General features: G+C 49.1%; 30 protein-coding genes across 30 annotated transcripts; 11 read left to right on the top strand and 19 right to left on the bottom strand.

Annotated features, from left to right (window-relative positions):
* Positions 1-14,857: 14,857 nt before the first annotated feature.
* On the bottom strand, positions 14,858-16,523 carry P884DRAFT_211101 (major facilitator superfamily domain-containing protein; the record flags this gene model as incomplete). Its single annotated transcript, XM_069439054.1, has 3 exons — positions 14,858-15,703; positions 15,825-16,281; positions 16,384-16,523. 3 exons carry the CDS (start codon positions 16,521-16,523, stop codon positions 14,858-14,860), a joined length of 1,443 nt encoding a protein of 480 aa, XP_069293962.1.
* Positions 16,524-17,586: 1,063 nt separating this feature from the next.
* P884DRAFT_317501 (cytochrome P450) lies at positions 17,587-19,786 on the top strand. The gene is made up of 4 exons (XM_069445314.1): positions 17,587-17,824; positions 17,889-18,128; positions 18,223-18,469; positions 18,588-19,786. The coding sequence occupies exons 1-4, from the start codon at positions 17,780-17,782 to the stop codon at positions 19,694-19,696; spliced, it is 1,641 nt and encodes a 546-aa protein (XP_069293961.1). The 5' UTR covers positions 17,587-17,779; the 3' UTR covers positions 19,697-19,786.
* Positions 19,787-28,955: 9,169 nt separating this feature from the next.
* On the top strand, positions 28,956-30,208 carry P884DRAFT_303206 (uncharacterized protein; the record flags this gene model as incomplete). The annotated part of the gene is made up of 3 exons (XM_069445007.1): positions 28,956-29,449; positions 29,549-29,825; positions 29,936-30,208. The coding sequence occupies 3 exons, from the start codon at positions 28,956-28,958 to the stop codon at positions 30,206-30,208; spliced, it is 1,044 nt and encodes a 347-aa protein (XP_069293960.1).
* Positions 30,209-30,722: 514 nt separating this feature from the next.
* On the top strand, positions 30,723-33,005 carry P884DRAFT_88266 (uncharacterized protein). Its single transcript, XM_069446142.1, has 2 exons — positions 30,723-32,280; positions 32,364-33,005. The coding sequence occupies exons 1-2, from the start codon at positions 31,196-31,198 to the stop codon at positions 32,956-32,958; spliced, it is 1,680 nt and encodes a 559-aa protein (XP_069293959.1). The 5' UTR covers positions 30,723-31,195; the 3' UTR covers positions 32,959-33,005.
* Positions 33,006-55,993: 22,988 nt separating this feature from the next.
* On the bottom strand, positions 55,994-56,720 carry P884DRAFT_280771 (uncharacterized protein; the record flags this gene model as incomplete). The annotated part of the gene is made up of 4 exons (XM_069443474.1): positions 55,994-56,109; positions 56,266-56,347; positions 56,396-56,477; positions 56,674-56,720. The coding sequence occupies 4 exons, from the start codon at positions 56,718-56,720 to the stop codon at positions 55,994-55,996; spliced, it is 327 nt and encodes a 108-aa protein (XP_069293958.1).
* A 5,294-nt stretch (positions 56,721-62,014) lies between these two features.
* On the bottom strand, positions 62,015-63,200 carry P884DRAFT_210915 (histidine triad-like protein; the record flags this gene model as incomplete). Its single annotated transcript, XM_069439035.1, has 2 exons — positions 62,015-62,968; positions 63,072-63,200. 2 exons carry the CDS (start codon positions 63,198-63,200, stop codon positions 62,015-62,017), a joined length of 1,083 nt encoding a protein of 360 aa, XP_069293957.1.
* Positions 63,201-63,511: 311 nt separating this feature from the next.
* P884DRAFT_303201 (inositol phospholipid synthesis and fat-storage-inducing TM-domain-containing protein) lies at positions 63,512-64,681 on the bottom strand (the record flags this gene model as incomplete). The annotated part of the gene is made up of 2 exons (XM_069445006.1): positions 63,512-63,613; positions 63,695-64,681. 2 exons carry the CDS (start codon positions 64,679-64,681, stop codon positions 63,512-63,514), a joined length of 1,089 nt encoding a protein of 362 aa, XP_069293956.1.
* Positions 64,682-65,241: 560 nt separating this feature from the next.
* P884DRAFT_264618 (glycoside hydrolase family 55 protein) lies at positions 65,242-68,423 on the bottom strand. The gene has a single exon (XM_069441862.1). It carries the CDS (start codon positions 68,066-68,068, stop codon positions 65,726-65,728), a length of 2,343 nt encoding a protein of 780 aa, XP_069293955.1. The 5' UTR covers positions 68,069-68,423; the 3' UTR covers positions 65,242-65,725.
* Positions 68,424-71,798: 3,375 nt separating this feature from the next.
* P884DRAFT_210997 (WD40-repeat-containing domain protein) lies at positions 71,799-74,153 on the bottom strand (the record flags this gene model as incomplete). Its single annotated transcript, XM_069439046.1, has 2 exons — positions 71,799-72,858; positions 72,952-74,153. 2 exons carry the CDS (start codon positions 74,151-74,153, stop codon positions 71,799-71,801), a joined length of 2,262 nt encoding a protein of 753 aa, XP_069293954.1.
* A 2,588-nt stretch (positions 74,154-76,741) lies between these two features.
* On the top strand, positions 76,742-77,104 carry P884DRAFT_210985 (uncharacterized protein; the record flags this gene model as incomplete). The annotated part of the gene is made up of 1 exon (XM_069439044.1): positions 76,742-77,104. A coding segment is annotated over one exon (363 nt), but the record flags the coding sequence as incomplete, so codon positions are not given.
* Positions 77,105-79,785: 2,681 nt separating this feature from the next.
* Positions 79,786-80,440, top strand: P884DRAFT_210901 (uncharacterized protein; the record flags this gene model as incomplete). Its single annotated transcript, XM_069439034.1, has 2 exons — positions 79,786-80,103; positions 80,231-80,440. The coding sequence occupies 2 exons, from the start codon at positions 79,786-79,788 to the stop codon at positions 80,438-80,440; spliced, it is 528 nt and encodes a 175-aa protein (XP_069293952.1).
* An 807-nt stretch (positions 80,441-81,247) lies between these two features.
* Positions 81,248-82,225, bottom strand: P884DRAFT_210930 (uncharacterized protein; the record flags this gene model as incomplete). The annotated part of the gene is made up of 1 exon (XM_069439037.1): positions 81,248-82,225. The coding sequence occupies one exon, from the start codon at positions 82,223-82,225 to the stop codon at positions 81,248-81,250; it is 978 nt and encodes a 325-aa protein (XP_069293951.1).
* A 216-nt stretch (positions 82,226-82,441) lies between these two features.
* On the bottom strand, positions 82,442-85,276 carry P884DRAFT_251304 (P-loop containing nucleoside triphosphate hydrolase protein; the record flags this gene model as incomplete). Its single annotated transcript, XM_069440686.1, has 3 exons — positions 82,442-82,936; positions 83,020-83,263; positions 83,420-85,276. 3 exons carry the CDS (start codon positions 85,274-85,276, stop codon positions 82,788-82,790), a joined length of 2,250 nt encoding a protein of 749 aa, XP_069293950.1. The 3' UTR covers positions 82,442-82,787.
* A 1,060-nt stretch (positions 85,277-86,336) lies between these two features.
* P884DRAFT_303194 (uncharacterized protein) lies at positions 86,337-87,403 on the top strand (the record flags this gene model as incomplete). Its single annotated transcript, XM_069445005.1, has 3 exons — positions 86,337-86,366; positions 86,626-87,032; positions 87,100-87,403. 3 exons carry the CDS (start codon positions 86,337-86,339, stop codon positions 87,401-87,403), a joined length of 741 nt encoding a protein of 246 aa, XP_069293949.1.
* Positions 87,404-88,469: 1,066 nt separating this feature from the next.
* On the bottom strand, positions 88,470-90,010 carry P884DRAFT_280763 (uncharacterized protein; the record flags this gene model as incomplete). The annotated part of the gene is made up of 4 exons (XM_069443473.1): positions 88,470-88,944; positions 89,094-89,479; positions 89,627-89,731; positions 89,855-90,010. The coding sequence occupies 4 exons, from the start codon at positions 90,008-90,010 to the stop codon at positions 88,470-88,472; spliced, it is 1,122 nt and encodes a 373-aa protein (XP_069293948.1).
* A 1,192-nt stretch (positions 90,011-91,202) lies between these two features.
* Positions 91,203-93,054, top strand: P884DRAFT_303192 (uncharacterized protein; the record flags this gene model as incomplete). Its single annotated transcript, XM_069445004.1, has 2 exons — positions 91,203-91,252; positions 92,883-93,054. 2 exons carry the CDS (start codon positions 91,203-91,205, stop codon positions 93,052-93,054), a joined length of 222 nt encoding a protein of 73 aa, XP_069293947.1.
* A 1,285-nt stretch (positions 93,055-94,339) lies between these two features.
* On the top strand, positions 94,340-94,777 carry P884DRAFT_272981 (uncharacterized protein; the record flags this gene model as incomplete). The annotated part of the gene is made up of 1 exon (XM_069442559.1): positions 94,340-94,777. One exon carries the CDS (start codon positions 94,340-94,342, stop codon positions 94,775-94,777), a length of 438 nt encoding a protein of 145 aa, XP_069293946.1.
* Positions 94,778-95,257: 480 nt separating this feature from the next.
* On the bottom strand, positions 95,258-96,311 carry P884DRAFT_210937 (carbohydrate esterase family 1 protein; the record flags this gene model as incomplete). The annotated part of the gene is made up of 2 exons (XM_069439038.1): positions 95,258-95,710; positions 95,823-96,311. The coding sequence occupies 2 exons, from the start codon at positions 96,309-96,311 to the stop codon at positions 95,258-95,260; spliced, it is 942 nt and encodes a 313-aa protein (XP_069293945.1).
* Positions 96,312-99,186: 2,875 nt separating this feature from the next.
* Positions 99,187-100,276, bottom strand: P884DRAFT_272978 (uncharacterized protein; the record flags this gene model as incomplete). The annotated part of the gene is made up of 2 exons (XM_069442558.1): positions 99,187-99,568; positions 99,666-100,276. The coding sequence occupies 2 exons, from the start codon at positions 100,274-100,276 to the stop codon at positions 99,187-99,189; spliced, it is 993 nt and encodes a 330-aa protein (XP_069293944.1).
* A 2,676-nt stretch (positions 100,277-102,952) lies between these two features.
* On the bottom strand, positions 102,953-105,860 carry P884DRAFT_317452 (uncharacterized protein). The gene is made up of 2 exons (XM_069445313.1): positions 104,524-105,860; positions 102,953-104,409 (listed from the first exon to the last, which is right to left on the bottom strand). Exons 1-2 carry the CDS (start codon positions 105,678-105,680, stop codon positions 103,305-103,307), a joined length of 2,262 nt encoding a protein of 753 aa, XP_069293943.1. The 5' UTR covers positions 105,681-105,860; the 3' UTR covers positions 102,953-103,304.
* Positions 105,861-107,464: 1,604 nt separating this feature from the next.
* On the bottom strand, positions 107,465-107,990 carry P884DRAFT_88119 (uncharacterized protein). Its single transcript, XM_069446141.1, has one exon. It carries the CDS (start codon positions 107,866-107,868, stop codon positions 107,542-107,544), a length of 327 nt encoding a protein of 108 aa, XP_069293942.1. The 5' UTR covers positions 107,869-107,990; the 3' UTR covers positions 107,465-107,541.
* P884DRAFT_264608 (uncharacterized protein) lies at positions 107,794-108,706 on the bottom strand. Its single transcript, XM_069441861.1, has one exon. The coding sequence runs from the start codon at positions 108,498-108,500 to the stop codon at positions 108,114-108,116; it is 387 nt and encodes a 128-aa protein (XP_069293941.1). The 5' UTR covers positions 108,501-108,706; the 3' UTR covers positions 107,794-108,113.
* A 1,579-nt stretch (positions 108,707-110,285) lies between these two features.
* On the top strand, positions 110,286-112,365 carry P884DRAFT_294912 (uncharacterized protein). Its single transcript, XM_069444306.1, has one exon. It carries the CDS (start codon positions 110,344-110,346, stop codon positions 112,078-112,080), a length of 1,737 nt encoding a protein of 578 aa, XP_069293940.1. The 5' UTR covers positions 110,286-110,343; the 3' UTR covers positions 112,081-112,365.
* Positions 112,366-112,869: 504 nt separating this feature from the next.
* On the top strand, positions 112,870-113,720 carry P884DRAFT_287831 (uncharacterized protein; the record flags this gene model as incomplete). The annotated part of the gene is made up of 2 exons (XM_069443902.1): positions 112,870-113,417; positions 113,529-113,720. The coding sequence occupies exons 1-2, from the start codon at positions 113,016-113,018 to the stop codon at positions 113,718-113,720; spliced, it is 594 nt and encodes a 197-aa protein (XP_069293939.1). The 5' UTR covers positions 112,870-113,015.
* Positions 113,721-113,908: 188 nt separating this feature from the next.
* Positions 113,909-115,632, bottom strand: P884DRAFT_294910 (Mss4-like protein). Its single transcript, XM_069444305.1, has 2 exons — positions 114,337-115,632; positions 113,909-114,162 (listed from the first exon to the last, which is right to left on the bottom strand). Exons 1-2 carry the CDS (start codon positions 115,497-115,499, stop codon positions 114,024-114,026), a joined length of 1,302 nt encoding a protein of 433 aa, XP_069293938.1. The 5' UTR covers positions 115,500-115,632; the 3' UTR covers positions 113,909-114,023.
* A 459-nt stretch (positions 115,633-116,091) lies between these two features.
* On the bottom strand, positions 116,092-116,589 carry P884DRAFT_211007 (uncharacterized protein; the record flags this gene model as incomplete). The annotated part of the gene is made up of 1 exon (XM_069439047.1): positions 116,092-116,589. The coding sequence occupies one exon, from the start codon at positions 116,587-116,589 to the stop codon at positions 116,092-116,094; it is 498 nt and encodes a 165-aa protein (XP_069293937.1).
* A 1,013-nt stretch (positions 116,590-117,602) lies between these two features.
* On the top strand, positions 117,603-118,907 carry P884DRAFT_287828 (Alpha/Beta hydrolase protein; the record flags this gene model as incomplete). Its single annotated transcript, XM_069443901.1, has 2 exons — positions 117,603-117,850; positions 117,950-118,907. 2 exons carry the CDS (start codon positions 117,603-117,605, stop codon positions 118,905-118,907), a joined length of 1,206 nt encoding a protein of 401 aa, XP_069293936.1.
* A 246-nt stretch (positions 118,908-119,153) lies between these two features.
* On the bottom strand, positions 119,154-119,986 carry P884DRAFT_251281 (kinase-like domain-containing protein; the record flags this gene model as incomplete). Its single annotated transcript, XM_069440685.1, has 1 exon — positions 119,154-119,986. The coding sequence occupies one exon, from the start codon at positions 119,984-119,986 to the stop codon at positions 119,225-119,227; it is 762 nt and encodes a 253-aa protein (XP_069293935.1). The 3' UTR covers positions 119,154-119,224.
* A 361-nt stretch (positions 119,987-120,347) lies between these two features.
* P884DRAFT_251279 (glycoside hydrolase family 31 protein) lies at positions 120,348-123,378 on the bottom strand. The gene has a single exon (XM_069440684.1). It carries the CDS (start codon positions 123,269-123,271, stop codon positions 120,686-120,688), a length of 2,586 nt encoding a protein of 861 aa, XP_069293934.1. The 5' UTR covers positions 123,272-123,378; the 3' UTR covers positions 120,348-120,685.
* A 723-nt stretch (positions 123,379-124,101) lies between these two features.
* Positions 124,102-125,839, bottom strand: P884DRAFT_210977 (Clr5 domain-containing protein; the record flags this gene model as incomplete). The annotated part of the gene is made up of 3 exons (XM_069439042.1): positions 124,102-125,368; positions 125,436-125,585; positions 125,667-125,839. The coding sequence occupies 3 exons, from the start codon at positions 125,837-125,839 to the stop codon at positions 124,102-124,104; spliced, it is 1,590 nt and encodes a 529-aa protein (XP_069293933.1).
* Positions 125,840-136,521: the final 10,682 nt, after the last annotated feature.

Here is a 136,521-nt window from a genome sequence, read left to right as displayed (position 1 = left end):
TCCTTTAGTAGGTATACTATTAAGGGCGACTCCTCTAATAAGGAGTTTAAACTATAGCCTAAGAAGTAATAATACTACCTACTATATGTTAACCGACTTCTAAAAGGTAATAAGGTTAAGTATGTCTAGGGTTAGGGCGCTTCCTATATAATATACTATAAGAGCTATAGGAGCTATATTTAGGATCTATGGCTCTAGGCTAATAACCTCTACCTATATATAAGTATTAAGAAAATTATAGGTTATTATAATACTAGCACTACCTTTGCCTCCCCTGCCTACTATAAAATCGCTAACTAGGACGCCTATTATACCGTCCTAATACCTAAGTTCTCTATACTAGTACGTTTATTCTCTATACTCTTTAAGGCTACCTAGTCTAACCGTTTACCTAGATAGGCTACTTTTACCCCTACCTAGGCTATAAGTTCTTATTACTCTAGTAATAACTTTGCCCTAGTCATTACTACCCTTACCCTTAATACCCCTACCTACCGTAATAATATTATCTAGCCTACCGCTAACTTTAACCCTATTCTATAGGCTACTAAGCAGCTTATACGCTATACTATAATATAGAATGATAATATACTATACTAGATATAGTATATAAACGAGAATATATCGACTTTAGTCAATACTAATACTACCCTCGTTACCTACGTCCTAGGTACTCTGTCGCCCGCTTCCCGTACCTACTCCTATACCTCTATACGCCCTATACCTGTGCTAATCGACTTCGGCCGTTCCTATACCTACCGCTCTTCCTTGCCTACCGAGTATATAGCGTACCTAGTCTACGACCGTAACGACCCTACCCTTAATGCCATGACCATTGTTTTAGAGGGGGAGGATAAGGAGGAGGAGGTCGTAGAGTAAGCGCATTATATACTAGTTAGTATATTTGTTTTATTTTTATAATTAGACTATCTCTATTAGTATGTCTATAATACGGTTGTAACGTATCCGTAACGTGACTACGATATGCCTACCGCTTATTTGCCCTAGGTTTGCCTGCCTACGCGAAAAAATTTATATTATTTACTTTTATACTCTCCCCTACCTCCTATTCGTAACTAGTCCGTTATAGTAATATATATCTCCCTACTCTTACTCGAACGTATCGAGTGCCTTAGTATTTTCTAGATTTTCTAACGGTTCCTAAGTTAGGGTATTATATCCCTTTTATTTTACTAGTATATTGCGTCAATTTCCTCTTCCCCTCGCGTTCCTGGCTATAAGGATCGCTTCTACTTTATATTCCTCCTATAGTAGTCCCTCCTAGGAGAGTTCTAATACCAGGTCTGGTTAGAAATCTAATATACGTTATAAAGGTAGTAGGTTAGATATAACACGCTTAACAAGGTTAATATAGAAGGTAGAGTAGAGGCTATAGGGAATATTTAGAGTTACCATTAGTAGCATTAGTACTATAATTACTTTATACTTAGTATTAACCTAATTAAGTTTATAGCTAGGGTAGTTAGTTTTAATATTATATAAGGATAGCTATACTTTATCCCCTACTTTAAATCTCTTAGCTAGGCGTCGAGAACGATTAGCGTTTTCTTACTAGCGCTACTATATATATACGATAGCAGCCTAGGTCTATTCTATACCTTCTTTTAGGTAATGTAAGAAATTAGTAGCTCTTCCTTATAGGGTTAAGGCAAGAGCATCTAGTAGGTTAGCGAACTATATTAGGCTTATATTATAACTATAGAGGAGGTAGCTTACGCTTATCCTAGTCATTATCGAATCATAGTTATTAATTACAAGCTAGTATATAGGTAGATGTTTAGGCTAGTCGTATTAGGCAAAGGAAACTATAGTCTATAGGATAGTCTATACCTCCTAATTTATATGTTCTATACCTCTATCTATCTACGGATAATAGGCTATTAATAGTAGCTACTCGATCCTAATAGTCTTATAGAGAGTAGTCTAAAACTAGCTAAGCTAGTCTAAACCGCGATTAGTAATAATTTATATTAGAAATCTGTAAAACCGCTACTATATATCCTAGAACCAGAGCATATATACCTCGGCTCCTATTAAGGATATAGCTTCGAGCTAGATATACTTTGACAGCCGGTCGGTGATTACTATAAGGTACCGGGGTAAATTCTCGTCTTATATAGGGAGATCGACTATAAAATCGATAGAAATCTATTTCTAGAAGCGGTTAGCGATAGGTAGGGGCTAGAGGAGTCCTTGTCGTAGTTAATATAAAACCTTAGCCCTTTAATACGTATAATAGTTCCTTGTAAATCTCTTTATATCTAGGGATATAAAGTCCTAATAATAGTCCCGTTAGAGCATTTTAAATAACCTGTTCCTCCCTAGGTAGCCTAATATAAGAGAGTTATAGATACGTTAAAGAATGACAGTTATAAGTGGCTCCTATATAGGAAGCCAAAGTCTACCCTAGAACTAAAGGGCACCCTATATATTAAGGGAGTAATCTATGATCTAGGTCTATACTATATTCGCCTCCTTTAGAAATTTTCGGGCCCTATCTTAGATAGCCTAGAGCTAGTATATATAATATTTATCCTTAATAACTCCCTCGTCCTATAAGGCTATAAGCTATACGTCCGCGAAAATAGTACTTCCCTTTAGCAGGTAGTATATTTTAGGTAATGACAAGGTACTAGTTATATCTATCTAAATGGTAGGGAGGAGTTATACTATATATTATATATCCTTAGGGTAATCTTGTTTATAGTAGGATAGGGTATTAGGATAGGAAGCTTATAATCCCGGTTACTAACGAAAATCAAAATTAAAGAGAGAGAGTATTTTAGCCTATCAAGCTTGCCGTTCGCTAATTAAACGAGGCTAAGAGAAGTATTTAAGGTTTTTATAGTCGGTTAGGATCTAAAAGGGGGTAGTAATATTACAAAGCTTAGCCAACTAGGCCTTTAGACACGAGATAATCGCGAGCAGTTCCTTATTATAGATCGTATAGTTCTATTCGGCCGGGGATAGTTTTGTAGAATAGTAGGCCACAGGATATAGGACTCTATCTTCTCCCTGTTAGGATAAGCACCCTCCTAACGCCGTCCTAGAGCAGTCTACCTTGAGTACTATCTCCTATTTAGGATCCTATTATACTAGGATAGGTTCCGATATAAAAGCTGTCTTAAGAGCTTTAAAGGCCTCTTGTTCCTTAGTCCCCTATTAAAATAGGGTGTTCTTACGAGTTAACCGTATTAAGGGTACGGTCAACTCGGAGAAGTTAGAGATAAAGTCTTAGTAGAAGTTTACAAACCCTAGGAAACTCTATACTCCCCGAACCTTATATAGTACCTCCTACTTATAGATAGCGGCTAGCTTTTTAGGATCTAGGCAAACCTAAGCCCCTACCTCTATAATATAGCCAAGATATTTAACTTCTTTTATAGCGAACGTATACTTCTTAAGATCTAGTATAAGTCTTACTTTTTATAGCCTTTAAAGTATATCCCTTACGTATCTTATATAATCTTTCTTACTACCTAACATATAGACTAAGATATTATTAAGGTATACCATTATAAAGTCTCTAAATATTAGGCTAAGAGTATTATTAATATATTATTAGAAAGTTATAGGTACACCTATAAGTCTAAAGGGTATAATATACTAGCCTTATAACAACTATAGATAAGCGTACAATATTTTATTTAACTACCTTAAGGGAAGAAAGAGGAGAAAGTAAGTATAGGTACCGAAAGGGGTTCCGTTTCCTAATATAGGGGGTATATATATACTCCGGTTAGGGTTCGGTTAGGCGTCGGGTTAGAGCCTAACTAGGTCCTAAGTGCATGCCCTACAAACGCCCTACGAACGTATATAGGTCCGGTCCGAAACCGGGTATAGCCTGTTATCGATTAGCCCGGGTAGAGCCTAGGCCCGTAATATACCCCCCCTCTTTTTCTAGTCGGATGCTTAGGTAGGTCTACCTAGTATTACCGTAGTAATAGGTCCTACACGTGCCGGTAGTCTATATATATAGTCTGGCTTTATTTAGATCCTATATAGGTCCTAGCCTTTATTTTGATGTTATATAGGTCCCGGCCTTTATTCGAGTTCGAAGTAGGGCCCGGTCTTTGTTTAGGCCCTATACACGCTCCCCTAGCCCTACTCTCTAAACGCGTATAAATTCCTCCTCTCCCTCCCTCTAACTCCCTCTTCCTCCCTTTTATAACCTATACGCTCCCCCCCCGCCTCCGCCTACCTATACTCTGTTTCGCTGCCCGCTCCTATATCACGCCCCTAAAATTTTTTTTTTTTTTTATTTAGAATGTCTACCGCCGTCGGCTTGCTTGGTGGTAGTGGTGGTGGCTGCCGTCCTAGTGGCGATAAGAATAAAGATCGTAGTATAAGTTTTCCCTTTTGTTTTCCTAACCGCGGTCTCGATATACGCGTCCCGAGTCCCTACTGACCGCCCAAATTTTAGTACAAGAACTAGAACATTTCCCTTGGCAGGTTTACCGTCAAGGGCGACTCCTCTAATAAGGAGTTTAAACTCCTGCCTAAGAAGATATAGTATTGTCTTAATTATATTCGCCGTATTCTAAGTGGTAATAATATTATATACGTCCCTAGTTATAGTATATCCTATATAATGTACCGTTCTACCTATGATCCTTATATCTAGGACCTATAATTGTAGGCAAATAATCTATATTTATATATAGGTATCTATAAGATTATATACTATTATAATAAGGGTATAGCCCTAGAGACCCCCTCTCTAGCCGAAGATTATAACCTATAGTACGTATAAGGTAGTCCTTATACCTATATTCTCTGCCTTAGTGCGTTCTTTCACTATAATTATAGAGGCTATATAGGCTAACTACTCCCCTGCCTAGCTAGCCTTTTCCCTTGCCTAGGCTACTACCTCCTGTCGCTATAGCGATGATTGTACTATAATTGCCCTCCCCTATACTCCTACCTACTATAGTAATAATATCCTAGCTACCTCTAACCCTACCCCTACCTTATAAGCTACTAAGCAGCTTATATAATATGCTATTATATAAAATAATACTATACTATACTAGATATAGTATATAAATAAAAATATATCGACTCTAGTCGATACTAATACCGCCCTTATTACCTATATCTTAGGCACGCCTTTACCTACGTCCTAGGCCTGTTAAACTACTACTATATGTCCTACCCCTGTCCCTATTGACTTTAACCGCACCTATATATACCGCTCCAGTTCCCCGACCGAGCACGTGTTATACCCGGTCCGTAACCGCGAGGAGCCTGCCTACCTTGCTCCTAAGGACCCTATAGAGGAGGAGGAGGAGGATAAGTACTTAGAGGAGGAGGAGGAGTAAGTACATAGTATATTGTCATTATATATATTTATTTTATAATTAGTTAGGTCGGCGTATCTATAATATAGCTACTACCTATCTGCCCTAGGTTTGCCTATATATATGGAAATTTCAGACCGTTTGCTTGTATATTTCTCTACATTTCCTCTCTATAACCGGCCTATCATTTAGGTATATATCCCCCTATTCCTATTTAAAGGCGTCAAGCGCTTTGGTATTCTCTAAGTTTTCTAGTGGTTCCTAGGTTAAGGTATTATATCCCTTCCATTTTACTAGTATATTATAGTAGTTCCCCCTCCCCCTCGCGTTCCTAGCTATAAAGATCGCTTCTACCTTATATTCTTCTTATAGTAGTCTATCCTACGAGAGTTCTAATACTAGGCTAGGGTAAGTCTCTAATACGCATTATAAGGGGAGTAGGTTAGATATAGCACGCTTAACTAGATTAATATAGAAGGTAGGATATAGGCCCTAGGGAACATCTAAAGTAATAATTAGTAGTATTAGTACCGCTACTACCCTATATTTAGCGTTAACCTAGTCAAGTTTCTAGCTTAGGCGGTTAATTTTAATATTATATAAGGATAGCTATACTTTATCCCCTACCTTAAACCTTTTAGCTAGATATCGAGATCGATTAACGTTCTCTTACTAGCGCTACTATATATATATAATAATAGCCTAGGTCTACTCTATACCTTCTTTTAGGTAGCGTAGGAAGTTAATAGCCCTCCCCTATAGGGTCAAAGCGGGAGTGTCTAGGAGGTTAGCGAACTAGATAGGACTTATATTATAGCTATAGAGGAGGTAACTTATACTCGTTCCGGTTATTATTAAGTCATGGTTATTAATTATAAGCTAGTATACTAGAAGATATTCGGGCTAGTCGTACTAGGCAAAGGAAACGACAGTCTATAGGATAGTCTGTACCTCCTGGTTTATACGTTCCGTACCTCCGTCTATTTAGGGGTAATAGGCTATTGATAGTAACTATTCGATCCCGATAATCTTATAGAGAGAAGTCTAAAATTGGCTAAGCCAGTCTAAGCCGCGATTAGTAATAATCTGTATCGGAAACCTATAAAACCGCTATTATATATCTTAGAACCGGAGCGTATACACTTCGGCCCCTATCAAAGATATAGCCTCGAGTTAGACGTATTTCGATAGCCAATTGGTAATCACTATAAGGTAACGGGGTAAGTTCTTCTCTCGCGCTAGGAGGTTGACTATGAAGTCGATAGAAATCTATTTCCAGAAGCGGTTAGCAATAGGTAGGGGTTAGAGGAGTCCTTATTATAGTTACTATAATACCTTGGCCCTTTAGCAAATATAATAGTTCCTCGCGAACCGCTTTATATTAGAGGATATAAGATCCTAATGATAGTCCCGTTAGAGTATCTTAAACAACCTATTCCTCCCTAGGTGACCTAATATAGGGGAGTTATAAACTTGTTAGAGGATAGTAGTAGTAAGGGGTTCCTATATAGGGAGCCAAAGTCTCCCCTGAAACTAAAGAGCACCTTATATACTTAGAGAGTAGTCTATAATCTAGGTTTATACTATATTTACCTCTTTAGGGAACTTCTAGGCCCTATCTCGGATAGCCTAGAGTTGGTATATATAGTATTTGTCCTTAAGAACTCCCTTGTCCTAGAGAGACGTAAGCAAGCTATCTGTAAAAATATTACTCCCCTTAGGTAGGTAAGACGTTTCTAATGATTCTAAGGTAGTAGAGGTATCTAATTAGATAGTAGGAAGAAGTTATATAGTATATTATATATCTTTAGGGAAGTCTTGTTTACGATGGGATAGGGCATTAGGATAAGACGCCTATAATCTAGGATAGTATCAGAGCTTGAAGTTAAAGTAAGAGAGTATCTTAGCCTATCGAGCTTATCGTTCGCTAATCGGACAGGGCTAGGTAAAATATTTAAGGTTCTTATAGTCGGTTAGGATTTAGAAAGGGGCCGTAATACTATAAAGCTCTACTAACTAAGCCTTTAAGTAGAAGATAATTATAAGTAATTCCTTATTATAGATCGTATAATTCCTTTTAGCTAGGGTTAACTTTATAGAATAATAGGCTATAAGATATAGAACCCTATCTTCTCCCTATTAAGAAAGGCATCTACTAAGGGCCGTCCTAGAATAGTCTACCTTAAGAACTATCTCCCTCTCGGGGTCCTATTATACTAGGATTAGCTCCGAGATAAAGGCCGTCTTAAGGGCTTCGAAGGCCTCTTGCTCCTCCTTTCCCTACCGAAACGGGATATTCTTATAGGTTAACCGTATTAGGGGCGTAGTCATCTCGGAGAAATTAGGGATAAAGTTACAATAGAAGTTAGCGAACCCTAAGAAACTCTATACTCCTCGAACTTTCTATAGTGCCTTCTAATTACAGATAGTAACGAGCTTCTTAGGGTCGGGATAGACTTAGGTACCGGCCTTAATAATATAGCCAAGGTATTTAACTTCTTTTATAGTAAATATATACTTCTTAAGGTTAAGAGCTAACCTTACTATTTATAGTCTCTAGAGAACTTCCCTAACTCGTTTTATATAGTCCTTTCTACTACCTGCTATATATATTAAGATATTATTAAGGTATACCGTTATAAAGTCTCCGAGTATTAGGCTAAGGGCGTTGTTAATATATTACTAGAAAGTTATAGGTATACCTACTAATCTAAAGGGGCAGACTAGCCACTCGAAGAATCTAAACCAGGTTCGAAATGCTATTAAATGCTCGTCTCCCTCTATAATCTAGATATAGTAGAAGGCCGCCCTAATATCGAGCTTCGTAAACCACCGAGCCCTAGCTAAGGAGCGGAGAGTCTCCTTAATTAGTAGAAGTAGGTATCGATCCTGCTTTATAATCTTATTTAGGGCCTGGTAGTCTATATAGAATCTCTATCTCTTGTCTGCCTTCTTTACTAAAAGGATAGGAGCAGTAGCTAAAGAGGAACTTACCTAAATCTATCCCTTATCTAATAGATTAACGACCTATTTCCGGACCTCTAATAGGTGATCTCGTGGCATATTATAGAGGGGTCCCTAAGGGAGTTCGGGAATCTTCCTATTAGGACCCTCTTTTAACTTGATATAGTGGTTAGTAACGCTATGGTAAGGAGGTAAACCGCTAGCCTTCTCCTTGTCAAAGAGGTTAGCAAAGTTATAAAGCTCCTCTAGTAGAGTTACCTCTAGTTCTAAGCGGCTACTCCCCTTTTCTCTTATATCTCTATCAAGTTCATACCTTGATTCTAAGATAGTTATCATTTCCTAGATGCTTATAACTAGGAAGGTATTAGAAGTCTTCCTTTTCTATGCTCTCTGAACTAAGCCTACGAAAACTATACCTATAATTTAGGAGATTCCTGTCTTTTTAGTCTATAAGGAGACTTCCCGGACAAATAGTCCTAGCTACACCTTAATCTCTAGGATATTGGTACTTATATCTAGTTTAACCTTCCGATATTCTATCTATAGAAGGCCTAATATAATATCCTATACTAGTCTAGGGATTATATAGAATATAGCCTAACTCTCCTATCTATCGATATCTATTATAATATAGACTATTCAAGTAATCTTCTAGTTAGGATATACCCCTATTATAGTACTAAGGGTATAAGGGGTTAGTAAACTAATTTACTCGAGTCTAAGCTTTTAGTATATCCTTTTACTAATAATATTATAGCTAGAATATCTATTATCTACTTAAGCATTTATAAAGCTAGTAGAGTTAAGGAAGACTAGAATAAGAAAAGGGGGTCTATCTATTCTCCTATAAATCTCTATAAACTTACTTTCCTAGTAGTTATAGTCTTCTAGCCCCCTCGTAAGACTTTACTCGGGGGCTATTCTTTTCCCTATTCCCTATCTTCCTTATTAGACTAGTCGCTATCCTCTTTCTCTTCCTTAGCCTCTAGGGTATAAATATCGGCCTTTAGCTAGTTCTATAATACTAGTCTTCTAATAGGAGTATAGTTATACTTAGTAATAAAGTAACCCTTCTGTCTGTACTAGATATATGATCTAGCTACCTATTATACTATATATACCTCCTAACTAACCTATTTCGCCCTTAGGGCGTCTCCTCTATATCCCTTTAGCTAGTCCTTACTAGGACCCTTCTTTTATAGGTTGGTTTGTGCCAAGTTAATACCTATTATCGGCGTATCCCCGTTAATATCCTTCTCTCTCTATAGTTTGGAGGTTACCTATCGTCTTTATATCCACTAGTATCTATCGCCTAGGTAGAGAGCCTTAAGGTCTGTCGTAATTTTATAATATCTCTCTATTACCATTATATAGTTATCCTAGGGAATTCCCTATCTAATAGCTATATACTTAAGTCTTAGAGAGAGGTATTATTATAGTTTGATTAGGTATATCTTGTCGTTCCAAAGGAGACCGCCTGCCTTTGAGAGTTTCGCCTTAAACTAGACAATAAAGGTAAAGAATGGCTTATTATCTCTCTATCGTAAGAACTCGAGCTCCGATAGGGCTACTATCTTCTTATAAGGGTTAGAAAAGACGCTCTTAAGGTATTAGAGAAATTAAGCCAGGTCGTATCTAATCTTTAGGCCTATAGATTTATAGTATACTACGACCTAGGTCTAAACCTATCACATTAGGTTTCCCTAGATAAAAACCTATTAGTTATAGTTAAAGCTAATAAAGTCTCTATCTACTATAAGGATATATTTTATTATACTTTTCTATACTATAAAAAGTTCCTTCTTACCGTCGAAAGGTTCCCTGGTTAGGAGGTATTTCCTTTAAGGCCGCTATCTCTCCGGGGATATCCCGACTAAGTCAGGGGTTAGTACAGGTTAAGTCTAGGACGCCTAGAGGGAGTCGATTACAGCGTTCTACTATGCTACCACCGCTTAGAGGGAGCGGACAAGTTCTTGTAACTCCGCTAGGCTCGAGGGCGTATATATCCTAGATTCCGCTATAACTAAGTCGCTAGTCGTTCGCTTGGGAGGGTTGCTATCAAAAAGAAGGTAGTTAAAATATAATGTACTAGCCTTATAGCAACTATAGATAAGCGTATAATGTTTTATTTAACTACCTTAAGGGAAGAAAGAGGAGAAAGTAAGTATAGGTGCCGAAAGGGGTTCCGTTTCCTAATATAGGGGGTACGTATATGCTCTGGTTAGGGTTCGGTTAGGCGTTAGGTTGGAGCCTAACCGGGTCCTAAGTGTGTGCCCTACGAACGCCCTACGAACGTATGTAGGTCCGGTCCGAAACCGGGTATAGCCTGTTATCGATTAGCCTAGGTAGAGCCTAGGCCCGTGATAAAGAGGTAGATAAGCTACTTAAGGAGGCTAAACTAGGTCTAGAATACTATTAAATACTTATAGCCCTTTATAATCTAGATATAGTAGAAGGCTACTTAGATGTTAAGCTTTATAAATTACTTAGCTCTAGCTAGGGAGTAAAGTATCTCCTTAATAAGCAGAAGGGGGTACTAATCTTGCTTTATAATCTTATTTAGCGCCCGATAGTCGATATAGAACCTCTATCCTCTGTCTACTTTCTTTACTAAGAGGATAGGGGTAGTAGCTAAAGAGGAGCTAGCTTAGATCTATCCCTTATCTAGCAAGTTAACGACTTACTTTCGGACTTCTAATAAATGATCTTGTAATATATTATAGAGAGGCCCCTAAAGGAGTTTAGGAATCTTTCTATCTAGGCCTTCCTTTAATTTGATGTAATAGTCGGCTATACTATGATATAGGGGGAGTCTACTAGCTTTCTCCTTATTAAAGAGGTTAGCAAAGTCGCGAAGTTTGTCTAGTAAGGTGACCTCTGACTCTATACTAGGCTTAGGTTAGGTACCCCCTTTTCCTAGGCTATCTCCGTCAAATTGGCGTCTTAATTCTAGGATAGTTATTATCTCCCGGATACTAATAACTAGGAAGGTATCGAAAGTCTTCTTTTTCTATACCCTCTATACTATGCCTATAAAGACTATACCTATTATTTAGAAGATTCCTATTTATCTAGGCCGTGAAGAGATCTTATAGATAAGTAGTCCTAGTTACGTTCTAATCTTAAGAATGCCTATATATACGTCTAGTGTAACTTCCTAGTGTTCTATCTATAGGAGGCCTAATATAACGTTATATACAAGTCTTAGGACTATATAGAACGTAGCCTAGCTCTCCTAGCTATCGATATCTATTGTAATATAGGCTATCCAAGTGATCTTCTGGTCTGGTTATAGCCTAGTTATAATCCTAAGGGTATATACGGTAGGCAAACTAATCTACTTGATTCTAAGCTTCTAGTATATTCTCTTGCTAATAGCGCTATAGCTAGAACATCTACTATCTATTTAAGCGTTTATAAAGCCGATAGAGTTAAAGAAGATTAGAATAAGAAAAGGAGGTCTATCTATTCTTTTGCTAATCTCTGTAAACTTGTCTTCTAGGTAGTTATAGTCTTCTAGCCCCCTTATAAGACTTTGCTCGGGGGCTACTCTTTTCCCTGCTCCCTGTCTTCTTCGTTAGATAGGTCGTTATCTTCCTTCTAATCCTTAGCCTCTAAGGTATTAATGTCGGTTCTTGACTAGTTCTACTATACCGGCCTTAAAGTAGGGGCAAAGTTACATTTAGTAATAAAGTAACCCTTCTACCTATACTAGATATATACTCTAGCTACCTATTAGGCTATATATACTTCCGGACTAACCTATTTCGCCTATAAGGCGTTACCCCTACATTTTCCTACCCTATCCTTATTAGGTCCCTTCCTCTATAGGTTAGTATATAATAAGTTAATTCTGGTCATTAATATATCTCCTTTTATATCCTTCTCTCTCTATAGTTTAGGTACTGCCTAGTACCCTTATATCTACTAATACCTATTACTAAGCCAAAGAGCCTCGAGATCTATAACAATCTCATGGTATTTCTCGACCGCCATTATATAATTATCCTAGGGAATTCCTTATCTAACCGCTATATATTTAAGTTTCGGAGAGAGGTATTATTATAATTTGATTAGGTATAACTTGTCACTCTAAATAAGGCTGTCTACCTTTGATAGCTTGGCCTTAAACCGAATAATAAAGGTAGTAAACGGTTTATTGTCTCTCTATTATAAGAATTCCAGTTCTAATAAGGCTACTATCTTTCTATAGGGGTTAGAGAAGATGCTCTCGAGATATTAGAGGAACTAAGTTAGGTCGTACCTAACTTTCGGGCCTATAGATTTATAGTAAGCTGTAACTCGGGTCTATATCTAGTATATAAGGTTTCCCTAGATAAAGACCTATTAGTTATAATTAGAGCCGATAAAATCTGTATTAGCTATAAGGACATGTTCTATTATACTCTTCTATACTACGAAAAGTTCCTTTTTACCGTCAAAAGGTTATCTAGTTAGGAGACGCTTCCATTACGGCCGTTAAGCTTTAAAGGGTACCCTAGCCAACTTAGAGATCGGGATAAGTTAGGTTTAGGATGCCTAGAGGGTATCGATCGTAGCATTCTACTATTCTACTACTACTTAAAGGGAGCAGATAAGCTCCTATAATTTTGCTAAGCCCAAGGGCCTATATACTCCTAGATCTACTATAACTATATTATTAATAACTCCCTTAAGGAGTTACTACTAGTAAGAAGGTAATCGAAATATAATATACTAGCCTTATAGTATCTATAGATAAGCGTATAATATTTTATTTAACTACCTTAAGGAGGAAAAAGAGGAAGAATACAAGAGTTATATAGAGGAGTACCTTTTAACTAATATATATATATATGACCTAGGTAGGGCCTGGTTAGGCTCCGGGTCGGGCGCTAACCGGGCCTTGGCCGCGTGTCTACCAGACGAGTTATAAACAAGTAACGAACGCTCTACAGACCCGTAGGGCGGGGTGGGTAGGGCAGGGTAGGTCCGTTCTGTACCTAGGTAAAGCCTAGGCATTGTCTAGCCTAGGTGTAGCCTAGGCCTATAATAATAAAAGCTCTTTTAGGTTAGAGTAAATTAGCCTAACTAGAGCTATAATATACTATACGAGCTAGAGAGTAAGATAGGCTACCTTAACCTATATTACCTTCCTATCTAGTCTCTTCTAATCCTATCCTCTACTAGCTAGTACTAGCTTACTAGTCCTAATGTAGTACGTTATCTGTAGACGCGTCTATTATGTAAGGTTAGATAAGATAAGCCCTGTAGATCTGGTAAACGGGCTGGCAAACGGAGTGTTCTTTGTTCCTATCCTTTACTTATATAGAGCTATAGGGCTAGTAAACGTAGGAAGGAGACATCGCTCTTTTGAACTATTTATAATACTATAACCTTCTTCTATCTATTGGAACTACCATCTTCTATCAAGTCCCTTAGAAAGAGACTTATAAGGCCTATAGATAGTAATCTAATCTTCTCTACTTTATAATATCCCTATAGGTTACTTCTAGCCTAGGTAAAGCCTAAAGTAGGTCTATTGTAGAAGGCTAGCTATACTAGGCCCTCTAGGGGGCTCTTATAACCTAGCTCTATAGTATAAATAGGTCAAGGTCCTATAGATCTATAAGGCTAAGCAGGTCTCTAGCTCCCTAGTCTAGTCTACCGAACAGGTTCTAAGTTAGGTAGTAAAGGTTAAAGTCTCCTATAAGAACTAAGGGTTAGGTTAGCTAGGAGAGGGCTAGTAGGCCCTATAGGAAGGCCTATTCCCCCCTATTATTATAGACTAACTAGAGCTTAAATGCCTTCTCCCTTAGGGCTAGGAAGCCCCCCTAGCCCTAGTTCTCTTCTGCTATATAGTCCTACTAGCTGACTAGAAATCGTTTAGTTACTAGAATAGCTGCCTGGCCCCTAGGCCTATAAACTAGGTAGTTTTATATTAAATATAATAAAGAGCTTAAGTTAGTAACTAAGAGTAGTTAAGAGTAGTAGTAATAAAGGAACAAAAAGAGTACCTTGTTAATCTATTTATAAAGGAAAAAAAGGAGTTATATAAATAGATAGGAAATGGTCTATATATTTAGGAGCATGTCAAAAGGTATAGCTAGTACGTGGCTAGGTCCTTAGAAGCTTATATGCTTCTGACGGTTTACAAACAAGTAGATCGCTTAACACGACAGAACCGGAAAATAATTAATCTCGGAACGGGCGTGGAAACATGCCCTGACTCCCAAAGTGATATTTGTCAAAGAACAATCTTAATACTTTCAAGTCATCAATCGGATCTTAATAGAGGAGGACAAGGCCGAAGCGACGTAATTAGACAGATGGTGACTTCATCTGTAATTAATTCGGGTCCCGCGACGGAGCTGATTGAGAGATTGGTAGCTGCAATGAGTGGTAATTAATAGCAACGTCGAAGTTTATAGGCTTAGAACATCACAAGGCAACTCATACGGGAAGTGCTTAAAGGAGGCGGAACTCTAGATTAGCCATTCTAGCGCGTATATGATGCGAAACAATCCCGCTGGATGCATAATTATCAGAATTTCATGTTTGGATATTATATCGCATCTACACATCCTCGTTCTCTACAGGCTGACTGGAGACCCTCCCAGCTTGCGGATGCGTGCCCCATACCGACCGAAAAGCAACGGCACGGGGGCGAGTGCCAGGGCGAGGAAGGCCAGCAGGCTGTTTCCCCAGCCCCAGCCGAGGGCGTGGTACAGGTCGAGGCCGCTCAGGGGCAGCAGGGCGCCGACGGTGCCCCTCAGCACCGTGTTGGCGCCGACCGCGCTGGCGGCGTACTTCTCGAACGCGTCGATCAGGTACGTCTGGATGCCGACAAAGACCAGGATCGAGCCAAACCCGGTCACGGCCGTCCCAAGCAGGGGCACGGCCCAGTGCACCCGGCACTCCACACTCCACCCGTAGAGGAACAAGCCGGCGGGGAACGCGAGGGCCCCTGGTAGCGTGACGACCAGGGGGAGGCGGTCCTCCGGAGTGGCCATCGTCGCCGTCGCCGTCGCCGCCGCCGCGCGCTTGGCGATGGTACGATCGCTGAACCGGGCCATGTAGGCCAGCCCCAGCAGCGTGCCGGCGCCGCCGGGGAGGAAGACAAGCCCGGCAGCGGAGGGCGAGAAGGCGTAGACGGTGCCGAAGACGAACGAGTAGGTCGCAAAGAGGAGGTAGAGGGTGCCGTACAGCACGGCGACGTAGGCGCACAGGATCGTTACGGCGGGGCAGCAGAGGAGCATCCGGGACGGCCGGACGATGCTCCGCCGGAAGAGCTCCGCCGACCCGATGCCGGACGCCAGCTTCGACCGGTACCGGTCGTCCCCCGTCTCCCTTCGGAGCCTGGCCGCCTTTCTTCCCAGCAGAACGGGCGGGTAGGTCTCCCTCAAGATGCAGAAGCTGAGGATGGTGACTGCTCCGATCTGGGAAAGTTAATTAGTGACAAACACGGAGTGCCCTGTGTTTTATTTTCAAAGACAGAAAATAAAAGAAAGGAAGACAATACACGGGAGAAAAGTAATTAATTACTCGGCGGACACGCACAGCAATGGAGATGGACCAGAACATCCACCTCCAACCCGCCATCTCTGCGACAAAGCCGCCAATGATGGGGCCGATCATGGGGCCGAGGATTGTGCCGACGGACCAGGCCGACACGAACTTGCCCCTCTGCTCCTTCGGGACGAGGTCGGCGATAGAGCCGGAGCCGTTCGCGATCGGGGCGGCGCCGGCGAAGCCCGAGAGGAAGCGGAAGGCCAGGAAGGCGCCCTCCCCGGGCGCGTGGGCGCAGCAGAGGGTGAAGACGAGGAAGAGCAGGTTGGTGGCGTGGTAGACGGGCACGCGGCCGTACAGCTCGCTCAGGGGCGCCCATAGCAGGGGTCCCGAGGCGAAGCCGAGGACGAAGACGGACACGGAGAAGGTGGCGAACGCCGTCGAGGTGGTCTGGTAGTCGTCCATGATCAGCTGCACCGCCGGGGCCATCATGGATGACACGAGCGGGCTGGTTGGTAATTAACCCTCAGACTCGGGTCTCGCATGCATTATTTTGAACAGTAACCGACCTTGTTTCGGACGATTGATGATCAGCGGCGGGTGGACTTACACCAGGAACCCGATCAGGGAAAGGATGAGAATATTAGCCCATTTCACCAATGCTGACCAGTTCATTGGGTTTTCTGGGTCCTCGGTCTCGGGCTCGTCCCAGCCCACGATGAACTCGAGGGGAGGAGGGGTGGCTGTCATGACTTCGGGCTTCGTATCTTCGAAGACGGGTCCATGATCAGGTGAAGCTTCCATACTTTGTGTTGAGCTTGTTCCTTCAGTCGAAAGAGGCGGTTCGGAACAATAATTAGACTATTAGAGTTCGTTTGGTATACAACCAAGAACTATGTCACATGCGGAGAACCCGAGTCCATCAATGCATGGGAGAACATTCACTGTTTCCACTTTGGGATTTCCTTTTTCAGTACAGGATGTACATACCTTGATGGCTACCTACCTAGCCTCAGAAAACATGATAAGTATGTATACCTTGATGGCTATGTGCATCATACCTTGATGGCTGCCTATTAGTAAGGTACCTGGGCAGGGAGGAATGTAAATGATTCGCATGGGGTCTACGGAGTATGAAAGGTGTCCATCCCGTGTAATAGCCCCTCCTTGCAGAATTCTCTCAGACTCCAATGTCACATCGGTCCCACATAGAGAATACCAGTTGAGGTGCAACGCAGGAAAGGAAACCTGCGCAAACCCCCTCATAGGCCAGATGCGGGGTACAGAACCACGACCTGGATTGCCCATTTTACACTACAGCCGGAACGAGATCGGCAGATCTAGCCTCAGTATTTAGTTCTTCCATAGCCACGGTGTTCGTAATTTAGATCCCGGAAGCCTTTTCTAGTGAGGTATGTTATCCTGTCATATTGTAAATACAGCTTTCGCTGACACGAGACACGCTTCACGTATTTGGGTTGGATGTAGCATGTGGTTCTATTTGGAAATGAAGCGGGAAATGGGATGGGTAATTAAGAAATTAACAGAGTTAAGCCCGGACACACCTAAATGCAGGTGTAGGACCGTAGTGTATGTATGTACACTTGAAGGTGTGGTGGACCTGAAAAACCACCAGTTACGTACGGTAATGCAGCAGGTTTGTATCATCATGTATAGACTTGCATGTACTACATATAGGTACTCAAGGTAGGATCCTCACGTTGTAAGTAGGTGTGAGTAATTATTATAAAGTTTCTCCATCCCCGCTGCTCTACCCCCCAAGACCGCCACAGGGCTAATCCCCAGCGGTCACGGAGATTGGGCAGCCGATCAGGGCTTGGATAAGACAAGGATACTGACCAGTAGGCTGGGACTACTTTCCGACCGCCAGGGCTCCAGGGCCGAAATTCATAGGTATCTTAAATAGGAGGATGCCTCCTACCAAGTTGTGAAACGCAATAAGTACCTTCGTTGTCTTCAGTTTCGCACGCACCCACGACCCGGAAATGGCCATCGCGCTCTCTATGACGGCTACATTAGTGGCCATCGTGGTGAGTGAAAGCATCTGCGTCTGCTCGACGGGCAAGGTATCCCGAACTTACTTCGCACTTCTAGTTTGTTTCCACGATTCTCTGGCATATCCTGCAAAGACGATACTTTCACCCGCTTCGTTCGGCCCCTGGCCCCTGGCTCAACAGCATATCGGAGCTACCAGCAGCACTAGCACTGGTCGCCGGGAACCAGCATGTGTACTACCAGTACCTTCATGAGAGATATGGCCCGGTGGTGCGGGTCTCCCCAAACGAGCTCAGCTTCATCAGTGTTGAGGCGCGTGAGGAAATCTACGGGTTGAGGGTAGGTCGGTCGGCTGGTGATATAATTAACCCGGGCTGCACTAGAAGCGGATGGCTGACGTTGAAACACCGTGGTGTCCGCCCGGAGCAAACAGAAAGGCGGCCTCAACATGGAAAAGAGCCCCATTTTCCTGGGTGCGGTCGGGAGTGTCGATGGGCAGACCGGGGTGAGTCTGGCAGTTAACAAAGAACACGCCCGCCAGCGACGGGCGCTGGGATACCTCTTCACCAACAGCGCGTTGGCACACCTGGAGGGCCTTACCCAGGCTCAGATCCACAAGTTCATTTCCAAGCTCAAGTCGATGGCGGCGGAAGGCCAGGCTGTAAATGTCTCGGACTGGTGTAAGTGACATGTCAACTTCCTCTCAACGTTGGCCGTGCCCACCTGAATTTGAATTACCCGACATACCTAATTACCTACCAGACCGAGGTAGCTGACGTGATGATCACACCCCCGCAGACACGTATCTAGTCTTCGACATCATGGGTGAGCTCTGTTTTGGCGAGCCTTTTGGCTGCTTGGACCAAGGCTCGGCGACCGAGTGGTCGACGTCCGTCATCAAAGTCTTCGTGGCAGCAACGTGGACGCAGGCCATCCGGCGCATCTCGGGCGTCGGCACCTGTCTCGAATCCCTGCTGACGCGGCTCCTCGTCCCCCGGCAGGCCGCCGCGTGGAGGGAGATCCACCTGCGCAACTCGCGAGAGAAGACGCTCCGCCGCCTGGCCGACCCGGAGCGCGACCATGGCGACTTCGTCCACCAGATTCTCAACAGCCACTCGGCCAAGTCGCTCTCCCAGACCGAGATCGTCCTGAACATGGGCCTCTTCATCAGCGCCGGCTCCGACACCACGGCCACCGCCCTGACGGGCTGGACCTACTTTGTGTGCACCCACCCGGCCGCCTACCGCCGACTGGTCGGCGAGGTCCGGGGCGCGTTCGCCAGGTCCGGGTCCGGGTCCGGGTCGGGGTCCGAGCCCGGAGAAGAAGAAGGCGAACGCGCCGTCTCGTGGGCAAGGGTGAGGGACCTGCGCTTCCTCGAGGCCACCATCCTCGAGGCCCTCCGCCTCTACCCGCCGTCGCCGGCCAGCCAGCAGCGCGTCGTGCCCCGCGGCGGCGCCACCGTGGACGGCTACTACCTACCCGCGGGCACGACGGTCGCCGTGGCGCCGTGGGCGTCGAACCGCTCGGCCCGCAACTTTGCCGAGCCCGACGCCTTCCGCCCGGAGCGCTGGCTGCAGCAGCAGCAGAGGCCGCCCGGCGAGGGCAAGGGCGAGGGCGAGGGCGATGAGGACGCCGCCGCGCGGTTCGCCGGCGACCGCCTGGGCGCCTCGTTGCCGTTCGGAACGGGGCCCCGGGTCTGCATCGGCAAGAACCTGGCGCACATGGAGATGCGGCTCATCGCTGCGCACCTGCTGCTCAACTTCGACATGGCCCTGGACACGGACCCGCGCGCACATGGGCAGGAGAACGAGGTCTGGGGGCTTGATGGCCGCCTAAGGACTATGAAGGTGTACCATTCCATGACCAAGCCGCCGCTGTGGGTGCGGCTGACGCCTGTGAGGACATAAAGTGGCCTGTGGAAAGCGGAAGGTTTATAGGTCTACTTATCATGGGATTCTCGGGTGGTTGCTATAAGATACTATATCTTTCTATCGGCCTAGTTAGCCTTTTAATAGTTACTCTAGCTAGCTACTAATACTAGCTCTATAGCCTATAGCCTATATTATAGTGCCTAGAAGAGGTATAAGCCCTCCTTATAGCTTTATTAGACCTATTACTAGGCTATAGCCCCTATAGCCTTTAGAGCTATAAGCTTTAATCTCTAGCTCCTTGCCCTTACCTACTTTCTCTAGAATATCTAGCTAAGCCTATTATAGGCCTATTAAATAAGGGTCATTACTAGGACCTAAGGGGCCCTTAGGCTAGCCTTAGGCTATAAAAGAGGCTAATTAAGTTTAGCTTTAAAGTTAGCTAGCCTTTTATTAAGATATAGGTTAAAGAGTAATACCTAGGCTTTTATTTTAAGGTAAGGCCTTTATAGTAAGCCTAGTTAGGGTAAACTCTTAGGTCTTTAGCATTTTAGCTACTTTCCTATAATAAGGACCTTATTATTACCTTTAGTTTAGCTAGACCCCTAGGAATCTAGCTAACTTTATAAAGGCTATAGTAATAATGCTCTATTTAGGCTATAAGAGCTCTAATAGCTATAATTACTATTTCTAGCCTTTATTAAAGTAGATTATTATTATTATTATTATTATTTATCCTATATTACTATACTAATAAATATACTAGACCCTCTCTAAATATATATAAAGGAAACTATACCTAATAGGCTAGATAAAAACCTCTATCCTACTTTTAACACCTAATCTAGAATACTAATACACTATAAAGAAAAGGAAAAGCGGCTAGAATAGCCATATAGAGGCCTTACCTCCTAGTCTAGCCTCCTCGTAAGGCGGTATTCCGGGAGCCTCCTTAGGTCCATTAGCTACTATAGAACCCTCCTTGCCAAACGATAGTTATAGGCCCCTATACCCCATAAAACAAGGTCTAGGTCCCTTTGTAACCGTATTTCCTAGGATTCCTACGTTCGGCTTCTTAGTAGGTTTAGGCACTATATAACTAGGTGCTTAATAGTCTCCCTCCCCTAGCTATAGGCATAGTAAGGGGTACTAACCCCTAGGACTTAAACCCTAAATAGGAAGTTACAGAGGCTAATAGCCCCTATATAGACCTATACTAATAGGGAGCTCTAGGCCTTTATTAGGCCCTAGTGCCTTTATAGGCCTTCCCCTATAAAAACTAGGCATAGGGGGTCCTTATTAGACACGCGCTATATCCTCTTACCGGCTTGGTCGGCCCTCTAACGGTTGCTCTAGCTAGTTACCACGGCTAGTTCCATGGCCTATAGCCTCCTCTACGGGGCCTATAGGGGGGGTAGACCCCCTCTACGGCCCTCCTAAACCTATTACCGGATCGTCGACCTTGCTACCTCTAGGGCTATAGGCTTCGGCTCCTAGCCCCTTGCCCTGTCCCTTCTCCTCTAGAACCTCTGGCTTAGCCTATTATAGGCCTATTAGATAAGAGCCCTTATAGGGACCTAGGAAGCCCCTAGGCCTGCCTTAGTCTATAGGAGTAGCTAGTCGAGTTTGGCTTCGAAGTCGGCTAGCCTCTTGTTAAGATAGAGGTTAAGGGGCGGTACCTAGGCTTCTATTTCGAGGTACCGGATAGAGGTAGCCTTATAGGCCCTAGTAACTACTCGAAGGGCCTTATATTAGGCCTTCGATAGTTCCCTAGTAGGGCCTTCTAGCTTGCCTTCTAGCTTGGTAGGCTTATAGAAGTTCGAGGCCCTATAGGCTAGGGTATTATAGATACACTTGGTATAGACCTCGTAGGCCTATAGGAGGCTAGGGCCCTAGGTCTTTATAGCAAGCCTAGTCAAGGCGAACTCCTAGGTTTCTAGCTTCTTAGCTATATTTATATAGTAAGGGCCCTATTGTAGCCTCTAGTCTAGCTAGACCCCTAGGAATCTAGTTAACTTCGAAGGGGCTATAGTAGTAGTACCCCCTCCTAGCTATAGGAGCTCTAGTAATTATAACTACTATTTCTAGCCCCTGTTAAAGTAGATGAGTTCGCACTTTTCTAGGGCAAAAGCTATACCCTAGGTTTTTGCCTACTATAGGTAGGCCTTCTAAGCCCTCTATAGCTAACCGTTATAGGCCTCCTCGGCCCTCTTAAAGGCTAGAAGGTTAGTATCGTCGGCGAAGCCTATTAAACTAACTACAGGGTAAGCCTAGCGAATGGCCTAGTAAAGAGAGGCTATATAGAGGATAAATAGTATAAGGGAAAGGGGTAACCCCTAAGGGACCCTAGCCCTTACTACTATATCCTCTGTTTCCTAGCTATTAAAGTAAAGGATAGTTACCCTATCCTATAGCCACTCCTTGACCTAGACTACTAATCACTTCGGGAAGCCCTAGCTCTATAAAGTAGCTAGTAGCTAGGTATAGTTAATAGTGTCAAAAGCCCCTAAGATGTCAAGCTATAGGAGGGAAGTAGCCGCCTTATATCTCTAAGCCTTTTAAACCTAAGCTATAATAAGCCGAATGGCTAGTTCTATAGACCTATATTCCTAGTTACCTATCTATTTGGCTAGGAGAAGCCTATAGGCCTCTATAACGGCTATTACCTTCTAGGTAACTATAGCCTCTAGTACCTTGCCTACTATTAGTAAGAGTGCTATAGGCCTATAGCTACCTAGGATAAAGTAGGCCTATAAGGGTTTGCTAGGCTTATAAAGGACTACTATCTTAGCCCTTTTAAACTAGGCTAGGAAATAGCTAAGCTATAGGCTCTCTAAGGCTAGTATAGCTAGTATCTAGTAGAGTAGCTGCCTATAGGCCTTTAGTAGACTTATAGGGAGGAGGTCCTCCCCTAGGGCTTTCTATAGGGCCGCTCTAGCTAATATTACTCTAACTTTATCTACTATAACCTCCTAGCTTACTTCGAACTTCGGCTCCTAATAGTCATTTAGTTCTAGGTCGTTAATATCCGATAGGTCTACTTCTAGGTTTAGAAAGAACTTATCGGCTAATGCTCTAGCCTTCTATTAGTAGGTTATAAGCCCCCCTTCGAAGGCTAGGAGCTTTAGAGGGTCGACTAGTAAGTAGCTTTATAGCCTTGCCTACTACTCTAGCCTCTATAATAGGTCTAGCCGGTTAGTTACCTCCTATAATATAGCTCTCTAGCTCTTAGTCTTCGTAGCCGTAATAATCTTAGCCTAGTCCTATAGGGCCTGCCAAAGTATCTCCTATATATAGGGGTTTAGGGTGCCCCTATAGGCCCTCTCTACCTCCTTAGCCCTCTTCTAGGCCTCCTAAACCTCCTTTATCTACTATCGAGCCTATTTGCCACCTATACTAGCCTTCTTTACCAGAGCCGAGACTATAGCTATCTCCTTAAGGGCCTCTATAAGCCTATTAAAGGCCTATAGAAGCTCCTCTAGGCCCTAGAAAACAGGCCCGGCCGATGCCGATACCTATCTACTAAGCCAGAGTAGGAGGTAGGCCGCCTTGGCCCGCGTGATCTCCCTATCTAGGCTCTTCTAGTCCTACCCCTTATTAGCTAGTATAGGTCTATAGGTCCCCTAGAAGGAGACCTATAAGGCTTATAGGTAGTGGTTAGACTTTCCCCGTTCTAGGACATCCCTATAGGTTGCTTCTAGCCCGGCCGAGGCCTAGAATAGGTCTATTATAAAAGGCCGGCCATATTAACCCCCCTAGGGGGCTCTAGTAACCTAGCTATATAATATAATAGGTCAAGGTCCTACTAGTCTACAAGGCTAAGGAGGTCCTTAGCCCCTGGGCTAAGCCTATTAAATAGGTCCTAGACCGGGTAGTAGAGGTTAAAGTCGCCTATAAGAACTAGGGGGTAAGATGGCCAAGGTAGGGCTAGTAGGTCCTATAAGAAGGCCTGCTCCCCCTTGTTATTATAGACTAACTAGAGCTCGAACCCCCTCTCTCCTAGGGCCAGAAAGGTTACCCTATACTAGTTCTCCTCTACTAAATAGTCCTACTAGCTAACCAGGAAACGCTTAGCTACTAGAATAGCCGCTTTACCCTTAGGCTTATAAATTAGGTAGTATTTCGAAGCCTAGGGGTAGTATATTAACCCTATAAACTAGTTAATCTATAGTTCCTAGATAGCTAGTAGGTTATATTTAGCTTCCTCTAATAGGACCTCGAGGGCCTGTTTGTTACCTTAGGTATTCTATTAAAGGATCTTAATTTACATTTAAGGTAGCCAGAGTAAAGGACAAGGGTATAGTGGTAATAGGCTCTATAGCTATTACTCCCTTAACCGGTTATAAAAGGGAGGGGGCTCTAGGCTATAGAAAGGAGATATAGGTCTATTAGGTATCGTAGAGGGCACTCCTAGCCGCCTACTAGGCTAGAGTAGGCCTTCTATAGGGGCGTTTAGCCCTGGTTTAGTAGTAGTCATCGTCTTCCAGGGGGCTACTAAACTTAAAGGCTACCTTCTAATATAGCTATTCTAGTAGCTAGAAGTTTTAGGGTCTATATTAGTAGGCCTCCCTAGCCCTCTCTTAGGCTTTGACTTTCTTTAGGTAACCCCTATACTAGGCTATATAAGGGCTATTATAGGCTATATACCTATAAGGGAGCTAGTTAGAGTAGGTAAGGCATTAAGCCTCCCTAGTCTTCCCCCTCTCCCTATAGGCCTTTATACTATACTAGCTATAATAGGCCGGCTACTAATAGTACTATTAGGTATAGCCAAAGCTCTAATACCTATAATACTGCCTCGGCTCTAAGGCATCCTAGTAGGGCTTATAGTCTAGTACCTAGGCATCCTAGACTATACCCTTATTATAGGCCTTCCGGGCCTCTTCGAGGTTCTATAAGCCTAGGAGTACTATAGCCTACTTCCTTTATAGGCTCTTTAGTAGCCGGAACTTGACCGTTTCAATCGACTATAGGCCTATAGCCCCCTTAAAGTCCTACTTACTAACCCCCTAAAGCTCCTCCTTCCGGACTCCTTTAGCTAAGACTATATAGGCCTTGCTAACCTCCCTAGCCTCCTTTTTAAAGGCAGTAGCCACCTATCGCTTATTAGCTAAATACCAATCCTTAGTAGCCTTATCCTTAAAGACTACTACTACATCCCTACTTAGGAGCTTCCTAGCTATAACGGCTCCCTAGCGGCTAGAAGCCTTATTAATTACTTAGACTATCTCGGCTAGGGTTTAGGCTTTAAGGTCCTCCTATAGGCTTATATTCTATATTATAACCTTCTATAAGGCCTATAATAGTACTACCTTAGCCGATGGTAGGCCTCCCTAGGGGCCTATAGCCCCCTACTATAAGCCTATAGCTACCTATGCCTAGGTAAGGCAAGGGGTAGCCTTAAGAGCTTTTTTAAGCCCCTTTTTAACTTCCTCAGCTACAAGTTCCTATAAGTTTGGAACTAGGCCTATAATAATAGTTATAAGGCCCTATAAGAGCCTATTAATAAGGTCTTATACCCTACCCTATATAAGGCTTAGTATAAAGTTAATTAGTTATATAATAAGACCCCTTAGCTCTTTAATATCTAAGGTAAGGTAGGCCTATAATAGGCCCCCCTTTAATTAGTTCAAAGCTTTAAGCCTCCCTACCCGGTGGTTAGTTGCTGACTAATTAGTTCAGGACTACCACCTATCTCCCGACAGGTAGGGCCAAAACCCCCGGACATACCAATATAGCCGGACATATCGCCACCAAATTTCCTATATAATTACATCTTTGTAAAAGGTACCATCAAGTTTAATTACCATCATAATAACAGCCTCAAATAGCTACAAATAGTTCAATTATAAACTAGGCTCTAAAAAGCTCAAAAACGTAGTAAAATTCAATTCTACCTAGTTATAACTAGTCAAACAACAGGTCATATAACTTGCCTTCGTCTCCCTCTCTCTCTATATCATACCCCCTATCCCTATCGCTCTTAACGCTCTTAATTATAGTAATACCTTCTCTTATATCTTCTCTTTTAGCCTCCTAGTAATAGTTATTATCTTCTGTTCCTAGCGTTACTACTATAGACTTACAGGCTTATCGCTTCTTAAACCTCCTAATGTCCTTAATAATAGCTATATATAGAGACTCCTTCTTAACCCTAGATAGAGATAGTGACTCGATATCCTCTTCCTACCTATCTTTACTATCTATAAAGTCAAATCTGTTATCGTCGCTATCGTTAATTGATATTATAATCGTGCCGCTAATCTATATCCTAGGACGTTTAGGGGATAGGAGTTTGACTTCTGATAACGGCTTCTTAGCTAACCAGGGGATTAGGACTTCTTTTCCATCTCTAAAGTTGAAAAATGCTAGTGGCTGACGCTCCTTTAGTAGAACCTAGAGAGGGTTATTATTATTAAGAGGAAGATAATTGTTCTTATTAGTCTTTTCTAGGAATTTGGTAAAGGTTGCTATATAAAGGCGATACCTATTAGTACTAGGAATCTTATTCTCTAGGCGCCTTTTCTAGACTTTATATTCCTCCCTATACTCTTATTTAATCTATTTAATAGTAATATAGGTAACTTTTTAGCCAGTATCTTGAATTGCCTTAGTGCTCTTCTAAGCTTAGATCTCCTAAAACTATTAAATCTGCTAGACAGTTATACTTATTATAATCTCTCTTATTAGCTTAATAAGTTAGCCTTATATTTTCTTAGTAGATAGTATAGCTAGATAGGCTCTCTTATCCTTGGTAAAGTTATTTAGATATTTATATATTAGCTAACCCTTATTAATTATTAATATAATATCCTAAAAGTATTCTTATATTAGTAAACTAAAAAGCTTAAGATACTACTCTTAAATACGATTAATACCTTTTTTTATATATACCTATTACTTGTTATTAGGAATCATTATAGGATATTTAATGCTTATATTAGATAACACTTTCTCCCTAATCTAGTCTATTATAATACATCGGTTTGGTAGAAAAAGACTAGTCTTTTTGAATCCTACTATGATATTTTGGCGTTTGAAACTAGTATCCTAGATTTCCTAGAATCCTCTGACAAAGTCTACCTAGGTAAACGTAAGATCGCTATTTCGAACTACCTACTAGAGATATTATTAATATGCTTCCTTAAGATAGCAAAAGACTCCTATATCTATTGGCTAGATAAAGTATATTAAATAGGGAGGGAGGAAGATAATAATAATGTTAAACGAGAGGTAGTATTTATAAAGTTTAAGGTTATAATATCCTATAAAGTTATCTAGGATAAGTAGTTAGTATATATATTCTTCTAATAGTATAGATATATAGACTAAATCTTTAGGGGTAATATTATCTAGGTTAACAAAGTATATACTAAGAGTAGGACTATAGTTATAATGGTTATAACTAAACTATTCCTTGAAGCTTATATTACGTTACTAGAACTTAATATAGATAGCAAAGGAGTATTTATTAAAATGTTATATCTAATCTATTATAATCTTAGTATTATTAAATGCTATCTCTAACTTATAGAATTATATCTCCTTATTAAGACCTTTAATATCCTAATCTTCTAATAGCTACTATTTAAAGATATAGAATACTAGGATAATATTACTAATAGCGTTTCTAGTGCTAATTATACTTATTAACTCTTGGTTATAAAGGTCTAGAATCTCTAGCTAATAAAATATTATAGTTAGTATTCTAAACTAATACTTAGAAAAGAGGAAGATACTAACCTTCTTCTTCTTATCTATTTTAACTATTAAGATCTTAAACCACCTATTTAATAGTATAAGTATATATCTAGTCTTATCTATATTCTAATAGTTAGATATAATAATCTTAAAGCTTTCGATAGTATCTTTAAGCTTATTAAAGAATATCTCTAGTTCTTCTACCTATTACTCGGCCGAGAGTCGGTTTACTTTAACTAGTTTAAAGAATGTCAGCTAAAACCATAGATAATCCTATTTCTAATACGACCACCAGTACTTATTAATAGGAGGGTAGGGAGGATCGCGACATACCTATAAACGGTTAGTAGTATCCTAGAGAAGATCTTTGGTAGCAAGAGAACCAGATTCGATAAGCTAGTACGCGTATCCTTCGAGGGCGGAATCTTCGTCGTTTCGAAGCGACCGAGGTCTTCTAACTACGTTACTACTAGTAGCTAGAAGTCTAGTATCCTTTAAAGACTTCAAGTGCCGGCTAACCTAGGTCTTTCTAGTCTTAAATAGCTAAGCTACGTGCCGAATACTAGGTTGCTTTCTATAGGGTAAACGGCTAGTTCGGTGGCGAGCTTGAGCGGCAAGGAGCCATTTGGCGGCCCGTATACTAGCCGGTTCCTAGATTTGGTCAGTTAGAGGCATCGTATACAGGAGAGTAGGTTCAACTAGGCTTGTAGCAGTGGTTATGTCTTCGAGTATAGGGAGTTGGCTAGTAAAATTAGACACGGATTTGGACGCGTACCTGTCCGGCTATATTGGTATGTCCGGGGGTTTTGGCCCTACCTGTCAGGAGACAGGTAGTAGTCCTGAACTAATTAGTTAGCAACTAACCACCGGGTACTTAGTAGCTTAACGTTAGGCCTTAAGTTAACGTTACGTTTAGGGGCGCTAGGTAGTCTATGCGATGAAAATTTTGACGGTTGTATAAGGTACGGTAGGATTACGGTCGGGTTCGGCTTCTACGCTCGCGATGCCCGTCGTACAGCCGCAACGGCTCGCGCGCGGTTGAAAGTGGTACCGTTGGATAACGTTTTCCGAGAGCTTTCTAGCGATGGTAGTTTTATGTGTTTTGGTAGGGTATTTGCAAAGATGCAAGAGAAGTAGGTTTCCTTAACCTTAGGTATAGGTAAGATAAGCTAATATAAGATATTATCTAGTAAGAGAAAACTAAAAATATAAATATATAAAACCCTAGTAGTAATATATCTAGCTATATTAGCATATCTAGGGGTTTTGGCCCTACCTATTAGGAGATAGGTAGTAGTCCTGAACTAATTAGTCAGCACTAACCACCGGGTAATCAAACGCTTGTTGATGTCGGTTGCTAGGGTTACCTCAAAGCAGCAGCCTGCCCTTCGGGTTGGTTGGTTCATGCTTGGCGCTCTTTCCCGACGCGTTAAACAGCGGTCGCGGCAGCACACGAATTACATCCAAACAAGCACAAGCAACTCACACGGCCCGGCAAAACCAAAACAACCATCGCATAACGAACATTCCAAAAACGCGTCCCCCCATGGCACATTTGCCAGCGACAAACCTAATTACACCAAATCATCGGTTCTTGATGGAGGACGACGCCGAAGCGAAACGCTTCCAGCGGCAATGCATCGAGCACCTCGATAACGTGCTCGAGCGCATCCGGAGTTTTGGCGAAAGTGTCTACATCCTCAATGATGAGCATCTCGCCGCGCTGAACGTGCGCAAGGCCGAGCCGCTTGACATCGAGGAGCAGAGCGTTGACTTCGGACGCCGCTTCTTCTACCCTCGCTTCACCCTCGAGGAAGCACGGAAAAAGACGACCGATTTTATTTCCGAGAATGGCCAAGACGTCGGCCATTACGGCGACTGGCCCAAGAGATGTCGACGAGGCTCCTACGTCGGCTTTGAATCAACCCCTGGTCCCTATGACCCCGAGGAGAGACACCCGCTCTGCGATCCGATGACGCATGCCGACATCAGACTCCGCTGGTTTCTGACCGTGATGGGCGTGGACTTTCTTCCTTGGATCGACACGCGCAACTTCGGCGTCTGGGAGGGTTCGGAGTGGTGCTACGTGAGGTAGGTTCCTTGCGTCTGGCCACCTTTCTTCCATGACATTCATTAGGCGTGCAACATCAGGGGAGGTAACCACTTTCAAAAACTAACCCGTCCTCTCAGTGAAAGGGATCTGTTCCCTAATCGGATGGGCAATCTTCCTATCCATTACTCACATGGCCCAAGGGTTGGGAATCCTCCGCATCAGTACGCATTTTATGCCAGCGCGGCCTTTGTGATCCCGCACCCTTCGGCCGATCTACCACACGTAGGGGGCACCGTCGTCGACTCCACAGAGCCTTGCGAAGGCGAAGTCCTGCGCAGTGAGGTTGCCGCTGCTGTTGGGCTCCTCAAGCATCAATTTCGTCGGGGCGACTTTCGCCGCCACCATACTCTGCCCGTGAGAACGTTCCCCTCTCTCCATCCAAGCCGTTTCTCATTTTTCCTGCATCACGACAGCGCTTGGTGCTATTTGATGGTTCAAGTATTGATGAGACCGCGTTGGATCAGGCCATCGTCTTCTCCTTCCACCATGACCGCTTCGGCCGAGTCACACAATTCCACTTTGACGGCCGCTCTCTTGTGTTACGGCAATCCCGTCTCCTCGACTTCCGAAGCGACGAACCGACAGCCGACGCCTATCACATGATCCGATGGATGGCCAACCGCCCAATGGGGGAGACCAGGTTTTTGCGTACTGCCGCTGAGGAGGCAGAAGGGTCAGAATCGCAGGACATGGATAAGAACAGCACCCAGTTGCCCATCGATATACGAGGAGCATGAGTGTCGGACAGTAGCTGTGAGAACCAGGGTAGGCAATGTGGGTGACAAACCTGATCTGTAAACAAGGTATGAGGGATAGCTCGGTTAATGATCTTCACAAAGCCTGTGAGTATTGCCCTAAGTTTCGACCGCCAGATGTGCCCAGCCATCCTCTTGTGCGAGACAGAACAGATGACTTGATCGCGGATGGACCCAGCGGGCTATGCTGCCAGAGCAGAGTACGGTCATCTCTATGCCGCGCAAGAAGACAAACAAGCAAGCTCGTACATTACGGAAGCAGTTTGGTTGGTTGATATATACCCTTTCTTTTTCTTTTCTTTTTCTTCTTTTTCTCTGATCTTTTTTTGGGTCAATTTGGGCTGACATGCAAAATTCTTCGGCGGCCCAAAAACAGCGCTTCATCGCTTGCATCAACCTAGCAGTTACCATTGGTTCGCCTCATGACCAAGTGTCGCATGGCTTGACGGTGCTGTCCCTGTTGGTTCCAAGCTGCCCAATCATGGGAACAACAGAATCGAACAGCAGTGAAAATACCCAAGAGAGGGGGCTGTCCCTGCCCAACGGCATTGGGTCGTCTCAAATAGCCGCCATCTTACGGCCATAGTGAAGCCTGACCTGAGGCCACCGCTGAGACCCCCAGACATATGAGTCCGCCATTGTCTAGCGAAATCCGACGTATTATGTCCCTACTGCAACAACATTGCTCGACGGCGAGGCTCCGGGACAAGGCCTGCAACGCTTCGCCCTGTCACAGGCCAGTGAACTCATTTCAGTCATTTTTTTCCCCGAGAGCCAGCATTTTCTGCCAAATCCTCTGGGGCCATAAGACGGACGCTGCTGGCTGAGGTGTATGAACAGAGTCCTCACTTCATCGAACGCCAAGGATTGCAGAGACCGTCACATATTAGACAAGTACACTTCCTACACACCCACCATATCCTCATCATCCCACTACCCGCAGTCCAGATACCGCGCAGTCGCAACACAATGGTCGTTACTAAAACTAAAAACCCCATCTCACCTGTCCAGTGGTGGAAGAGGGCCAAAGATTTGAATCTCGACCCGACGAGCCTCAACGTCACGACGTATGAGGCCCATTCAGCGTCCAAGTTCAACGAAACCGACTTCATCCACTTGAAGGCTGTGTGGGAAAACAGAATCGTGACCGAGTTCCACATCAGCGAGTACGTGCGTGAGGAATACGTTAGGAGAGCCGAGGAGCTTGTGGGCTTGAGGGCTAGCCCATCGTCCGAGCAGGGGCAGCCTGTGTGCTTGCTGCGACAGAATCTGCGAGCATTCATTGATGCATCTGCGGCTCCGTTTCGTCTGAATGATCCCGTGAACAGTCGACTTGGGCCGTTCCTCATTGTCAAATGGTGCCTCGAACGAACTAAGGCTGTCAACAATCAAGGCCTGGACGTGGGAGGAGACGTGCCCAAGCTCCTTCGAACGTCGGAGCGACTGCGGGAGAAAAGGCGAGCAGCGGAAGCCGCTAGGAAGGCCGAAGAAGCATCGTTGTCCCAGAAGATGGGCGCCATTTTACTCGAAGAGCAGAACGCTCGAGAGCCGACGACTTCCACCAAGAGACCCCAAACACCGTCCACACAGGTGATAGATGGTTCGGATGCTGCCGTGGCCGCAACAAAAGAGCTTGACGTTATCAGCCCAGAAAGCATGCAGTTCGACAAGAGCCGATCTGAGGACGAAGAGATCGTCAACTCGGCATTGGTGACACTGCTAATCACCACCACCCTCTGCTCCGGTATCGGTATCGGCGGCCGTCAGGGGCTTGAATGGCTTCCAAAGCGAGAGTGTTTCCGACTGGGGCCACTAAACGACCCCGTTTGCGAAGCTCGTACCGATGGGCTTCTGCGCGACAACGGTCATGGAGCGGCGGCGAAGCGCACCCTTGCCATCTTGGAAGTGAAGCCATACAAGCGCCACATGGCCTTGGAAAAGATCGAGTGGCAAGAAGCTTGCCAAATGGCCGCGTGGATCTCGACCAGCCTTGACCAGAAATCGGCGGAGAAGAGGAAAGAAGGGATTCTGCGCACGAGTGACAACAAGAACCGGTAAGTATTGTCGCCCGCATCCCATGGAGTTCCGTCCCCATTATCAATAATCAAGAAACTTGGCTATGCTGACCCCGATGCAGCCGAATCCTGATATCGCAGGATTACCGTCATCTGTACATCACGGTGGGAGAGTGGGGCCCCGGGTATGAGAGATACATCCAGGGAGGTCATCGGCCGGTGACGCCGCCGTCCAACAACAGCTCGCCAACCAAGAATCGAGGACGGGTGAAGGAGAAGGTTGGTTCCGGGAGCGAGTCGGGCAGTTCTGGCGATGCCCAGAGTGGCATAACAACCCGGCTGGACTCTGATGTCCGTCGCGGCCGCGGCCGAGGCCGAGGGAAGGAGGACACTGACAGGGCACCGTCGCCTTCCGGGCCGCGAGCTTCATCGAAACCAGAACCGCAAGCGATGGGGACATCGCTCCCCGAGCCGGGTTCCGCCCCGACGGAATCGGGCTCCAGACGAACTTCGTCTTCGACACCCCAGGTCGGCACCGAATCAGGCCCACTGCCCCAGCGCCAACCCCCGCAACCTACAGCGGAGGATCTCGACAAGGGTAACTTCTTGGTCATGCGTTGTCACGGGCCATATAGTCTCGACGATGCGCAGCATGTTGGAGCGTTCCTTCGCAACGTTTTAGCCTTGATGTTGGAGCTATCGGATCCTTGTGCATAACACTGTGCTAGAAAGCAGCCGTGTTGCTTTTGTCCGGTTTTTTTTCTTTTTCTTTTTTTTTTTTTTTTTTTAGGATTGATCAGCTTCTGTCCATCTGTGCTGGCCCAACCCTTCCGGCCAGGACTCATGTGAACTTCCTTGATCCTGGTTCACTACATCCCTATCAAACAAGATAGTAGCGGTTAAATATTTCCTTTTTTTGGATGTTAATGTTCTGTTTTGAATTAGGCTTTGGTATAATGGGGCAGGTTGCTACATAGTACGGATTACAGTACTGTACTCGGCGTTCCAAGGAGCTGCGGCCAAGCCAGGAGACCAGGGGCCGGCTCCATTCATCACACGCGCATTTTTCTGGCGCTGAGCTTGCTTACCACTGCTAGAGGTTCATCAATCAATTTATAGTATTGAAAAGCGAGGTACATCTGATGGCTATGTCACCTCATCCTTTTTTTTTTGGACAAAGTGTGTGTTTTACCACCACATGATCATCGTCTGTTCTTCCATGCGCCTGCTTGATGAACCGCCTAGGATGGCCATCATGACCCGGCCAACCACCTTGAACCTGGTCGGTACTAGGCGGCCGTGTCCCGAGCTCGGTATTAAGTCAGTTGACAGACGAACGGCTCATATTATCTCAAGTCAACAGAGATCCATCAATGTGGGGTGGACCGGGCCCCACTAGGGTTCCCGGCCCCACCAGTGATGCAGCCACCCACATCTTCGCTGCAGGGTGGCCCTGGTCAGCTTCCTCCTTCTTCCTCCATCATACTCGATCAACCACCATCAACACCATAGCAGAGTGATAGAAGATGGTTTCCAATAGATGGAAGATGGTTCCAATTGATGGAAAAGTTGGTAAGTTGTAAATAGTTCAAAAGAGCGATGTCTCCTTCCTACGTTTGCTAGCCCTGTTAGCTCTGTATAAGTAGAGGATAGGAACAAAGAACACTCCGTTTGCCAGCCCGTTTGCCAGATCCACAGGGCTTATCTTATCTAACCTTACATAATAGACGCGTCTGTAGATAACGTACTACATCAAGTCCCCTGCCTAGAAGGAAAAACGTAGTACCTATACTACAGCTCTAAATAGCTCTCAAACGCGCTTTCTTTCTATAGCAATATTATAATAGAAAGTAGTGGCGTTATCCTACTATTATAGTGTCCTATATGTCTTCCTCTTGACTACCTACGGCCTTACTTTGGTGTCTTCTATCTATAGCTCCCTCTAGGGAAGTCTTTAATGCCTTCTTACGAGGGCGTCTATATAGGCGTTTGTCTTATATTACTTAAACTACGATAGGTTAACCTCCCTAGCGTGCCTAGTACTTGTTAACCATCTTATATATATAGTATAGTTAGAAGTTAGTCTTCTAAATGTTATATTTGTAGCCGAGTCCTTTCTATTTAACTAGGTACTTATACTTACTATATATAAGCTTATAGTTCTAGATATACTCGAGTTTATACTTGTCTCTAGATTTTAAACTACTATTAATATAGCTATCCTTAATAGGGTTAGGAGGTAGTATAGTATAGTTATATAGGTTAGTACCTAAAAGTATAGGTAATAAGTATATTACTAATATTATAGGATAGATGTCTATATTTAGTAGTAGACGAAGACAATATACTAAATAGCTAACGCGTTTAATGACTTTAAAAGGTCTAGCGTACTATTAGGATAACTTATATAATAGTCGACCTAGTAGGTAGTAGCTATAGTATAGTAAACTGGTACCAGCCTCTCCTGGCAGCAGTCACATACCCCCAAGACCAAACCTCCGTCTAGTCAGATAGAGAGGAGTGTTAGCTCAAAGTGTCTAGTATATCCAAGCACTCGTAGATACAGCAGACAAGTCTAGCCTCCTAGACAACGGTTACGATAGACGCAGGGACGGCGATAACAATGCCCCTCTAGGCAGATATAAAAGAGTCTACCTACGTAGAAAAAGATAGCTAAACTTACAAGTGAAAGAAGAATCTTATTATTATATAAATAATACTATAATAGTAGTCCGTTGCTATTACTATTAATCTATCCCATAAAAACTATCTATCGTCCTTCCTTATTATTATTCCTTAGTACCTCCTAGATAGGCACCCCCTATTTATATCTAGTATATATATGACTTGTTCGGAACCGGAAAAACGAATCTATAACCTATACCCCTCTGGTCACACCAAGAGGTTCCTACCCTAGTCTATATTTCCCCTTCGAATTCGCTCCGAGGCTCCTACCAGCGAATTCGACACTTAAACGCCCTCCTTTCTAGCCTCCTGCTATCTCGCCCTCTTGGCCCTACTATCCCCCTCGGGCGACGGTCGCTTCTTAGACTGCTAACGCCTCTACCAGGCTTTAGTCTCGGCCTCTAGCTTGTCCTAGCCTATAAACTATAGCGGGTATTTAGGAGCTAGCTCTAGATCTTCAGGCCCGGACTGCTTAAAGAGGGGGGGCCGCGTCTACTTAGTAGGATTATCCTTAGGGCGACGCCGACGTGCCTAGCCTTTCTTAATAGTCTGGGGCGATCTAGCCTATACCGATATACTTATCTTAGTCTAACTAGATAGTTATTATACTATCGAAGGCTTCTACTTAGCCTAGTGCTATATCTACTACTATTAGGAACCCGAGGTTTATACCTATCTCTATATATTAGTAGCTATGATTTACTCCTCTACCTATACTACTACTTACTAGTAGATGTCTATCTTCGGCTTATAAAGGTACTCAAGTACCTATTATAAGAGCTAGGCCGGTTTGAGTCCTTTAGGCGCCTTGCTAAGGAATCGCTAGATAGCTATATCTAAGGGAACTTAGGTATCCTTTTTGACCTTTAGCTACTCTTACGTTAGCAGGGGATTATCTTCTTCCTCTGTCCGGATGGAGATGACCGATTTCGCGTGTCTAGGGGCTAGCTATAGCTACTAGATAGGTAGCTTCTGCTGCCTATCGTTTACTAGCTATCCGGGCGGCTAGTAGAGATTGATATTACCCTATAGAGTCTTTAGCTTTTCTATATACAAAGGATTATTAGGCTAATGGCCTAGAGCTATCCGGATCGTTCTAAGCTAGAGTATTAGTATCTTATTCCTAGTAGCTATTATCTTTAGCCCTATATATAGATGGCCCTTCTGCTAGGGGAGCTTAAGATAGGCCTTATCCTTTTAGTATATCTCCTGAAAATAGAACCGATAGAATTTAGCGACCTAGATCCTATATTCCTACTGTCCCTGCTATCTTGACATTACCTATACTATAGCCTAGACTCGGGTATCCTTAGGCAGAGAGAAGAGGGAGCTCGGGCAGATGACCTTGTCCTATAAGTCCTTGTATAGGTCTTTACAAGCCTACTTATTAGAGGGGTTCAAATCTATATAATAAATATAGTACTCTGTCCAGTTATATATAGCTACTACCTAGTATAACTCCTATAGGTAGTAGATAAGGACCTAAAAGCGTTTACCTATAGCCTCCTTTTGCTTCCTTAGGGGTAGAGCTACCTACTTAGGCCGCTAATTGACTATAGCGTCTAGGAAGATATATATATATAGCTTATAGGCTACTAGTATATAGTAGAGGAGGTTTAGGAGGTCGAAGCTATTTAGGTACTCCTTTCTTAATATAAGCCCTTTAACGTTATAGAGGCTTACTATAATATTATACTAGGGCATACCAAAGTACGTCTCCCCCTAGCTATATAGTCCTATATATAAGGGAAAGAGGTAGCTAATAATCTGCTCGTTTGCTAATAAACCAGGGCTTATAATCTAGTTAGGCCTCTATTATAGCACCCTACTTAGGTAGGGAATAGGCCCCTTATACGGCTCTTTAAAAAGCCTGTTAGAATCGCTAGGTCTAGGGTGGTTTCCGGCCTCTAGTCCTAGAGTCTAGCTTATAAGGATGTACCATAGGAACTATCTTAATGTTTCAGGGTCCTCCCCCGGGAGTAGCGAAGGCAGGCCGGTATTTAGCTAGTTCGGCCCTCTAGTCAGATAGAGAGGTACCGATCCTTCTCTTCTTCGGCGCTTTAAGTCTCTAATATTGTTACCGAAGGTATTTGACGTTAGAAGACTTATATAGAGTCGCTTGAAACCTAGATTACTAACATTTAGAAAAGAATCGCTTGGCAGGACACTTACCTATCGGCTTTTAGCCTTCTAACTAGATATAGACGATATTTTGTTTGGTATTTTTATAAGCGGCCGATTTATAAAGTGGTTAGTTATTAGTTAGAAGTTAGAGGAGGGAAGGTTTAAGTTAGGGGTATTTATAGACCTCTAGGTTCCTCCTTAATTCCTTCCCTATCTGGTTATTCTAACCTAGTTTTGCTATTTCTAGGACTATCTAAAGTGGCTACCTAGTTAGCCTTTATATAATTAGGTTATTCTTTATTATAACTCTAGAGTATAACCCCGAATTACTTTTTATCTGGTAATAACAAAGGGGCATAACCTATTATATAATAGGTCATTCTAGCCTAGGCATACCTTCTTCGTATAGGAATTTATAGCTCTAGAATTCTAAAGTAGGTAGGTATTAAAGGATAAGTAGCCCTCTTCTCTCCCTAACTTCTTCTAGCTTTCTAATCCTCTAACCTACTCCTTATCTATATTAATCTTCCTTTACCTAGACGGCCAATGCCCTTCTCTTATATTACTTCCCCTTCGAACTTGCTATAAGCTCCTACAAGCAAGTTTAAATACTATAATAACTAAGAGAGTTAAACGCTAGAGATATAAAACCTCTATTTAGGAAGACGTAGAAGTTAACAAAGATACTAAGCTAGTTCTTCCTATAATAACTAACCGACCAGTAGATTTGACGACTACCTAGGATAACCGTTTTCTTATACCTCCTAAATTTATATAGGTAGTAAGAGCGGCTTACCTAGAAGATCCTCCTATACCCTTAGATAGTCTAGAAGTAGCCTTAATATAGTACTAGTATAAACTTTTCCTTCTATATTATAGATTCTTTACTATTAAGTATCCAAAGATACGGCTAGTTCCTTATATTCGTTAGGAACTAAACCCTAACCTAGATGCTCTAGAGAGGCTATTTAGAATCCTAAAGCTTGCTCCTTCCTATATAGAATTCTTTTACCGTTATAAGGGGGCCCTAGCGAAGCAAATCTACCTGGTGTTTATAGAAATTAATAACGATAGTCCGTTTAGCCGGTAGATTTATATTATAGTTACCTACTAGGCTCGAGTCCTCGGCCTATTCATTTAGGTGTTCGGAGACGTGTAAGAATAGGTCTCTCCCTCTGGTTATATAAAGAGCTAACTAGGGAATAGGAATCCGGCGCTATACTAGGCCTACAAGCAGTCGTACCGAAGGTTAACTACTAAGGTTATTCCTCCTAGTAGTAAGAAACCCGTGACGATTTACGCTATATGGCCGTTCTACGGCTACGTTTCTGTAGGTCCCCTTCTAGACGGACGGTACGGAAACTGCTACTAGACTAATAAGAAGTGTTCTTAGGAAGATATAGTTAATAATAGCTCCTAAGATCCTGATCCTCGGCTCCTAGGGCGGGCTAGATTTAACCTAAATGGTTAGCTAAAGAACGTCTAGCTTACTATATAGAAGAAGGGTATATAGATTTCGACGGATTTGGAAGAGGCTATTAAGAATTAACAGGCTATATATAATTAGGGTAGGTATAGGATGAAGGCAGATGCTTAAGGGGTAGAATAAGGGTAGTAGATATTTATATAATAAGGGGGGGGGATTTTAAGGGCTTAGGTAGTAACGAGTGACTAGAAGTAAAGTTTAAGGGCCTGTTTTTCGCGCTTTCTATTGACTAAAACGTTAGAATCTAGGTAGTCTCCCTCTAGTCAGTTTGACTACAAGCTCCTACTATTACTATCGCTACTTATAGGCTTTTGATCTAGTAATTTGCTTAGTTAGCTATAGCTAACTAGCTCGTCCGGGTGCCTCTTCTTCTACTACCATTTCTTCGAGTACTTCTAGTAGTAAAGATCTTATCTTGCAAGTCTAAGGCCCTTAGTTAGCTAGAAAACTGTTAGATCTATCAGCTTCGAGCCAAACTCTATCCCGCTTAAAGAACTTCTTAATATAGTTTATAGCATATAGTATCCCTATAGTTATATTGTCAAGAGTCTCTAGGAGGTAGGTATTTCGGCTCTTAACCTCCTAAATGTAGTAAGGACTATACTACTAGTATTAAAGTTTTTAAAACAAACTTATATCAATCTACCAGATATTGTTATATACTAGGATAAGATCCCCGACCTTAACTTAGGCATTTTCGGCTCTAAATTTCTAACTATAAGCTTTGTTCCGGCATTTAGCCATTTGGCGTCTTACCTCTATAACTTTTTCGGTAGTAATTTCCAGGTCGAATTCTACGTCTAGTAGTACTTTAGTATGGAGCTCTAGTAGCTATAAGTAGGCTTCTTGTTAATCTTCCCTGTCTAGTCGGATAGCTATAGAGTCCTAATGAAGAACTCGCTAGGTCGGGATATCGTTTTCGATCGGGCTGATAGGGTTATAGTTATAGATAAGGTTAAAGGGTAAATAGCTATAGCTATTTCGAACGGTAGTTTAGTTAGTATATAGGATATAGGGAAGAAGCTACTACTAATTCTTTCTAGTCCCTATAGTCATCTTTGCTAGGGTAGCTATAATAGGTATATACCCTGCTTCATTAATACCGTTAGCTCTAGAATTATAGGGAGAAATGACTACACGTTTTACTCCTAGCTCTTCTAAAATAGCCTTTGCTTCCCCTTTGAATTTAGATCCCCTATTAACGACTATAACTATTAGGAGTCCCTAGTAGAAGAGAATGTTTCGGTTAATGAAGTTCTTAACCGCTTTAGCCGACTTGTTAGGTAGGATCTCTACTTCTATAAATCCTAAGAGATCGTTACGTGCCTTGAGAAGGAAATAGGGCTTCCCCCTCTGGTTAGAGGGCATAAACTAGATATCTAGGTACCATTTTATAAAAGGAATTAGAGAAGTTTACGAATACAAATATACCTCCTTAAATCTTTAGGTATCCTATATCTAACATTCTAGGTAGGTACGAATCCACTTTGCTACGTTAGTATATATTCCCTTCTAGTAATAGTGATTAGTAACCCTTTAGTAAGTTGCTTCTCTGCCCTTATGGCCTATCTTATCGTGGCAGAACTAGAAGATTCTTCTTCTTTCTTCCGGGGTGTCTACTATATAGCAAGGGTTCTAGGTATCGTTCGTAGGCTGTAGGAATAGATGACCCTTGTCTATAAAATACTTAAGCGCTTCCTTCTTAAACAAATGTTACCACTAGTATAGTCAGATAGCTACAGGTTCTTCTAGAGTAGCTAAGTACTGTACGATCGCTCTAGAGTAGTCGGAGTACCTATCTTTAAGGTTCGGGTCTATAGGCTTAGGAGGATTACTAATACGATTAGTATAGATTTACGTATTAACCTAATCGTTAATATCTTCCTCGTTTACTTTCTCCCTCTAGTTAGAGGGACTAGGAGGCTTCTATAAAAGGCTATTAGCCATTACGTTCTTAGACCCTGGGATATATTTAACCTTAAAGCCGAATAGCCGAATCTACGTAATCTACCATATTATTAAGGCTCCTAGGATATTACTAGCTATACCGTTTAGCTAATGAACTAGGACAAGAGCATCCGTTTCTACGATAAAGTAAACACTAAAGAGATAGTGCCTAAAGCGTTTTAATAGGAAAAGCAGTCCTTAAAGCTCCCGTTTAGTCAGATTATACCATTTCTTAGCTTTAGACCAAATCCTACTTTCAAAACGGTACGGGTACCTCTTCTTGTCAGGGCTAACTTATTTAATAACCCCTCCCTAGCTAAATAGACTAACGTCGGTCATTAGGTATATCTAACTATATCTAAGATTATCGAAAATAAGTAGTATAAGAACCAGGGCGGTAGTTATCTACTTCTAAAGTTCTTCTATAGCCTCCTGTTAAGTAGGCCCCTATTCCTAATAGGCATTCTTCTTTATTAGGTTATAAAGGGGCTATATAATAATGGCAAAGTGCTCTATCTAGATCTAGTAGTAGCTAATGATCCTAAGGAAGGTACGGACATCCTTTAAATCCGAATAGGAAGTCTACTCTAGGATTTTCGCAATTTTGGCATCATTAGGAAGACGCCCTTTAGGTATATAGAGGTAGCTAAGCAAAACCGCTTGTGATCGGCACCATTAGGACTTTCTAGTTACGATGGTAGCTCTAGTAAGTTTAGCGTTTAGGAGAACTATATCTACATTCTAGAGGTATTTAACTATAAACTTCTATAACCTAGGGGCTATTTCTTCCCCTCTATAGTCTGACTATAGGCCTTTTATATAGATGTCATCAAGGTAAACGTGGCAGACATCTGGAATCAGGTTCTAAAAGATCCTAGTCATCGCTCTTTGAAATTAGGCTACTAAGTTCGTTCTGCCTATAGGGAGAGTATATATCCTGAAGAGGCCAATAGGCGTCTAGAAGGTGGTAAGGTCCCTACTCCGTTCGTCTAGGCTAACTTAGTCATATCTAGAGAAGAGATCTAAGAGGGAGATAATCTTATAGCCCCTAAAGTCTTTACTAAATTCCTCTATAGCCGGCGGTATAAACGCGTCCTATATAGTTATAGCGTTAGCCTTCTAGGTATTATCAATTAACCTAAGATTACTATCCTTCTTAAGCACTAGGAACTAGTTGTTCTAGTAGCTCCTATAGCTAGGCTTAATGATCCTACGCTAAATTCTCTACTTTAGGAGTTTGATAACCTTTAGTATTAACGGCTTCGGGATAAGAATACTCTTTAACTACTATACTATATAGGGAATGGTCCGGATAACCTAAGGAGGAATAATATTAGGGTAAATCTGTCTATATTTAGTAAAATCCTATATTAGAGCTACTTCCCGGTTCCGTAGGATATATACAAAGAGTTTCTTCTCCTAGTTAGAGAGAAAACCATCTATAGCCATAAGAATTTTCTTAAGACGCTCGTCCGTTAGTCTAGTTCTAGGCTTTAGGTCCGAAAACCGTAGCGTAACAAGGCTATCCTACTCTAACTCGAACTTTATCTTCTTAGTAGCTTCTTCTAGGCATCGCTCCCTCTAGTTAGGGTTACCATCAGGCACTAAACTATTACTAACGGCTATATCTATAGGATAAACTTTCCTAGCTATAGATTTTCATATAGTAAATGTCTATACTTCTTATAGGCCTTTCCTAATATCTAACGTAAGTTTCCTAAGCCCTCTCTATCTATCTAGACGGCTAGCGTCCTCCGTTTCTATCTCTATCTTCTGGTATACTTATATCGAGGCGTCCTATCTAGTGAGATAAAACGTTAAAATTTCAGTAAGCGTATCGATAAGAGGTAAGCAAGAAATCCTTAGTACTATATTAAAAATAGCTTCTCCGGCCTAATTATTAAGAAGTCTAAGTAGAATTTCACCGTCCTAAATGTCGGTAAAGGCTAGGGCAGCGGTAATAGTCGTTATTAGGCCCTAAAACTCCTCCCTTAGGAGTTAATATTTTCTTTTAAATATTATATAGGCTATAGCATCTAAGATAACCGATGCCCTAATTGATTTATCCCTAACGACAATATTTACTATAACTAGACGGCTAGTATTATAGCTAAACGTCAAGCTCGTATTATAGATAAACGGTATACCTAGTAAAATTTAGTAGCTATTAGTGTCTCTATTTAGGATAAAGAAATGCTCTCGGATTGATATTACTCCTAGAATAATTATACTACTAGTTTCCCCGGTAAATGGCCTATTATTATAGAGGCCCCTTGAAATCATTACTATCGACTAGATAGGGAGACGGTATTTCTAGGCTAGGCTAAGGGTAATCATATTATATTTAGATCTAGTGTTAATAAGGGTAAGCACCTTCTTACCCCTAGGGTCCTTAAAGTTATAGTATAGTATTGGTAGGGTATATGTCTATATAAGTATACCTATCTAGATCTTCTAGCTAGCCAAAAGTATATAAATTGGCGCCTTAAAGCTGGTTTCGATCTCCTCCGAGTCTAGCTAGTCTCGCCGTCTAGCAAGGTATTTACTCTAGAATCTATTAGTAACTACCGCCTACTAGCCATCACTAGTAACCCCTAGAAATACCGGAACTATAATCGCGGACTCTTCCCCCTTATTGCTACTCTATCTATCTAGATGGCTAAGATTAGTCCTAACCTCCTAAGGACGCTCGTTCCTTGCTAGCTTTACTACTATCAGATTATCTAGGTAAGGGACGGCTAAGCCTTTATACTTAATAACCTCCTATAGATTCTTATAGTCTTATTTTAGAAAAGCGATTAGGGTATTTCTAAACGTTAGAGAGATTCTAAGCACCTTGTCGATAGTAAGGGTCTTAGCTTATAGAGCTTTATTAACTAGTATTACTACGTCATTAGCTACGTTCTCCTGATTCGATTTTGCTTTCTCCTTAAACCGGATAGCTTGTTTCTGTCTAACTAGAGGGGTAGCATCCCTACTTATAGGCTGACTTCCCCCCTTAGTGGTAGGTATAACCCCTTAGCTAATAGGCTTAGACTTCGGCAGCCCTTCTGACGGCGGCGCTCCTAAATTCCTCTTTACCGTTAGGATAGTCTTACGCTTACTCCCTTCCTTTGGTCGGATAGCGTCCTATATAGGTTCGTCCTCTATTTCTATAAAAAGCCGCTTCGTGGGTAGTACTCCCTAGACTATTATTATAGCCTCCCCTTTACTATCGGATACGTCTTTACTGTCTATTTCTAACTTAATAGTACTAAATGTCTACGTCACCGTCTAGTTAGAAGGAGACATACTTGCCGATAACTCTTTATAATCCATAGAGAAGCTAGGGGTGTCCTTCTAAGATGCTGTCTGTTTTACTTACTAGATAAGTGTCCGTCCTCCCTACTTATGATCTATCTAGAAATTGATTTCTCTAGCCTTAGTATAGTTATAAATGGACTCTAAAGAGGATCGCTCCAAGTTAGTAAGGTGGTTAAGAGAGGTTCTAACCATTTCTAGTAGCTATAGGCCCTTTGCTCGTTAGAGGAAGGTAGTGTCTATAATAAGGTTTAAATTCGGATAATACTCCTAATTATATTCCTTCTAGTAAGCCTCTATAAACCTCTAGTACGGCTCCTAGCTAGGAAGGTCTAGCCGAAAAGATATATAAGTATAGATAATATACTATTACATTCCTTGATTAGCCGTGATAGCTATATCTTCCCTAAGGATTTTAACTTTCTAGCTCTTAGGGAGACTTAGATCTCTCCTTCCTAATATCCACTTAAAACCAAGCTAGTAGATAAGCCTATTATAGATATCCTCTATAAGGACTAGATAGCTATAGGTAAAGTGTGTCCGGTCGCTATAGTAATAGTACCCTTAAGGACTTATAGAGATTGGACCTAGTCGGTATCTGCCCTTCTTTCTCTATTAAGACTCTTATACGGTAGATAGGAAGGTCTAGATTTCCTTAACCTTATTATCACTTAGGTTACCTATCTAGTTATAGGTACGTCTAGCTCTATTAGAGCCCCTTTAGCTAACTTTCCTTCTAGTAATCCGAAGTTTGTATAGTATATCTATAAGCCTATTAATAATCTTATTAAATGCGTTATCCCTCTAGATAGATAGCGTTAAAGAACTTTCCTAAGTCTAGGGAGCAGTTAAGCCCTTCTTAATAGGCGAGCTTACCTATAACTTTACCTCTCTACCCTTCGGATCTAGTTTATAGTAGACTGACCTAGCGTTAATACCCTTATATAGGCATTCCTATATAAAGTCACGGAACTCCTCCTATTCTATATTATTAACCTATATATCTCCTTTCTTATAGACCCGAAGACTAGTCTAGAGAGCAGGTAGGAATTAGTCCTATACCTTCTAAACTATAGATAACTAATAGACCGCTTTCTTCTTCTTAGGCACTCTAGTAAGTAAGACGTTAACATGCTCCAGGTGGTTATAGATAGACTTAGCCAAATCTATATACTAGGAATCTAAAAGGCACTCTAATTCTTAAGTAGAAGTCTCCTATTAGGAATCATTCTACTTCTAGCGCTCCTTAATAGCGGCTTCGAATATAGCCTAATCCTTCTTCTTTACCTCTAGCTACTAATCTAGAATCTCTCGAAGGTCGTCTATATATTACTACTCGAAGTAGGAGATCTTATCTATATCATCTTCTCTAAAGATCTTATATACCTTTATAAAGCGCTCTAGGTACTTAGTAGCATTATAACTAGAGAAGAGTCTAGGTAATCCCTTATCTATAGGTAAAGGGAATATAACCCGAATGACTTTAGTAAGTCTATCTACTATAATGTCTACTTAGCTATAATACTAGTCTTCTATATCGAAGGTAAGGTTTCTAAACTCTACTAACTATAGTAATTCTAATAGCATTCTCCCTAAGGAGTTTTCGGTATATCTAGATATAAGAGGTATAAGAAGTAATATTTTAGGTTATAATATCTGCTAAACTAATAAGAAGAGAGGTTATAATAGTTACTATCCTTAATTACGCCTTCCTATTTAGGTTACTTCCTTAAAAGTAATTTTACTCCCTAAATAGCTAATCTAAGAAGTCCTCCTTCCTTTCTTTAAATCTTCTTACTATAGTTATAACCAAAGCCTAAGTTAATCTACTATCTTTAGCCCTTCTAAGTATACCTAGCAAAGCTATTCTTAACCCTTCTAGTAAGGAACACCCTATAGTACCCTAGCCCCTATAGCTAGAGATCCTAAAGTAATAAGATAGACCTATACTAACCTACCAAAGAATAATAGTATATAGGCAGAGATAGTCCTACTAGCGAGGGCTAATACCAAGGTAACTAGGGTTAGGATAGCCGCCAGACTCTCCTCTAATATTCTTATAACTCTGGAATCCTGTTTCTTAACTCCGAGTAGCTCCGAGTATACCGATCGGTTTTCTAAAATCTCTATCCCTCTAGACAGATAGCAAAGTCGCCTAGCCTTAATATTTTGTCGCTTCTCCCGCCACCACTAACGGTATTACTATATTAGGGCAAGAGTGGCCTCCTAGCCTACCGCCAGATATACCGATCTCTTAGCGCCTATATTTGCCTTTCTCAGTTTCCCAACAGATTTGCCATACGCGCCTCTACGCGTATGTCCTCGCTCCTCTATCACGAACGTTATTATCTACTGTTCTCGAGGTCCGGTAGTCTAGTTTAGACCTAGAGCTAAGCTCCTCCCCGATTAAGCCCCTAAAAATATAAACTAGTGCCAGCCTCTCCTAGTAGTAGTTACATACCCCTAAGACTAAACCTCTGTCTAGTCAGATGGAGAGGAGTATTAGCTCAAAGTATCTAGTATATCTAAGTACTTGTAGATATAGTAGATAAGTCTAGCCTCTTAGATAACGGTTACGATGGACGCGGGGACGGCGATAATAATGCCCCTCTAGGTAGATGTAAAAGAGTCTACCTATATGGAAAAAGATAGCTAAACTTATAAGTGAAAGAAGAATCTCATTATCGCGTAAATAATGCTATAATAATAGTCCGTTGCTATTACTATTGATCTATCCTATAAAAACTATCTGTCGTCCTTCCTTGTTATTGTTCCTTGGTACCTCCTAGATAGGTACCCCCTATTTATATCTAGTGTATATATGACTTGTTTAGAACTGGAAAAACGAATCTGTAACCTATGCCCCTCTAGTTATACCGAGAGGTTCCTACCCTAGTCTAATAGGTATAGATATACTTAGTTGCCTAGCTTAAATTCGATATTACGGTAGCTAGTATTATATCTATGTTTAGCTTTAGCCGTTACAAAGTCTATTACTATCTAGGTATCTTAGTATAGATATTTATATAGAACTAGGATATCCTATACTATTTTTAACGATAGTGCTATTAGCGCTTCTAATGATCTGGTAGGTTTAAAACTATATAGTAGCTTGTATAGAGATACGCTAATAGAAGTAGTATATATGCTATTCAAATGCTACTAAAGCTACGGAAGTATAGCGGTCTAATTGTCATTAGGTTTCTTATAGACAAAGAAGCGTAGAGCGATTTCTACTGTCTGGTTCTTTTGCTCTATAAGACTATCTCCCTATAGGTAATATATAATAGTTATTAATAGCTTTATACCTAGTACTTTCTATATACTAGTCTATAGCTTAGATATAAATTTGCGGTTATAGTTAGATATAATAGTAGTTAGCACTCCCTAGTTAGATAGGAGTAGTTATTATATTAATATATAGCCCTAGTCTGTAGTAGTATAGTTAGAGTACCTAGGTATAAGTAGCGTTCGTTTAGACGACTTATAAGATATAGTTATTATTAAATCGAACTTGTTATACCTATTTAAATGCTATAGCGTTCTAGTTAATAGAACTAATAGTAATACTGCTATAAAGTTAATAGCGATTATTTATATAGGTAGTATATTAGATAGGCAAATTAGCTAGTAGTTGCCTATGGGAAGATTATAATCGGTAGCGTTAACTTAACAGATAGGGTAGTGCTTTATATAGTCCTATATATATCTAGTTTTTCTGTCAATCGCGATGCTATATAAGTCATACATTATCCTATTAGTTCCAAAGTAGTGCTTCTTATTATAGGCCAAGCTTAGGATATATTATATAAGGCTCGATAGAACATATAGTATATATATACTGTCTAGATAAATATAGTAGAGGAGCTCGTCAATTAGGATAAATGGTAGCCTATAGTATGAGAAAATAGTAATACCCTTATCGTCGACAGTCCTATCTATACGGTTGTTTTTTAAATCTTCTATAATAGGGGTATACTTAGCATTAGCCTTATAGCTGTTAACGAACTTTGCCTTAAGATCCGGATCTATCTATACCTTAGTGAAAGCAAACTAAATGTCGTCAAGTACGGCTAATCTATCTAGGCATTTAGAAGGTTTGGGGTCCCCTAAGGCGCTTAATCTGCTTAAAGTATCTGGTACGAAGTTAAGTCTTCTAAGCAGGTAGTAGACTTTAAGGTTATATTATAACAAGTAAATAGACACATTAATTAGGCGATAGTTAGTATAGTTAGTTAAACTTGTATCTAGGTTAGTTTATTTTATAATACTACACGTAGTAGTGTAGTTAGTTAGAACGATGACTAGTATATACACTAAATAGACTATCGTATATAGTTTGCGAATTGCCTAGACTAGATAGGCGACTTCTTATTTAGAGGGTCTGTATTATATCTTAGCCTTCGTTAATAGGCGGCTTAGGAATATAACTAGTAGCACCTAGTTAGCTAGGATAGGGTTGCCTAGGCGCTAGTCGTATCTATCGCAAGTATAGAAGACCATTACGCTAAATCCTCGTTCTAAATAGCCGTCGAGTTAAATATATAGCTATTTGTTAGGATTAAAGTGGTAGAGGATAGTCGGGTTTTTACGATAGATGGCCTCTTATAGAGCGGCAAAAGACGCCTTTTCTTGCTCGGTTAGCTTAAAGGAAGTATAGTTATAGTAGCCTATCCTCTAGGTACGATTACTAGCTTCTAGTTCGCTAGTGTTTTGGCTATATGTAAGTAGGTTAGTCTTATATTTTCATAGTAGCTTAGCGATTATTATATAGTATGGAATTAAGTGGTGTAGGAAACTAATAGCACTTAAGTATTATTCTAATACCTTTAATATATATAGAAAGGATAACTATTTAAATGCTTCGATACATTAATCTGTATTAGTAAGGCTAAGACTATCTATATAAAAGCTAAATAGTTCTATATTTAGGTAGCTAATATAGGATTTAATAGGCAAGATAGCGATATTCTTCTTACGGAATAAGTTAAAAATGGTCTTTAAATGCTATATATAATCCTTAGCTATATCTAAGAAGATGATAATATTGTTAATAAACGCGTAATAATAAGAAGAATATAGTCATAATAGTTAATCTATAAACTATTATACGTATATAGGCGAATTATAGTATCTTATAAACGCCATAGTTAGCTATTCTAGACTATAGGGGCTAATTAGCGTAAACCTATCTTGATATAGAGGATATATACCAAATTAATAGAAAAACGATATTACATCGATTGCTATAATAAACTTCTTTCCTTATAGAGCTACGATAATCTCTAACTATGGTAGTAATAGGTAGTTATTAAGAACTATAACCTTGTTTAGACTATATAGATCGATGACAATATAGCCCTTTATAATACCTTTTATAGTATACTAGACTATAAAAACAGGATAAGCGAAAGGAGTAGTATCCTTTACAAACCGTAGTTTACCCTATTGATAGAGAGCGTTAAAGGTTTTATCTAGGACTTCCCTATCCCTCTGGCTCAACAGGTACACGTGGGAGTATACTTTCTAGTACTACCAGCCTTCTACGATCGGCACTTTTATCTATTCGCTCTATAGTATATCGATCAGACTAGCGTCGTTCTAGAGTTATAGAAATCTGTTAACTAAGTTAGCGAACTTCTTGGCTAGTTTTACATCGCCTATATATATATAGATGCTATTGTTGGTAACAATCTTAGGTGGGGAGCTAGATATCTTTAATCCTAGTATAGAATGCTTTTTAGGTATATATAGCTTATGTTCCCCTTTGCCAGGAATGTTACTAGCTCCTAGGATCGCTTCTAGTGAAATATCCTATAGCGGAAGAGGTCGCGATTACTAGGTAAGTTAGAAGATAAAGTCGCTAATAGGAGTACCTAAATTTGTATCGTTAGAGGCTATAAATAAGGCTATAGGTATAGATAGCTTTATAGGGATATAGCTACCTTTAAGGATTACGCCTATATAGCTATTTAAATCAAAGTAAGCGTTAACTAGTATAACGTCGTATTAATTAGCGATTACTAATATAGGGTTAATGTCGTTTGCTACTATAGGCGTAGCTATCGTTAAAGTGGCAGTTACGATTACTACTATATAGAAAGTAGTATTCTATGAATAGGCAAAGTAGCTACTATCTTCTATTTCTTTGATCCTTCTAATAAGGTGCCTCTTTGGGATATATAGTGTTCCTTATATAGTATTTTTAATAGGTATAACCTTTAAGGTCTTTATATCTATAACGAAGTTATAGACGGCTATATAAGCTGAGTTAAATATAAAGGCATGACTTATTAGGAGAGGCTTATACTCGATAGGTACTATTACCTATTAGTTAGGCAGGAGAGTAATTTCGTAAGTGGTTTTGACCTTCTATATATAGGGTATAGAGTATATATATATAGAAAAAGGAAAACAGAAGTTAAATAACTGTAATTTGACTTCCTTATAATAGTAATCGATATTTATATCGTATAAATCTAGGAATTCGTTGCCTATTAGAAGATTTGGTACTAGAGAGTCGATAACCTATACTATATAGGTAAACTTAGCTAGGGTAGGAGTACCGTTTTCTATACCTAGTAAGTAGATATCAAAGGACGCCTATTCATTAAGGCTTAATATAGCATTTCCTATACCTTTGACTCTGCCTTTACGTCGTTCGATCTAGTAGTTTAATCGCTATAGGAATATATAGTCAATTAGGGAGCGGCTAGCGCTAGGATCTAGGTATACTTCTATAGCTTTACAATCTATAGGTTTGTAGTATACCCTAATATATAGATAGGTATATCCTAACAGAAAACTACAGAGGTTAGGTATATACCTAGACAGAGCATCTCTAACTTAGTATACATTTACCGTAGTATCTATTAATAATATAATAGGTAATATGTCTATAGCTTAGTATATGTTTTCTAGTAGCAAAATAGGCAGATCTAACTAGTAGTTTAAAGTAGAAGGATCCGCTAGGCGGCAAACGCTACTAGATTTTACGTCCTTATAAGATTTCAAGTACTAAAAGAGGGCGTTTTATAATTCTAGGGTAATATTATAGAAACCATAGGTATAGCGAGCCAAGTCTATAAGATTAGCTTTATAGTTATAGATAGAAGGAAGAGGACTAGTTCCTCGGCATCGCTTAGTATAGGTACGTAGTTTGACTTATAAGTTAAAGGACTTGTAGTACTTGTAGCAAGTAAGCTATAAGTCTAAAACGATATACGTAATACTAGTGTCGCTGCCCGAAGATTTAGATCTAGATTTAGATTTAGGGGCGCTTTTAGCTAACTACACGTTAGATTGATCCGGCTCGGAGCTATCGCTAGCTTCTTTAGCAAAGTAGGCATGGTCGTGATATTCCTTTTGCTAGCGGTCATCCTTGATAAATCTGACCTGCTTTTGGCTACAATTGCCCTACTTATAGCGATCCTAATCGCGGCGATCCTAGTCGCGGTGATCCTAGTTACGGTTATAATCAAATCCGCGATTATAATTAAACCTATAATTATAGTTAAATCCGCGGTTATACTAGTTATATTTAGGAGACTTGTTATATCTATAGCCGAATTACTCTAATTTACCGTCTATAGATAACCTTTTCTATAGATATAGGTAGTGGTTAAGAGCGGCCGCTAGAACGATAGATCGAGACTGCTCGATATACTATATATATATACCAAATAAGAAGTGTCGCTAGGGAGGATCTAAATACTACTTAATGTAAAGGTCTATAGCTAACTAGACCTAAACTATAACTCTTTACTAGTTATCATTATATTTGTTAAGTATATATATTAAGTGTACCTAACGAAGCATCTTCTAAACGAAGAAACTAAGCGCTTGCTTGTCCTTCATAATATCCTTTAAATGTAAGTAGGCTTTGTTAAAATTGCAAGTAGTAGTTATAGCGTCAGGTATAAAGCGTTCCTATAGTCGATCTATAATAGCTTAAAGACCTAGTTCGTGTAATTATCTACATATAGAGCCATTTAGCTCGTTAGTCTACTAAATGATAGCTAGACCACTAAGAAGAGTTTAGAAGAAAGATAGAATCTATATCTTAATGCTTCTATTAGGATCACTTTCTAGGAAGGTTTTAATATGGTTAGCGAAGTAGTAGACGTTAGTAAATACCAGATTCTTACTATTATTAACAATACCTAAGGAATATAGGTTAGGAAAAGAAGGATTAAACTAGCTAATATCGTCCCTCTTAATCATAAAGTCTAAGCGGCTCTATATACTTATAGTAGTATTATATATTAATTCCTATCTACGACATCTATTGCCATTGTCGCCGTTATTACTACTACCGTTGCCGGGGTATAGAGCGCTACGACGGCGTCCTAGATTCTAGTTACCTAAAGGTTAGCGATAGTTAGATAGCTTGTTATTGCTATTGTTAGAGCTTAAGGAACCAGGTTCTCTACCTCTACCACTACTAGTTACGAAGTATAGGACTTTATATAAAGACTATATATATTTAGGGTAGCCAAGATTATAATAATAGCTAATACTAATGCCCTTAGGAGGTATAGAGAAGGTACTACTATTATATTATATATTTCCTATAAGATTACTAACTTACTATACTTCTTCTATAATAGTACTAAGTCTAATAGGGTTAAAGGAAAATCGCTAATAACTAGGCAGTTAATCGTTAATCTCGTTATCTATACTATATATTATATTGACTAATTCCTTTATTTAAGATATTACTTAGCTAAGTATATTACTATACTAATTTATATAGATTTCTAGCCCTTTAATATAATTAGCTAATAGTACTATCGTTTCTTCTATATATTTCTCTAGGCACTAGGAAATTTAATCTTTAGCTTCTTATAAGTAGTTTACGAAGTTATAGTCCATTCTAATAAGACTCCTTTCAAGCATCTAAGATAGCTTATAAATAGCTCCTTTAATCTTATTAGAAATACTATTAGTTCATGCCTTTAACTAATCAAACTAAAGATCTATCTTGCTATGTAATTAAGCTAACGTTTCCTTATTAGCGCTAAACTTATTAGTTTTAGCTTATTATAGCTCGTATTCGTTAGTAAATTCAAGTAGCAACTCTATTTCCTACTAAGGATCTTCTTAAGGCTAATCATTAGGATTATATTCTAACACTTATACCTATAGTATATAAGGGCATTTTATTATACCTCCTTAGAACGCTCGCGGTATAGTTAGATAGTTCCCTAATATTTAGTTTTTTAGTAGGAGTGTTTAAAGGATAGGAAGATCAAGGAGGATCTTCTGTAGGAAAAGATCCTAAGGTTGACATGAGATTTGCCTAGCCACCGGTTACCAAGTCGCCAGGGTCAAACAAAGATAGAGTTAATAGATAAGAGGAGGATAGATAACTGCCCTAGTTACCAAGTCGCTAGGAATAGAGAGATTTTGTAGTGGTTACAATAGAATTGCCTAGTTCGGTTACCAAGTCGCCGAAACAGAGCGTAACTATCGTGAAAGTGGTACCGGATTGATCGTCAAATTGATATGAATCTAGTTCTGATGGTTAGAAGCAGAGTTTCCGCTACTATTTGACAGAAGATGGTTTCTAATAGATAGAAGATGGTTCTAATTGATGGAAAAGTTAGTAAGTTGTAAATAGTTCAAAAGAGCGATATCTCCTTCCTACGTTTGCTAGCCCTGTTGGCTCTGTATAAGTAGAGGATAGGAACAAAGAACACTCCGTTTGCCAGCCCGTTTACTAGATCTATAGGCCTTATCTTATCTAACCTTATATAATAGACGCGTCTATAGATAACGTACTATATTATAGAGATACGAAGATCGTTAGTTTCTATATCTCTCTATTTACTATAGGTTATATACCCTCTTTTCGAAGGCTCCTTTAGTTATTTAATACTCCTTAAACTGTAGCTATCTTTAACCTTTAACTATTAACTACTTATAAGATTTATAGCTATAGCATTAAAAACTAATATCTTAAGTGAACTATAATAAATCTATTATTAAATCTATTACTTATTCCTTTTTAGATTTCTTCGTTTTCGATATATCTATTACCTGGTAGTTAGTTACTAACTAATTAGTTTAGGATTACTACCTATCTCCTAACAGGTAAGGCTAAAACCCCTAGATATACTAATACGGCTAGATAGGAAGACAATTAATCAATTATAATAGTAATTCTCTTTTAGTAATGCTCTTAATTATAATAGTACCTTCTCTTATACCTTCTCTTTCAACCTCCTAGTAATAGTTATTATCGTCTATCCCTAGCGTTACTACTATAGACTTATAGGCTCGTCGCTTCTTAAACCTCCTAATATCCTTAATAATAGCTATATATAGAGACTCCTTCTTAACCCTAGATAGAGATAGTAACTTGATGTCCTCTTCCTACCTATCCTTACTATCTATAAAGTTAAATCTATTATCGTCGCTATCATTAATCAACATTATAGATATACTACTAATCTATATTCTAGGATGTTTAGGGGATAGGAGTTTGACTTCTAATAATGGCTTCTTAGCTAACTAGGGGATTAGGACTTCTTTTCTATCTCTAAAGTCGAAAAATGCCAATAGCTAACGCTCCTTTTAGTCTTGAATAATTAAGCTACATGCTATATACTAGGTTCCTTTCTATAGGGTAAATGGCTAGTTTAATAGCAAGTTTGAGTGGTAAGGAGCGATTTAATAGCCTATATATTAGCTAGTTCCTGGATTTGGTTAGTTAGAGGTATCGTATATAGGAAAGTGGTTTAAATTGGGCTTGTAGTAGTGGTTATGTCTTCGGACGTGTACCTATCTGGCTATATTGGCATGTCTAGGGGTTTTGGCCCCACCTGTTAGGAGACAGGTAGTAGTCCTGAACTAATTAGTCAGTACTAACCACCGGGTAGTTGTTTCACTTTACTATAGACTTTTAAACAAGTGATCATATCAAGCAATTTCTAATTAAAAGTCATCTTCATTATCGCCTCTATTAAGTGATCGAGATATCTCTTATTAAGAATATTAAGATTCTATTAAAATCTTGTTAAGCCGATAAGATTCTATTAAGATCTCTCTTTCTATAAAGAAAACTAGCGACTTTAACTCTATAAAAGTCATCTAGTATAAGACCTATTAAGCTAGTACTAACTTTTACCGGCATAGCTACATATCTCTATAACCAAACCTCGGTCTAGTCAGATAGAGAGAAGTGATAGCTTAAAGTGTCTAGAGTATCTAAGTATTTACATTTATCACTAATAAATCTAATCCTCTAGAGGACGATGACAATAGATATAAAGGTAGTAATAGTAATACCTCTCCAGACAGATATAAAAGAGTCTACTTATATAAAAAATATACCTAAACTTATAAAAGAAAAAAGAACTATACCTTAGTTCTAAATCCATATGAAATAGAAGAGTATTTATTCTCTTCATTATTCTCATTATTCTTATTATATATGTTTATGTCAAACGTGATTTTGTACTAGGTGTCTTCTCGTTGAATATTTACTGGCTACCTACCTGTAACAGGTGACTGGACCGTACCGGTATTGCTCATGTTCGGATTTTGACGAAACTTGGTACCTAACCTTGCAACTTCCTTTCTTATCCTTTCTTCTCTTCATAGCCATATTTTGCTCTCGTGGTATGAGGGGCAGTTGTCGTGACCACGAATCTGTCAGGGTAGGGGTCTGACTTAGATGGGCCTAGAGCTGGAAAGCATCGCGACGAACCGACATGCTACGTACCGTAGGATTCCGCTTTTGCCTTGCTTGAGGAAATGAAGTGAGATCGACTTCAATCCCGTAATTAATCAAAAATGGGGAAGGTGAGAGAGAGGTCGGAGGTAGGCAGACCATCGTCAGTGCTATAGCTCGGTGGCTGCAATCGCTACAGCTCAGAAGGCTGCAATAATACCACACCACAGCGATATTCGCGCCGTGGGCGGGACTTCTGCACCAAAGGGTATAGGTCTACAGAAGTGGTAGCAATTGGCTTTTTTTGTTCCAAGTGCCGGAGGCACTTGGAGATGCTGTCTAAATACATGTCAAACCTTGGCCTGTCATCCCTGTTGGTGGGTCAGCCAGATCTGACCCACTGGCAGTCAAATCCTGTAACAGTCAGGTAGGTGTTTGTGCGTATAATTAGAGCAATCTTTCCTATCCATATCAGCGCTGGTACTCAGATACTGGCATTAATAATTACCTTCACCGTTTCCCGTGTCCGAATCTCAGCTGGCAGAGCAACCCCGAAGAGTCTGGTCGTCAAACATTCCCGCGTCGAATCGCGTTTGCATGTTACTTGTGTTCTGCGTAGAACGACAGAATTCTGTCCAGAAATTTGGTACTTGATATGTATGTACATGTACCTATTATGTGTTAATCAGTTATGGGCCCCCTTTGAGACTTTATTGGTCTAAAAAAGTAATTCCATACGTAATGTAGTCAAACATTCCCAGGGCATGACCCATGGAATGTTAGGATGAAGCTTGATCAGAATCACTGTTTGGGTGTTTGGTCACCACCACACTCCGAGAGGGAGAGCCACGCATGGAAATGACAGGCATCAGGCGCTGCATTCCTACCTGTAGCTAAGGTTAAACATATTTAGCTCGCAATCTCACGGTGCCTACATAGATACTTGGTACGTGATTCTGCCAGGCCTGGTTATTATATCTCGCCGCTGATAGGGAGAACATCTGCTGGGACCGGGTTCTGTGATTAACATATCAGCACCTCAGAATGGAAATGGTACTTCGACTATTTACACACCGCCCTTCTTTTTCGCTTCATGAGATGCCTCCTTATATTGATATGTATGTTCTGGAGAACGTAGAGTCAACAGTCGCCGTCACGAATATCATGCGGTTACGATGATGATTGATGCTCTATTAATGAGCACCTTGCTAACCTCTCCTCCATTGCCTGCGTATTGAGTACGTGGTTGCACTGGAACATCTTTTCATCATGGTAGCACCACTCCTGTTCTCCTCTCTTCTCTAATTATTCGTCCAGGTGTCAGTCATGTAGAGACACAAGAAAGCTCCATCGAGAATGTCAGCAGTCAACCATCGGCCACCCGTCCCCCGTCACCCAGTTGCCGCCATATGTACGCCCAGAGCACCGAGATTAGCAGAGCTCAAGGTCGCAATAGGAACTGGATGCGGCTCCCGTGCGAGCGAGAACTGGGGGCTTGCTGATCTTGCCCCTAAGATGGAGCGGGAACCATCATGATCAGGGAGGGAAAGCTGGCTGCTCAACGCAGTACGTCCAACCATGGGGATCAGTTCTCCGGCAGACAGCGGACGGGAGCACGGCAAAGTGCATCCAGACGTTTGAAGGACTCCCTCAACGAGGGCACAACGCTCCCTGCTGTTGGGCCATTAGCCACGGCTCCAAGGCCTGCCCGGGTTCGCTCCCGCCTGCGAACGGGTTGCATCCCGCCGCCGCATGCAATTGATTCCCAACTGGGAGGGGGCGTGAAAAGGACAGGAAATCGTCAAGCACCTTGAACCCATGTCCGGAAGGGCGATATGACATCTCGCTGTTTGCCATCGGGCACAGGACAGACGTTCAGACTCAATGCGTTCGTGGCGCTTCCTGCTGCTGACGTGTTACCTCTATTAGGGTGGTGTGATACTGCAAGTATATACTGTATGTACAAATTACATGCTTTGGTTACTTACCTTACCTGGGTATTATTTAATAATATCTCACAACATAGGACAATGGCTTGTCTTGCACAGCACCTGCGCTGATATGGGGCGTTCCCCAGTGCTGATGCCTCTGCAGAAAAAGCATCGAACGGGCAGGCCGCCTGGCCCACCATCAGGAAAAGAAAAGGGAAAAAAGCCTTAAGAACGTTTGTAAATGCCTCCCAGACCGGCTGCTCTGGCTCCACGGCGGGGAATACGGTTCAGGTGCCGATTGCTCGCCTGCAATGCATCATTACTTGCGACTTGCGTAGGATCGACCAGCCCTGTCGGATTACCCGGATCTGAGATATCTGAGAAGTAGCAATGTGCATGCAGTATGGCACTTGTACATATGTGGGGGGCCCTGTTTGCGAAAAAACCATCCACCACCAACACCACCACCACCACTACTACCACTACCACCACCACCCCCCTTCATACTTGGACCAAGACGATTGGTCACCCGCCTAGATGGAATTCATGGTTGCTGCTGAGACATTTCTCAGAGTAATTAAGCGCGGTAGCCTCCACGGATCGACCTCTAAACTAAAGTTCATGGAAGAAGCACCCGCAAAGTCAAGGGCAATCTAATTAGGTACCTAATATTTAATGGCTAGGGTACCTCTGCTCCAGATTGTCTGGCACCTGCAGGAAGATGGGTATCTCTCGACGAGGAGGTGTGGGTTTAGCACCGGGCCAGGCCAGTTCGATCTACGACGGCAACATTCCCGCAGGCCACCAGTGAGATGCAGTGAGATGTGAGTTCGTCATCTGGATCGCCTCATCCGGGCCGCTTCCCCCAATACTTGGCTGGCTATACAGGGGCAAAACTTACAACCAACCGGGCCGACCGACAGCCTGCGCGAGCCCCCCTCCCCCATAGGAAAGAGGCAGTTCTGGCCCCGGGATGGCATCCGGACGGGAGGCTCACCCGAGCTCGTCCGGTTCCTGTTCTGGCAGTCGAGTGTCCGTTTTCAGCAAGGCTCCCGTAGCAAACCACCAAAACGCCTCCTCTCTAATTTCCCAGGAGAAGTGACAGAGAAAACAGTCCTAGGAAAGAGGGAAAAACAAGACATGAAAATGAATGAAGATGGACACAATGCCTCGGCCACGGAGCGTGTCGAGTCCCAGCCGAAGCGGCCCGCCGCCATCCCGGGTCTCGAGCACAATTAAGCCACAATTCAGAGACAAGAGCCAGATTTCTCTGCCGGGGCGGCTTGATAATCACATATCATGCAATTCTGTCTTCCCATCCGTGTCGTGTTTCAGTCGTTCTTGCCTCTGCTTCCCATTCTCTGTCTCCCATCCCTCATCATCTCCGAGGGGCACACCGAAGACGGCGTGTGTGTCGGACCTTGAAGGACGGATTGCTGTTCTTTTTGGTTCCACGCCGGCGCCGGGCAAGATCGAAGTGTATGTGAGCAATATGAAACCACCCACGGAAACGGTTAAAGGCGTAAACTCTTCCACGATATTGCCATGCTAATTCTCTCTCGTCCTCGCAGATTATGTGGTGAATCGCATGTTTCCCGACCGGTGTCAGTCAACCAACCCCTCCTCCCCAGGCGTTCCCTTCGGAAACCTACACAAACCTGCATACGAACCAGAGAAAGATCCGGCTTGACCGCTCAACGGTGCAGCCCGACGAGCCCCTCATCTATCGGCTCAACCGGCTGGTGATTCGAAAACCTTCCTGTCAAGCGGGGCTCTACGCATCTTCACATCTTCACGTAGAGCGACCGGGAACGGCGGTGAGGAGAAGGAAGGAGGAGGCGGTGGGAAGTGAGCGAAGCCAAGTAGACGGGCAGCAGGCAAAGTTGCCCAGGGGTCCAGTTCCCGGCCCGGGGGGGGAGGGGGAAACCATTAGAGCGCATCGGGCTGCAACCGGTTCTGCGAGGAGGTTCAGCATGTTTATCAGCCCTGGAGAGCCCCAGGTGGACGTGGTCTCACTCCGGGACCATGTTTTCACTCTTGCAGCGGCAGAGTCTGCGCCCTGGCTCTTCAAGCTGAATCACATCAACACGGCACTGGTTGTGCAGCAACAACAGCTCCACGACATGTCTTTCCATCCTTTGTCCCTGAGAAGCGGTTGGCCCCAGCAGCCGGCCAAACGGGGTCACCAACCCATTCACCAACCCCTTCCGGCCTACGGCACCGGGTATTGCCCCGAGCCAGAGCAGCTGGGCAATAGTTTGTCCCTTGTGGTACGTCGACTCGGTCTGCTTTCCCCCCCTTTTTTTGTCCCGCATTTTTTCGCGCGGGGGAGACATGAGTGAAAAGAAGAGAGTGGAAAGAAAAGAAGAGAGAAGGAGAAGAAAAAAAAAAGAGAGAGAGAGAGAGAGCTGATTTGGTTTGAAGGCGGGAGATGACAGTCAAACATCGACCGGCAATCGCGCATCCAAGTCCCCCGCCTCGACTGTCTCACACTATCCGCCCTGCGCCGAACAGACGGGCATCTCCCACGCGTCAGGCACAAACGTCCCCGTCCCGGGACCCCCCGAGCTCCCGCTGGGGCCGCCATACTGGCACCTGGTCCCGCACGGCTCTCCAGCCGCTCCCCCGTTTGCGTACGGCGGGCATCCGGCCTGGAATTACGCCCAGCACGGCGCCCACTCTTTGGTCGACTACAGCGACTACGCGCTGGGTGACCCCGCGGGTGCCCTCCCACAGCCCGTCTTTCAGCATGTCGCTGCTGCCGCGCTCCACGACTTGCCTCTTGCGCCCGTGCCCGAGGGAGATTCGAGCACCGGCTCCACACTCTACTCTCCGTCCGACATGCTCGGGGCCATAGTGCTTGGCGATGAGCCAACCCGAACCTCTTGGGACGTCTCACCCGAGACCAAAGCGGCCGTTTGCGAGGAGACCGGTCGCTGCGTCCGAGTCGTCAGGGCGCCGGACGCCATCCGCAGCAGCACCTGGGCGGAGGCGGAGCCCGAGCCCGAGCCCGAGCCCGAGCCGGCCGACGAGACGACCGTGTCGCCCAAGATGCTAAGGATCCGCCAGACGCCGACTCCATTGTCATCATCGTCATCATCATCATCATCATCATCGTCGTCGTCGTCGTCGTCTACTAACGACTCAGTCCACGCGAGCTTCCCGGCCGACGCGCACCACGGCGAGCCCCCCGCAGCTCCCATCGACCCGGTACTGTCGAACTCGGGTGGGAGAGCGAAGAGAGAAGGGGGTAAGCCGCTGCCGGAGAACAACAGCCGCAGACGAGCCCTCATCCCCGGCAGCACCACCACCGGCAACGCGTCCAACAGGCGGCAGCGGTCAGCAGACTCCTCCTCCTCCCCAACGCCGCGGAGGCTAACGCGGCTGCGGCCCAAGCCAGGCGGGTCCGCTGCGGCGGCGGTGGTGGCGACGACAACGACGATGTCGCCCACGCCGCCGCTGCCGCTTCCTCTCTTATCTTCGCAAGCTCCTCCCCCGAGCCAGAGTCTGCAGCTCAGGAGAGGGGGAGCTCAGGAGACGACGACCGCAACCGCGACCGCGACCGCGACCGCGACGGCGGCGGCGGAGCTGGCGGATCGCATGTCCAAGGACGAGTTCCTGGTGCGGCAGAAGCGGATGGGCAGGACGTACAAGGAGATCCGGCGGCTGGGGGGCTTCACCGAGGCCGAGTCGACGCTGCGCGGGCGCTACCGAACGCTGACCAAGTGCCGCGAGGCGAGGGTGCGCAAGCCCGAGTGGTCCGAGACGGATGTGAGTGCTTGCCCCCCCCCCCCCTTCTGCTTCCCTCCCCCCCCCCCAAAAAAAATCTTCTCGTCATGAACTGACATCCTCCAGCTCCGCCTCCTGGAACGAGGCGTCCGCGAGCTCGCCCACACGCCCGACCTCAACCCGACCAAGGTGCCCTGGAAGCGGGTGGCCGAGTACATTGTGGCGCACGGCGGCTCGTACCACTTTGGCAACTCGACCTGCCGCAAGCGCTGGGACGAGCTCGTGCGCGAGCAGGCCGCCCTCGGCAAGAGCCTGCACCAGCCCTTCTTTGACGACGACGACGACTGCGACGACGCCTACGACGACGACTACGGTGCCGCTGTCGTCGTGCCTGCTGCGGTTGTGGCTGCAGCTACGCCGGACGGGAACGGCAGCGGTCATCACGGCCGTGGTGGGTTTCTGGCGTGATCAGATATTCGTATCAGAGGGAGCGGCAGTAGGCAGTTTGACTTCCGTCCTATCTCTGTTCTCTTTCCATCTTTTTTCCTGTTTTTTTCCCTTTTTTTTTTCCTTTTTCGTTTTTTTCTTGCTCTTTTGCTTTTGTCCCGAGGCGGAGGAGGTCTAATGGCGATTTGATGCTCTTTCAAAAGTGAAGGGTAATCGAGGAATAAGGAGACTATGTACATACCTACCTAACCTGCTTTCATCTTTGACGAGGCCGTCACCTAATAATTCTGTCGAATTCGAACCTGGTTCAATTACATCATGGGCAGAAGGATCTCTTGAAACTATTTCTCTCTTGTGGCTCCAAAGAGACACGCTATTCCATCTATAATACAGACCCAAGATAAGAGAGTACTGTGTAAACAAATCACGCAAACATCTCCCTTGATCTCACAGCGGCGACGGAGCCAGAACAGTCGGCACCCCTATCCTCCCCAGAATCTCCAACAGCTGCTCCGGCTCCGCCCTCAGCGCATCCCACTCCGCCTGTGTCTTGACCAGTGCCGTGCCCGCCAGCACGGTCCCATTGAGCGCGAGCCTGCCCACCTCCTTCCTGCCGGTCCCGTCCTCCGCAGCCGCCGTCACCGCCGTGCCCTCGACCACGCGAGGCGCGACCGCCATGACGTCCCTCGTCATGGCCAGGTTGTACTCCACCCTCGCCTCCTTCTCCCCGTCCGGCCTCCCCTCGGACTGAGAAGCGCCGGCGGCGGCGGCGGTAGGCCCCAGGACAGCAGCGCAGGCACGCCGATACAGCCTCAGGTACGTGCCCAGCAGGTCGGCGCCGGGCCCGATCGGCTCGGCGAACGTGCTGAAGGGCAGCCGCCGCCGCACCCCGGGGTCGAGCAGCTGGCCCGCAAGCACGTCCCATGCCCCGCCGTCCCCGCCGTCCCCGCCGTCCAGGCCCTCCCGCATCCTCCGCACGGGGAGCATCTGCACGTGGCGGTGCGGCTGGCTCGAGCCCGAGGCCGGGCCCGAGTTGAAGAAGACGTATAGCTCGCTGCCGCTGTCGCCATTCTCGCTGCTGTTGTGATACGCCTCGATGCAAGCGTACGCCGCCTCGAGGTCGTCCCGCTCCAGCAGGTCCGTCTGTTCCTTGAAGGCGCGGGTGGCCAGGATGAAGTGCTCGGGCACGATGGCAAACTTGTTCAGGACCAGGTTGTGTGCCGGATCGAGCGGGGTGATGAGCATAGCCTCGGGCGGATTGTCGAAGGGGTCGAAGAAGGGTTTCTTTTGTGGCTGTCGCGGTCGCCCTTCTTTCGCAGAGGGCTCGGCATCGGGGGAGGGCGCGGGCGGTTGTGGGACCTGAGGCTTGCTTGCCAGGGCGGGAGAGAAGCGCAGTTGGAACTGCAAACGCGTACAGGACGAGCAAATGTTAGCCGTCTTGTCGGGGCTCGTGCTCGGGTTTGCTTGCTACTACCGGCAGGGGAAGGGAAACAAACGAACGTACCGGGATCGAGTTGACATTGACGAGGGTGACCTGAGTCGGGAAGAAGTGCACGTCGCCACTGGCACGCGCGCGGTTGAAGGCCGCCTTCACCAACTCGGGGAGGTTGGCGGGGACCTTGACCGAGAGCATGCCGTCGGATGGTGCTGTCATCGTGTCCGAGGAATACGCGAGCGTTGTTGCAGAAGTGAAAGACCCAGAAAGAACCCCGCGAAATGCTTCGGTCCCTCTTCGATGAGGTCATGAATCGGTCCGTGCGCTGGCCATCCCCTGCCAAGCATGTGCAAAGGAACAGGGGTGAGATTGTGAAGTTGTGGGTGGACCGAGCAACTAACAAAAGGTGTAGGAAAACAAATGCAGGGATGATGTGATGCCTATTATTCAGTTCGCCCTTTCTGTGTCTCGGTCTACCTCTTTCTTTCGAGTCGTTATATATCATGGCGCTAGATCCCTGGCAACCCAACAACGCCACGCAGCGCGGGAACCCAGCGCGGGAGGATGTAGGTCACATACAACCCTATCAGGGCAACGAGCAGTCCACTGAGCTATGTCGAGGTCAGCAAGCCCTTCCATCGGAAATGATCGGGAGGAGAGCTTCCGGCTCTTTGTGTTGTTGCTTCACGTACCTTTTCAAACCACGTGTGGAAATAAATCGCCGTCATGAGCAGCATCCACCCGCACAGCCCCACCACCACGGCTACCAGCGTCCCTCCCCGGCCCAGCGCCTCCAAAGCCGTCAGCACCACCACCTCCTCTTGCCTGTCCCTCCTGTTGTCCGCCTCCACCAGTGCGCCCTTCACCGCCCCGTCGTGCATCACCACAGAGCGTTCCTCCTCCAACCACCGCGCCCACCTCGCGACGACCCACCCGGCCTCCTGCATCAGAAAGAAGCTCCCCAGGACCAACAGGAACACGTGTCCGCTGATGTCGTGCCCGCCCCGCCAGCTTCCTCCCGAGGCCTTGCACGCGGCGGCGGTGACCACTTCCTTGCTCCCGGCCTCGCCCTGCCTCACCACCTCCTCGGCGACCTCGCACTTGCCCCCGCTCCAGCGGAAGCCGCGGTCGATGAGGGCGGGGCCGAAGAACCACTGCGTCACAAACACCCACCAGGCCGTGACCGCGGCCCAGCGGACGGCCGCCCTGGCCCTCGTTTTCGCGCCGGGGCCCGCTGCCGGGTGGGTGAGCAGGAAGGCCCAGAAGGCGACGCTGATCCAGGCCCAGCCGCGCTTGACGAAGAGCACGTTGAGCAGGTTGTCCTTGCGGGCGAAGTAGGAGGGGGCCAGGGCCGGGTCCTGCACGTGCGCCTGGCGTGCCGTGTCGTAGGGTGCCGCGCGGGTCTCGGGCGAGAGCTGCGAGAAGAGGGCGCCGAAGACGAGCACCGCCGGGTAGAGGGCCAGCACGGCCCGCTCGGTCGGCGTAGGCAGGTACGGGCTGGTCCGCTGCGGTGGCGTGTGGGTGTGCGTCGTGCACGTTATGCGCGCCGTGTGGCGGGTCGGGGATGTCGGGGAGGATGGGGAGGATGGGGAGGAGGGGGGGAAGGGGGCGCCGTCGGGCTCGCGGGAGAGCTCGGAGGGAGACTTGTACCGGCGCGCTGGGCGGTCCGTGTCGGCCATGATTTCATGATATTCCGGACTTGGGGTTGTTACTGTTGCTCTCTGAGGGATCGTTGTCGTTGTTGCGTTCTACCGGGAAATAACGTAATAACGTCGCGCGAGAGAAACCGGATTCGAGCCGTCGCATGAAACCAAGAAAAAAACTGATCCTAGGAGTGGCGAGAGCTGAGGGATGGATTGATTGCCTCAGAGCCCGGGCTCATGAAAATGCAAAACGGGTGAGAGTGCAGCCGGAGCGAGTGGGCTGCAGTGCGGCTTTGCGTCGCAAATTGGCGATGAAAACGGGGAGGGAGTACGGAAAAACAGAGCGAGGGTCGAAGCTGTCACAAGGTCTTGGCAGGCGGAAGTTATGACGTTTCCAATAGCGATTGCAGCGCCCTGCTTTCATCAAAACTGGCATGCGCGCTCGGGAATGCAACGGTTGCCGAAGGACCCGTGGTAGGGGAGGGGCGAGCCCCACCAACCAACCGTATTTGTATGAGCCTCCAGGCTGAAGCACCATTACTGTGTACGCTGTGCGTGCGGATTACAGACGCACACACCTACCATACACATACTCTCGAGAGTAATATGTACATACAACTTTGGAGTACCATACGAGACGCCTCAATCTTGGCCATTTTGAACACGCAAAAAAATTGTAGGGTCGTTTCAATTCCCAAATCGTTTGCAATATGCATTGCGCCCCTATCCAGCCAGATCTATGCGTATCTCGTCACCGCCGACTGATGTCGTTCGAACCGGACCCGAAAACCGAATGCACAAAAAGGGCCTGTTTCGCGGCCAATGTTTCGAAGGGTATAGAAGAAGAAAGCAAAGTGATAATAATGTACGGAAAATAAAAAGCGGATAAACCACACACAAAGCCTCCCATCTTGTCGTCATCATCGTGTCGGGCGGGCGCTACATCGAGAGCGTAGCTACACACTACCGCCTCGCCATCGTATCGTTCCTCTCGGAGCACGTTCCAAGCCCGCCTCTACCGCCTCTACCGCCTCCTCGTCCGCCGCCGCGACCACCACCACCACGTCCCCGACCGACTCCCTATGCCGACTGGAAGAACGCGAGGGTGGCGCAGAAGTTGTTGCGGTTGTCCCTGTCGAGGACGGCGCCCCGGCCGTCGACCGTCACCATGTTAACGCTGGCCTTGGTGCTGAGGCCGTACATGTGCACCCGGCTGCCGCCCTCGATCGAGACCATGTGGGACTGGCACGACTCGGTCCGGAGGCAGTCCTGCGCGTAGTTGTCGAAGAAGGAGTACAGCCCGGCGCCGTACACGAAGATGTCCTTGGACTCGATCGCCCGCACGCCCCACGCCCGCCTGCAGCCGGCGTCGTCGGCCGCGCACGACTTGGCAAAGTCCGGGTCCGCAAAGTCCGGATTGACGGCGAAGGGCTGCGTCGCGTCCGGGTTGCCCTGGAAGTACGGCGTCTCGGTCTGGATGAGGGCCAGGAAGACGTTGGAGGCCTTGTTGAACTGGTAGTTGTACAGGACCGAGTGCTCCGAGGCGGTGCCCCAGCCCCAGACGGGGCCCTCGCCCTCGAAGAGGACGCCGCGGCCGTTGAAGACGTCGATCTGGCCGTCGCGCGCCGACGGCTCCAGCCCGTGGTCCGCCACCCAGTACCACGTGTTCTCCAGGTAGACGCTGCCGCCCTCGCGCACGTGCAGCATCATGAAGGCGCCGAAGCACTCGGGCCTGACCGGGTTCGTCACGTCCGGGTTCTTGGCGCACTGCTCCAGCTCCAGCTGCGTGCCCGCGTACCCGCCGATGCGCGTGTGCACGTCCCAGAGCGCCGCCGCCCCGGGCGTGCTGCCCGCCACGTTCCACTCCATCATGATGGCGCCCGGCTGCGGGCCCGCCGTGCCGAAGATGAGGTCCGACATCTCCACCTCGCCCTTGTCGCCCGGCTGGCCCACCTGGAAGACCGGCTGCGGGTTCGCCTGGTCCTTGAAGCTCGAGTCGCCGCCCGCCAGGATCAGGGGCAGCGCCTCGCCCGTGATGCGGATCTGCTTGGGCACCTTGACCGTCCGCGTGATGACGTAGGCGCCGTGGTCGAAGTAGACGACCTGGTCGGGCGTCGCCTTGTCGAAGACGGCCTGGATCGCGTCCGTGTCGTCCGTCTTGCCGTCGCCCTTGGCCCCGTTGGCCTTGACGCTGACGAAGCTGCCGGCCGGCACGTTCTCGTACTGCGGCTTGCTGCGCGTCACCACCTTACCCGTCGCCGGGTCGAGCAGCACCTCCGGCTTCTTCACCGGGTCCTGGGGAGCCTGCACCGCCTTGCCGGAGCCGGCGCCGGCGCCGTCGTAGGCCCGGCCCTGGGCGAAGAAGCTGACCTTCTGGTTGCCGGGGAGGATCACGGCGCCGGTGCCCTCGTTGACGACGGCCTGGGTCGTGCCCGTCATGTCGACGTTGTCGAGGATGAGCGTGCCGTTGGTCTGCGGGGAGGCCGGGTCGTAGGCCGTCTTGATGCCGATGGGCGTGTTGGTGAACTGGCTGTCGAGCATGAGGACGGACCCGACGGTCTGGCCGCCGGGGCCGCCGTTGGCCATGTCGATGCCGACGCCGCAGTTGTTGATCTTGACGTCCTGGAAGGTCCAGGCCCAGTTCCAGTTCATGAAGATGGCCGTCCTGCAGTCGTTGAAGGTCAGGTTACGGGTGGTGAACTGCTGGTTGCCGAAGAAGGCGCCGTAGTTGCCGCCGTTGAAGGTCAGGTCCGACATGAAACCGCCCGACCCGTTGTCCATGAAGATGCCCTGCTGCTTGTTGGCCTCCCCGCCGTCGGTGCGCATGTTGAAGACAATGTTCTGGAGGCTCGTCGCCTGCGCAACCTGCCAGTGGATGCCGGCGCCGACCTCGACGGGCATGGCCGTCAGGTCGATGACAAAGTTGCGGACCTGGCGGAAGAAGTTGTTCTGGTTCGTCCACCAGTTGTTGCCCTCCGAGTCGTACGGGTCCGCGTCGATGACGGCCATGCCGGAGAAGTCGGCGGACGCCTTCAGGGTCGGGGGAGAGACGGCGTCGCCGACGAGCTGAGTGTAGTAGAAGGGAATGATGGGCTTGCTGACCACGTAGGTGCCGGGCGGGAAGTACACGAGCGCCGGGGTCGTCGTCTGCGAAGAGCATCCCTGACCACACCGGTTGCCGTCGCTAATGGCCTTGTTGATGGCCTCGGTGTCGTCAGTCGCACCGTCACCCTTGGCGCCGTAGTCCCGCACGTTGCGGAACACTTTGTAGTTGGGGTCATCGTTGAAGGCGGGAGCGCCTTGCCGTTCGATGCTGGCCACCCACCACCCCGACTCTTGCCGCGGTGCCGGTGCCGGTGCGGCAAGAGTGGAGGAGGCGAGCCCGAGGGCCAGCAGAACCGCTGTGGAAAGTCGTTTGAGCATCCTGATCTAGGTTCCGGCTATCTCCAGATGTCGTTTTGGGTAATGTGATCTTGAAAAACGGTTAACAAGGTTAGCTCAGGTTTTTCTAGAAGCCAGTTGGCGTCGCCCGCTGATTCGCATTTAAAAGGAAAGCAAAAGGGGAGCGTGGCGTGGAGGATGAGAAGGATAAAGACCGTGTGCTCATCATCCATCGGCTTGGGTCCAGAAAGTTGGCGACTTAAAGGTCATCCACTGCGATCAGTTGGCTGAACAATAGGAGGAAATAGGAAGGAAATCCTGCTTTCCGCATTGTTGAGCCTTGTTCAGACAATGCGCGCGCATCACCCGAACAAGAACAATGAAAAATAGCGGGTATCGCCCTCCACTACACACTAGTTGGGAGAAAAGAGATGATGGGCTGCGGGTTCTCCGCCTAACTCGAGGTCGTTGTCGTGTCTGAAACATGCATGGGGCGTTGCCGGAAAGGGCTTGCAAGTAGAAGAAGCGCGGCAGAAGAAGGGAAACATCAGATGATGCCACTGATGGCACTTACCCACTCTGAGCCAGCCAGAAGAATGAGCGCCCTGGCCAGCACAGGCAGCAAAAAAAGAATGACGATATACAAGAGGAGAGGGAGCTGAAAAAGAAGAAAACAAAATAAAAAGGAACGGAGACCGGATTGACGGGAAGGGAGCATCATAGGCTGCAGCATTGGCAGGGTGCGGCGAGGTGCGGCGATCTTATAACACTTGCATCCAGCGCGGCGCTGTGTCTGGCGCCCGGGGTTGTTTCCCGCCTTCCGACCCACGGCTCCTCGCTCCTCGCGTGTGTTTCGAACACGGGGTTTTGGGTACGGGGTACCCTACACTATGGGGTGGCGAGCGGTAGCCGCCCCGGGGAGCTCTAAAGATCTGCATGATATACCCCCTGAGATCGTCAGACCATGAGACGGAAATGACAGGGCATTCTCAAGCGCTAGCATGACAATGCGGTCACGTCCAATGGTTAGCTACCTACTCTACTGCGACCGACGACAAAGTTATCTGTTTGCTATATACACATATTCCGTATCCGTACTTGACTGTTGAACTTGTTTTCTGGTTTAACGTCTCAAAACTCCCGCACGTCCCCCGTGCCAGCACGCACCTCGGTGCATCGCGCCGTGTCCGTGGTAGTGTAGCAGCCAAGCCGAAGAACTCCATGTGTCAGTGACTCCTGGTGTCGGTTCGCGCAACTTGGCAGACCATTGCGTGGAGAATTCCCACACAACTCTCGCAGTAGTATGTACGAGTTGCGTACACCAGGAGCTAATTAAGTCTTGCCTGTGTAGTGTAGTGTATCCGTGGCTCAAGAGCTAACAATTGGCTTCCGCGCGGGTTGGGCCGAGAGTTTTGCCGTTCTGGTAATTGGCTGCGAGGGACCAAAGGTTCAAACAAAAGCCAAAAAAGCTGGATACCCCTGGCTTGACGAGCTCGGCGAGTGGGGTCCAAGACCAACGAAAGATCGGACGGAGCAAACGAAAGAATCGGGAGGATCTGACCACCGCCAGATCAAAGGGGGCGATTACGGGGCACAAACTCATGCAACCGCCGATAAAAGCGCCGCGTCCCGCTTCTTTTGGGTAACCAAGGCCCAGTCCCCAAGAACTCTTGACTTTGGGAGATCTTAGGGCTGCACTAGGCACTCGAGCAGCGTTTGAGATGATCTCTTGAACATCATTTTGAGAGGCACGGACTGGAGAGTAAGTATGGAGGGTCCACTGATAAGTGGCAAGGATCTCGAGATCTGTACATGGGTCCGCTTTGCCAGTTGATGGCAAAAAAAGGTGCGTTAGTCTTGGCTGGGAAAAGCGGAGACAAGCACGGGCCAAGGGGGCCCGGCCCCCCACCTTCCCTCAGGTGGGAGGTGGAATGGATTCGCTACAGAAGCGGCGTCTCGAAACACAGTGGAGCTTCTCTTACAACCAACATTCTCTGTCGACCATTCGTTGCTGCCTCAATCGAGCCCCTCCCATCTCGATTACCCTCTGCACCAAGACATGGCGGATACGGAGTACTGTATGTACGGATTACATACACGTTTGACAGATCCCCGCTGTAGTGTACTGGCTGGCGTTGCTGCTCGTCCATTGCTGCTTGCAAGAGACTCGTTGTGCACCAATCGATCGAACCTGCATCACTAGGTTTCTTACCCGCATGTTCCATGCTATGTTTGCTGCTAGTAGTGTAATCCGTACTCTCGTATCAGTACGGCATAGCAAAGCCAAGCTGGGCTTGGCAAATTATCCGTTAAGCGGGCAACCTTCCCGCTTCCCCAGACGGCACTTCTGGCAAGTTACCATGGCAAGCAAGCTACGGCGCTGTGCTTCCAACGTCGCGGCGTAACGCTGACCAGGTCCAATACTTCAAAAATCGTGGAAGCCGCGCCAGCTTGGCCATTCCCGCGCCTTCAAATGTCCCACTGACGCCGTCAACAGGCGCCTTCCTTGCAAAGCACAACGTTCCATTAGGCAGCGTGCTCCGCATATATTAGGGATCTATCATACCAACCGACTGCCGTGCGCGGCACTCCATCCACTACCCGAACCACCTCGCCTCCTTCAGAAATCCGGCTCCGTCCACTCCTGCGGGTTTGGATCCAACAATCGGTCCAACTAACGTCATCCTCGCCGTGCCGTTGCACCGTTGAACTTGGCAAGTTTGTGTTCCCGGTTGGTGTTGCAACCCATAGAATGGCGTAGGCTCTTCTTGGCTCGAGTATGCAGCAGCTGAGACAGCAAAAGTACACTACGTGCATACGTAAAGTACATACACTACATACAACATACATATACATCGTTACTTGGTAAATAGCGAACCCTGGGTTTCGGTTCACGCAGCATTTTACATCCCTGGCAACACGCTGGTATTTGCTGGCATATGACCTCTCTCCACCGCATCCCAGCAGCAGATCGCAAAGGGTGATTGATCATCTGGACGGTTGGTGGAGCCAAGATTGCCCTGTGATCTTCTTCTGGTGGGGGAAGGGGATCTCCATGGCGACCAACAACAGCACGGCACGGCACGGAGGCGAACCCTCCTTCTCTGGGGAGGCCGATCTGGGGAAGAAATCCCCATCCCCGGCCAGAACTGCAGCACCAGTCTCCTTTCCTCTCACCTCGACACCTGACTTCGAGCCTACCTTACTCTCTCACCAACTTCGCCGCTAGGCTGTAACAGAAAACAATGGAAAAGCTGACCAATTGAATAGGACGTACAAGTTTCAAGTAATGTTGCCGACGAGGTACAATGCTCTAAGAGATGCCCCAAATAGTCCCAATGCGAATACGTGCAAATGTCCGATCGCAATGCAAGGCAAACCGTACTTGACTCCCACTGAACTGCACAAACATAACCATGGTGTAAAAAAAAAAAAAAAAAAAAAAACAAGCAAACCCGAAGATGAGATCCTATATCCCTCCAGCCATATGTTGCTGGTCGTAGTTTCGGAGGGATCCCATAGCAAACGCCTGTGCTCCCCCGTCTGCTTTTACCGCAGAGTCTATTGCTGTCCAAAACCCTTGGACAGCGGCAGGATGCCCGCCAGCGCGCATCAACCGCAAATTGCTTCCTCCGTCTTGATTCTACCATTAACGGCCCTTGGGCGCGTAGTTTCGGGACTATTTTCGAGAGGAGGAAGGGAAAGAGAAGAAAACAAAAACAAGAAGACAAAAAAGAAAGAAATAAAGAGAAATGCCCCGTATTATAATAGTTCAGATGTGGACTCCGCGTTTGGCCTGATTGGCCTCGGGCTCCTCTTCGCCCTCGGCCGGGGTGCTCTCGAGCATCTCGATACCCCTGACACCGGCGCCAAAGTCGAGGATCAGGATCTTGGGATCCTGCCCGGAGCTGACGATGCGGCGGTAGTCGCTCTTTGCGCTCAGGACCCAGCTCGAGTGCCACTTGGGGAAGTCGAGCAGGGGCTGGCCCGTCTCCATGTCCCAGACCTTGATGTCCGAGTCGTAGCTGGCGCTGACGAGGCGGCCGCTGATGCTGTCGACGTGCAGGCTGCGGACGAGGTTCTCGTGCGCGCGCATCTCGCGCACGCACTCGCCCGTGTTGGCGTCCCAGATGCGGATGGCGCGGTCGTTGCCGGCCGACGCGATGTACCGGCCGTCCTCGGAGAACTGGCTGCAGGCGAGGCCCTTGCTGTGGCCGAGGAACTCGCGTATGTTCTTGCCCGTGTCGATGTTCCACAGCTTCACCTTGAAGTCGCCGCTGCACGAGACGATCGTGTTGCCCCGCATCTGCACCGCGTTGACCGGGCCCGAGTGTCCGCGCAGCTGCCGCAGCAGCGCCCCCGTCGCCCGGTCCCACACGCAGATGGACACGTCCTTGGAGCACGTCACGATGTGCTTGTCGTCGAAGACGAGGTCCAGCACCGCCGCCGAGTGGTGCCGCAGCCGCCGCACGGGGCGGAAGCCGTCGGCGAGCGAGTAGATGATGCAAGTCGAGTCGGACGATCCCGTGACCAGGATGCGGTCGTCGTACTGCAGACAGAGGATCGACGCCTTGTGGTGGATGGGCGGCGCGTACAGCGCCGGGACCGAGTGGTACGCGCGGATCGGGGCCCGCGGGAGGCCGTCCGGCGTCGGGGACGGGTCCACGTCCGGGAGGGTCGCGTGGTGGACCGGGATGTTGTTCTCGTCGTACAGAAGGGCCGCCGAGTTGTCGTTGACGATCTCGGGAGGGCCGATGACCAGCTTGCAGGCAAACGTGTGCATGTCCCATACCCGGATGGTGCGGTCGCGAGAGCCGGTGATGATCTTGGACCTGGTTTTGCTTGGGTGAGCGACAGATACAAAGAGGTGAAGAAGCAGAAATGAGAAAAAGGAGAAGAAAAAAAAAACAGGGGGGGATATGTACTCGTCGAACTGCAGGCAGTAGATGCTATCCGTGTGCCCGTTAAGATACACCGGCCGTGCTTTGCCCTCCTTCCAGCGCCTGTCGAGCTCCATCTTGGCCCTGTAGATCTCTCGCCAGTCGTTGGTCGGCCGCACCCGCGGCACGCCCAGGCCGGCGCCCGGCTTGACGGGCCCGCTGGTGGCGTAGGTGGTGGTCTTCTCGCGCAGGAAGGACTCGCGCCAGATGTGCTGGTTCCGGATGACGTGGTACCAGCCGGAGCAGACCCGGCTGGCCGTGTTGAGCGTCGGCGCGTCGAGCAGCGCGAGGATCTGAATAGCCAGCTCCAGCGGCAGCTGGGAGATGAAGTCGACCTTGACGATGGCCGCCTCGTCGCAGTTGGAGCTGGTGCCGACGTCGACGTCCGAATCCACCTCGTCCTCGGGAACGTACGGCTCGGTCTCGCAGCTCGTCAGCGCGATCCCGATGCCGCTCTCGCGGTCGTCCAGCCCCCCGTCTTTCGCCAGCCACCCCGGGCGGGGCACGGGCATGGGCATGTCCATGAGGTCGCAGCCGTGCCGCCCGTTGCAGGCAATCGCGGCGGCATGCCTCGCCGCGGCGCCGGTATTCCGAGGGATGATGGGTGGCTGCTCGCCGGAGCCGGGGATGGGTAGGGTCGGTGATTCGATCGGATCGAGGCCGTGCGCGAACGTACGGTCGGCGTAACCGGGGAAGGGGGTTTGCAAGTGTCGTTGGAAGCTAGCCTCCTTCCGCAGACGGTGCCATGCCGAGTAGGAGGTGGTCGGGCGGGACGCGTGGTGGGAGGAGCCGGTGAGCTGGGGCCTCGCGGGCCGACCATCGGTGTCGAACGTTGTCGTAGCCGGTACCGAGGTGCGCCGGTGGATGAATTCCTTCACTCCCGTCTTGAGCGAGACAGAGGCTCGTCGCAGCATTCGCTTGAAGTTCCCTTGTATCGACGAGGTAGGGGGAAGCTGGACATCTTCCTGGCGGTCGAACCCGTGATGGCTCTTGCTCTTCTCCAACCTGTGGCCATGGTAGCCAGTTTCAAGGCTGGGCTCTAGGAGCGACGACTTGGGCCGGTGCCGCCAAGGGAGGGAGACACTCATGCTCCGGAGCCGCGCATGAGGAGGATGCAGCGCGCTGTTGTGTGCTCTGTCTTGCGGCGATGGTCCGACGGGGATAGTGGCAGGCGCGTTGGGAAACATAGCTTCTTGCGCAGAGACCCAATCATGCATTTGAACGATCCTCCGTGCAGTCGAATCCGAGGCGACAGCCCTTTCGCCGTATCCGGATGCCTGCGATGCAACGAAGGGTGTCGAGGTCGAGCCGGAGGGGCCCATGGTCGGGTTATGAGGGTCGTCGCGGGATCGGTTCGGCTTTGATGTCACAAAAGAACCCCTTGGACCCCCTTTTTTTGACGGTTGATCTAACACGGCACTCCCTGCTAACGTTCGGTGGCGCTGATGGAGGGGCGGGACGCAAACCCCGGCGAACTATTTTTTTTTTTTTCCGCGACCGATCGAGACTCGTAGGACGTCAGAGACTGGAGGCGAAGAAGGGCTGCATCGAATAGATCCGCAGCGGGAAAGGCGGTGGGGATCGGAGTGAGCGAGACTGGCTAGTGGATGGTTCGGCTGCTTACAGCCTAGGAGCGGCGGAGCTCCAAGAGCGAATCAAATGGTAAAGATCGAGGCACTTGGAGGCCGAGGCGGAATGGGCAGTTGTATTCGAGATGGCGAGTCAGGAAGAAGAGGATGGGTTTGGCTTGCAGGATTCGACGAGCGAAGGGAGCCTCCTGCGCCAAACAAATGACCCTTGAGAAATGATGAAAGATCGTTTTGGAGCTTCAGGATGAGGCGCGCAAAAAGTGCGCGGCGGCCCTGTGGCGACCAAAAACGCTGTGAAGCGGCTGGTGTGGCGTCGCCAAATGTTTTCGATGCCTTTTTTAGGGCGCCACCAGGGGTCGAATACTTCTGTTCTGCTGCGCGAACGCCGCAATGTGCAACCAACACTTCAAACAGGAGTGTTTGGCAGAGGGCGGAGTTTGGATGAGAAAAATAAATCCTCGAGACTTTCCTAGGCACTCAGAGAAATCCAGGCGTGTTCGTGGCTTCCTCTCTTTGAAGGCGCTTTCCAGGCCACAGAACCCCTGGGGCAGCATCCGCGTCGTGTTCTCGGTTTGTTTTTGTTTTGATGTCTTACTACGGAGTAGTAGATAAGATAACTAAAGCACGGGGATTGTCGCTCTTCTCGCTGAACACGGTGATGCCGAAGCGCCCGTGCATCTCGCCTGGCCAAAAGACGGGGGAAAAAATCCGTCTCGGATCCTTGCCGGGCAAAGTTTGCCTCGTCACTCTCCAATCTTTCCCCAGGTCAAAGGTGGGGCAGTTAGGGGTTCAGCCAACCACCAATCTTGGACCCACTGGTATTCCATATGCAGCCTTGGCCTTAAATCCTACCTTCACTCCTGTACACATGCCAAGTAATTAGGGGTATACTTACATCTACTAATTAAGCTCACTAAGGCTGTATGTACCTGATGTATGTATGTACCCACACCCAATACCTTACCGGTACTGTTCGCCAAATGATCAAAGAACTTCACGACAACCGCGCTTGTAGTCACCTCCACGATTCTGGGGCCAATGAGAACGGGCTGACCGTGTAGTATTCGGGTCTATATCCGGAGTATGCATACGCATTCCTCGTTGAAGAGCTTGCCTATCGCCGAGATTACCCTGCCCACCATGACCGTTTCGAGTCCAAGATTTGACGATGCCGTGCGCATACATCTCAACAATGTTACCATGCTACCATGCGTTCCATGAATTGGCCGTCTTCTGGTGATGAGTTGCACCACTGAATTAGAGATAGATCATCAGGGGCCAGAGCTACACTGTATGGCTCGGGTTCAGATCTGCCACCGTTCGCCTATCCCGTGGCCAGCTACCAATATCTCTCGTCGAAAGCATCGTAGAAGGAGCACTGAGAGCTGTCCCACTAGTACCGCGCCCCACAAGGCAGCGGGATGGCACTGCACTAGTACAAGCAGAGCGCGCCCCGAACTTTTGGCCCTGAGACGTGCCGGAATCGGAATCCTTCCGTGAGGATTGACGGGATAGTGTATATAAAGCAGACACTACTCCGTAGGCATCAAGTGTAATTAGTGCGGAGCCATACGGATACTGCTGTATATATTCCATAGGTACCTCGACCGCAGCGCTTTCGGCGTGTACCGGAGTCGATATGGGCTTGATCCGTACATAGGTACCTACATACGAAAACATAATGCGTGTGTCTTAGTGTCCATCTGTGTATTTACCTTCAATCCGTACCGCGTATGCGTATTGTGCACACTACACGGCACTGCTTCTCCTTGTACAAATCGAGTGCTCCCGCTGGACTAATTGTGACAAATTGGAAGGGGTGGTCGCCATCGAGCACCATATTTGTAGCGCTGACTGCATTTTCCGTCCCTAGTTCTCTGTACAATGGCATTCATAGATTGCCATTGTACGGCACAGTCCCGCGGGACCCGCTCCGGCGCAACCAAGGGGCAGGAGAGTTAAAGGGTCATGGGAGATGGTGTAAATGGAGTTACAGTAATAATCCGTAGTGACTTGGCATCTGTGATCTGCCCACTTCGGGATGATGTCCGAGATCTGCTAAAATGATGCTCTTCTCAAACTTCTTCTTCTTGCGTTAATTTTGTGCTCTGCCACCAACTACTTAAGGCTCGCCTCGATTTCTCCCTGCCTGCCCATCTCCAACCACAAAGTTCGCCGCCGTGATCTTCGACATTTTGCTAGCGTTGAGTGGTATTGGGCCGGCGACCGCCCAAGATCTGGCGGGCGGGCAGGAACGCTTCGGGCGCGCGACGACCGTGACGACCGTCGAAACACGTCAGGAGCAAGAAGAGGTGGTTGTCACTCGGCTCTCGACCATCTACTTGACGGGCAACAGCCATAGACCGCGGGCAGCCAACCCCGGGTTTGGCATACGTGTAGATCTCGTAGACGGCCTTTTCGGATTCTGTGCCACCACCAACACTGGGACGGCGAACTTTGGCTTTGCCGAGCGATGTACCGATAGCTTCAGTTGCTCTACGGGCTGCGGCCGTACGACCGACGGACCCTCCGTCACCTGGCACTGGTAAGCCAACACGACAACGATCCATCGTTCTTCGTCCCGTGGGGAGGGAAAAACAGTCCGTTCTAAAGCCGCCGGTCCCCATTCAGCTCAGGTGACGCCCCCAACTGATGCTTGAATTACCTGACGTTACAAGACAACGTCAGCCCTTTCACCTCCCTTGCCTGTGGCGTCAACTCCAGCTTGAAGACGTACTTTGCCTTCTTAACCACCGGACTAAGTTCCTCAATGACAACCTCGTCATCATCATCATTGTCCTCATCACCAACATCATCATCTCAAGAGCCCTCCCCCGGGTCCGCTGCCTCATCAACCGGACTGGAAGTAACATCTCAGCCCACGAGCTCGACTGCCACCGCGCCGCATGATTCTGCCTCCACGTCAGACTCGGAGGCCTCGTTGACCGTACGCAACAGCGGCAGCTCCGTCAACACGGCAGCCATCGTGGGCGGCGTCGTCGGGTGCGTTGCTCTCATATGCGCGTGTCTAAGCTTCCTCTCCTGGATGCGCCACCGGAGCAGGAGCGCCACAGCCGCCGCCACCGCTCCTTCCCCTCCCCCTTCTCCTATGGATAACGCGTTAATCGGGCTTCCCCACGGCGGCCGCAGCTACTCACCCGACTACAAGACCATGATGATGGTGGAAGCGGCCAGCCGGCCGATGATCCCGCCTGTCCAGCTGTCTCAGGTCATGATGCCGGCCGAGATGCCTGGCGAGTGGTGTCGGTACAACTGAGTTTTAATCACTGAGACCGTCTCTGGTCGTGTGTTAATTAAGCGTTTCGTTATGATATACACTTAGATACAGAGGATCAAAGTAAATATAGACAAACATTTAATGCGGGAGGAGATATACCTGCCGAGAAAGGAATTAAGGGCTATTCTGATGAAGTACCTGCCTGGTGCTATTGACCACGGGGTGATTGTGGTGGCTTCCGAGTACAATCTAGGTACCTTATAATTATAGCTCATGATAAATTCGATTCGCGGCTTGTTGAGCCATAACATTGATCGCCTGTTCTGAGATACCAAGAACAAGAATAATGGAAACGAAACTAAATTGGCAGGAAAATTTCGAACATACATTGAACTTGACTCATTGGTCTTGAACACCTATCTAAGCAGTTCGCAGTCGCGTCCTTTGTGGTTCGGTATGCGCAATACGCAGGTTTAGTATGATCACGAATCAAGCAAGTGTGGGGCTTGCACTTATTATATACAGAGAAATACCTCCTTGGCTACCTCCGGTAAGTGCCTACTCAGACGGCGCACCGGGTGCAAGCTTTCGATGGTCTGGCTCTTGTCCCGCGACTATCGAAGTTCCCGTACCGTGTTCTATGCACATGCATGTTTGACTAATAGCCACGGCATGGAACAAAGAAATGCATACATAGTAGCAAGAAGTAACACAAAGCTGGGTTGAACGCAGCCTAGCCGTGTCATGTGACTGAGTCGACCCGACATCGTCTTAATCGGTGACGAAGCGGCGAGCAACAGACTGTCAGGCGAAATAATATGATCCTTCCTGCTGGGTTGCAATTGCAAGCAATATTTCGGCTAGGTGGCATGTCAAACTTTACTAGCTACCATGCCGAACAGAAAGCTAAGGAGGAAAGTGTTCTCTGTGGTTGCCTGTCTGCCCTGGTACCTTAATTAGGTACCTACCTTAGCCAATTTGACTTAGCAGTCCAGGAGGCACCGCCACTACCATCACCACCACCATCAACAGTCGATTTGGGCATCTCAGGTATTGATCTTATACCACGGTCCAACTGATCGAGAACTCCCAATTTGACAAAGGATAGGAGAGCTCGGTAGAGATCCTCGGCCCCTACCCTGCGACTTGCAGTCTGCAAACTCTCAAGGGAACTGCTCTCTATTGCACCTCGTATGGCTTATGGAGATGTTATTCTTCTCCCTAGGACACATTTATAATGATTATCACCGGCTTTTGTGTCTGAGGCACGGGATGCGTAAGACGAAAGACGGTCTGTCGAAAGCAAAAGCGACGCCGCAATTGCCCGCCAGCAATTGCACCTTAAGTAGGCTGTAGGTATTCTGACACGGTCTTATACATACAATCTGCGGGACCAATAGCGCTGCGGAAACGACCCAACTATCTTGACAAATTCTGTGTAGTCGAGGGATGACATGTCCGAAAACGAGGTGTGCTAACAGTAGATGAGTGTTCCCCCCTATCTGGAATGCCGCTGGCGGGAATGGTGATCAAGTCCAGTAGAGCAAGCTGAGAACTCAGGGTTAGGGTTTGTCAGCAATGCAGGATGGTACGGTGGTACGAGTTGAATGACGCTTTCTTGGGGGGATTTTGACGACGGATTGCATTGGGGGCTGAAATGAAACTTGGTCGCCTGCAAATGAAAAGGGGCGGCGCGCCTGACGCGCTTTTCGATCGCACCACCATCAACTCGGGCAACAACCGTCACACCTGGGATCAACAACTTGGGGTGTATCACTTGAGGTGCATTCGGTTCTCCATCTCTTTTCTGCATAATTACCATCACCACAGGAGAGAAAGAACAAAGAAATAAAAGCCAGACAAAAGGGACTTGCCGACTCGCCTGACTTCCCCAATCCCATTCATCATATAGCCAAACCAGCCCATCGTGAAACAAAGGGAAGAAAGGGAAGAATTACCAAAAAAAAGACAACAAACCAAGAAAACAAAGAGATGTCCGTCTCCCTGCCAATCAGCACCGCCAGCGGCACCAGCGATCTCCCGTCCGCGGCGCCGCCCGCGCCAGCATTCGACTTCAAGGCCCGCCTCTTCCGGCCGTTCGACCTTTCCACGGGGCGCGGCAAGGCGGTCGCCGCGACCGTCGGGCTCCGCCTCATCGCCAACATTGCGCACTTTATCCTCGCCGGCCTGTCGGCCCGCCCGGCCTGGTGCCTCTGGTACGTGGCTGACCAGCTCGTCGTCACGTACGCCGTCAGCTTCATCGCGGATGCCGCGGGGGAGAGGAGGATCTGGGGGACGAAGTGGACGGTTGTAAGTATTTTTCTCCCCCCTTTTCCCTTGTTTGCCTTGTCTCCATGGGTTGCGTGTCTGGTTCTTTTTGGGACTTGCTGTCTCTGTAGGATCGAGAATGGAAAAGACTAACGGACACCGTCACTAGGGGGAGCGGTTCTTCGAACTGTTCCTGGGGCTCTGCGGGGTGGTGCATGTGTTGTATATGGCCTTCCTGATCTTCTGCGTCGTGTCGTTTGCCATCGTCTTTGGGGTGACCGGCGGGTCTGTGTTGACCGTCGTCGGGGCCGGCATCTTGCCAGTCGGCTTGTTGGCCGCGATGCCGGAGGCTGAGGAGGGCGGGCTGAGTCTCCCGTGAGAGGAGGGGAAGGGGGTTCCTCCCCTGCAGGTATGACGAAGGGGGAGTGAGTCGTGGCTGGATCGGGTCATCGCCGGGTCGCGCTCACACATCCACACTCAGTTGTCTGTCTTACAGTCCTTCAAATTCACCGTTTGCGGAATGCTCGCTTCCTCGGCCTTTCCTCTTCCTCTTCTTCCTGCTCTTCATCCTCGTATTCCTTGTCACCGGGGCTTGGCGCTTTCCGCTTTGACCGCCTGACCACGTCTCCCTTTGCAACGACCCAGCCCTTCTCGAGGATGGTTTTTGTTTTCTTACCGTCCGCCCCTCTGTCGAGTTTGGTCAACGCTCCAAACGGGATGCATACGATATCGCCTCTCGTCTGCCTTTCCTCTCTCCTCTGTTGCACGTCGGGCTCGGTCTCATGGTCGACAACGTGGAGCCAGTTCACGGTCCTAAGGGACCTCGTCTCCTCGTCGCAGCCGGGCTCTCCCCACTTCTTGGCATCGCGCGACGGCACTTCGATCTTGTGGTTGTCAGGGGCCTGTCGGATGACGAGCTTCAGGCGCACGGCTTCCTCGCAGATGGTGGAGGTTCGGGCCCTGATCTTGTTTCTGGTGTGGCTGGCAGCGGAACGGATCACGGGCGAGAGGGCTTCGAGGATCTCTTGGACGATCCCCTCGACGTTGTAAGGAATGTCTCGGAGAGGGGTCGTCGCCTCGATTGTTGTGCCGACCCAGGTGTTGAGTTCCGCGTCGTCAACTGAGGAAGAGGAAAGGTTGGTCAGCAAGGCGCTCCAAAGATGTAGGCTAGGGTTATCCATCAAGTTTACGAGGACTGACCTTGGTTGGCCTCCAACTCCCTCTCCAGAGATCGGAGGTGGGCCTCGGAGGCCGAGATGGTCTGGTGCTCTTTGCTCCTCAGGAACACTTGGACGCCGAACATGCGCAGCCCCGGTCGCAGAATCCGTCGGAATAGCAGCTGGAATACGGCAGTCATTACTCGGTATTGCCGCTGACGCGTGCTCGCGCGGTTCCATGCTTGGGGGCTGAATAATAAGCGGTCCCCCCCAGCCGCAGTGGTGTCGGACAAGCGGCCGAGCTGCAGAAGAGGACTCTCGGCGAGATCTCGGACGGAGGACCTCAACCGCAAAAACTCGGTCATGATGTTCTTCTCTACATATTCCCGTTTTCCATCGTTCTCGGCCCGATTAGGTTGAGCGTCCATGATACGCTGAAGGCGGACGAGATCGCCGATGGCGGCCTGTGTCTGCATGTTTGCAATCTCCAGGTCCTTCTCCGCCTCCTTGAGCTTCTGCCTAGCCAACTCGCCCTCCCTCTTCAAGTTGTCTATTTCGAGCTGATGCTCCAGCTGCAGATTTTTCCTGTGCTCGTTCTCTTCTCGGCCGACCCGTTCTGCGCACGCGGGACCAAGACGAGACTCCAATAGTCTCTCCAGTCCTTGGGCAAATTGGTTGGAAATGTCTTTTCCCAGCTGCTGTATGCTTCGGTCCACGGTTCTGATTTCGTCTCGAAGTATGCCGAAACCGCTATCGAGCGTTGACTGGATTATTTCTCTGGTCTGCGCCGCTTGTGTGCCCTGGAAGATGGGGCGCAAGCCGGATCTTGCCTGCGGCATTTCAGGCAGGAACGCTGGGGGCCCGGGGGCACGGTGTTGCCCGAGGCCCCAGCGATTGCTCAGGAAATGATGGCGCGTGAGCCTTCGGGCGTGGAAGCCACGCGGTTCCGGTGCGGGGCGAAAGTAAGGGCTTAAACGGATCTGGCGATGCTCCTTCTGTCCTTCCATTATTTTTTTTTCTAAAAACATTTTCTTCTCCGGTAAAACAACTTGTGCCTTTTCATGGAGTCGAAGGTGCAGTATTACTTCAGGAAATCGAACAAAGGCACGTATATTTTGGATTGGATATCGACTCATGTCCTTCCTTTGACGAGCACCGAGTCCCGAAACAAAGAACTAGAACCGTTTCCAGACATTGCCTTAATTCGGCCACCCAACTGCGTCCCGGCCTGTCATTTCTGTCCGCTCGACGATGGAGAAAGACTCTAATTTGATGACGCTTGTATCATGCGGGATATTCTTATACGACATGGAATCGTGCACGGATTTAGTCATACGACAAATCTGATGCGGTTCAACTCTAAGGAATGTCAAGCTGTCAATAATAGACAACTTCCTCCGGGGCGGGCTCGTCGAATTCCACGCCGGGCTCAAATACCGCCTTCGCCGCCTTTTTGCTCTTTTTCTTCTTCGAGGGTTTCTCCTTAGCGCCGGTGCCGAGAGTTTTACCCCAGAGAGCTGAAACTTCTGCGACTCCCCCCTCCACGGGGGGTTCCTTGATCTCCTCAGACTAGAAATCAGTCGGGGCTCCAGGATCAGGGTTCAGAGGAGTATATCCAGCCTCCGGAGTCTCCTTAGCAATGCTGTCCGCGTCGTCATCGGTGGGACCTTCGACGAGACTCAGACTTCCTGAACTGTCAACAGCAGCAAAGACGGAATCTACGGGTACTCTTGGTCAGCATGGTCCACGGCAGTGGCAGCGAAGGATAACAAAAGGAGTGAAGGCGCTTAGTGTTTCCTACCGCCGCTGAACCTCACATCCACGAAGCGCCTGCAAGTATCCCGGCCGTTCTCGAGAACCTCGAGCTGCTTGTTGAGCCGGTCGCGCTCGGCACGTGTCTCCTCGGACTCTCCGGCGATGCGGGCGACGTCGTCGGCGGACATCTCGGAAACGGAGACGGGGGACAAGATGTCCTCCAACGCCGACATCAGCTTCTCTTCGACCACCTCGACCGCGATGTCGTCGATGAACCGCCTCATGGCAACCTGTGCGAGAAAGAGTTTGGTGTTTCCGTGTTAGCGGGCCAACGGCACACCAATTGGGAACCTGAGTTTGGGAGACTCTGGTGGGCCCCCGCCCCCCGGGGGGGGGGGGGGGGGGGGGGGGGGGTGGGGAGGGAACGGTGGCTCAGACAAACACACCTGGTAGTAGGCATTCAGACAGTCGAGGGCCTCGTTGGCGGCGAAGCGCCTCGGGTCCCGCTCGCGAAATTTAGCCAGGGATTCAGCCAGGGAGTTGAGGTCGTAGTAACCAGACAGACGATCGCCGCCGAGGGAGGGGAGGTTGAAGAACTGACGCAGGATCTCGGCCGGATCATTCCTGTTTCGTCTCGCATCGCGGACCTTTTGGAGGGCCTCGGTGAACTCATCATTGTAGGTGATGGGGTGGCCGCCCTTGTGCTGGTTGAGCAGCTCGGTCGTTTTGGCGCGCATCTCGTCCATGATCTTGCCCATGGCCGGGTCGATGACGAAGCGACGGAGCGCTTTGGTCGTGGACGGGTCGGCCGTGTGGGCAGCAACGAGGCCGACGAACCGGGATGCGGCTTCCCATACCTTTTCCACGTGGTGCCGCACGATGGCCTCCCAGGGGCGTGACTGTTCGCGGAAGAGATCGACGACGATCATAGGGTGAAAGGTCCCTGGCAGCTCGCGGCCGCGGGTCCTGCGCATTAGCATGTCGATATGGTCGACAAATTCGTCCCGCGAGATCGAGATCACGCCTCTGGGCGCGGGAGAAGAGTCCTTGCATCCATCGACGACTTGGCGATAGTGACCCCGGAGCCGCATCTCGGACGCGAATTCCTCGTTGAGGTTCCGGACCACGGCTCTGATGCGCTGCTCGTAGCCCAACTTGTCTTCGGCATGGGTGAAGAAGGGCCTGTCGTAGTTGCCGCCCGTCGAGGCCTTGACGAGATCCTGGAACGATTGGCTTAGACGGATCAGGTACAGTCGCTGCTCGGTACGGCTGGCTCGCGGGCGCCCAAGCCGCTCAAGCTGGTCTTTGCAGTAACTGAACTTCTGATCGATCTCCTCGATCAGGCCGGGAAGCTCGGTGGATATCTGCTGCAGGAGGACCCGGCTGAGCCGCGTGCGCAAGTTATCGATGCCCAGACAAGAGTGCGGAAGGGTGGCCCAGGGGCCCGAGCGGAAGAACTCGGCTTCTTCAATGTCTCTGATCACGAGGGTCGACGGGCCCTTCTCGGAGTCCATGTTCTTGAGCACATGCCAGCCGTGGCGAAACTCGATCTCCTGGTTCCTGGCCAGGGAGACATACATGGCTTCGCTCCCTCCACCCGGAACCAGGGTATCGGGCTTGGTGATGACGCCCAGCGTCCGGGTTCCCTTGGGGTCCGCGGTACGAGCTAGGCCCAGGACGACCTGGTTTGCGATGTCGTTCTTGGCTGACACCACGGCCAGGATGATGCAGCGTGGCTCCCTCATGTAGGACTGGACGATGTCCTTTATGAGCTGGATGTCCGAGGTGGTCTGGTTCTTAGTCTCGGAGTGGATGAGCCCGGGCAGGTCGACGAGGGTGAGCTGAGGGCTGTTCGGGCCCGTCACTTCGATGCGGAGGATGTCCCTGGAGAAAGCCCGGCCGTGCGTCGTGATGCCCATCTCGGTCTTGGCCCTGTCGACAAGTTCGGGAAGGGCGTCGAACCCGTCCAGCTCTTCCCTAAAGGCCATGAGAGCCTTCCGCTCGGCCTCGGTGCGCGACTCATGGGGAACGATGGAAACACAGACGCTGTCGTAGGGGGCCTTGCGCAGCACCAGCTCGGTCGGGAAGCGGGTGCACAGGTTACTCTTGACGGGGAAAGGGATGCCCGAGATGGCTTCGAGGACGGAGCTCTTGCCTGAGGACTGATCGCCACACACGATGATCTGGGGCAGCGAGATGTAGTGGTTGATGCCCTGGAGGCGAAGCTGGTCGATCGAGTCCAGAAGCTCGAGCTGGTCCTTGGAAGACAGCTTGGTTAAGGAATCGCTCGCGAAGGTGACCATATTGGCTGTGAAGAGGGGTTTTGGTTTCGTGGTATGTCAGGTATGATTCGGGTAGGACAAGGATGTTGCGTGTCCGGGTTCTAAAGACTTGGGCCGGTGATGACTGCTCCGGTCTGTTTGAAGGAAAGGAGACTCTCCAGAAGTAAAATGGCAGCGAGCAGCATCATTTAACTACCTATCTGCTCTATTTCAAGCAGTTAATTATGCTTTTCCTGTCTCCTTGTTTGAGGTCCAACGGCAGAACTGGGCCACTGGGCGGCTAGTGAGGCCTACAACAGGAGAGTCAATTCAACTGCAGCCATTGGACAGCAAACGCCTGTGTTGGTGATTCCCTGTCAGTGCAGCCCGATGCAGGGCAGATTCTGCCAACAAGCTTTCAGGGTGTTATCGGGGACCAAATCAGGCAGTTTCTTGTGCGCCGGGTCGCAGCGCTCGGCCGGGCCGTTGCAGAGCCGATCACCCAACCAGATCAGCGGCAGCCTGTTGAGAAATGATGGTTAGGCACACTACGGATTACTCTGTACTTGTTGGGTACCTGATCCTTACCGCCTGGCCACAGTTTACAAGTATACATTTTGTGTTTGAGCCAAACATTTTAGCCTCTTGTGCCTCGGATAGCTGCCGTCGATAAACATAAACAAAAAGAAATAACGTTAAGAGAGAAATAAAAGCAGAGACAAACGAAACATCACGAAAGTAGTGTTTGCCACGGAGCTCGTCAACTCTCGCGAAAAAAGACACTCCAGGCAGACCATCGGTTGTCTAGTCAATGGGCAGACAAGGGTATCTCGCACTTGTCCAGAAAGCCCAACCTGCCCACATAACAAGCACGAAGTATTCCGTGGTGCCTTGCATTCCCATTCTTGGCCAACCAGAAACAAAGGGGTGGATTTTGACAGTTGGCCAAGCAACTAGCCAAATTGGCATTCTCTATACCTAGGTACCGGACATTTCCAACACGCATTGTAGTGCAGCGCAGAGGCGATCCATCTTTCTTTACCTCGGGAGCCCCAGAAACCCACAAAACAAAACCAAAAGTCTGGGGAAAGGAGCCGCCAAGATGACGCTCTTCATCTGGGGCTTCACTTCGGTCTCCAGTCTCGTGGTTTATTACGAGCATGCCGAAGCATGTGGATAGATCGAGTCGTGAGCGTTCTGGGGGAACACCAAGGGCAAAGATGGTTTCCTTGAGGCGTATACTTGCAGTAGTATATATTCAACCCAGAGCCTACGCTGTTACATTGACCGAGGCCCGTTCCATATCAGCCAGACTCGCACTTGCCCCTCTTCCACCGGCTGGGTGACTTTCCTTATTTTCATACCGCTGTCGCGGTGTAATCGGGCACAAGACACTCCTGATCGAGGCGGGAGACTACCAGGGGCCCAACATCAACTACACGGTACCGGCGTGGCACGCGCGCGTGTCCGAGGACGAGGCGATGACGTGGAACTTGTTCGTGCGCCACCATGAGGATGACGAGCGGCAGGCGCGCGACTGGAAGGCCAGCTACGACACGCCCGATGGGGATGTCTACACGGGCCTGGACCCGCCGCCGGGGTCCAAGCCGAAGGGGGTGCTGCACCCCCGGGCGGGCACGCTGGGGGGCCGCACGGCGCACAACGCCATGGTGGCCGTGTACCCGCAGGCGGCCGACTTCCAGTACATGGCCACGCTGACGGGGGACCGCTCGTGGTCACCCGAGAACATGCGCAAGTACTTTGAGCGGCTCGAGAGGAAGCAATACGCCAACCGGCTGTCCCGGGGCCACGGCTAGGACGGCTGGCTGGCCACCGAGCTCACCCCGCTGAGCGTTGCCCTCAAGGACCCCCCAGCTGCTGGCCACCTCGACGGGGGATGCCTTCGCCCTCGGCGACTTGACCAACCAGGTGCTCAGCGTGGGCACACTGCTGGCGGGCGACCTCAACGCCGACACGGACCGGCACGACCACCGCCCGGGCTTCTACCAGGTGCCCATCAGCACTGACGGGGGCGCCCGCACGGGGTCGCGCGAGTTCGTCGTCGACGCCTCCGTCTACCCGCGCATCTGCGGCACCTTCACCGCTGTCTCCGCCTACATGGTCGTCGAGAAGGCCGCCGACGACATCCTCGCCGACGCGGCCGAATAATAATTCGACATGGAGCTCTCTCGTGGATGGGACACGAGAGAGGACTAAGCGTATTGTCGTATTGTCGTATTTGTTTTTATATTATTTATTTATCGTTGTTTTATTATCTTCTTGCCGTGGAGGAGGGGAAAAGGTTGAGCAAGAGCCAAACAGAAAAAAAAACCACCAACCTTGGATATCCTACCTTATATCAAGCTTGAATGAGAAGTACTCAATCTTTCATACGAGACCAACCGCTAGCATGCTTGCACTAATAATCATCATCCGCCGGCGATGCTGTGAATACTCAGGTAACGGCGTTGGCTTGGCCAAAGATGCTTGATACCTAGGTACGGGTAAATAATTACATTACATTTCAGAGAGCGGGGAAGCCCCTGATTAGCCCGCATCGTTCCTGTCTTGTCACTCACTTTAAGCTATTTGCTCCTTTGACTCGAAACTGCCACTATGGTGGCAACAGTGGCATGCATTTACCTGCCATTGGGGGTTGTTGGATCTAGTAGTAGGGCGCGGAGGGCGGATTAGCTAGCCTTAAACAGGTTAACGTCATCTCAGGGGTCGGCCGATGTTGTATCAATTCGTCACGGTTTCCTGTTCTGGCAAAGTCGAAACGTCGGCGACGGCCTTGTCTTATCGGAGAAGCTGCTAAGAAGAGGAAAGGTAGTAAGGAAGAACAACCGAAAAAAAATATGATGAAGAAAAAAGGCAAGAAAAAAAAAAGAAAGCACATGCTTCCGTTTGATCATTCGATCGTCGTCCGTAATATACTTGTAGTCCCTAGGTACGTTCGAACCATGCTTGTTCCCATGCCCACATTAGGTATAAGTATTATCGAACCCTCCCTTCCCCCTACCTATAAAAAGTCGTGCGCGCCCAAGTCACAGGCAGGCAGGTATTATATAACACGTAAGGTACCTACTAGTAGTAGTGGTAGTAGTAGTAGTAGATATGCATGGACATGCTCGATGTAATTACGCTATGCAGCTCCGTTCCCTCACTATAATAACAGTTACCTCGGGTTAGGTAATTAGCATGCTAATTATATACGAACCTAGGTATATAAATTTCACCGCCTTGACTTGTCGACGCCCATGCTCTGGGACAGGTCGGAGCCCTCGGAGGAAGGGAGGCGGAGAAACTCCTGGCTGGTGTTGTAGCACTCGGCCGTGTACTCGCCCACGACGGGCTGGAGCTTGAGGCCGGAGGGGTCGGCGGCGGCGAGGCCGAGGTCGTTGTGGGCCGACGTCCGCTGCTCGGTCCGGCGGGCGAAGGAGCGCTTGACGGCGATGGAGCCCGAAGTCATGGGGATGTGCTGCCCGGACGCGACGCCGCCGGCGCCCACCACCGTCGGCCGCGACGTCAGCCCCAGCTTATACCCGATCAGCTTGACCAGCGGCTGAAGCGTGGCCAAGCCGGCCGCCGTGATGGCCAGGCACTGCTCCACCGTCGACCAGACGGCGACGAAGACGGTATCGTACAGGAACTCGTCGCTGGCGATGGCCTGCAGGTACGGCATCCGCACCACGATGGCCGCGCTCGCGCTGTTGTTTCGTCGTCAGCCCCCCTGCCTCTCTTTTCTTTTTCATTCTTTCATTTTTCCGTTGATTGTTCGGTCTATGACCGTGTTTATCAGAGGGGAAAAAAGGGAAAAAGGAGAAGGAGATTTTTTTTGGGGGGGGGGTTCCCTTACACACAGCCGAGGCCCATCAGGGCGCACAGGGCGAGCTTGGTCCTGAGCTTCATGTTGAGGCGCAGGACGATCCAGGCGGGCAGGAGGGCAAAGGTAAAGTCGGTGATCATGTTGATGACGCTGAAGAGGATGGCCAGGGCGATGACGATGCGGTCGGGGATGCAGGTGCCCGTCTGGGTGTACTTGTCCCAGAAGTAGCTGACCGGCCAGCACTGGAAGATGCACGTGAAGACGAAGACGACGCAGCTGATGATGGTTGCCACCATGGCCGAGTAGAGAATCCACTTGTGCAGCCGCTCGACGATGACGCGGCGGAAGAAGGAGGTCATGGACATCTTGACCAACATCATGGTGACGGCGTAGAACGGATAGCACAAATACCACCACTGAGAGAGGACGAAAGTCTTGTTAGATGATGCTCTTTCTCAAGGTGCCACAACCTTCTCTCTCTCTCCTCTCTCTCTTCTTCTCTCTCTCTCCGTTCTTGGGGTGATAATAAAAGCAAAAAAAGGGTTGGGGGTGGGGTTGCGTGCCTTTTTTGCTTCGGCGTAGTTTTCTTGACTGATCTCAGAGACGAGGTGGCCGGTTCCGTAGGCGACCCCGGAGAGGGAGAAGCTGCAGTAGAAGGCGAAACAGATCTACGCGGGTTGGGCGAGGCAGCCGATGGAGGTTAGCACAAACACAGATTAATTAAATGGAAGGACGATGTGGGCTTCTGTGCTTGACGCTGTTGTTGTGTTGTTGGGACATATTAGACGTACCGTAGCAGCGGCCATGAGCCAGTCATCGTTCCCAAAGGCTTTGAGGAGATAGATGCGCACAAAACACCGGAGTGCCGTGACTGTCACGGCGAGAACCAGTGCCGTAATGTTGACGGCGGTCAGCGTCCGGGCACGGCTCTCGCTAGACATGGCCATCTTGCCGTCTCCCAGCAAACACCTAAAAACTACTGGAAAATGAAAAGGATGAAATTCAAAAAAAAAAAAAAAAATATGCCCCGGACTAGAGAGGTGAGTCGTCGAGGTTGAGGTGGGGTGCTTCTTAGTGTCGATGGTTCGTTGATCACGCGGTGGTGGTTGTCGCAGGACAGGGCGGTCTTGTGTTCAGGGCCCGGATCGGTTTTCGGCCACGGGCGCGTATGGTTTCTCTCAGGAGTCCGGGAGTCTTCGGCTGCGGTTGGATGGGCGCCTGGAGCCCGGGTCGTGGTGTTGCTTGCGTTCAGGGCCCATCAGAAAGGCAGCATCGTCGGCCCGGAAGGGATGTAAACAGGAGTCGGTCCCTCCATGGCGGCTCAATATGTACCCCCGATGTGTTACTGGAGGAAAAGTCGGCCAGCGGGCAGACATGGTGTTATCTGTTTTGAAACGGCATCAGCTCTGGGCTGGTGGATTCGCTCGAGGAAAGGTGCAGGCTCGCAATTGACAGCTGCTCCTTGGCAACCTCGGTAGTGGAGAGTCTACGGATTAGCAGGGTCCAGCCAGCGGAGCCGGGTCCGCTCTCAACGGTGACGGCCCATTAGGGCATCGAAGCCATGAAAGATCGACCTCTTTAGGTCCCCGGAGAAAGGCCGGGCTGGACATCGCTTGTTGGGTGGCTAGTGCCTACGTAACATGAGACCTCCTGTCGAGAGCTTCCGGGTGACCGAAGGGGTCTGTTCGCCCCCCCACTACGGAGGGCAAATACCAAATTCGGCCTGAAGCATGGCCGTGCTGACATTGATTCGACATTTCTACGAATAGTGTGTTTTGGGTGCAACGTATGTGCATATGCGAGCAAACATACAGTAGTACACTCGAGTAAAGTATTGTTGCCCGGTTAAGACGGACATTTGGAAGTCCCGTCATTATTGATGCAAAAAAAAAAAAAAAAAAAAACGCTTGGTTCCGCCGCCCCATGGGGCGGGGGGGGGGGGGGGACCTGATTGGAACCGGAGGTTGGCGGAGATGTTATCGAGGCTTTTGAGGGCGTTGGGATAGGAAAGGGGGGAAGAAGGGGGGGAGGGGTGGTCTTGACAGCCCACCCTGTCGTGGGAGCAAAAAGGTTTGCTAGCACGGACGCCGACGTTGGCGCTAACTATGAACCAGCTTTCGCAACGGTCCCGCAGCCAAGATGTCTATCCACGCGACTAAGAGTGCCTGGGCCTGGCTGGGCAACAAGTGGTGCGCGTGTGCTGTTTGCTTCAAATCTACACTATGGAATCCGTAGTTTACTGACCAAGGCAAGATAACTGCATGTTCGGTGCGGATCAATACGGAATATGAATCTCCGATACGGAGAATTCCGCATGAGTTATGGAGTAATAGCCCCTTGCATGCTGTATCTGGGCCTTGCAATGTGTATGTCGTGTGTAAAAGTTGGGGAATTTCCTTCGCTTACGGATAGTGTATGTATGTATTCCGTACATATATATGTAGTGTATGTACACACATATATGAATGGACACCGTCACAGATCGCCTTGCACCTACACGTGTACTCAGTTTACCCAGACACCGGGGTCCACGTCAGTTGGCGGGCTTCCTTTCAGATGCCACGAGGTGACCGGGGGTGCGGGAGCCCCATGACCCATTGTCCGACATGCCCCCTCTACACTGCCGAGTGCCTTGGTCCTTGCAGGTGCAGTAGTGTAGTTTCACAGACTAGTTCGTCCGTTCAAAGCGCAGTTCTTCCCGGTGCACGGTGCACGCTCCTCGCTAGGGAGCGCCTTTGCATGCGCGCTAGGCCGACCTTGGAATCTCCACCACGAACCCCAACAGTACCAAAGCTCCCGAGTTCTAGAGCGTGTTTTGTATTCCGATCTCCCCATATATAGACTGTCTGGGACATTGCTCCGTCCTCTTTTTGTCAATGTAACCTCAAAGACGAACAAGAAATTGTGGTTGTTTGAAATGGGCGCCTGTCTCCATCAACCGCCCAACGCAACTTCCGTCAATTGTCAGGGAAAAACTTGAGTTTAATTAATACTTGCAAGCCGATCGGTGGCCTCTGCACAGCACCTCGCTCACAAACAATTCTCAAACTGCAGCAACTGCAAAACAGCGGAATATGTGATGGATGAAATGCCTGATAATTCACGGCAGTCAGTTGACATTCATGGATTCCCTACTAGTTCAAAAGTTACAAAGTCTGGGATCGAGCAACTCGCTACTACTACAGTATTGTATAATTATTAAAGTAATTACGGCAAATGGCTTAAGATACCTTACCTTGACTAACAGTCAGCCGGAGGGTCAAAACATCAAGTCAGAGAGCAAGTCCGTTCAGATCCTGCCCCATTTTTATTCCTATGTTATGAATGGCACAACCTCCTGCTGCTCTCTGCCCCCTTTTCCCAGGACCTGTGCGCTGTGTGAAACAGTGGAGAAAAGCCGCGCAGTAATTAAATGACACTGAATGTAATATTTGGGTAAGGCGGAAGGTAAGGGCAATTGCCCGGTTGGCTCGAATGATGAGGCTTCATTCAGTTGCAAACAGTCAAGGGAAGCAGATCAGTTCTGCGATCAGGCGATCAGAGAAAAGTGTCTTGCTTGAATGACCAGTTGCACCCCGTGCAGATGGAAACAGCGATCCACCCCAACGCACACCACCGCGTGCATCTTGGATGACACTTTTACAAAGCGGACGGCACCAAGACATGTGCTTGATAGGGATGCTTGATGACCTACCAAGCTAGGTACAGTATATAACTACCTGCCTAGTTGCTTGACCTTGATCTGTTCTTTGAGCGTGCCCGCCTTCTCCCTCCCAGGGAAGTGCACATGGTACCTTAGGTAATCAAATCCATATGCAGTCTCACTGCGACGGCGGGGGCGCCTTCCTGTCTCAAACCTGCGCTGGAGGCCCTGGAAGGCCGTGCCATCTTCATCCTGTTTGTGATCAGCGGCGGCGATGGTAATGATACACCCACGGTGACGTTGGCGGACGACGTCAACAACAAGAAGAACGAGGAAGAGGAAGAGTAAGAAGCGGAGGCCTTTTTCGCCCCAGCACCGGCGGCGAGGATCAAAATCCTCTTTTGAGGGCGGTGACCACAGTGCGAGCTTTGTCCATCGCTTGTTGGGCTGATTTCACCAGGTTTGCCCATTCTCTGATCCGGCTGGTATGTCTTTGCGTGCGCGAGGGACGCCTGCGAATTGGAGTCCTGCCTGTCGAAATTGGAAAAGCACCCTTCGAATATTAATAATGACTAATTACTGAAATAGGGGTGCAGTCCAAACGCGTAGGGCTGACAAGGGGCTGACAGAGTGGTTCTCCACAATTGCCCAACTTCGAGGAGACAGGTTGAGAAAGACATGTTCGATGCATTCCTATCAGAAGACCCCAATGTTGCGGAGAGCGAATCCGGAAGGGCGGGCCCTGAGGGAGGGAGGGGACCTGACCTGGCCGTGTTTATGGGCCGCGAGCCCGCTAGCGTTGTTCTTGCCGACTCTCATCGCCACTCGGGCGACCAAAAAGCCATGCGCCAACGAAGCTTTGCTATCGTCCCCCCTGTCGGCCTATCCAGATTGTCGGGTCCTATCTGCGATCGTCGTTGCTCTTGTCTGAGCTCCTGATTGGGTCCGTCCACAATTCCGCCTCGCTCTTGGATTCTTGTTTCTTAGTGATTGGTTTTTGGTTCTTGTTTCTTTTGGTTGGCAATCCGAGAACCATGATGCAATGCAATCACCACGCCCCAACTGTTACAAACCAAGCATCGGTGGCGCCATCACGCCTGGCCAGATTGGCCGGGACCTTTGTCCGAGGACAGAATATGCCCGGAACTGATACACAGCTCATCTCAGCCTCCGAAGAAGCTCACAAAGCAAGGCAGAGTCAAAATAGGCCAACACCAACAATTAGTCAAGCGCGCTGTTCTTTGTTATTAAATACCGAGGCACGTACTCCGTAGTGACTCTTGTAGTGCTCGTTCTACACAAAGAAATGTTTGCCGGCCACATCGGCGATCTTTGTAATTATTAGGTCACCTTTTTTGGAGTCGAATTTGCCTTCTTGGTACTGTATCTGCAACATCGAGGCCGGGAATTTATCATAAAGAAGGGAAAGAGAGGCAGTCCACCACGGCCGCCATTGCTTCGGCGAACCATCCACCTCATAATCAGCCTTGACCCATCTCCACTCTATTCTCCGCGAGGTTTCTATTCCTCGTCGACTGAAAAAGGAAACAACACACACACACACACACACACACACACACACACACACCCAAAAAAGGAAAGGAAAGGGCAGACCAAGCATAAAAGAGAAGTCATGTCGACTACACCGCCACTCCCTCCGTCTCCAGGCGTTCCTGGATTTGCAACAGCCCATTTCGACCACCGACGGGACTCGGAGTCCGTGGCCACGTTACCACCGTACCAGCCAGCAGACGAGCCGCACAAAGAAAGAGAGAAGAAGGAGGAGGAACCGCTGGAGGCTTCCTCCCCAAAGGCTGATAGGGCACAGGAGCGGGCAAGGATGGCGAAGGAGAGGGAGGAGAGGAAGAAGAGGGAGAAGGAAGAGAAAAAGAGGAGGGAGGAGAGGGCGAGGGAGGAGAGGAGAAGGGAGACAAAGGGGAAGAGAGGAGTCGAGCTGGGCTCGCTCTCGGGCAGCAAGGTGCTGGACGCGGGCATTTTTGCCTCCTTGTGCTGCTGCCTCGTCTGCTGCTTCCCCTGTGGCGGTGGTGTCGCTGCCGTCTTGATGGATTGATTAGCTTAGTCTAATTAATAGGGGTTTGGAGGGCGGACGGGAAGGGAGTTCACAGGCTTGAGTCGTGATTAATTATAGGCTGTCTGTCAGAATCATATTGGTCAGTTCATGGGGTTTGTCGGGAAGATTGAACAAGATCGTGGGACTTCGTATTGATGAGCACGGAAACTTAGTGATGTATGTACATGCATAATAGGTACCTACGTACTCATTATGTGCGTAAAATGTTAAAGCACACATTCAAGGTTGCTGAACGGTTTACATGTGAACTACAATTGGGCATATAGGAAGATGGATAAGGTAAGTTCTTAGGCGAAGGTAGGCACTGGGTAGTTATATATGTACAGGTCGGTATTTTCGGCGCCTGTTTTGCCCGTTTCTCGATAATTAAACCGTACTTCCGCTCCGGCTCCCCGCCGACCGAACTCATCCCCGATAAAGGTCCGGTCGGGCCGAGCGCTGTTGCGGCCCCTCTCATCATCACAGGCCAAAGAAGGCCATGTCATCGCTGCCGCGGATGGGGACCGTGTGTCCGACGCCCTGGGCGTAGATGCCGACGAGCTGCTGCTCGCCCCAGGTGTAGGTGGTGTAGCCGGCCTGCGGGGTGTTGGCCTGGGTGGTATCGGGCCGGGTGTAGTCGAAGCCGAAGACGCCGCACCACTGCTTGATGGTCTCGTTGTAGTTGCTGGGCCTGAGCGTGCCGTCGGCCGAGCCGTGGTAGATCTGCATCTTGGGGCGCGGGCCGTCGTATCCCGGGTACATGTCGAAGACCATCTTGGCCCAGACCTGGGGCGTCGAGTTGATCTGCCCGTTGGCGCACGAGCTGTTCCACGCGTTGGTGCCTCCGGACTGGCTGTAGAAGCAGCCGGCGGGCACGCCCGAGTAGGCGATTCCTGCCGCGAACAGCTCCGGGTACGCGGCGGCCATCACGTTCTGGATTTGTACAAGTCAGTCAACCAAGACGCCCCTGGGAGAAAAAGAAAAGGAAGGAAAAAAGAAAAGGAAGGGAAAAAAAAGAGGAGTGGGAAGGGTAATTAGAACGCACCGTCATCATGGCGCCGGACGAGGAGCCGGTGACAAAGACCTTGCTGGCGTCGCCGTCGTACTTTTCGAGGGTGTAGGTGACCATGTTGGCGATCGAGTTGCTGTCGCCGCCGCCGTTGTGGGTCAGGGCGGCGGGCGACGAGACGTCCCAGCAGGTGCCGCTGTAGGGGGACTCCGGGTAGATGACGATGAAGCCTTTCTGGTCGGCGAGGCCGGCGTAGGGGGAGCCCGAGTAGTAGGCCTGGGCGGTGCCGGTGCAGTAGTGGATGGCCACGATGATGGGCGGGTTGGGGGCCAGCTTGTCGGGCACGTAGATGAACATCTTCGTGTTGGACGGGTTGCTGCCAAAGTTGGTCACCTGCTGCAGGGCCGCCCGCGGGCGCACCAGCGGCGCCGTCGGCCGCATCAGCTCGTCGAAGACCGGGTGCGCGGCAGCCAGCCTGCTGCCCGCGAGGGCGAGCGCCGCCGAGAGTTGGCTCAGGAGCTTCATCTTGTCGTCACACGGGGCGGTTTAGCTTGTCGCGAGTATGAGGTCGGGCCAAATGGAAGAAGAGACTTTATCCGGGATCAGTAACCACAGAGTCCACGACCCGTACTATTATCAACATCTCTCAGCAGCAGGAGAGGGGGGAACTGGGAAGGGAACGGGAGGGTGACGTAAAATTATATCAATCGAGAGAGTCGTTTGTGGTGGTGCTGTCCTATTTCGGCATCCTACAATGTAAAACTGAAAAGCCCCCCTCCCCCCGGGCCCCTCAAGATCATATCCATAAACACTTCCCTTCCCCCGCTACCACGTTGTCACGGCGGTTGCTTGCGACCCTGCCCCGTGGTTACTTTCCAACGGGCGAAGGAAATCCAGGGAAGTCCAATCAGGACGAGAATGGGTCTATAATAACCAGGTTTATCCGGACGAATCCGCCGAGCCCTGCACCCCGGATTTATGCTTCGACCTCGGAAGGGAAGGAACTGAAAGTCCGGGACCAGAAGTCGGCACTCATTGCACCCAAGCTTTTGCTGCCCGCGTTGCTTGGGCCTTCACTGGTTTACACTCGTTATTGTTGTTCCTTCTCTTCTCCTCTCCTCTCTCTCTCTTTTTTTTTTTTTTTTTTGGTGTCACTGTGTGATCGTTTCTAAGTCTCTCTGAGGCCGGTCGCGTTTGACGTGCGAATGACGCGGCGGCTTTCGCTCCGGGTTTTGATGGAGCATTTTCCTACGCGAGATAAGTAGAGGTGAAGCCGCTTTGTGGGGATGGCTTGGTTGCCCCTACAGCGTAGGGCAATTAGTGGTCATGATCCAGAAATGATTATCTTGAGGGTCCTGCCGTTTCTCCCTTTTCTCCCCCTCTCTGACTTTATCCATAATTAGAGTAGAATTCTTGTCCAACACGATCCCCATTGGCAATATTTTAAAGGCGTCGAGAAGGACCTCCTGATGTAATTATTGGGCCCCGCTGCCGGAAAATGTATCCATCAAGCTGCGAGTACGAGAGGCGACGGAGTAAGGTGCAGAGCAGCATTCTTTATACACGAGTGGGCCCGGATAGGGACCGCCTACAGGGGAGCGATCCAATCAGGCTCTTCCTCGTCCCAATCCGGCCGTGTACAAAGGAGTTCCTAACTCCGTGCCTCGGAGATTGTTCTGGGAATAATCCGTTTATGGAACAAGGTAGTCTGTACTGTACGGATTAACTACTATGTACATACAAAACTGGCGGACCGAGTAAGTCCCATTACCCGGTGATTCACGGCCGGGATGTGTGGGCCACTCCCCAGCCGAACGAGAGAGATCACAAGCCAACTTGCTGCTGATCTTGCCGTGGTGTCGTAGAACTCCGCATATTAATCAATCCCTTTTCACTTCCACCACTCTCTCTCAATCAAGCACCCAAGTGCCAAAATTACAAGCGTGGTAATCAGAACCCGTGAGGACCCAGGCAATCACGGATTAATTATACTCAGCACCGCGCGCCTGGCGATCCGCCGGTCACCACCGCCGCCGCCGCCCATCTGGCCCGCTCGACCACGTCCGCCGCCCTGCGCAGCCTCGCCCGCCAGCCCTCGACCCATCTCCACGCCAGCCTCGCATCGCCCACGGCCTCGGCGCGTCCCGGCCCGTCCGATTCCTGTCGAGGTTCCTATTCAGCATTTCCACTGCGGCTTGTAATTCATAGGTGTCAACGGAGAAGAAACACACCCTTTTCCTCTCCTGCAGTATCCGCAGCCTTTCCCTCCCCTGTTCAACTGCAACGCGAGCTTCCTCTTCCACCTGGGTCATCAAGTCTCCCATTTCCTGTTCTATCCTGTCACTTTCTTCTCTGAACCTCGAGTCGCGGTCTTTATCTTCCTCGAGATCCTTGGCGGCAAGCTCTTCGTCTTCTTGCCGCTGTCGCCGTTCGCGTTCCTCGTCTTCCCTCTTCCGCTTCTCAGTGATATCTTCTTCCATTTCCGCGAGCGGTTGGAGCCCTGTGTGCAACCTCTGGGCGGATATTAAGAGCACTCTACGGTTTGTTCGGGGAATTGTAGGTCCAGTTGAGCGGGGAGGATGGTTGTTGTGATCATTGTCTGGCGCGGGCTGTAATTAATAATCATCACCGTTGCCGATCAGAGGTAGAAGTACAAGCCTCGAAAATGGGGAAGGGGGTAAAAAGAGATCGAGCGAGCTACCTCGGGCATTCTTTGAGCCACGCAAAGTTATGGCGACGGGGAAAGCTGGTTGTCATTGCAGCACATATTATTCCCACGAGCCGGCCCATCCATGCCTCTCACGGGAGGGAGTGTAGCGGACAAGCCACTTCCCAATACCTAGGAACTACAATCCCCAGAGTTGGGGGTGCTGGTTAGACACAGAGTGTTGAGACAAAGCAGGGGAGCCGTTGTCATTCCTAGGGAAGCTTATTGACTCGAAAGAGGCCGTGGAACAGGGATCTAGAAGACTGATACCCATGATAAAATCTGAAGATATAACTTGGGCCGTCTTGTCAAGGCAGAGGGGGCTTGAACCGTTTGAGTTGGATTGTTGAATGTTCGGAGTAGTATGAACGAGATTTCTAATCTAGGAAAGGGGTGGCACCTTGTTAACTGTGGCAAATGCTGACTCGACGGATTCAGGGCTGTTTCACCTGAAGGCACGTGGAGACATCAACAGACGGGACTGCGGCCGTGCGCAACACTGCGAACTTGAATTCCTCTTGTTTGAACCTATTCGGCTTATAAAATCAGATTTATACAAAATTTCATGCTTGTTTGTACATTAGCGGCGCAAGAGCGACGTGTCGCGTGTTTTTTTCTTTCTTTTTTTTGCGTATATGTGTGCGGGTCGGTCTCACGGAATAATAAGACAACGGAAGCGGTTTTCCCCACGGGTCAAATCCTCGGCATCCCTCCCTTCTGGGCCAGCGCCACTCTTCTCTTGTGCGCCTCCCTAAAGTTGTAACGCTCGTAGGTCCCGAATCCGTAGGCAGCGAGCCCCAAGGCTAGCCAGATGCTGGTGATGATAAGGCCGATGGGGAAAATCAGGAGCTGGACGCCGGGAAGCACAAAGGCGACTGTGCCGTTTTCGAGACCGGCCACCATCTTCTCCACGGCGAGCTCGGCCAGGCGCTGGTTCGTCATGACCTGGTCGTTCGCGAACTCGCCCGCTACGAACGCGGCTTCGTTGGTCGACACGAGGGTTTTCACTTCCTTGCCGGTGCCGTCAATTGCCTTCAGCGTGACGACGGGCATGACCCAGGCCTCGAGCTGAGCCCTATACACACACACACACAAAAAAAAAAAAGGAAGTGTCAGTACAGCACAGCGGTTGGCACGGAGGAGATCAACAAAGTGAATAATGACCGGCTTACCTGGTGACCTTGCCCGACATTTTGTCCTTGTCGATTTGGCCGACGAACATGTACGACTGTAACATTCGGATCTCCCCGTCTTCGCCTTCCTGTCTCGCTTTGAGGGAGTTTCCCCCTTGCGGGTTAACGGGAGTGACCGAGGCACCATTGTAGCTGAGCTCGACCTCGATGTTCTTCTGCGGTACCCCCTGGAAGTCACCCGTCGGCTCGCCGAGCTGGTATAACCTCAGATCCGCCTCAAATGCGCCAGTCTGGTTGTTGAGCAGCGGCAGGTTGTAGCAGACGCATGTGCCTGATGGGTTCGTTGGCACTTTCACATTCCTCAACGCGTCCTGGCATGCCTTGTCCACCATGTTGTTCCACTCCTCCATGTTGAGGCTCCCATCGGCATTGAGCGGCGTGTTGCTTTCGCCGGCCAAGATTGGTTCTTGCTCTTGGTCTTGTCGAGCCTCCAAGTAGCCCCTGGCTTGCAGGCTTGCTTCCGCCATCGCATCCATCCTCCGCTCCACTGGTTGAATGTTGTGCGACAGCCCGTCCGCGATGAGGCCGCCCACCCCCGCCCGTGCCCCTGTCGCGAGAAAAGAGGCGACGAGCGCCCGGTGCCAAAGCATCTCTTCGTGGCTCGGGGAGGTCGAATCCGCCTTCGTGTGTCTCCAGAATCCCGTGTCGCTCTCTTCTCCCACTCGCGTTATCCCCCGTATTAACTTCGTCGCCCGTACGTCTCCGAGGTTCGGCCAGAGATGAACGGTATTAAAGATCGTGTTATGAACGGCTGGCCAATCCTGCGGCCAGCGCACCTACCTACCAGGCAGGCAGGCGATGGTCAGATGGTCGAAAAAAAGAGTGTGCTCGAAGTGAAAATAAATAGAGGGGCCCGCCCGAGAAACAGAAGGGGAGTGGGAAATCCAGCGCAGGTGGCTCGGAGGCCAAGTTTATCGAACAAACGGCGTGCAAGTGAAACGGAAAACTTGAAGGTAAAAGGATAGACAAGGGGGGTCAAGGTGATCAAGACCTGGACAATGGCCTGACTCGACAGATGTGAGGCAGGGGTCGGATTAAGCGAGACATAGGAAAAGCATGATGACGTTGCATCAAGGGTTAACGAGGGAAAGGGAGGGTGGAAGAGAAGGGGGGTTAGGAGGACGTCTTAGAGGAGCAAGGGAGACTTGAGTGTAGACTGGACACAGGCTCGAGGAGAATGGACGGACAGTTTGGCCAATGGGATTGGAACATCGGGCCAAGGAGAATCGAAGAGACCACGACAATCAAGGGGCCCATACGCTGATGAGAAGAGAAGAGACGGGGACTTGGAAAGTACTAGTAGGAGAATAATGAAAGATGGTCTGTGTTGTCATACGAGGAGATCCCGGCTTTCTCGGGATGACTGCGAGGCCTGCGTGTGATCGCCCTTTCAGCAATGAAGGAGCAGTGTCGGATCGACGCGATGGAACAGCCCGAGCCGAACCGGCCGGGGTCTGCGACAGAATGCGGTCGGACCTTGCGCCCCACGATTGGCTCAAAGCGGCGGCCAAGAAAGGGTCTGGGGTTGGGCAGGCCCACCAAAGCGACGAGAGCGACTACGGACGTAACTAATCCGTACACCAACTGCGCCGCATCAACTTATTGGACGACTGCATCTCTCGAACATCAGAGGGGGAGAAAAAGGTGATATATGGAGAGCCTGCAAGGAATTCTGGGATATTATCTACACTTTGAGAACAAAACGCACGAAGCAAATTTTTGAGATCGTAGACTTGAAAAATCTCAACAGCCAGTGGTGCTCGAGCCTCCGATTGCCAAGCGCAGCAACGGCCTGAAACACACCACAACACAGCAAGGCAGTCAGTCAGTGGGGTTCTCAGGAGGTCTCCAATTGTGGGCGCCAAACTCTTCACCAGTTATTTTTCCAGAAAGCCGCCGCCAATCGAACGGGTGCCGCTGTACTTTGTGCCACCCGCAACCGAACTAGAATAAGACGGGCGCTTATTAGACAACTGAATGGTTTCATTAACAGACGACGAAAGGATGCAAATCCATTTCTTTTTGTGGACATGCCAATCCTGAATAAAGTGTACGGGATGCGGGACCTCCCCCCGCAGCCGCCGATCGCCGATCGCGCATCTTGCAGACGCCAATTCCAACCGGCTGTTAATTATGGTACCAAGGTACGTTTGCTCTTTACTATGTACGTCCGTAGTCCTGCTGAATTCCCAACCATTTCTGGACTCTATTCATACATCATGGTCTCTGGCCCGCCTGGTCGTTGCGGGACAGTCTCCGCGGCTGCGGGGGAGGCCACCCACTGCTGGCCACGGGCATCTCTAAAGTACCGGCCCCATCCCTTTTTTGTTGCCTAGATTATGGAGAGAGAACATGATGCTGTAACTCTCTTAGTTTTTTTTTTTTTTTTCGACGGGATCATCATCAATCGTGATGCGCGACGTAGCCACAAACTCAACTGTGAGGCCCTTAATAAAGGGTGTAGGTGTAATTAGACTTCCGGTGTTGCAGCACATTTGTTTGTCTCGCAGAACGGCTATCGAGTGATGATTCCCAGCTGCTTGAGAGGCCTCAAGGGATTTTCCAGTCTCTTTGTCACCCGAGTTCCCGAGGTTGAGGCACTGAAGAGCTCAGGGGTCGACGTCGAATGGCACAACGTACTTGCAGAAGCTCGGTTTACGATTTCTCACATGATTTATTGCAGCTGCAATGAGGTTGACGGTTGAGAGTAGAGAATATGTACGATCAGGCTCCCGATCAAGACAAGGTTGGCAGCGACCATCTGTGCTACCTATTACCGGTTGAAGGGTTTCCCAAAGAGATTGCGAATATTGAGTAATTAGGTAACTTTCCAGAAATGCCTTGCTTGGTAATGTATGTACTGTACATCATACACTGCTGACTCAGCACCCCAAGGCATGCCTGCTTTCCAATAGCTGCAGATGCAGCAACGCAGCAACGCAGCAACGCAGCAGCGCCATCAGAGACAATGAGAGGCATAGGGCACAAATGCACCATACATTGTTTATTCAGTTACAGACATCAATCTCCCATTATTATTGCCCAACCACCAACATACCCGAATCCCCAATCATTAACCGAAGCTGACCCGATGAGAACCGATCTGTCCCAAGGAGACACAATGCGCCTGCTTGCAATGGCCCCCCACGCAATGCATAATCCGTCATCCACGATGCTTTACCTCGTCGTCACATACGAAAAGAAAAAAGAAAAAAAAAGAAAGGAGATCAAAGGAGCGGAAGTGAGAAAGAACCTCTAGCTGAACCAAGCACATCAACTTATACAGCCGAAAGGAAACTTTTGTGTACGCCGCCGCGGCCGAACCCAGCCCACCCACCCTACTACGCCACGGCGAGACAAGCGAGATGGAAAAAGGGAAAAGGAAAAAGGAACAAAGGGAAGAGCGATGATGATGATGTTGAAGAAGAAGAAGATGATGATGATGATGAAGATGAAGAGAGATGAAGGGAAAGTAAAGGCAAAAGCAAAAGCCCGCGTTGGTAGGTAGTTACAAAACGACATGCTGAGGGTTTAATCAGTTAATAATAATAGAACTTGGTTCGACACCGGCAGCGGGGACGACCGATGCGCTCGACCGATGCGCTCGTCCGCCGGCCCTCAGACATTGTCGGCGCCGTCCATGAGCTCGGACGCCGTCTGCGACTGCGCGAGGAAGTGCGACCTGCTGCCGCGCGCGGGGCTGCTGCCCCTGCTCTGGCCGGGCATCGACATGGTGCGGGCGCGCCGCGAGCCGGGCCGCGGGATGATGCGGGACCGCGACCGCTGCTCCTCGAGGGCCGGGCGGGCCTGCTCCTTGGAGATGACGAGGCCCTGCGTGATGGACATGAGCTCGCCGCTCTCGACGGCGCACATGCTGGGCCAGACGACGAGCAGGATCTCGTCCGGGTCGACGTCGCCGTCCAGCATCTCGTCGTCCGGGCCGTGCAGGGACGAGGCGGCGGCGCCGGCGCCGGCGCCGTCGCGGAAGCTGTGGTTGTCCGCCGCGTCGGCGGCGCCGCCGACCATCTCGACCGTCTCGAGCCGGTCGTCGGCGATGGCGTCGTCCCCGTCGTCGCGCGTGTGGGGGATGCCGGCGTCGCGCTCGGCCGCCTCGGCGAACTCGGGCAGCTCCAGCACCTGCCAGTCGAAGTCGTCGTAGGGGGGCCCGAAGTAGGGCTCGATCTTCACGTTGGCGAGCTGGATGCGCCTCCACTGCTCGCACGCGACCCTGCAGGCCGCCTCGAGCCCGGTGCAGAAGGCCTCGAACTGCAGCGCCGTGAGCAGGTGCTGCACCAGCCACGACACCTCGCGCACCACCATCTTGACCCGCCGCGCCCCCTGCTCCGCCTGCCGCTCCGGCATCATGGACAGCAGCGTCGCCCGCACGTGCGCCTCCCGCGTCGGGTCCTCGTCCTCCAGCGCCCGGAGGAACTTGACCAGGTTCTCGTCGTCGTCGTCCAGCAGGTACACGGGCCGGAAGATGTGCTTGTGCATCGCCCGCGACAGCACCGCCAGCACCGCGCTGATGCGCATCCCCTTGGCCGCCGGCGTGTTGGACTGCGGGAGCGGGATCTGCAGCTGCGTCGCGTGCTTGAGGTAGGGCGAGTTGCGCAGGTTGCTCCAGCACGACGGGTCCGCCAGCGTCTGCTCGTCAATGTCGGGCCGGAACGTGCTCTCGACCAGCGTCACGATTGTGGTCCAGATTTTGTCGAGTACCGTGACGCTGAAAAACAAAGGGGTGTCAGCTACCTGGAGGGTAAAGGTAAAAAAAAAGGGGGGGGGACGTGGGGGAGGAGGAGGAGGAGGAGGAGGAGGGGGAGGAGGAGAAGGGACTTACTAGGTCTCATCGTTGTCGCTCTTCAGGACGATGCGGTACTGCTCGAGGTCGCTGAGCTTGCCTCTGGTTATCTGGAGGTCCTGCGTCGTCTCATCCAGCCGCGCCTGCAGGTCCCGGCCGTGTGCCTCCGCCTTGTCGGCCCGCGCGCCCTCGGCCGTGAGCTTGCCGTGCAGATCCTCGATCTCGGCGTTCTTCTCCTCGACCGTCTGCTGCAGGGAGGCGATCTGCTCCTCGGCCGCACGCAGCGATTCCTGCAGGCTCTCGATCTCGTTGTTCTTCTGGGCGATGGTGTCGTTGAGCGACGCGATCTCTTGCCTCGCCGCCTCGAGCTCCTCCTCGAGCTTCCGCTTGTCCTCCTCCAGATTCGCAATCGTCTCCTTCAAGGACGCAATCTCGGCTTCGTTGTCAGCCTTGATCTGCTCGAGCTCCGCCTTCGCCGCCTCCAGGTCGGCCACGTTCTGTTTGAGCGACTCGATCTCGGCCTCGTTGTTGGCCTTGATCTCCTCGAGGTTGGTCTTGGCCGCGGTTAGCTCCGCAATCTCGTCGGCGGCCTGGGCGGCGGCGGCGGCGGCGGCCTCCTCGCCAAGTCGCTTCTCCTCCTCCACCGCAGCCTTTGCCGCTTCGAGATCCGCATACTCCTTGGCCGTCTTTTCCTCCAGGTCGGCGTACTCCTTGGACGTCTTCTCCTGCAAGTCGGCGTACTCCTTGGCCGTCTTCTCCTCGAGCTCGGCATATGCCTTGGCCGTGGCTTCTTGTAGGTCTGCATATTCCTTAGCAGCCGTCGCCGCCGCCTCGGCTGCCTCGTTGATCTTTTCCTCGAGCGTCCTTTGCGTGTCTTCGAGGTCGCTCTCTAACCGCGTCCGGACGGCGCTGAGCTGCATGATCTCCTGCACCTTCTCCTGCACCACGAGTTCCATCTCCTTCTTCTCGTTCTCGAGCTCTTCCTTCTGCTTTTCGAGCTCATTTCGGAACTTGCGGTACTCCTCCAAGACCACCTGATGCGAGCTCGAGAGCTTGTTGTTCTGCTCCTTGACGTACAGGAACTCGCTGAAGACGTCGGCCACCAACTTGTAGTTTGGGTCGGACGTCAGGTCGCGGATGGCCCGGACAAGGCCGTCAACCGCCTGGGTGGGGTCGGCGTCGACATGGGAACCCATCTTCGGCTTGGGGCTGGACGGTGCCGGGGGTGGTCTGGCGGTTCTTTGGAAAGCAGAGGAACTGCGGACCTTTGGGGTAGCCAGCTTGGGCGTGTTTTTTCGTGAAGCTAATTAACGAAAGCACGGAAGGGGATGATGGAAGGGGTTAATTAGGGGAGAGCTAAGGATGTGCTCTGCCCGATATCAGAGGGAAGGATATCGTAGGCCTCACGACGGCAATTATGGCCAATCTCGGGGCGAGGTTTGTGATTGAAGTGCTGTTGCGAGCGGCGGCGGAATTGGACGACGCTCGGTTGTCTATATACCGCGAACTGACGCCTTTCAACCCCTCCGGTGGGTTTTCTCCGCCTGAGGCGACCCTCATGCATGCATACGGATTACATCCACACCGGCAAAAAAGGGGAGGCTGAGACAAGGGAGACGTAGGGGGTTGGCTGGCATTGACTCACCTACCCGGGCAAAAACACCAAACAAGCGATCACCAGACTGCCGCAGTGCCCAGTCTCCGAGGCCCACCGCCCTCCAAATTGTCAAATTGGGGGTGTCAATTGGGCTCGCAGTTGCCCCAGAGCACGCAGTGGTTCGCCGATGGGTCCCCACCGGCCCCGGCCAGCCCATCACAGCATGCCAGATGTGGCAGACGTCGACGGAGCCCAACGTTCTAACCACTCATGACCTGCAGCCAGCCTTCTGGCGGTAACCAGCCAGCTAGATTTCCGGGCATTGCTCGCTGGCTTGTTCTTGCCGTTGGCCGGGTTCCATTCTCATTTCCGTCGTCGCGCAACCCGCCTCGTCAATCTGCACCCGCTTGACTCGAAACAGGCTTGGGCCGCTTCCTTGTCATTGATGGGGCTCCATCGAGGCTCTTGACGTGGCAGCATCCGTTGCCAGCGCTCGGCCGCCAGGGGTTCCCTTGGCGTTGATTGGTCCCGCTTCCGCCTCTTCCGCCCCCGCCCACAGACTTGCAGCGCCAGCATACACCACCCGTTGTATGAAGTGCAATGCTTGCTTCGGGCATACCCGGCGATGCTGGCAATGTTGCCGGAGGGACAGAGGAAGGGTCATCGAGTTCCCCTCGACGCTGCCCCTTCTTTCCTTTGCTCTCCTCCCTTCAGCCTGCATGGGAAGAACCCCACCCGCCGCCCCCCCTGGACTGGCCTTCGTTGGCACCCGAATCCCCACCGTGTCCCAGGGCCCTCAGTCGCCGGCGCCGGTGAACTGGGTCTGCCCTCTCCCGGAAACGGATCCGCCAACCGTGTTGCGGCCCGGGCCTCACGCCAAGAATTGGGCTCAATGCCAGCGCCCAAACAGGAGTTGCGGCCAACTGCCAACATCGAGCGGCATGCTGATGCCGGTGGGCAAAGGCGGCTGAGCCGTAGGAGCCTGGATTGGCTGCTGCTTGAGCCGAAAGCACCCATTCCTCAAATCAATCTGGCTGTGCATACAACCTCATCTCCTTGCCACGTCGGCCCCGGATTCTTTGTTGTGGACGAGACTCGAGATCAACGAAGCTTCGATCAATTCCTCGGCGGCTCAATCCCGAGGCTGACAGCTTTTGCCCGCCTTGCGGTACACCGCCTTGCCTTTAACGTTAGACCGTTCTGTCCGCTACTCTCCTCGATGTGGATTCATTTCAGACGTGGAAGGGCTCTGACACTCCCAACCTCCCATCAGCTGACGTTGTTGCAGCGTTCAACCCGAGTGTGACACCGCCCCCTTGACGAGATAAATCAGTGATTTGACCGCGTCCTAAAACCATTCCTCTTTTTCAAACTCGAGGTGTTGCGAAAAAGTTGGGTGATGTGCGTACAGTGCCAGTCGGCGTGCGCACAAACATCTCCCGACCAACGAATCTTGGGCCTCACATGATGTCATGCACCCCACGGGAGCGTGGTCGAGCGCAGGTGTACGCTCCCTCAGCAGGGCAGACCAGATTTTTATAACCGACGCTCTCACTCCTTTTTTTGCTCTTGTTTCCAGTTCCTCTATCGAGGCCTGCCGGTCTTCTATTCACATCGCCGAGTAACCAGGATGTTTCTTGAACCAGTCTCGGAAAGCGGGCACTCCTTCCCAGATCCCACGTCATAATTGCTGACGGCGAACACGATCCGCGCTGATGATGCCGCGCCGACGAGGCTCCAGAATATATGAGCGACAGGAACAATAACGGCCGATTGTTGATCGTCATGGTAGTGACATGGCCGGAGCCGTTCGTGGAGAATCGGGCGGACAGGGGTTGCTTTCGCCGGATGTTCGTGTCATTGGTGGGATTTGGTAGCCCCAGCCACGCCGGTAATTACAGCATCGGCGGAGGGCTGGGTTGAGTCGTTAAGGAGTCGCCTAGGCGACTCCCAAGTTCGCGACTCCCGTCGGTGTGCATACCGCGAGGTCGGCCGAGGTGCTGGCTTGTGACGGGAAGGGCTACCCTCTGGATCACAGCATCTGGAAGAAATCCAGGCGCTCCTGTTCCTCCTGCGCGGCCTTCCGGAGGGCGGCTTCCTCGGGATCGACAGCCTTGTCTGCCGATTCAACCATGCCATCCGACGGCCGTGGCGGCGCCGCGGCGGAGTCGGCCCACCGGGTATTTACCGGGGTCGAGTAGGCCGAATACAATGGGTTGACACCCGGCCGGACGGGGACGCCCGTCGACTGCACGTGCGTGACTTCGGCATGCGGCACCCCTTCCAGCGGTGGCAGCTTTGTCGCACCTGGGGCGCTCCCTGGGTAGACTAATAGTTTGGGCTTCTCATTTGTCGTCGTAGTGAGATGCGCTTTGCTTTTCTTTCTTCGGAACCCAAGGGCGCGGAGACAACTGGGCATGGTGACAGTTTTGTGCTCGGGTAGCTAGCCTGCGGGCGGTGAAAATGACAGAACGTGAAAAAGAAAAAGAAATTCAGCTGGCGACGATTTGTGTTGGTTTGTTTTTGCCGGAAGCACTTTGGTGCTAAAAATAATTTGATCGTTCTGCTTCAATCAGTCAGCTCAACCAAGGACTAAGACGCGGTGCAGGTGAGAATCAGCGGGAAATGCTGTAATTAAGCAGTAATCATCTCTCGAATGCGCCATGGATTCAATGGTGGGTTGCACACTTGAAACGGTGCCTTCCAGGAAAGGAGTCGCGCTGACGTGGGGCGAGATGTTGTTCATAATTTGCAGCTCGACTAAGCTTAACTAGCGCGCTTTCCGGAAGCGGCAGGGGATCGCGGGGAAATAACCAGATTGCCCCACGCGCATCCTCGCAGCCAAGACAGCGATCGGCTCCAGTTGGTTCGGGGCCCCTGATGCACGGTTGTCGGCGCGCGAGCGACGATCGGCTGGTTTATCTGCAACACTCGCTACGGTACATACACTCCCGCAATGTGTATATTCACCTGAGTCAGGAAGTTTAAGATGCCACCTGTCCCACGACTTATTGCTTCTTCAGTACGGAGTATAACATCTGCTCATATTAGATGTCACATTGCAGCCTGATAACTCCATTCTCGGGTCCCCGATGTGTCCGCAAAGTCTGTCACTCGAGTGGTGGACCGCAGTGGAGTTTCGTCGGAGGCTACTCCTGCTCCCGGCGCACTACGCGGTTAATCTGGGCCATGCTCAATTTCCCATAACTAGTGTAGTCCCTTATAGGTTGCAATACACCGGTGATCATGTGAACGTTCGTCTGCGCAGCAAATCAGGGCCAAAAAGACGGCCAAGTCGAAAGGAAGAATGAAGCTAAGCTTCCCATGAGCTTCTAGTGTGCAATAGAGGCTTTAGCGGCTTATGGCTCTGGCTCACGCGCCAATGCAAAAGGTCACGGTTGCTTATTTGTGTACATTTGCGGAAGCTACCAATCTTAGCATTTACTAACGCGTTTAATGCTAAAACAGGACTAGGGTGCGCGCCTCAGGATGATCAGAAGGACTTGAGGAGCATTTTCTGTTTTTCCGAACCCGTGTGCACATATGTGTAGACCACTCAATTATATCATACGTATGGGTGTCCTCTCCACGGGGTATGCGTGTATATCTAGTAGGACATCAAGGCAACCAACATAGCAATGAATCTCTTTTCTGCACTTGATATATGGCCCTGTTCTTGCAGGTAGACTCTCATTCGTGTGCCCAGAGGGACCTTGACTTGTCTAATTATCTTCCCAGGTACGCATCTGGTTGTCAGGGCTTGAGGCAGCATTTTGGTGGTTTTCAATCCCAGAGGGTTTGCTTCTCTCTGGCAGCGAAGTGCATGGAGTGTGTTGTGGATGCTCTGAGTGTCATTACCGGGCAGTTCAAGAATGCATTTGGGACTCGGGCGCCGCGAAGCTCTTAGGTATTAATTACCCGACCAGCGCCAAGCAACTGTACTGCGTAGCTACGGTAGTTTATTTGTTTGTTAAGATGACTTTCTATCCACGAGGAACAGGACTTCTGCGGCTTTTGCATTTAAGTGGTTATTTCTTTCTGGCGATAAGTCGTCGTTGAGGACTGGTTGCCTTACGTAATGTTCAAGGTTGAAGATAGCGCTATCATCCAAAACAAGAAGGTGAAGCTCAGTTCCGGGTCGGACTTTAGCAATTCCCTGAGGTGCTCCACAGTGTTGACATTTCCACGGTCACTTGCGTCAACACCGACTTCCGCCCCTCTTTGAAAACCAACGACCGAGTCCCCTTCGTCAACCACCAAAAATGAAGTTTGAAGTGGCGCACGTGCTGCCCATCGACGGGAACGCTCGGGACGGGCGCCCGACGCCGCGCTCTCGGGGGAAAAGCGTTGCTCTCGTTCTAATCGCGCTGTTGTTGTTTGGTGTCACGTTCATTGACTCCTGGTCTGTGGAACGGTTGTGGTGGCTCGGGCCATCATCAGCGGCGCGTGAGGAGGCTTTCAGAACAGGATGCGCCCAGCCCGAGCCCCTGCTTCCCAGCAAGAACCCGGATCTCGACAAGGCGTTCGAGCACATCACGAGCAGCGCTTTTAGGAATGCCACCATCACGCGCCTCTCGGCTGCCGTGCAGGTCAAGACCGAGTCGTTTGACGACCTCGGAGCTATCGGCGAGGACCCCAGGTGGGACGTCTTCTATAACTTCCACGACTTCCTGAAGAAGACCTTCCCCCGCATCCATCAGCAATTGCAGGTCGAGAAGGTCAACACCCACGGTCTGCTGTACACGTGGAAGGGCAGCGACGAGTCGCTTAAGCCGACCCTGCTCATGGCCCACCAGGACACGGTGCCCGTGCCGCCCGAGACCATCAGCTCGTGGACCTACCCTCCCTGGAGTGGGGCGTATGACGGCAAGTACATCTGGGGCCGCGGCGCCAGCGACTGCAAGAATCAGCTCATCGCCACCCTGGAGACTCTCGAGCTGCTTCTCGAGGCCAACTTTAAACCCAGGCGCACCATCCTCCTCTCGTTCGGCTTCGACGAGGAGTGTTCCGGCAAGCAGGGAGCCTCTCACCTGGCCGCCTTCATCCAGGAGCGCTACGGAAAGGACGGCATCGCGGTCATCGTCGACGAGGGCAGCGGCTTCGAGCAGGCCTGGGGCACCCTCTTCGCCAAGCCCGGCACGGCCGAGAAAGGCTATACCGACGTGCACATCACGGTCCGCGCCCCCGGAGGCCACTCCTCGGTCCCGTCCGACCACACCTCCATCGGCATCCTCAGCGAGCTGATCACCAAGATCGAGTCCGAGCAGTACCCGACCCGGCTCGTCGACGCGAACCCGTACTACACCCAGCTTCAGTGCGGCGCCGCCTACTCGCCCGACTTCCCCGAGAAGCTCAGGGAGCTCCTGGGCCGCCGCCGGTCCCGCGGCGCCTGCAGGGCTCAGCCCGACCGGCTCGCCCTCGAGGCGGCCAAGCAGGGCCCGGCCATCAAGTACCTCATGCAGACCTCGCAGGCCGTCGACGTCATCTCGGGCGGGATCAAGGTCAACGCGCTGCCCGAGCGCGCCACGGCGGTCGTCAACCACCGCATCAACGTCGGCGAGACCAGCCAGGTCGTCAAGGACCGGCTGACCGCTCTCGCGGGCGAGGTCGCGCGCGCGCACAACCTGACCCTGCACGCCTTTGACGGGAAGGAGGGCCCCTCGTCCATCGTCCTCGCGTCGTCCTCCCACGAGCTGCAGGTCGCGCCCGTGACGCCCGCCGACGGGGACGCCTTCGCCGTCCTGGCCGGCACGACGCGCGCCCTGTACGGCAGCGACGTGGTCGTCACCCCGGGCATCATGACGGGCAACACCGACACGCGCTACTACTGGGACCTTACCCGCCACATCTTCCGCTTCGGGCCCGGCTTCGACCCCGAGGACGGGCCCGGGCTCGGCAAGATCCACACCGTGGACGAGCGGGTCAGCGTGCTGAACCACGTGAACGCGGTCCGTTGGTTCACCCTGTTTGTGAGGAACATGGACGAGGCCGACTTGTAGATCACATGAGACACAAGAATCCGAGGCTAAGGGATGTGTTATTCTGGAAACGCAAGCTTTTTTGCCTTGCGACGGCCACCACCGGGTGCTGTCTCGAGATGCGTGGCTCATCACTTGCGCATTTCCGTTTGTTTGTATGTACGTAGGTACTCGGTCGCCGGAGCAAACAATACATGACTCGAATTTTTTTGTCTCTCTCCTACGGACGTATTACCTCGAGTCATTTGAGAAATCGGCCCTTGTTTTAGCTTGGCCCGGAATTGTTTATTTGGATTTATCTCTGCTAATAGTAACCAGGGTAAGCGTACACTAATCTCCCAGGCGCCCTGGTGCGGTCTTGGGCTTCTCCAGCCGCGGCGGAGCGGATGTCGCACCGCACGGGTCTTATGAACTCGTCGGGATGACGTTTCAAAAGGCATCGCACAGCATACGAGTCACGCCAATCAATGATTCCAGAGGGCCACGCAAACGGCTGCCCCCACCCCCTTTACGCGCAGGTTTGCTGCGGGCATGCCCAGTGGAGGGTTTCCGGTGCTTCCTTGCTCTCCTGCAGTGTGGCTTTCCGGTTGTGGGCGGGGGATGGCAGCGCACCAAGGTCTCTTGGAGCTTTGTTTGGGCGATCGCCTGCCATATCCGGAGTGGTTATATAGGTTTGTGTTTCGGACACCGGCAAATCCCGAATCTGCAGTTTGTCTTGCTGAGACCCGCCCCCGGCATCAGGCTTATATCACATCTCCAAATCCCACCCCAGCCGGACTGTGTTCACTCTGTTACAATTGATTCGCCCAAGAGCAAAGTTTTGTATGGGGAGTCTGACCGCGCGTATGAAATTATAATTAATTGTTTCCAGTTTTTCATTTTTCTTTAAAAAAAACCAGAGGCAAGAACAGAACTCTCTCGGCCCTAGCACCGGGAGCCACCGCGGCGCTCTCACCATGCCAGCCGTAATCAGCACCATCAAGATCGTCACTCGCACAATAAAGGCCCGTCAAACAGTCCATTCATTCCTGCCGTTCCATGGTCCTCCGGATCACGACGATGACGACGACGACGACCTCGGCGTCGACAGGGACGACATCTTCCCCTTCGACCGGGACGAGCTGCGCGACGGCGACGATCACCTTTCGGGGGGCACCGTCGCCGCCATCGTCGTCTCGTTAGTGGTCTTCTTCGTCGTCGTGGGCGGCCTGCTCGCCTACCTGCGCCACCGCCGACGACGGAAGGGCAAGGAGACCGAGGTTGCCATGAAGGAGGCGAGCGCGGCGTCCGCCACGGCGGCGGCCGCCTCTGTTGCGGCGCCGCCGGGTGCCCTAGACCCGCCGCCGCCGTACGACGAGGTTCACGGCGACTCGGCGCCCCAGCCGGTTGGGGAGCTCCCCGCGTCGGAGCCTCGGAGCGCTGCCAACGTTGGCGTGGGGGCGGCGGCCGTGGGGCTGGCTAGGCGGCAGGAGGAGGAAGGGGGGGAGGGCGAGGACGAGGACGATGCGGATGCGATCGGATCCCATGCCACCATCACGGACGGCCTAGCCCCGGGGAGGCACGCCGATGCGGGTCGTCCGGGAGAGGGAGGTAGTATGGCGGTGGTGATGCCGGGAAAGGATCCCGAGGTGAAGACGAAGGAGGTAGCAGGGGAGAGTTGATGGGGAAGAGGGGTTGCTAACTTTGGGGAGTGTGAGCAAAGAGGATTATTCATGACTAAAAACCAGATAAAAAGGAAAAAAAAAAAAAAAAAAAAACGGGGCAATTAAAAAAAACTAGACGGACAGTAATTAGGGGCCATGAAGAAATGGGTTCTACTCTGGCGTTAATTAGTTACTTGAGAAAAGACGGGGCTTCTATATTATTCAGCAATAATTAATAGCACATGTTTGAACCGTTTCGTTAGGTCATCTCTCTCAATCTCTCATTCTCTTTGTCTCCCCTTGTTATTCACAGTTCAATTATTAATCCTGCGGGATGTGGAACGTGGTAATCTCGCCGTGCGTTTTGAGTCCCCAGTTCTTGAGCCCCTCCGCTAGGCCCTCAGCGAACCCCTTATCATAGTCCAGCCCCGATTTTATTCCGGCCAGGCGTCCCGTCCGCCTGCCAGATTATGTTAGCAAGTCGTCAATACCGGGTATTAAGTGAAAAAATGGATAATGAACAGGATGAGGCTGCTTGCTGTAATTATCGGAGAGATAACACATGAAGAGACGAGGCGGAATGGAATGGGGATGAATTAATTAAAGAAGGGAATATTAAACGAGTTCAACTTACCAGGCAAGCCAGTCCTCGGCAGCCACCGTCCCCCGCGGATCCCTCAACAGGCCTACGGCAACGTCGACGACCCAGTCCCCCTCGCCGCTGCCGTTTCCCCCAGCACCCGCAGTCCTCTCGTCGCCGTCGAACGCGTAGAAGACGGTGGCGCCGCAGACGCCGCAGAACGCCCGCATCACCTTGTCCGACGAGCGGTACGTCCGCAGGGTGGTGGCGCTGCTGTTGCCACCACCACCACCACCACCACCACCACCACCCTCGTCACCGCCGCTACCAGAGACTCCTCCTCCCCACCCGCCCGGCGACGGGGGCAGCAGCGTGGGCGGGCGGATGCGCGAGCGGGGCACAAAGGTCCAGGCGACCGCGTGGGCGCCCGAGACGAGGCGGCAGTCGCGGCACAGGCAGAGGCAGGCGACGCGCTTGAGTGCGGAGCCGGCACGGCGGAGGAAGCGGGCCGCGAGCGGGTCGGCCGCCTCGGTCTCGGACGGGGCCGCGATGGCGAAGCGCACGCCGCCGCAGTGGCACTGGGCCGGGAGGAGGAGGTGGTGGTCCGGGTCGGGAGCCCCCGCCGCCTGGGCCGGCGGCGGAGTGGCAACCGCCGAGGGTGGCTTGTCGTCACGGTCACGGTCCGCGTTCTGCGGCGGCGGCGGCGGCGGCGGGTTCCAGTGGTGGATGGGGCGGGAGTTGATGGTGGGCAGCCAGGTGGCCAGGTTGGGCTCCGTTTCCGGGGCGGAGAAGATGTGGGAGCGGATCTGGAAGGTGTCTTCGTCGTGGACGGTGAAGACGGAGGTGGCGACGCACCAGTGGGGCCGGCCCGTGTCCGGGTCGGGCTTGAGGCTGCGGTCGCCGATGTGGCAGCCACAGGTGGAGCAAAAGTAGCGCTCCGAGGTCGCCTGGGCGGAGTGAATGTAGCCCGTGACGGACGACTCGAGCGCGGACGGCGGGACGAAGGATGGCTCGATGCCCTTGGGCAGCGGGGCGTGCACGCACGAGAGGGTTCCGTGAGTGTAGCGGCAGATGCTGCAGTGGCAGAGGTGCACGGGGAGGGGCAGGGCCGAGGTCGGCACGGTGATGGTGAACTGGACCGACTTGCAGTGGCACTGCGCCGTGAGCGTCTTGTTTGCTCCTGCGAGCTGGTGTGGGAGATGGAGGTAGGCAGCCATGATAGGCAAGGAATTTTACCAAAAAAATTAATTATGTATGTGCCGTAGGCGTACTGTGTAATCAGTGCCTTTGGTGTGAGTACTCACAGTACAGCTCGCGATGTGGCTCCGATAGTGTTTTGTTTATTTAAGCAATTAATTAGTTAATATTAATTAGAGTGCTCGATGTTGCTTGGTTCGTACGCATGCGTCTTGTTTAACACCGTACGAGATGAACCCCGCACGCCGCGCGGAGGGCGTGCTAGGCGTGGCTAAAATGGAACTAGCTAGCCAGGACAGGTCATGCTGCACACACGCGGAGCTTTCAGGTAACCGTTCCGTAGGAGGTGGTGGTTTCTACAATCTATCTCACCGGCCGTTCGTGTACAGTTTCAATAGAGCCTCTTACCGGCTTCAGAAGTACTTCTTTACATGCATACGCGGTGGCCCTGGCTCCGACGAATCAATCTCGTTTTTTGAGAAGAGCAAAGGTACAAAAGTAATGTTACAACGCACGCATAATGAACGAATTACATACAATATAACACAACCACCCAGTGACCACAACAATCAATTGCCATTCTCACTGTGACCCAGTCCCGTGACCACGGCCTTAAGGATTGTTGTACCTCGAGCCCCTCCCACTCCAGAAGCTCTTATCCACCCTGTCGTCTCCTGCCGGCTCCGCCAGCCCGTGCTTCTTTTCGAAGGACCGGTTGTGCTCGTCCACCTCGGCCTGCTGCTCGGGCGTGAGCTTGGGACGGTGGCCCGGCACGCTCGCGTTGCTGATCTTGGGCTGGGGAGGCGCGTGGCGGGAGCTCTCGAGCGGAGGGCCCCCTCCTGTCCGACCGCGCGCGTCACCCTCGGCCAGGCCGTCCGGGACGACACCCGCCGTCGGACTCGACCCGGTCCCGGCGGCCTCTTTGCTCCGGGATCCGCCGCTGGCGGCGCTTGGCCCTTCCGCCGACTTTGGAGACGATGTCTTGCCATTGCTGTACGCCGGGGCCGACGGAACACTCGTGTTTCTCGGCATTTGCGCCGTGACAGTTGTTCGCGGTGCAGAGGGGAGCACCGCAATGCGGCGGATTGACAATGTGCGAAACGGGTTCATGATGCTCATACTGCTTGTATTTTGGTTCGGTTGGTGTTCGGTTGGATTGAAAGGAGATGACTGAAAGTTTCCGCTCTTCAAAATTATCCCTGAAATATAATATGCATGAATTCGATCTCGAGTGATATTAAATTGAGGGAAGGGGGCCAGCATGTGGTGATGATTCTCGCTGACCTGCCCGGATTTGCTGCAATGACATCATCAATTCATTGGTTTCCCCCGACTCCCCGTAATTACTCCTCAGGGCTACCTATTAGCTAAAACCACCAAAATATAGCACTATATTCCCGTGCATCTGTTTCTCCCCTGCCAATCCCTCCTGCTAAGGTTGGGAGATCTCTGGCTGTGAGTATGATCTCTTTTTTCCTTCCTCTTTGTTTCCTGGACCATTGACCTAACTAACACTCGAGCATCCCTTGCCAAGAGATATCTAGTTATCTATTAGAGTCGCAATACCTCCTTCGCCACCGTAACACACAGCTTACACTAAGGTAAGCTTCCTTGATGATTCATTCTAGCTCATTTGAGAAACATGCTTGGCATATTGCACACTAATCACTTGGCTGCAGATGCTCAAGGCATGGGAATAACGATCCTGGCAGCACAACGCCGCGATCGAAATGTTCACGGAACATCCAGACCGTCTCGACCAGGCATTGCCCCCCTTCTGGTTCAGCGATGGGGGGTTCTCATCGTTCGTTGATCGTCCAATCAGTGTTGATATTTTGAAGCTAGCCGCGCCCCTCGAGTCCCTGCAGCTCTCGCCGGTAATTAGAGAGGCCAGGTGCATCGCCCACGTCGGGGATGCTGCCCCGAAGCCACGCCGAATGAATCAGAATTGATGCCGCACCGATAGCAGCTTGTGTTGCCTCCGACGGGCGGTGGGGGAAGGCATGTGATAATTAATATATGAGGATTCGTTCGCGACCTGTCAGTCACTTGGCCTGCTATCTTTCTATTTTCTTCATCCACAGCACTCTTGCGGATGATTTCGGTTCAGAAGGACTGGTACGATGGCTGAAACGATAGCAGCGACGACATCGGCGGAGGCGGCAGCCGACGGCGACCCGACCCGGCTCGTAGTGCCGCGCTGGCCGCTCTCCTCTCGTCTTAAGTACGCCGTCATCGCATTCCTCTGGAAGAGGTTGATCCTCAAGCCATTGCTGTACTACAGCGAGTTCAAGAAATACTTTATCCCTCCAGGCGAGAACGAGCCGGATCATGTCAAGGCTTACCCGGTGCGAAAGTCTCTCAAGGTCCGGTACGTTCTCTGTCTGTTATTTGTTTCTCTGATCCAATCCTATGGCACAGAGAATGATTAAATATGGAAACAGATGCTCATCCATCACCTAATTATTAGAATTTTCTTCCCACCCTCCTACAACCCCTCGACCTCCTCGCCGGAAACCACCACCAAGCTGCCCACCCTCCTCACCTGCCACGGCGGCGGCTTCCTGGTCGGGGAGCCGCACTACAACGACGCCTGGAACCGCGCGTTCGCCAAGCGCCACGGCTTTCTGGTCATCGCTCTCGACTACAGCAAGGGGCCCCGGCACCGCTTTCCGGCCGCCGTGCACGACGTCGAGGCGCTCGTCGGCTGCATCCTGGCCGACCGGTCCCTGCCCGTCGACGCCGCCCGCGTCGCCGTGGCCGGCTGGTCCGCCGGCGGAAACCTCGTCCTGGCCGCCTCCCTCCTGCCCTCGCTGCGCGGCCGCATCCGCGCCGCCGTGCCCGTCTACCCGCTCCTCGACCGTGCCACCGCCACCGCCGTCAAGACCCGCACCCGCCGGTACAAGCCCGCTCTGGGCGGGTTCCGCGCCCGCGACGGCGACTTCGTCGCCCCCATGATGGGCCTCTTCGACTGGGCCTCCCTCCGCCCCGGCCAGCGGTGCGACGACCCCGTGGTGAGTCCGAGCTATGCCCCGCGGGAGCACCTGCCCGCGGCCGTGTTCCTGATCGGCTGCGAGTTGGACGTGCTGGCGCACGAGGCCTGGCGCATGGCCTGCCGGCTCGCGGGGAGGAGGGTCCCCTCGCTGGACGAGCCCGTCGGGCGCGAGGAGCCGGGGGGCAAGGGAGAGCTGGTCACCGGGGGCGACGAGCGGTTCGCGTGGGAGGAGGAGACGGCGGAGGAGGACGGAGGGTTGCGGGTCAGGTGGCTGCTCGTGCCCGACACCGTCCACGGGTTCGACCAGAGCAACATCGAGGGGCTGGTCAAGGATCCGGTCTTCATGGAGGATGCGCGCATCAAGACGGCCAAGGTGATTGACTTGGTGGGGGAGTGGCTGCTCAGCGGGCCATTGCAGGCAACGAAGTCCTGATGTCCAGAGCTGGATAGGCACATGGCATTTGCGTGGTTACGTGCGTGGCTTGGTACGTTGGTCATCTTCCGCCTCCAGAAGATCAATTTCGGTGTTGGGCCTTCGTGAAACTGCTAATTAGAAACGAAGCGAATCAAGCCGGTGGGATCATTTTTGTTTGGTCGAGGCCAGAAGCTTTTCGATTCCTGAAATTAAAATTTACCATTGTTTAATTTTAGACTAAATATATCTTCAAAACGGAGTTCCCGTTAATCTGCTTCTTTCCAGCACTCTGCTTCTAATTAGCTGTTCGAGCACCATGGGAGCTTCAGACTGGACTATAATAATGGTGTCAATGCTTCCAAGACTTCGGTAGCACTCTCGAATTCTTCTTTCCAACACTTCCATATCACCGGAGCCGCTATGTTGCCCTCAAGAGAAGGGAACTCCTCTCGCGCATACCTCGCCTCCACTTCTTCATCCTCGAGTCCCTGAAAAGGGCGCTCCCACGCCGTGATCTCGTAGATCGCCGACCCCAACGCGAACAGCTCTCGCTTTACTGGCGGTCTATCGTTAAATCGTCTCCCACGTAAAGGCAGCTCGTATTGGCTCTCTTCGCAAAACGTCGGCTTGAATTCGCGGCCTTGGAGAAGCGACGCGCCAAAGTCACCTAGCTTGACACGGAATCCGTCGAAGAGAAATAGATTTCGACAGCTCATATCGCAGTGCTGTACACCCCGAGAGTGGATATAAGCGAGGCCTGTTGCGACGTCGAGAGCCATCTGTAACCGGGTACGTAGGGGTGGCGGTTGATGAGGATGCTCGGCAATGAACTGCCGGACACAGCCCAGCGGAGCGAGCTCCAAGCGGAGCGAGTGGACGCCGGCGCAGTGCTGTTCGAGGCCGAAGCACTTGAGAATGTGGGGGTGGTCACCAAGGTGCGCATAGATGGTAGCCTCCCGGGCCAGATCGTCCTCGCATTCATCTCGGCCGATGTAGTATTTGCCGTCTCGCCAAACCTGGTGACCCTTCAGGACGGTCTTGTGATCGGTTGTCGTCACGTAGCATGTGGCCCCGAGGCCAAGCAATTCATAAGGCATCAAGAATAAATGTTGTAAGGGAAAGAGAAAATGAGGAGGGGTTGTAAGTAATAACGCAGTTCGGCGTCGAGGTTCGGGGCTTAATTAAGTATTAATTATCGAAGGCAATTGCGGTGAGCAACAGTAGCAACTCGGAAGAAAGGCAAGTTTGGGCGACATCCTAGTCATCCAAGAAAAAAAAAAAAAAAAAAAAAAAAGAGGAATTAGGCAAGCACAAACCCGCCCTATTCAGCGAGCCAATGGAAAGAAACTGTCAATGAGTTCCGACGGTAATTACTGTTCGGGGAGGCCGGCGAATGGTAACAGCACTTCAACAACTACGCCAACAACACGCGCAATGGGCTGGAGATTAGGCGGCCGTGCTCGGTAAAACTCCCTGCGGTTTGTTCATGTAATAATGCAAGCCGTCCGCGGCGCAGAAGGGCTTCCATTGCCGACACCATGGTCATGCATCATGAAACCTGTTCTCATCCCTTAATAATTCTTTCCAGCCGGTGCAACAGCGTGTTCGCAATTTACAATAATACATAAGAAGGCGATTCCACCCCAATTCATCGTCCCAAGAGGTTATAAGAGGGAAAAGAAAATAAAAAAAAAGAAAAAAAAAGAAGAAGAGAGAGTAACAAAACCCGGATACGAGAGAAAAAAGACCAACAAACAACAAGCCTTTGCCCGCACTAATTAATTAATACCGAGAGCTCACACGATGACGTACTCCTTGAGCGCCTCCTCGACCTCGTCTCCCGCGCGCGCCTTCACGTCCGCCCACGTCTCGTAGCCCGCCGCGCTGCCCTCGGCCCGCCCGTCGGCCGCCCAGACCTCCATGAGGGCGTTCTTGAGCGCGGCGTCGACGTCGAGCGCCGCCAGCCGCCGCACTCGCGTCTGCACCGCGTCGCCGGACGTGAAGACGTCCCAGACGGGGTCCTTGGCCTCGTACCCCATCTCGGCCCGGTGCAGGATCTCGAAGGCGCGGGCGCGCACGTCCACCACGTCCAGCTGCAGGTCGCGCCCCAGCGAGATCTCGAACCCGCCGCCGCCGCCGCCGCCGCCGTCCCGCCGGTGCGGCTGCTGCCACCGGTGCACGTTGCCGAGCGCCACCGTCGTGCACCCGCCCTCGACGTCGCGCGTGACGCGGAACCCGGGCACCTGCGCCTGCACGTCCGTGTTGGTGTGCCCGACCAGCTTGACGTTCCACTGCCGCCAGCGGCGGGCCCCGGCGCCGTTCCACTCCGGCCCGATGGTGAGCACGCCGTCCGCCTGCGACCACGAGATGGGGGTCCGGGCGAACGCGCTGAGCGGGGGTTGGTCGTCGCCGTCGTCGTCGCCGTCGTCGTCGCCGCCGCCGCCGTGGCGGTGGTTGTCCTGCTGCTCCGGCTCCTCGACCAGCTCAAAGTGCGCGTCCCGGCCGACGACGAGGAGGAGGGTGATCTCGGTCGGCCGCGCGGCGCCGTGGCCCGTCCTGGGCGTCGTGTCCAGCGGCACGATGGTGCCCTCCCGCGCGAGCACGGGGATCTGCGACAGGTCGCGGTGCAGGTGCATGTACCGGCCGCCGTCGTAGACCAGGTGCGGGTAGAACAGGTCGACGTACCGGCCCGGCGGCAGCCACGCGCGCACGCCGCCCATCAGGGTGACGGTGCTGTTGGGAGACGTGATGGGCGCCACGAGGAGGTCCGGGCCGAAGTAGTACTGCGTCGGCACCGTGTAGGCCTCTTCGTCCTTCGGGTGGTTCCAGTACATGGGCTGGATGAGCGGCTCGCTCTCGTAGCTGGCCCGGATGTTCATGGTGTAGAGGAAGGGGATGAGGCGGTGGCGCAGGATGAGGAAGTCCTTCATGATCCTGTGCGCCTCGGTCTCGTAGTTCCACGGCTCTCTCGAGTTCCACGGGCTCTTGTTCGAGTGCAGCCGCAGGATCGGGGAGAAGCAGCCCAGCTGCACCCAGCGGACCGTCAGCTGGTTGGAGCGGACGCCGCCCCAATGCCCGCCGATGTCGTGGCTCCACCAGCCATAGCCGATGTTGGATGCCGTTGCGGTAAACTCGGGCTGGAACTCGAGACCTTCCCAAGTCGTCTGCGTGTCGCCCGAGAAGCCGATCGGGTACCGATGGGCACCGGGGCCGGCGTAGCGGGAGAACGTGATGGGACGTTGGATGTCTTTCGCGTCGCGCTTACTGGTGAGGTAGTGGTAGTGATTGAGCACCCACAGCGGGTCTACGCCGGGGAGCTTGCTGCCGGTGCCTTGCTGCCAGTCGATCCACCAGAACATGACGCCCTGCTTCTCGAGGCTGAGCTTCAGAACGTCGAAGTAGGCGTCCATGAACTCGCGATCGGTGCAGTCAAACTTGATCGGTTCCTCTCGCGACGTGTCGTGATTCAGGGCCTTGGCCACCGCCGGGTACAGGTCCTCATACGCGCGGATGCCGTCCGCCGGGTGGTCGTTGAGGGCCACTTTCAGGTTCCGATTACGCAGCTCCTGCAGGAACCCCTCGGGGTCCGGGAACAGCTTGCGGTTCCAGCTGTAGCCCGTCCATCCCGAGCCGTACTTCGGCGGGACGTCGTCGACCCGGTGCCAGTCCATATCCACGATGCTCGTCGTGAGCGGGATTCCTTCGCGTTTGAAGTGGTCCATAAGCTCGATGTATTCGTCGGCCGAGTATGCATGGTACCTGGACCACCAGTTCCCCAGCACCCAGCGGGGGAGCACCGGCTGACGCCCGGAGAGGCGGTAGAAGTCCCTGATGGCGGCCTTGTGCTCGCCGTTGTAGGCAAACACGTAACCGTCAATGCGGCCCGGCTCGCGAATGGCAATCCACCCGTCGTCGTCAAAGAGCATAGACTTGCTGTCGTCGAGAACCGCATAAGCTTTGCGCGAGAGCACACCCGGTTCCAGGTCCACGCGGCCATAGGCGCCGTCTAGGGTCCGGGCGGTGCCGCCCAGGTCTCCGTAGCTCTTGCCGTCGTAATGCCAGACGTCGGAGCCGACTCTGACGGAAAGTCCTTCCGATGAGAACTTCTTCTTGTCATAGGTGAGGTGAAAGTAGTCCGTGATGATCTCGAGACTGTCGTTTGTCTCGACAACGCGGTACTGCGGGGCATCAAAGTATCTGAATACCGCGAACGTGGACGCGCGATCCTCGAAGCCTCCGTCCTCGGACCACTCGTAACGGATCAACCGTTCGGTGAGGAGGGTGAAGCGATAGTAAGAGGATCCCTTGCCGCCTGTCACGACGGCCTTCGGATTGGCCGCCGGATTCCTCGGGAACGTGTACCGGTACCGACTGCTGGCCATTGTCTCTGTTCCTTTGTTTGCTTGGGCGGCTGAAAGCGCGAGATCCGACTCTGGAGGGGTTGCTGTTGATTTATCTAGCAAGTATCAACAGACAATCCCCAACTGGGACCTTGAGGCCAGAGTAGAGTAGCTACTGCTGTTGTTGGAGACACCGCCCTTGGACTCCCAAATATGGGTCGCGTCCCCGTTTCGGGCCGGTGGTCAGGTGTGCTTATCCCTGTCAACCTCGATGCGGGGGAGGAGCGGTTCGGTCTGGCCACGAGAGCACAAGAGTGCGACGGCAACCAATCACGACTCGGGTCAACCAGCCACCCGCTCCTACAGTTCTAATTCGTCCGGCCCAGGGTTAACTCAACTCTCTGGAGAATAATACTTCGTACCTTGGGTGTGAACCTCCCCTCTGCCTTTGTTCCTCGTGCTTCATATTGCGCCGGTTGTTGGTTTCATCAACGAGCTCACAGGTTTCCTGCTATAACATGGAAAATGGCTTCTAGACCCTCAACGAGTGACAGGCGATCAGAAGCAAAAGCCCATGCCGTCGTAACTAGGTAGTAATTATATGCAGGACTGCATATCGTACCTCACTTGATTATGCAGCGCTACGGGATCGACCGACGAGAGAACAACTCGACAGCATTATCAAGAGCCCTGTGGCAGGGCGACTGACTGCCAGTCCGCGATGCAATGAAACATTGTGACCCGCGCTGTTACGACGCCATCGCGGAGAGCGCGAGATGGTGTGGTGGCTTCACACTACTGAGGACATCAGATCGTCCGTTAATTACGTCCACGGCACCTGACCAAAACTTGTGAAACTCACCTTCCCGCCCTCACCACATGCTCGTGTTAACATCCGTATCCAAAGGGCCATCCCACGAGTCAACCACTTCCGGTCCCTTCTGCTTGAAACCTTTTTCCGCCATCGCGAGCGTCTCTGTCTGCAAATGGGCAAACTTCTCCCTCCAATGCTCGATATCTTCAGGTTTCTGCAGGAGCCCGGGGAAGTCGACCAGTGCGAGAAGGATATCAGAAACGGCCGAACTGTGAGGGCCCCTGGCCTTCTCCAATGCAGCGTATGTCTGCAAAAAGTAGTTGACGGCCTCGTCCATGCGGCGGGTGACATAGCGGATAAAACCCATGATGAAGAGGTAGGTCGGGAGCACGCGCTGCAAGTGGGGATCTTGGGCGGAAGCGGTTGGCAGGTGCGCTCCAACGATGTCGAGGACCTCTTGCGCCTCCTCGAACCTGCGGCAAGTGATGTAGGAAGTTGCTGTGCCGAGCAGGAGGCGACAGTGGGAGGCCGTGAGCCCTTTACTTGTCTTGGTTGTTATCTGCTTCTTCGCCCGACACGTTGTGCGCTCAATCTCATCCATCGCCGCAGGGCCCCTCAACCTGAGCGCCAAGAGATACTCGCGCAAGGCAGTTATCGTGTTGTCGTCTTCGGCATCCTCGCATTGTCGGGACTCCAGGTGGTCGAGCCGGATCTTTGCCGTTCCCTGGAGGGCCAGGAGGTACTCGGGCAGCGGAAGCGACTTGATCCTCGACCATGCTAAGCTCATGGGGTGCTTCGGACCTAGAATAACAGCGCACAGCCGTGCGACAAACTCGGCAACAGCCCGTCCCAGGGCTGGGCGACGAGCGGACAAGTAGAAGCAGCACCGCATGAGCGCGGGGAAAACGGTGTAGTCCTGGTCCCTGATGAACTGGGGAAGGTCATCAAGAAGGCGATTAACCACCCTGACGACGTCGGCATCCCGGCCGGGCCAGTCCGAAACATTGCGTACCCTGTCGTACCAGGCGTTGAGGCGGGCGCTGGCTGTGACGCCGCCGCGGCCGAAGTATCGCTTGTGATCAGGTGAAAGGCGCCAAACCCCCTGTTCGAAGGAGCCTTGGGTGTAATCGCGGAAGAGCCGCAAGATCTCTTCGTGGACGCGGAGCTCCTGCGCGGCGTCGAGCTTTTGCGGGACGGTGGGAGCCGACGACGGTGGGGATCCTGGCGGTGTCACGCAGGTTATCTCATTGCTGAGATCCAACGAATCGCTGCCATGTTTTGCCCAAAAGTTAGGCGTACGGGAGAGATATCGCTCGATGTCTTCCCTGTCGCATGGGTCAACCACGGAATGCTTTTCAGAAGAGTCGGGGCATCATCGCCCAGTTGGCATACCAGTCGACTGGCCGGTTCCGGAGAAAAAAAGAAGATTTCTTCCCCTGGGCATCACGCTGCTTCTTCAGCCGAAGCATGTAGGCCACCTCAGATCCCTTGTTGTTCTTGTCAATGCCCCACCGTCTTATCCTCGTCCTGTACATCTTCGGCCTGTGGAGGGAATTCGTCAGTTCTCACCACTGATTATGGCCAATTTCAGGTTTACTTTGAGGGCCTCCTAGGCGAACGCACGTCGCGAAGAAATAGTGGTTCAGGGCCATGTATTCCATTACTTCATTCAGCGTGAGTTTTTCGTGCAGATATAGCCGAGTGATGGTTTCCTTGTGTTCCTGCCATTCCTCCGCGGTGTGGGTGTAGAGGTCCTGCATGCTTGGCTTGATGATCCCGGTCTTGGATGGGCCCATTTTTGGAAAAGTTGGAAACTGGCACAGGAACGGGACAGGCGGAACCGTCGTAGTCGGCTGGGAAGCAAGACCGAAGTGATTTCAAATACGGACGTATTTCGCTGTTCTTCTTCAATCTGTGTTCCAACCTGCAGACAGAGGTCAAAGTTGCCGCGGGCTCACTGATTATGTGCGAATTGTACGGATCGATCTTGGTCCGGTGCCACGGCACCCGGATGAGGCGGAGCTCAAAGGGATTCAACTGAACGGCTGAGCCTCCAGGGCCTCGAACGCCATCGGGAACTTCGGCTGTGGAGCATGTATCTCGCTCGGCGTGGGGCACAGAACGCCCTTGCATAAACCACAGCCAATAGGATGTCGTGCAAGGGCCCAGCAGATCGTCCCATCGTGGACTCGGTGCTAGCGCACCTCCCCCATCAACGGAACAACCTATCAATGGAACACCTTCGTAAATCTTGGTACCGATACCTATACATTATCATCTTCAACTATATATACTACCCAGCGGTTAGTACCGACTAATTAGTTCAGAACTCCTACCTATCTCCTAATAGCTAGGGCTAAAACCCTTACATATATAGATATAGCTAGATAGGTATATATTAACTAATTTTACTAGTTAACTACCTATACTTAAAGATATAATTACTATTATAAGCCTAACTTAACTACTTTCCTATATATAATGCCTCTAACTAACTAAATCTAGGAACAATCTAGTATATAGGTAGCTAAATAGCGCCTTATTACTTAAACTTACTACTAAACTAGTTATTACTCTATAGAAAGAGACCTAATAAATAATATATAACTTAACTATTAAAGACTAGAAAGACCTAAGCTAGCTAGTATTTAAAAGCTTTAAAAGATACTAAGCTTCTAGCTACTAATAATAATATAATTAAAAGACCTTAATTACTTTAAAATAATAAAGATTATATTTATAAATATAATATACTAGCCTTATTACTATAGATAGATAAATTTATTAACTACCTTGACAGAAAAAAAAGGGAAAAGTAAGTATAAGGGCTATAAGAGGTTTTACTTCTTATATAATAGGTATATATATAATATAATTAGGGCCTAGTTAGGTATCAAGTTAAGGCCTAACTAGGTCCTAAATATATACCCTACAAGTTAAGATCCTTTAGTAGAATACCCAAGGTAATAAATAGGCCCTCAAGGTCCTACTAGAGGAGGCTAAATACAACCTACTAGCTATCTAGGAACCGTAGATCAACCGGTTTACAGGGTTAATATACTACCCCCAGGCTTCGAAATACTACCTAGTCTATAAACCTAAGGGCAAGGCAACTATTCTAGTAGCCAAACGGTTTCCGGTTAGCCAGTAGGACTATTTGGCAGAGGAGAACTAGTATAAGGTAACCTTTCCGACCCTAGGAGAGAGGGGGTTCGAACTCTGGTTAGTCTATAATAGCAAGGGCGAACGGGCCCTCTTATAGGACCTGCTAGCCCTACCTCGGCCAACCTACCCCCTAGTTCTTATAGGTAACTTTAACCTCTACCACCCGGTCTAGGACCTGTTTGACAGGCTTAGCCCGGGGGCTAGGGACCTCCTTAACCTTATAGACTAGTAGGACCTCGACCTACGTATACTATATAGCTAGGTCACTAGGGCCCCCTAAGGGGACTAACGTAGCTAGCCTTCTACGATAGACCTATTCTAGGCCTTAGCCAGGTTAGAAGCAACCTATAGGGATATCACAGAATATAGGAAGTCTAACCACTACCTATAGGCCCTAAACGTCTCCCTCTAGGGGACTAATAGGCCTATACCGGCTAGTAAAGGGTAGGACTAGAAGAGCCTAGACAAGGAGGTTATATAGGCCAAGGTAGCCTACCTCCTACTCTAGCTCAGTAGGTAGGTATCGGCCCTAGCCAGGCCTATCTTCTAAGGCCTAGATATAATATACTAGCCTTATAACAACTACGGATAAGCATACAATGTTTTATTCAACTACCTTAAGGGAAGAAAGAGGAGAAAGTAAGTATAGGTGCCGAAAGGGGTTCCATTTCCTAATATAAGGGGTACGTATATACTCCGGTTAGGGTTCGGTTAGGCATCAGGTTAGGGCCTAACCGGGTCCTAAGCGTGTACCCCACGAACGCCCTACGAACGTATATAGGTCTGGTCTGAAACCGGGTATAGCCTATTATCGATTAGCCCGGGTAGAGCCTAGGCCTATAATATATCCTCCCTCTTTTTCTAGTCGGATGTTCGGGTAGGTCTACCTAGTGTCACCGTGGTAACGGGTCCTATGTATACTAATAGTCTATATATACGGTCTAGCTTTGTTTAGGTCCTGTATAGGTCCTAGTCTTTGTTTTAATATTATATAGGTCCTAGCCTTTATTCGAGTTTAAAGTAAGGCCTAGTCTTTGTTCGGGCCCTATATACGCTCCCCTAGCCCTACTCTCTAAACGTATATAAATTCCTCTTCTCCCTCCCTCCGACTCCCTCTTCCTCTCTTTTATAACCTATATATTCCCCTCCTACCTCTGCCTACCTATACTCTATTTCATTACCTACTCCCGTATTATGCCCCTAAAATTTTCTTTTTTTTATTTAGAATATCTACCGCCGTCGGCTCGCTTGGTGGTAGTAGTAGTAGCTGCTGTCCTAGTAGTAATAAGAACAAAGATTATAGCGTAAGTTTTCCCTTTTGTTTTCCTGACTATGGTCGTAATATACGTGTCTTAAGTCCCTACTAACTGCCTAAATTTTAGTATAAGAACTAGAACATTTCCCTTAGTAAGTTTGCTATTAAGGGCGACTCCTCTAATAAGGAGTTTAAACTCCTACCTAAGAAGATATAGTATTATCTTAATTATGTTTACTATATTTTAAGTAGTAATAATATTATATATATCCCTAGTTATAGTATATCCTATATAATATACTATTCTACCTATGATCCTTGTATTTAGGACCTATAATTATAGGTAAATAATCTATATTTATATATAGGTATCTATAAGATTATATACTATTATAATAAGGGTATAGCCCTAGAGACCCCCCCTTAGCCGAAGACTATAACCTATGGTATATATAAGGTAGTCCTTATACCTATATTCTTTACCCTAGTATGTTCTTTTATCATAATTATAGAGGCTATATAGGCTAATTGCTCCTCTGCCTAGCTTACCTTTTCCCTTGCCTAGGCCGTTACCTCCTATTGCTATAGTAACGATTATACTATAATCGCCCTCCCCTATACTCCTACCTACTATAGTAATAATATCCTAGCTACCTCCGACCCTACCCCTGCCCTATAAGCTACCGGGTAGCTTATATGATGTATTATTGTATAAAATGATACTATACTACGCTAGATATAGTATATAAATGAAAATATATTAACTCTAGTCAATACTAATGTTACTCTCGTTACCTATATCTTAGGCACGCCTTCGCCTATGTCCTAGGCCTATTAGACTACCACCGTACGTCTTACCCCTATCCTTATCGACTTTAACTATACTCGTGTATACTACTCTAGTTCCCTAACTAAGCGTATATCATACCTGGTCTATAACCGTAAGGAGCCCGCTTACCTTGCTCCTAAGGACCCTATAGAGGAGGATAAGGAGGATAAGTACTCAGAGGAGGATAAGGAGTAAGTACGTAGTGTATTATTATTATATGTTTATTTTGTAATTAGCTTAGTCGGTATATCTATAATGTGGCTACCGCCTATCTGCCCTAGGTTCGCCTATATATATAGAAATTTTAGATTGTTTGCTTATATATTCCTCTACGTTTTCTCGTTATAACTAGCCTATTATTTAGGTATATATCCCCTTATTCCTATTCGAAAGTATCGAGCGCTTTAGTATTCTCCAAGTTTTCTAGTGGTTCCTAAGTTAGGGTATTATATCCCTTCTACTTTACTAATATATTGTAGTGGTTTCCCTTCCTCCTTGTGTTCCTAGCTATAAGAATCGCTTCTACTTTATATTCTTCTTATAGTAATCTATCCTATAAAAGTTCTAATACTAGGCTAGGGTAAGTATCTAATATACGTTATAAGGGGAGTAGGTTAGATATAATATACTTAACTAGATTAATATAGAAGGTAGGGTATAGGCCCTAGGGAATATCTAAAGTAATAGTTAACGGTATCGGTACTATTATTACCCTATATTTAGTATTAACCTAATTAAGTTTCTAACTTAGGTAGTTAGTTTTAATATTATATAAGGATAACTATACTTTATCCCCTACCTTGAACCTTTTAGCCGGACGTTAAGATCGATTAGCGTTTTCTTGCTAGCGTTACTATATATATACGATGGCAGCCTAGGTCTACTCTACGCCTTCTTTTAGGTAGTATAGGAAGTTAATAGCCCTCCCCTATAGGGTCGAAGTAGGAGCGTCTAGGAGGTTAGCAAACTGGATAGGACTTATATTATAGCTATAGAGGAGGTAACTTACGCTCGTTCTAGTTACCGTTAAGTCATGGTTATTAATTATAAGCTAGTATACCGGAAGATGTTTAGGCTAGTCGTACTAGGCAAAGGAAACGACAGTCTATAAGATAGTCTGTACCTCCTAGTTTATATGTTCTGTGCCTCTGTCTGTTTAGGGGTAATAGGCTATTAATAGTAACTATTTGATCCTAATAATCTTATAGAGAGAAGTCTAAAATTGGCTAAGCTAGTCCGAGCCATAGTTGGTAATAATCTATATCGGAAACCTATAAAACTGCCACTATATATCTCGGAACTAGAGCGTATATACTTCGGCCCCTATCGAAGATATAGCCTCGAGTTAGATGTATTTTAACAGCTGATCGGTAATTACTATAAGGTAATAGGGTGAGTTCTTCTCTCGCGCTAGGAGGTCGACTATAAAGTCGATAGAAATCTATTTCTAGAAGCGGTCGGTAATAGGTAAGGGTTAGAGGAGTCCTTGTTATAGTTACCGTAATACCTTAGCCCTTCGGCATATATAATAGTTCCTCGCGAACTACTTCGTATCGGAGGATATAAGATCCTAATAATAGTCCTATTAGAGCATCTTAAACAACCTATTCCTCCCTAGGTAACCTAATATAGGGGAGTTATAAACTCGTTAGAGGATAGTAGTAGTAAGGGGTTCCTATATAGGGAGCTAAAGTCTCCCCTAAAACTAAAGAGTACCTTATATACTTAGAGAATAGTTTATAATCTAGGTTTACGCTATATTTACCTCTTTAGGGAACTTCTAGGCCCTATCTCGGACAGCCTAGAGTCGGTATATATAGTATTTGTCCTTAAGAACTCCCTTGTCCTAGAGGGACGTAAGCAAGCTATCTATAAAAATGTTACTCCCTTTAGGTAGATAAGATATTTCTAGTAACTCTAAGATAGTAGAGGTATCTAATTAGATAGTAGGAAGAAGTTATATAGTATACCATATATCTTTAGGGAAGTCTTATTCGCGATAGGACAGGGCGTTAGGACGAGATGCCTATAATCTAGGACGGTATCGGAGCTTAAAGTTAAAGTAAGAGAGTATCTTAGCCTATTAAGCTTATCGTTCGCTAATCAGATAAGGCTAGGTGAAATATTTAAGGTTCTTATAGTTAGTTAGGATTTAGAAAGGGGCTATAATACTATAAAGCTCTACTAACCAAGCCTTTAAGTAGGAGATAATTATAAGTAATTCCTTATCGTAGATCGTATAATTCCTTTTAGCTAGGGTTAACTTTATAGAATAATAGGCTATAGGATATAGAACCCCGTCTTCTCCCTATTAAGAAAGGCATTTACTAAGGGCCGTCCTAGAATAGTCTACCTCGAGAACTATCTCCCTCTTAGGGTCCTATTATATTAGGATTAGCTCCAAGATAAAGGCCATCTTAAGGGCTTCGAAGGCCTCTTACTCCTCCTTTCCCTACCGAAACAGGGTATTCTTACGGGTTAACTATATTAGGGGCGTAGTCATCTCGGAGAAGTTAGGGATAAAGTCACGGTAGAAGTTAGCAAACCCTAAGAAACTCTATACTCCTCGAACTTTCTATAGTACCTCCTAATTACAGATAGTAGTAAGCTTCTTAAGGTTAGGATAGACTTAGCCACTAGCTATAATAATATAGCTAAGGTATTTAACTTCTTTTATAGCGAATATATACTTCTTAAGGTTAAAAGCTAACCTTACCACTTATAGTCTCTAGAGAACTTCCCTAACTTATTTTATATAGTCCTTTCTACTACCTACTATATATACTAAGATATTATTAAGGTATATTATTATAAAGTCTCTAAGTGTTAGGCTAAGGGCGTTATTAATATATTACTAGAAAGTTATAAGTATACCTATTAATCTAAAGGAGTAGACTAGCCACTTAAAGAGTCTAAATTAGGTTTGAAATGCTATCAAATGCTTATCTCCCTCTATAATCCAGATATAGTAGAAGGCCGCCTTGATATCGAGCTTCGTAAACCACCGAGCCCTAGCTAAGGAGCAGAGAGTCTCCTTAATTAGTAGAAGTAGGTATCGATCTTACTTTATAATCTTATTTAGGGCCTAGTAATCTATATAGAATCTCTATCCCCTATCTACCTTCTTTATTAAAAGGATAGGAGTAATAGCCGAAGAGGAACTCGCCCGAATCTATCCCTTATCTAATAAATTAATAACCTATTTCTAGACCTCTAATAGGTAATCTCGTGGCATATTATAGAGGGGTCCCTAAGGGAGTTTAGGAATCTTCTTATTAGGACCCTCTTTTAACTTGATATAGTGGTCGGTAGTACTACGGTAAGGAGGTAAACCACTAGCCTTCTCCTTATTAAAGAGGTCGGCAAAGTTACGAAGCTCCTCTAGTAGAGTTGCCTCTAGTTCTAAGTGGCTACTCCCCTTTTCTCTTATACCTCTATCAAGTTTATACCTTGATTCTAAGATAGTTGTCATTTCCTAGATACTTATAATTAGGAAGGTATCGGAAGTCTTCTATTTCTATACTCTCCGAACCAAGCCTATAAAAACTATACCTATAATTTAGGAGATTCCTATCTTTTTAGTCTATAAGGAAACTTCCTAGATAAATAATCCTAGCTATGCCCCGATCTCTAGGACGCCGGTACATATATCTAGTTTAACCTTTTAATATTCTATCTATAGAAGGCCTAATATAATGTCCTATACTAATCTAGGGACTATATAGAATATAGCCTAACTCTCCTATCTATCGATATCTATTATAATATAGACTATTCGAGTAATCTTCTAGTTAGGATATACCCCTATTATAATACTAAGGGTATAAGGGGTTAATAAATTAATTTACTTAAGTCTAAGCTTCTAATATATCCTTTTATTAATAACGTTATAGCTAGAATATCTACTATCTACTTAAGTATTTATAAAGCTAGTAGAGTTAAGGAAGACTAGAATAAGAAAAGGGGGTCTATCTATTCTCCTACTAATCTTTGTAAACTCGCTTTCCTAGTAGTTATAATCTTCTAGCCCCTTTATAAGACTTTACTCAGGGGCTATTCTTTTCCCTATTCCTTATCTTCCTTATTAGATTAATCGCTATCCTCTCTCTCTTCCTTAGCCTCTAGAGTATAAATATCGGCCTTTAGCTAGTTCTATTATACTAGTCTTTTAGTAGGAGTATATTTACACTTAGCAATAAAGTAACCCTTCTATCCGTACTAGATATATACTCTGGCTGCTTATTATACTATATATACCTCCTAACTAACCTATTTCGCCCTTAGGGCGTCTCCTCTATATCCCTTTAGCTAGTCCTTACTAGGACCCTTCTTCTATAGGTTAGTTTATACCAAGTTAATACCCGTTATTAGTATATCCCTATCGATATCCTTCTCTCTCTATAGTTTAATAGTTACCTATCGCCTTTATATCTATTAGTATCTATTGCCTAGGTAGAGAGCCTTAAGGTCTATTATAATTTTATAATATCTCTTTACTATTGTTATATAGTTATCCTAGGGAATTCCCTATCTAATAGCTATATACTTAAGTCTTAGAAAGAGGTATTATTATAGTTTAATTAGGTATATCTTATCGTTCTAAAGGAGACCGCCTACCTTCGAGAGTTTCGCCTTAAACTAGATAATAAAGATAGAGAACGGCTTATTATCTCTCTATTATAAGAACTCGAGCTCCGATAGGGCTATTATCTTCTTATAGGGGTTAGAAAAGACGCTCTTAAGGTATTAGAGAAACTAAGCCGGGTTATATCTAATCTTCGGGCCTACGGATTTATAGTATACTATAACCTAGGTCTAAACCTATCGTATTAGGTTTCCCTAGATAAAAACCTACTAGTTATGATTAGAGCTGATAAAGTCTCTATCTACTATAAGGATATATTCTATCGTACTTTTCTATATTATAAAAAGTTCCTTCTTGCCGTCGAAAGGTTCCCTAATTAGGAGGCGTTTCCTTTAAGGCTACTATCTCTCTAGGGATATCCTAACTAAGTTAGGGGTTAGTATAGGTTAAGTCTAGGACGCCTAGAGGGAGTCGATTATAGCGTTCTACTATACTACCGCCGTTTAGAGGGAGTAGACAAGTTCTTATAACTCTGCCAGGCTCGAAGGCATATATACTCTAGATTCCACTATAACTAAATCGTTAGTCGTTCGCTTAGGAGGGTTACTATTAATAGAAGGTAGTTAAAATGTAATATACTAGCCTTATAGCAACTATAGATAAGCGTATAATGTTTTATTTAACTACCTTAAGGGAAGAAAGAGGAGAAAGTAAGTATAGGTGCCGAAAGGGGTTCCGTTTCCTAATATAGGGGGTGTGTGTATACTCTGGTTAGGGTTCGGTTAGGTGTCAGGTTAGGGCCTAACTAGGTCCTGAGCGTGTGCCTTATGAACGCCCTATAAACGTATATAGGTCTGGTCCGAAACCGGGTATAGCCTGTTATCGATTAGCCCGGGTGGAGCCCGGGCCTATAACACAAGAGGAGCTTCTATAGGCCTTTAATAGGCTTATAGAGGCCCTCGAGGAGATAGCTATAGTCTTGGCTCTGGTAAAGAAGGCTAGTATAGGTAGTAAACGAGCTTAATGGTAGATAAAGGAGGTTTGGGAGGCCTAGAAGAGGGCTAAGGAGGTAGAGAGGGCCTATAGGGGTACCCTAAACCCCTATATATAGGAGGTACTCTAGTAGGCCCTATAGGACTAGACTAAGACTATTATAGCTATAAAGACCAAGAGCTAGAGAGCTACGCTACAGGAGGTAACTAACCGGCCGGACCTACTATAGAGGCTAGAGTAGTAGGCAAGGCTATAAAGCTACCTATCGATTAACTCTTTAAAGCTCCTAGCCTTCAAAGGAAGGCTTATAACCTATTAATAGAAGGCTAGAGCTCTAGTTAATAAGTTCTTTCTAAACCTAGAAGCAGACCTATTAGATATTAATAACCTAGATCTAAATAACTACTAGGAGCCGAAGTTCGAAATAAGCTAGGAGGTTATAGTAGGCAATATTAGGGTAATACTAGCTAGAGTGGCCCTATAGAAGGCCCTAGGGGAGGACCTCCTCCTTATAGGCCTACTAAAGGCCTATAGGTAGCCGCTCTACTAGATACTAGCTATATTAGCCTTAGAGAGCTTATAGCTTGGCTATTTCCTAGCCTAGTTTAAAAGGGCTAAGATAGTAGTCCTCTATAAGCCTAGTAAACCCCTATAGGCCTACTTTACCCTAGGTAGCTATAGGCCTATAGTACTCCTATTAATAGTAGGTAAGGTATTAGAGGCTATAGTTACCTAGAAGGTAATAGCCATTATAGAGGCCTATAGGCTTCTCCTAGCTAAGTAGATAGGTAACCGGGAATATAGGTCTACTAAACTAGCTATTCGGCTTGTTATAGCCTAGGTTTAGGAGGCTTAAAGATATAAGGTAGCTACCTCCCTCTTATAACTCGATATCTTAGAGGCTTTTAATATTATTAACTATACCTAGCTATTAACCACTTTATAGAGTCAGGGCTTCCTAAAGTGGTTAGTGGTTCTAGGTCAGGGAGTGGCTATAGGATAGGGTAACTATCCTTTACTTTGATAGCTAGGAAACAGAGGATATAGTAGTAAGGGCTAGGGTCCCCTAGGGGTCACCCCTCTCCCTTATATTATTTATCCTCTATATAGCCTCCCTCTACTAGGCTATTTGCTAGGCTAGCCCTATAGTTAGTTTGATAGGCTTTACTAATAATACTAACCTTCTAGCCTTTAGGAGGGCTAAGGAGGCCTATAACGATTAGCTATAGAGGGCTTAGAAGGCCTACCTATAGTAAGTAAGGACCTAGGGTATAGCCTTTACCCCGGAAAAGTGTAAACTTATCCACTTTAATAGGGGCTGGAAATAGTAGTTATAACTATTAGAGCTCCTATAGCCTAGAGGGGGTATTATTACTATAGCCCCTTTGAAGTTAGCTAGATTCCTAGGGGTCTAGCTAGACTAGAGGCTATAATAGGGCCCCTATTATGTAAAGGTAGCTAAGAAGCTAGAAACCTAGGAGTTTACCCTAACTAGGCTTGCTATAAAGACCTAGGGCCCTAGCCTACTATAGGCCTATAAGGTCTATACTAAGTATATCTATAGTACCCTAGCTTATAGGGCCTTGAGCTTCTATAAGCCTACTAAGCTAGGGGGTAAGCTAGAAGGCCCTACTAGGGAACTATTAAAGGC

The sequence above is a fragment of the Thermothelomyces heterothallicus genome (genome assembly GCF_042370625.1).
Source record: "Thermothelomyces heterothallicus CBS 202.75 unplaced genomic scaffold P884_scaffold_34, whole genome shotgun sequence".
NCBI lineage: Eukaryota > Fungi > Ascomycota > Sordariomycetes > Sordariales > Chaetomiaceae > Thermothelomyces > Thermothelomyces heterothallicus.
Note: the sequence above shows the minus strand (reverse complement) of the source record. Positions and strands in the feature narration are given on the sequence as shown.

Excerpts from the sequence above, each read along its gene's own strand:
- P884DRAFT_88119 (XM_069446141.1), bottom strand. The coding sequence starts at position 107,868 with ATGACGATCAACAATCGGCCGTTATTGTTCCTGTCGCTCATATATTCT.
- P884DRAFT_317501 (XM_069445314.1), top strand. The coding sequence starts at position 17,780 with ATGGCCATCGCGCTCTCTATGACGGCTACATTAGTGGCCATCGTG. Across the intron at positions 17,825-17,888 it reads CTACATTAGTGGCCATCGTG|TTTGTTTCCACGATTCTCTG; the intron begins GTGAGTGAAAGC and ends TCGCACTTCTAG. Across the intron at positions 18,129-18,222 it reads AGGAAATCTACGGGTTGAGG|AAAGGCGGCCTCAACATGGA; the intron begins GTAGGTCGGTCG and ends CGGAGCAAACAG.
- P884DRAFT_264608 (XM_069441861.1), bottom strand. The coding sequence starts at position 108,500 with ATGCCCAGTTGTCTCCGCGCCCTTGGGTTCCGAAGAAAGAAAAGCAAA.
- P884DRAFT_317452 (XM_069445313.1), bottom strand. The coding sequence starts at position 105,680 with ATGGGTTCCCATGTCGACGCCGACCCCACCCAGGCGGTTGACGGCCTT. Across the intron at positions 104,410-104,523 it reads AGCGACAACGATGAGACCTA|CGTCACGGTACTCGACAAAA; the intron begins GTAAGTCCCTTC and ends TTTGTTTTTCAG.
- P884DRAFT_294912 (XM_069444306.1), top strand. The coding sequence starts at position 110,344 with ATGAAGTTTGAAGTGGCGCACGTGCTGCCCATCGACGGGAACGCTCGG.
- P884DRAFT_264618 (XM_069441862.1), bottom strand. The coding sequence starts at position 68,068 with ATGCTCAAACGACTTTCCACAGCGGTTCTGCTGGCCCTCGGGCTCGCC.
- P884DRAFT_88266 (XM_069446142.1), top strand. The coding sequence starts at position 31,196 with ATGGTCGTTACTAAAACTAAAAACCCCATCTCACCTGTCCAGTGGTGG. Across the intron at positions 32,281-32,363 it reads ACGAGTGACAACAAGAACCG|CCGAATCCTGATATCGCAGG; the intron begins GTAAGTATTGTC and ends ACCCCGATGCAG.
- P884DRAFT_294910 (XM_069444305.1), bottom strand. The coding sequence starts at position 115,499 with ATGGCTGCCTACCTCCATCTCCCACACCAGCTCGCAGGAGCAAACAAG. Across the intron at positions 114,163-114,336 it reads GCCGAGGACTGGCTTGCCTG|GCGGACGGGACGCCTGGCCG; the intron begins GTAAGTTGAACT and ends ATAATCTGGCAG.
- P884DRAFT_251279 (XM_069440684.1), bottom strand. The coding sequence starts at position 123,271 with ATGGCCAGCAGTCGGTACCGGTACACGTTCCCGAGGAATCCGGCGGCC.